This window comes from Microcaecilia unicolor, chromosome 14 (genome assembly GCF_901765095.1).
Source record: "Microcaecilia unicolor chromosome 14, aMicUni1.1, whole genome shotgun sequence".
NCBI classification, from domain to species: Eukaryota; Metazoa; Chordata; class Amphibia; order Gymnophiona; family Siphonopidae; genus Microcaecilia; species Microcaecilia unicolor.
The window spans coordinates 35,253,958-35,398,136 of NC_044044.1; the positions used below are offsets into that span (position 1 = coordinate 35,253,958).

Here is a 144,179-nt window from a genome sequence, read left to right on the forward strand (position 1 = left end):
ATATGGATGGAGGGGAGGGAAGAGTGAGGAAGGAGATGTATACTGATGGAGATGAAGGAAAAGGAAGAGAGGAGAAAAACTGCACATGGATGGAGAAAATAGACAGAAGCTGGATCCACTCTATACCTCCTGCAGTCAAGTCTGTAGAGGACCCAGCTTTTACTTACGGATGTACGGCAAGAAATATGTCCACTTTGAGAATTTACATCGGCTGTCTTATTTTGCAATGTATAGCAATGTGTTTCTTTCTGTTTTTCTGGTATTGTGCTGCATGCAGAGTCTAACTTCTTAGGATTTCAGGTTAATTTTTGAAGAATTTGAAAAGGGGCTATCTCTGATCTGCATGTGTGACTGCAAGGCTAAGTGTCTGAATAGGAATCTGTTTGTTAGGTTCTGAGATTTTGATAACATATTATTCAGGTTTGGCAAAACTGTTCTCCTAATTCCTGGTCTGTATGCTAATTTGGTTTGTGACACTTTAGGTATACTGGAGCTATAACAGCTTACAGAAATTATTTATAATGAAAACAACCCCCCCCCCCCCAAGTTATTTTTCTTCTCCTATACTGGTGTAATATTTTCAGTGATGCCAGTTTATATGTGCCATGGCTGGTAAAAGGGGTGTGGCTACTGTGGGTGTGACTACTGTAAGGGCGGAGCCATAGTGATCCCACCCCTAGGTGGGTAGGGGCGCCAACTAATAGGCTGCAGGAGGGCGCCAGAAATCCTAGCACTGGCTCTGGCTACACTGGGGAATACCAATGTCACGATGGTGACCGTTCCTTGTCTGTGCTCACCTCGCCCTCTGGTGGCCTGAACCGGTGGCTGCTATGAACTGTCACACGTTCCAAACTGCAGCCCAGTCCGGTCCAGATCTTCCAGGTTGCCAGACTTGCTTTTCTTGTTTGGGCCTGAACAGCACCCGTAGCTGCCTTGTGATTCCTGCAGCTACACTTCAGCTGCTGATGGGCTTTATTAGCCACCTGGAAACTTCTATGTTTGCCTTTGCATCGTCTAAGGTCCCTGGTATGTGGGTGTGCTCTGTGCACTTCTGCCTAGTCCAGTTCTAGTCTGAGTTCCTTGTCTGGTTCTAGTTTGTGTGTAGTTAGCTTTGGTTTTATTGCTTAGTTCCTAGTCTTGTTTCTGGTCTGCCTTTCCTTGACTTGTGTCTGTGCTTCTTGCTTAGTGGCTGGTTGGCAGCTTTCAGTCCTGACCTGTCTGTGTTTCTCTCTTAGTGGCTACCTGACAACTTTTAGTCCTGACTCTTTTGTGTGTTTCCTGTTGGTATCCAGTTCCTGTCCTGTAAGTCCTGCCGGCCGCCTGCACCCAGGGGCTCAACTCCTGGGGAACGGCAGTCAAGTGCAGGTGAAGTCTAGCTGTTCCTGCTCTGCCTGTTCCAGCTTGTTTGCCTCTGCTGCAACTCCAGTCTGGGGTTCCAGTCCTGTTCTGCCTTGTCTCTAGTTTGGGGGGTGGTTTTGCCTGCCACTGCCGCTCCACAGCAGTGGTCCAAGGGCTCACAAACCCTGTGTTTCCAGGAGAAGCCTAACAACCAACATATATTAGTTATAGTGACTTAATCCCAATAGCACTAGGATAGAGGGAGACCCAAACCAGGAATTTTCATTTCAGCCAAAACCGAATGCAGGGGTGAAATTCCAGTCGCTCCTACCTATGCCAGTTCCATTATCAAAATAGCTGCCACAATCTCCAGCGTCAGTCATTTTTAATGCACAACCAGAACTGGCAGGAGCAAGTGGGGATTGCCCTGTTCTGTAGAGGCCCACTAGACCACTAGGACTTCTTAAGTTAGGCCCAGGTCTATAGGCGTGGCGGGGGGGGGGGGGGGAGAACTATTGCTGGGGTGGAGAGTGGGGGGGGGTTGGGGAGGGCAGGAGTTTTGTTTTCAGCCATAAATGCACTGGCAATTTTGGCCGAATCTGAAGCATGGCCAAACCCAGATTTTGGGCTGGTTTCAGCACAAACCCCAAACCAAAATGTAGTTGGCCTCTACACTAGAGCCCGAATCACTATCCAAAAGACCCAGAAGCCTATGCACCAACTGCAGCATATAATAAGCAGACCTAACAACCTCAGCAGTCTGTACCATCACAAAGAAACTGTTCCCAAATAACATAACGGAACTTCTACAGGTCCATCCCCATCACTAGCAGCAACCCAGCAGCATTTTTCTGTTGCTGAAGGGCTAAGGTACCTTTATTTTACTAAAGCTTAGTGTGTATTAACAGAATTAGTTCATGGTAATGTGATGAAGCCTGTATAAAACAGTCTTAGCATTTAGTGTATGTGGTTTTCAGCTCACTGCTCTAATCATTAGGCTACTCTTCCATGGTCTTAGATGATATTCAATGTTGACAACCTATATAGCTAACTGGGCAAAATGATGACTGCACTTTTGGTGGTCCTGCTTAAGCTATGTGGGTTCTGGCACCTAATATCATTGGTACCTAAATAACTACCAGCTCTTCCCAACTCTCCCTACTGACCCCCCACCACCACCACAAACACACACCCAGTGGCGTACCAAGGGGTGGGGGCGGTCCGCCCCTGTGTGCACGCCGCTGGGGGGGGTGCCGCACGCCGGTCAGCTTCCTTCGTTTCCATGCTCCCTCTGCCCTGGAACAGGAAGTAACCTGTTCCAGGGCAGAGGGAGCATGGAAACGAAGGAAGCTGACCGGCGCACGGCACCCCCCCAGCGGCGTGCACCCAGGGGGGGTTCGCACTGCACCGGGGGGGGGGGGGGGGGGCGCATTGGCGATCCGCCCCGGGTGTCAGCCCCCCTAGGAATGCCACTGCATACACCAAGTAACTACAGAGTGCTTTGCTTGTTTTTTCCTTTTTTTTTTATAAATATTGGGCCCTTCATTATTAGAATTATTGTTTTCAATTCATTTAGTTTTTTCCTTATCTGTTATTTTCCCCTGCATACGCAAATTAAGACACCCATACAAGTAAACATTGCTAGTGAAACTGTGAAAAAATAGACAGGAAACAAAAACTATTCCTGTGCTCAGGAAATCTGTATTGCAGCCCTAAACAATATAGGCAGAAATGCAAAGTGGAAAGGGAAGGGGGAGGGTAAGGATAAAGTAGACATAGTGGTGGGGGGGGGGGGGGGGGGGGGGAGGGGTTGGGGTGTTGGACTGGAAAAGGTATTGGCAGGGTGCTCTAAATTTAGTCACTCTTTCAGATTCTTTGTTCAGTGCTATACTAGTGGAAAATTCGAAAGCCTGAGAAAATGAGATTCCCATGTATAAAAGGTAGTGTCCTATATGAGAGAGGAAGCCAGATTCAATGTCATCTCTGCAAAGAAAATGGAAAGAAACTTCTTTGCATTCAATAGCCTGGTGTGCAGTCTGTTGGGATTTGAAAAATAGGCTTTACTATATTTGAAAGGCTGAGTAATAGCGTTTACTTCCTAGCTAACAGAACTATAGACCTCACTATGCTCAACATGTTAAGAATGGAGAATCAAAGCACAAAATCCTCCCATGAAATATTTACAGTGAAATGGAAACAAAAACAAAACAAAAAAAGAAACTTTTATAAGTATTTGACTGAACGGTCTCTTCTGTAGGCATCCAGGCTATAACCCTCTGTTCAGGATTTGTCCATGCAGTTTACTCTGATAAAAAGAGGTACTGAATAAAGAATCTTTATTTTACAAACAGTTTATTAGAGTATTGAATCTGGGCCCACTTTTATATTGGAAAACTTCTTTTAGTAGCTTAGTAGAATAAACAATTTATTATGATTTTTATTTTTTTCCCCTAGAATGTCATTTATTCCTTGTATGACATTACTAATAAAATGTTCTCACTGGTTCCTTTAAGGTTTAATAGAACATAAGTGGTGGGAGGCGGGGCTGGTGGTTGGGAGGCGGGGATAGTGCTGGGCAGACTTATACGGTCTGTGCCAGAGCCGGTGGTGGGAGGTGGGGTTGGTGGTTGGGAGGCGGGGATAGTGCTGGGCAGACTTATACGGTCTGTGCCAGAGCCGGTGATGGGAGGCGGGATAGTACTGGGCAGACATATAAGTTCTGTGCCAGAGCTGGTGGTGGGAGGTGGGACTGGTGGTTGGGAGGCGGGGATAATGCTGGGCAGACTTATAAGGTCTGTGCCAGAGCCAGTGGTGGGAGGTGGGACTGGTGGTTGGGAGGCGGGGATAGTGCTGGGCAGACTTATACGGTCTGTGCCAGAGCCGGTGGTGGGAGGCGGGGCTGGTGGTTGGGAGGTGGGAATAGTGCTGGGCAGACTTATACGGTCTGTGCCCTGAAAAGGACAGGTACAAATCAAGGTAAGGTATACACAAAAAGTAGCACATGTGAGTTTATCTTGTTGGGCAGACTGGATGGACCATGCAGGTTTTTTTTTCTGCCGTCATCTACTATGTTACTATAAGATTCGTTTAAGGTATAATTAAGTTTTCACTTTGGGGCACTAATCAGTGCATGAATTAGCATATGACAACAGTTAGCGCACGGCCACAGTAACCATTCCCACGCTGGCATAATTTTTATTGTATGCCTCTTCAGCTATTAACTGTATACCTTCCTATGAAAAGATAAAATATTGACAAAAGGTAAAAGTATTGCGGCAGGAAATAGGCAGGTTATGGGTGGGGATCACTGTTCACTCTAAACTGAGCAGGAGTCCTCCACCTACAGTTCTGCCAGTGGGTGGTGCTGTTTCACGATCACATTTTCAATGACTCCAGGGACCCTGCCTGTCTCATAAGTACATAAGCACCACCATACTGGGAAAAGACCAAGGGTCCATCAAGCCCAGCATCCTGTTTCCGACAGCAGCCAATCCAGGCTTCAAGAACCCGGCAACCCCCCCCCCCAAAAAAAAACAAACAAACAAACAAAAAAAATTAATAATGTTCAATGGACTTTTCCCTCAGGAATCTATCCAAACCCCCTTTAAATTCCGAATGTCACTACATTCTCCAGAGTTCCAGAGTCTAACTACACGCTGAGTAAAGAAAAACTTTCTCCTATTTGTTTTAAATCTACCATATTCTAGCTTCATCTTGTGTCCCCTGGTTTTGTTGTTGTTGGAAAGTGTAAACAAACGCTTCACATCTGCCCGCTCTACTCCGCTCATTATCTTGTAGACTTCTATCATATCACCCCTAAGCTGCATTTTCTCCAAGCTGAAGAGCCCTAACCTTCTCAGCCTTTCCTAATTGGGAAGTCGTTCCATTCCCTTTATCATTTTTGTCGCCCTTCTCTGCACCTTTTCTAATTCCTTTATATATTTTTTGAGATGCGGCAACCAGAATTGGACACAATACTCGAGGTGCAGTCACACCATGGAGCGATACAACAGCATTATAACATCCTTGTGTTTGTTTTCTATCCCTTTCCTAATAATACTCAACATTCTGTGCACTTTCTTAGCCGCCGCAGCACACTGGGCAGATGTTTTTAACGTCTTATCAATGATTACTCCCAGATCCCTTTCTAGGTCTGTAACTCCTAAGGCGGAACCTTGCATGAATGACATAGCTATTATTCGGGTTCCTCTTACCCACATGCATCACTTTGCACTTGTCAACATTGAACTTCATCTGCCACTTGCACGCCAAATCCCCCAGTCTCGTGAGGTCCTCCTGTAATCTTTCACACTCCTCCTGCGACTTGACGACCCTGAATAATTTTGTGTCATCTGCGAATTTAATTACCTCACTAGTTACTCCCATCTCTAGGTCATTTATAAATATGTTAAAAAGCAGCGGTCCCAACACAGACCCCTGCGGGACCCCACTAACTACCCTTCTCCACTGAGAATACTGACCATTCAACCCTACTCTTTGCTTCCTATCTTTCAACCAGCTCTTAATCCATAGTAATACCCTACCTCTGATCCCATGACCCTTCAGTTTCCTCTGGAGTCTTTCATGAGGCACTTTGTCAAACGCCTTTTGAAAATCCAGATACACAATATCCACCAGCTCCCCATTGTCCACATGTTTGTTCACCCCCTTAAAAAAATGCAGTAGATTGGTGAGGCAAGACTTCCTACACTAAATTTATTTATTTATTTATTTTTTATTTATTGCATTTGTATCCCACATTATCCCACCTCTTTGCAGGCTCAATGTGGCTTACAATTCATCGTGGATATTGAAAATAGAAACAAATATACATTTGGTTTACAGAGTGTTTGGGTTACATGGTGGTGAAGTACATGGTTATATTACAGCAAAAGACATTATAAGACATTCTTATCTATATTAAAGATTGTGCAATTAGACGTGTTGATCTTTGTGATATATCTTCTCGAAGAGATAAGTTTTTAGTAGTTTGCGGAAACTGGCCAGTTCATGGACCGTGCTGACTTTTATTTATTTATTTATTTTAGTGCCTTTTTATTCCACATTTTCCCACTAGTGCAGGCACAATGTGGCGTACAGTAACTCAAGAAAAATTACAATGAAAGAAAGAGACATAGGATGACAGAGTGAGGCTGAATTCACAGGAGACACATGGGAATGAAAAACAGTCCAACAAGTGCATTTGGGATAGAGTCCCACTTCAAACTACAACGGGAGAGTCAATGGAGGGGTTCGTTAAATGAATTTTTGTTACATTTGTACCCCACGCTTTCCCACTCATGGCAGGCTCAATGTGGCTTACACATTGTATACAGGTACTTATTTGTACCTGGGGCAATGGAGGGTTAAGTGACTTGCCCTAAGTCACAAGGAGCTGCCTGTGCCTGAAGTGGGAATCAAACTCAGTTCCCCAGGACCAAAGTCCACCACCCTAACCACTAGGCCACTCATCCACTGTTGCTACTATTTGAGATTCTACATGGAATGTTGCTATTCCACTAGAAGTCGGCCCTTGCAGATCACCAATGTGGCTGCGCAGGCTTCTGCTTCTGTGAGTCTGACATCCTCAGACTCACAGAAACAGAAGCCTGCACAGCCTTCTACATGGCCCATACGCCAGGCCCCCTCCCTGCCCATCTTCAAATCTCTGCTTAAAGCCCACCTCTTCAATGTCGCCTTCGGCACCTAACCTCTACACCTCTGCCCAGGAAACCTAGACTACCCAACTTGACATTTCGTTCCTTAGATTGTAAGCTCCTTTGAGCAGGGACCGTCCTTCTTTGTTTATTTTGTACAGCGCTGCGTAACCCTAGTAGCGCTCTAGAAATGTTAAGTAGTAGTAGTAGTAGTAGTAGAATGTTGCTAGTGGAATAGGAACATTCCACGTAGAATCTCCAATAGCAGCAACATTCCATCTAGAATCTCCACTAGTAGCAACATTCCATGTAGAATCTCCAATAGTAGCAACATTCCATCTACAATCTCCAGTAGTAGCAACATTCCATGTAGAATCTCCAGTAGTAGCAACATTCCATGTAGAATCTCCAATAGTAACAACATTCCATGTAGAATCTCCAATAGTATCTATTTTCTTTTTGTTACATTTGTACCCTGCGCTTTCCCACTCATGGCAGGCTCAATGCGGCTTACATGGGGCAATGGAGGGTTAAGTGAGTTGCCCAGAGTCACAAGGAGCTGCCTGTGCCTGAAGTGGGAATCGAACTCAGTTCCTCAGTTCCCCAGGACCAAAGTCCACCACCCTAACCACTAGGCCACTCCTCCACTCTTTCACAAATAGGAATGTCTTTAAGAACTTCTTAAATAATTGATGGTCTAATATCCCTTTTAATTGCCTCGGCAGTTCATTCCAAGTCCTAGCACTGGTATAAGGGAAAGACAAAGCAAACATATGTTTGTATCTGACTTTTCTGCAGCTGGGATAGTGAACACAGAGAAAGTTGCGCGATGTTGACAAAGCATTTCTTGGAGGCAGATCAATTAGATTGAGCATGTATTCAGGGGCCTCTCCATATACGATCCTGTGTGTTAAAGAGCAGACTTTGAAGACAATGCGATCTTTGACTGGGAGCCAGTGCAGGTCGAAACGCAATGGTTGTGCACGGGCAAAGCGCGATTTGCCTAGTATTAATCGAGCAGCCGTGTTCTGGGCTGTCTGGAGTTTCCGAAGTAAATAGTCATGACAATCAGCATATATCCCACTACAGTAGTCCAGGTGAGAAAGGACCAGCCAGTGAACGAGAGTGCGGAAGAGATCTCTAGGTCTCATCAGCCCATGTTTTTGTACGTGCTCTGTAATTTTATTCTTGATAATAGCCTCTACCATTTTGCCCGGTACCCACGTCAGACTCACAGGTCTATAATTTCCACAGTGGCGTACCAAGGGGGGGGGGGGGCGGGGGGCGGGGGGGGGCGGTCCGCCCTGGGTGCACGCCGCTGGGGGGTGCCGTGGTGCGAGCCTGCTGCGAGAGTTCACTAACTTCTCTCGTTCGCTGCAGCTCCCTCTGCCCTGGAACAGGTTACTTCCTGTTTCGGGGCAGAGGGAGCTGCAGCGAACGAGCAAAGTTAGTAAACTTGCAGCAGACGTGCGCTGCGGCCCCCCCCCCCCCCCCAGCGACATGCACCCGGGGGGGGGGGCTCTTTCGCTGGGGGGGGGGTCCGCGCTGCATCGGGGGGGGGGGGGGGGCGCTGCACCTGGGGGGCAGGGTGCCGCCCCGGGTTTCCGCCCCCCTAGGAACGCCACTGAATTTCCCGGATCTCCTCTGGAACTCCTCTAGTCATTGAAAACACAGCAGTGCTGTTGGAGGACTCCTGCTCAGCTTAGAGGGACCAGTGGTGAGGATTGGGTAAAGACTGCAAACTGCAGTTAGCACCTGGTACTTTACCGTGCTATCAGTACACTTACCCCCTCATTCTATAATCCTGCCAATCTTGCATGCCCAATTTTATACTTAGCATGTAAAATTGCATGCACAACTTATAAAGAATACCTACAGTTATACACATAACTTAATTGACAAACTAGCTGCCAACTGGCAGTAACAACCAATTATATTGATAATTAGTTTTAATAGACGCTATGTGGCAGTAATTTGTAGTTGTGCGTATCATATAACCAAAGCATGCAACTGCAAGGGGGTATGAATGTGGGAGGCTCAGGGGTGTGTCCAGCACTTACGTACTAAGTTGCATCTGTAACATCTAGGTGCAGACATGGCATAAGACACAGCCCCTAAATGGGGACTGTCTTTCTTCATGTTCAATTGTAAAGAGCTGCGTACGACTGGTAGCGCTATAGAAGTGATTTATAGTAAATATTGGCACATAAATACCAATTTACGCTAATATTCTGTAACAATTATGCACCTAATTGTCAATATAGAATTTGCACTTAGCGTGCAGAATCCTTTAGACAACTTGTAGAGAATTACTCCTGTACCGTGTGGTAAAGTATTCTTCTGTGGGGTAACTATTGGAACATGCTGGGAATATTGCCACATTTAGCATGTAGGCTTTGCAGTCCCTTTGCAGTCTACTTATTTATTTCCAGGCATTTGATATACCTTAAATTGATCCTATACAGGCAACTAAATGGTTTACAACAAGCTAAAATAGCAGTTTCTGCACTGTGCATGGAGGGCAGGGGAAAGGAAAGGAAAGGAAGGGAAGGGAAGGGAAGGGAAGGGAAGGGAAGGGAATAAATCATTAAGGGCAGGAAGAGGCAGGAACAAAATCTAGAAGTGATTAGTCAGGATAGGAGGAAGAAAAAAGAAGAAGAGATTTCAGAAGGACTTTAAATGACTGGAGAGACATATCGACTGTTAAGGAGGGGGCAAATCATTCCACAACCTAGAATCTAAATAACTGAAAACTGTATCTCGAGATGTAGATAGATGGAGAGCACAAGAGGAACAGACACAAAGAACATAAGAATAGTCATACTGGGTCAGACAAATGATCCATCTAGCCCAGTACCCCTGTAGGTTTCCTGAAGAGGAAAAAAAGATGACGTGAAAGAATATATAAGGGACCAGAAGTTTATGTAAGTAAACAGGAGCAGTGGGAGCACGACCTTTAAAGACCAACGTAAGAAGACTGAACCGAACGTGAGAGGAGACAAGAAGCCAGTGCTCAAGACGAAGAAGAGACATAAGACATAAGCATCACCACACTGGGACAGACCAAAGGTCCATCTAGCCCAGCACCCTGTCTCCGACAGTGGCCAATCCAGGTCACAATCACCCGACAAGATCCACAGAGCAAAGCATTTTGTACTGCTTGTCCCAGGAATAGTGAATTTTTCCCTACGTCCATTTAATAATGTTCTATGGCCTTTTCCTTCAGGAAGCCGTCCAAACCTTTCTTAAACTCTGCTAAGCTAACCGCCTTAACCACATTCTCCGGCAACGAATTCCAGAGTTGAATTACGCACTGAGTAAAGAAATATTTTCTCTTATTTGTTTTAAACTTACTGCACTCCAGCTTCATCGCATGCCCCCTCGTCCTAGTATTTAGAGGGGTGATGCGATCAAAGTGACGTGCACGGTGAATGAGCTTAACTGCCACAGATCGGATTAGCTAGACATTTTAAAGAGTGCAGAGGAAGACCAACATACAAGGAGTTACAGTAATCACTTTGGGTAATAACCAATGCCAGAATGAGGGAATGGATGGATTGAGTGGAGAGAAAAGACAGGACTGAGCGAATGTGATGCAGAGCAAAGAAAGAGGATTTCTCTATCTTGAAAGTCAGTTTACAGTCAAAGACGGACACCAAGGAGTTCAACAGTCACTGTAACAAATGTCCATGTTGTCAAGAGTGGGCGGGGGGTGGGGTGGGGTGGCAGGGTCAGCTGAGGGTTAAATAAAAACAATAGCTTCACATTTTGTGTCTGGTGGGGAAGAGGGAGTGGGTGAGTGGAAAAGAATTTGAATGTCGTGGCCAAAACACTTGAATGATAGTACATATGGGTGCCAGAAAAATGTTGAGAAGAGAAAGGGATAAAATGGAGCCCTGGGGGATACCTGAGTGAACAAGGAAGGTGGAGGTGTATAACTGTATTGCACCTCAGTAAAATGACCTTATTTTTTCACAGTGGCTTTAAGCACTAGGCATCTGCTTTTACAGGTTTGATGTGCTTAAATGCACTTTTGTTACATGTATTTACAACAGCAGCTAGAAATCATTTGTTGGCTTTGCATTTTTATAGGTTAAAATCTAGACCTTAAAATTCATATCCTAGTATTGTTTTTACACAAACCATTTCTAGGTGTCTTTTCACTGCTTTAGAGAATAATCATCTTGGGACCACAGTCAATTATCACAGAAAACACCTCCCCATATATCTGTCTTTCATATCCACATACCTAGTCTTATAACTCTCATGCCAGCCAGTGAGGCCACATAACGTGGAGGGGCATTTTCGATACTAGGTTTGATGGACCTTCAGTCTGTCCCAGTATGGCAATGCTTATGTTCTTATGATATGATGTCCAAGTTGGACTTTGGACATTTTTCGAAACTACAAAATCTCTCTCTTTTTTTTTGTTAACCATTTTGAACAAGTTTTTGTGCTCTGTACATTTATCTTTTCAGACTATTTTTGAAAGAAAAAAAAAAAAGTACAAGTGAAAAACAGAGAAAATCAAGCCATTGGGATGTAGGAGGTGCCAGCATTTTTAGCAGACTGATCCCCCCAGACATCCCAGGAGAGCAATGGGGCACTTAGCCAAGATTGGGTGGCAGAGCCAGTGGCGGGAGGCGGGGATGGTGCTGGGCAGACTTATACGGTCTGTGCCAGAGCCGGTGGTGGGAGGAGGGGCTGGTGGTTGGGAGGCAGGGATAGTGCTGGGCAGACTTCTACGGTCTGTGCCCTGAAAAGGACAGGTACAAATCAAGGTAAGGTATACAGAAAAAGTAGCACATATGAGTTTATCTTGTTGGGCAGACTGGATGGACCATGCAGGTCTTTTTCTGCCGTCATCTACTATGTTACTATGTATGTTACTATGGGGCACTGCTGTGGACTTCAAATAAATGCTCCCAGGTACACATCTTACCATTGCTCCCTTATCTTGTCTGCTGAGCCTTCCAAAACCCCACTACCCCAACTATACACCACTACAATAGACCTTATGGGTGAAGGGGTCACTTGGATGTGGGTACTGTGGGTTTCTGGTGAGTTTTAGAGGCTCACAGTTTCCACCTAAGTGTAACAGATAGGGGGAGGCATGGGCCTGGGTCCACCTGTCTACAGTGCACTGCATCCATCACTACTCTACTGGGACCTGCATACTGTTCTGATGGACCTGGCTATAACATCTGAGGCTGTCATACAGGCTAGTAAGTACTATTTTAATTCACATTTTTGGGGGTGGGAGGGGGTCAGTGACCACTGGAGGAGTAAGGGGGGGGTCATCCCTAATTCCCTCCAATGGTCATCTGGTCAGTTAGAGCACCTTTTTGTGTCTTTTTCGTTCTAAAACCCAAGCATTCGATTTTTGCCCTGGACATTTTCATTTTGTTCCATTATGGCTGTAAAACATCTAGGTGTTAGGTACGTCATAAGCCTGCCCTAATCCCGCCTTCAAAATGCCTCTGACATGCTCCCTTGTGATTTGGATGCACTGGAGACGAATTGCATAGACAGACATTTGCAAAACAGGTTTTGAAAATACCAATTTTGAGAAGATTTTTGTCCAAATGCTGCTTTATGACACTTTTTAAACATTTTTCTCTTTCAAAAATGAGCTCCACAGCATAGTAAGATACGGTAAATATTCAGCTGTCTTTCATATGCACCTACCTAGTCTCGTTCTTATGATATCATGTGAAAATGAGCTCCACGGCATTCTTTTTTTCCTTTGGTTAAGTTCTTCAGTGTAGCAAAGATCTCTGGTTGCTGGAGATTGGGAAGCTGTCAAACAGGATCTACTTTATGCAGAGCAGATTGAAAAGAATCATTCCATTGCTCATTAAAGCATCAGAAGCTGAAGTTACTTAGTGAGAAAACTATTTTCCTACTTCCAGCCACAGTTGAGAAAGGTCAGTCTTACCTCTGGAGAAGACCTGGTTTCTGTCCCTAAAATGCGAGATATTAGTTTGCAACGACAGTGTCAACTCGTGTAAAGTACAGTCGGACCATAATGATCTATGGACAACCCAGTGACCTGTGAGAACATGGTGAGTTGATGTAATTATAGCATCCAGTATATGCCCTGCTTTGCGAGTACCACCCTCATTCCAGATCTTAAGATTAAGGTTTTCTAAAAATTCTAAGAAGACCTCCACATCTGCCTATGCGCCCGTTTCTCTAAATGAATGTTAAAATCACCAACAATCAAGATAGGATGCAACTGAGAGGCAGATTGCAGTTTAAAAAGCATGGCTTCTAATTCATTTTTTATCATTACCTCAACTGGTTCCACATCTAAAATGTGTTTAGATTGATAATACATTTTAGTCTGTTTAAAAGGTGACAATAGGGTGTGATTCATTGCTGTAGCAGTTTCTCATTTGTGAAATGTGTTGTTGTTTTCCGTCTGGAGTTTCTTCCTTTGGAGCCTGAAGTGCCAAATTTTCTCTCTCTATTAGTTGAAGGCATGCAAGCAGCTTCCCTGGTAAGGTGTAAAAACTGTGACCTAGCTTCTAAAGATCATTGAAGGTGAAAAGCTTGAGACTGGAATAGTCATGCAGACCTCAAAAATTAAAGACAATGGAAAGGACAGTTTTGTCCACAGGGCCTGTCCAACTATTACGCAAATAAGGCAGTCATCTAGAGGAAGGGGGGGGGGGGGGGGGCAGAAATAGACCAAGTTGAGCAGCCGAGTGATAACAGCATGGCTGGTGGAGATCCCAGCTGCTTGGAGTGGTGGCAGCTTATGCTGCTCAACACTGTTCTCCTCTGCCTTAAGACCAAGTAGAGCTAGCATGGCTGGTGGACACCCAGCCCCATGGAATAGTGGGAGTTTATTAACCCAAGTGGACAAAACAAATCCACACACTTAAATAATTGGAGGAAAAGACCTCAGATGTCGCAAAGTATTCTAATCTAAATGTCATGAATAAATATAGTAACATAGTAAATGATGGCACATAAAGACCTCTATGGTCCATCCAGTCTGCCCAACAAGATAAACTAATTTTACATGGTAAGTGATACATTATATTTATTTATAGCATTTATATCCCACAATATTCCCACCCATGGGCAGGCTCAATGTGGCGTACAACTGTCTATAAAAACATATAACAATTCAGCAAACAAATAAATTAATGTCGTAAAAGGGTAAGGGAAAAAGCTAAGGAGGGAAAAGGGGAAAAGAGTAGGGATGAACAATGTGTCGCTACGTCAGTTGGAATTCAGAAGGAAGAGATGCCAGGCAGGTTTGAAGCGTATGCTCTACTAAAGAGGAAGGTCTTGAGGTGCTTCTTGAAGGTCGGGTGATCAGGCGTAAGTTTGACCAATTGAGGCAGCCCATTCCACAATTCAGTGCTGAAATAGAAGGAGGATGCATAAGTGGTCTTATACTTGAGGCCATAGAAAACTGGGTAATGGAGGTTTAGGTACGAACGAGCTGATTTGTGAGAGTTCCTAGGCGGCAGGTTAATCAAGGTGTCCATATATAGGGGCAGTGCACATTTTCTAGCGAAAAAGGTGCTGGTACTCAAATGGCAGGCCAACCTTCAGGGGTGGGAGTGATCACTGAGGGACCCACCCCACAGTAGCTAGGCTCCCTGCAACCAGTCACAGAATCTATGACAAGGCAGAACTGGTGTGTAGAGCCTGAGCTCTTTCATTAAAACTTGGAGAGCATGGGTCAATTTTAGCAGACAATGGAAAAGGTGCCGGTACTCAGTACCCCCTCAAAAAAAGCCCTGTATAGGGGTACCACACGTCCGGATTTACCCGGACATGTCCTCTTTTTGAGGACATGTCCGAGCGTCCGGACGGATTTGGCCAGCCTGCCCGTTTGTCTGGACAAACGGGCTGGCTGGCGGGCGCGGGACTCCTCTCCCCTACTATACTATCCCTGGTGGTCTAGAGGTACCTCTTCGTCTTCGGGGCAGGAAAGAGCCGCCAAGAGTTGAAGCAGCCTCGCGAGACTTCAACTCTTGGCGGCCATTTTGAAACGCCGAGAGCCGGTCTCACAGGATGCAGGGCAGTTGGCAGCAGCACTCCGGGCAGGAAAGAGGGGGCTCTATCCTGCTCTGAAGAGGTACCTCTAGACCACCAGGGATAGTAGAGTAAGGGGAGGGGAGGTGACGGGGGGGAGTGGAGATGGCGGGGGAGGGGAATATGTGTCAGGGGCAGGGTGAGTGCGTGAAAGGGGCGAGGCAGGGGCATGAAAGGGGCGGGGCAAGTGTCCTCTTTTTATGAGGACAAAAAATGGTAACCCTATCCATATAAGCAGAGGCTTCACCATAGATGATTTTGTGCACCAAAATGCAAATTTTAAAAGCGATTCGGTCCTTCACAGGAAGCAAGTGCAGCTTCTCACGCAGTGGTCGTGAACTATCAAATCTTGATTTACTACTACTACTACTTATCATTTCTATAACGCTACTAGACGTACGCAGCGCTGTACACTTGAACATAAAGAGACAGGCCCTGCTCGACACCAAAGATGAGCCTAGCCGCTGTGTTCTGGGCAGTTTGTAGATTTTTTAGAAGCATGTCTGTGCATCCCCCATAGATTCCATTGCAGTAATCAAGGCGACTTATAACTAGTGATTGAACTAAGCTGCGGAATACTTCTCTCGGGAAATAATGTTGTATACGCTTAAGCTTCCAAAGAAAGAAGAACACTTGCTTGGTTGTAGAGTTCGCTTGCTGCTTCAAGGTTAAGGTTCTATCAACAATGACACCTAATATTTTTAGGGACTCAGATTGGCAAGACAAGCTCAGGAGTGATTAATGTTCGGGGCGTGAATTTGTTGTAGGGAGAGGAGAGAATTAGACAATGGGGTTTCTCGGCATTGAGTATGAATTTAAATGAGCTGGCCCAGTCAAGAATGGTATGCAATCCTAGCCGTATCTCATTGGTAATTTCGCTTAGGTCTTTTTTTAAAAGGGAGAAAGATAGTGATGTCATCTGCATAAATAAACGGATTGAGCCCGAGTTTGGAAAGGGCCGTGGCCAAAGGGATCAGCATTATGTTGAACAGAGTTGGCGTTTGATTTGTCCTTGCCATTCTCAGGGCACAGACTGTAGAAGTCTGTCCAGCACTCTTCTTGTACTAAAAATTCCGACGCTAAAGTCGAAGACCTTTAACATTTACACCCAAGCCCATCCATATCTATTCAGTCACGATTAGGGCATAGACCGTAGAAGTCTGCCCAGCACTGGTTTTGCTTCCCAATTTCCAGCATTGCCACCCAATCTCCACTAAGATTCTGTGGATCCATTCCTTCTAGGCAGGATTCCTTTGTGTTTATCCCACGCATGTTTGAATTCCATTACTGTTTTCATCTCCACCACCTCCCGCAGGAGGGCATTTAATGTATCCACCACCATGTCTGTGAAAAACTACTTCCTGACATTACTCCTGAGTCTGCCCCTCACTTCAACCTCAATTCATGTCCTCTAGGTTCTACCACATTCCTGTGAGGATCAAAAATTTACATCAGGCATGGATGCTGTTCAAAAACACCATCCTGGAAGCCCAGGCCAAATATATTCCGCGTATTAAAAAAGGAGGACGGGAGGAGTCACGTGATGCCATAGAGAGAGAGAGACGTGTTCTTCTGCTCTCTGGGGCCCAGAAGCCTACTTTTTGTAAAACAAAAACCCCCAAATAACCTGCTTTTACGAGCTACAATCCACACAACAGAATGGAAAAGTTTTTGGAAACACCGGCAAAAACCATGGTCAGCCGTGCAACCAAGAGAGACAAAGAAAAATCGCAGGCCGGAGAGGGCAGCGCTTAAGTGAAACTGACGTCGGAGGGAGCAGTCTTCACGGCAGACCAGCTAACTCAACTGACCACGGCAGTTGAAAAAGCACTGTAAGTGAAGAATAGCCATACTGGTTTTTCCAAGATGGCGCTGTGAATAGACACACCTGTGTTTGCTCCTGGAGGCTGCTGTGTTTGTGAGTTTCTCTCGGTGCCTCTGTAGCCTCGTTAACCATGGGGAAGCGGAGGGGGAAGGTAAAGGAATTTCCCTCGGTTCCTGTGACCTCCTCGACGTTGAAACAAACAACCCTGCAATTTCCCAGGCAGCAACCGGGTCCTCAGGGAACTTTGACCCCCACTGCAGCTCTCGGCCCTTCGGAGTCGATTGAGAGTGGAAACGGGGCTTCCTTGAGCCCTGTGGAGTGAATTGCACCTCCCCAGCCTGGAAGAGAGTTGCTGGCTGTTCAAACAGAGACAGACGCCGAAGTGGCTCAGCTGGTCCTGTCTGAGGGTGTGACTGCAGCAACTGAGTTAGATTCTCAACTTTGGGGAAACATTACTACAACAGGCTTCAAAGGTATTGCCTCAAGCTATTGTTTCCAAGTTAGCTCGGGCTGATAGTCTATCTCAATCTCCTCCTGTGGCTAGTGGAGTGATTAGACCAGCAATTGTGATGCTGGAGTCACTATGGGACATGGTTTACAATATCCAAACCTCTATGCAAACTACTTTAAAGCAGAATTCTTCTGATATTGAAGTTCTTTCTGAGGCTGCCCTGCTTCAGACTGCACAGCAAACCCAGAAATTGGAACATGTGGATATCAAAATTCAAGAAATGGGATCTATAGAAACAGCTTTGGTTAAAGACAATAATTTCCTACATAAACGACTTGAATACCTTGAAAATCAGACTAAAAGGCTTAACTTTAGGTTTCTTAATATTCCCAAATCGCCGTTAATTTCTCCTTTGGAGATGGTTAAAAAATATTTGGTGGACATCCTGGGAATGGACAAGGACTCACTCCCTCCCATTACACGGGCTTATTACATCGGGAGTACTGGAGTGGTGGTGGGAAATCCCCCCGTAATAGGGGAGGGAATGAATCTTACCTCATTCCTAGAAAGCTCATTAGAAATAGTTACTCAGAGGTTAACTCTGCTTGCCACTTTTGCGCTGGAGCCTGATAGGAATGCCGTACTACGGCTTTCATTGAGACACTTAGAAAATCTGTTTTTGGGCTCAAAGGTCCGTATCTTTCCAGATCTCTCATGGCCTACACAGATGAGATGAAGGGCCTTTTTGGAACTTCGCCCCAGGGTGGTGGCATTGGGAGCAAATTTTGTTTTGCGATTTCCTTGTTTTTGTAATGTGATGCTTGAGGGTAAACATTTTCAGTTTGTAGATCCAAAACAGTTGAAAGAGTTTATTGATGCAAGAGTTGATGTGAATATAGTAAACCTTCCCTAATTTAGCAGGCTGGGGTCTGAACCAGAGGAAGCATCTATTGGTTATTAATTTTTGTTTTTCCTTTTCTTTTTTTAATCTCCTTAATCTTGGAATCAAATTTCTTTAACTTGTGGACAAATGGGCTGTAAAGATACATACTTATTATTTTTGTTTCCTAATGTTAAATAATGCCGATTGCATATTCACTTTAAGTGGTGATATATTGGAAAATTTAAATAAATAAATAAAAGAAAAAGAAAAAGCACTGGAAGTGAAATGGGACCGGTTAACAACTCAAATTGCCAACATTGAAACGCTACTTGGTGAAACCACACAACGGATGAACGAGCTGGAGGTAGAAGAGGAAATAAACCCGGTGGCGCAAAAAATAAAACAAATGGCCTCTACAATCTCAGGATTATCGGAGAAGATTGATGACCTAGAAAATAGGTCTCGGAGGGCCAATTTACGCATAGTAGGCATACCGGAGACAGTATGAGACAGCGTCCTGGGCTCTGTGTTAAAAAACTGGCTCAAAGCCGAGACTGCCTTGTCGGACCACGCGGGGCCTTTGTGCCTGGAACGGGCACACCGCGTGGGACGGAGAAAAGATGGCCGACAAATGCCCACAACGGTAATATTAAAAGTTCATAATTACATACATAAGATGGAGATCCTGAGGGGATACAGGATGAAGAGAGAGACTATTAAATTTGATGGGCAGCTGGTCCGCATTTATCAAGATTACTCTGCGCAGTTGCAGGACAAAAGAAAGCAGTTTACCCCTGCATGTCGGTGATTACATGAGATGGGAATGCAGTTCATGCTAATTTATCCTGCAGTGCTCAAGATCAAGTACAAGGGCAACTGGAAAGCATATGATAAGCTGGCAGAGGTGACATCTTTTCTGAAAGAAATGGAAAACACCAAAGATACTGGCAACTCTGAAAGCCCTAATAGATGAAGTTTCAACCTGTGGTGGAAAAGGCTGCGTCAGCGAGAAGGGGTAATGCGCTTCTCATAAAACTTTGTAATGTATGATGTTTGGGGTGTTTGCACAACATAAGCACAACAGAGTGGACACCCCGGAGGGAGTGGAAAGCATGAAAAAAGATCTGCGGAAGCTAGAAGAATGGTCTAACGTTTGGCAATTAAAATTCAATGCGAAGAAATGCAAAGCGATGCACTTAGGGAGTAGAAATCCATGGGAGACGTATGTGTTAGGCGGGGAGAGTCTGATAGATACGGTCGGGGAGAGGGATCTTGGGGTGATAGTATCTGAGGACCTAAAGGCGACATAACAGTGTGACAAGGCGGTGGCCATAGCTAGAAGATTGCTAGGCTGTATAGAGAGAGGTGTGACCAGCAGAAGAAAAGAGGTTTTAATACCCCTGTATAAGACGTTGGTGAGGCCCCACCTGGACTATTGTGTTCAATTTTGGAGGCCGTATCTTGCGAAGGATGTTTAAAAAATGGAAGCGGTGCAAAGAAAAGCTACGAGAATGGTATGGGATTTGCGTTGCAAGACATATGAGGAGAGACTTGTTGACCTGGAAAGGAAAGGAGAAACAGGGGTGATATGATACAGACGTTCAAATATTTGAAAGGTATGAATCCGCAAACAAACCTTTTCCGGAGATGGGAAGGCGGTAGAACTAGAGGACATGAAATGAGATTGAAGGGGGGCAGACTCAAGAAAAATGTCAGGAAGTATTTTTTCACCGAGAGAGTGGTGGATGCTTGGAATGCCCTCCTGCGGGAGGTGGTGGAGAGGAAAACGGTAACGGAATTCACACATGCGTGGGATAAACATAAAGGAATCCTGCTCAGAAGGAAGGGATCCCCAGAAGCTTAGCCGGTGGTGGGAGGCGGGGCTGGTGGTTGGGAGGCGGGGATAGTGCTGGGCAGACTTATACGGTCTGTGCCAGAGCCGGTGGTGAGAGGTGGGGCGGGTGGTTGGGGGGGGCGGGGATAGTGCTGGGCAGACTTGTACGGTCTGTGCCCTGAAAAAGACAAGTACAAATCAAGGTAAGGTATACACAAAAAATGGCACATGTGAGTTTATCTTGTTGGGCAGACTGGATGGACTGTGCAGGTCTTCTACTATGTTACTATAAGCGAGGTGGATAGGCCCTGAGCATGGGGGTGACTCTACCATCCAGCTGTATGGGTTGGAAGATTAGAGAGGGGGAGGAGAGGGAAGGAAGGGGAGGGGGGAAGCGGATAATGGGTATCTGAACTGGGAATTGACATCAGAAGATGGTAGACGATTGGGCAATGGAAACAAAGTAGGAGGCAGGACTAAGGATTATATAGGCGGTGTGGCGGAACAGAGGAACCCTAGGGGGAGGCTGGGCGCCCTGGGGGGTTTTATACAAGGAACATCGAAGGATCATCATATAAGGGACCCTGGCTAGGTTAGGAAAGGTAGGAGTGCGCCTGGTCTCTTGGAATGTCTGTGGTATTACGTCCCCGGTGAAGCGCACTAAAGTTCTGGCGGCTTAAAAACATCATGGGGCACAGATAGTGTGCTTGCAAGAAACGAGATTATCATCTGAGGAGCACGACAAACTAAAAAGGCACTGGGTGGGAGAGATGTTTTGTTCTCCGGCAGCGGGGAGAAAGGGTGGAGTGGCAATTTTGATAACTAAGACTCTGGCATGTAATGCTAAACTGAGATTTAAAGATGGAGAAGGGAAATACATTGGAATTCAAATTAACTTGCAAGGGCGGGAAATGCTGTTAGTGGCAGTTTATGCACCTCTAGTGAAAAGTAAAAGCTTTTACACTTGTTAAATAGATGCCAACCTTACTACCATCTACCACTGATAATAGCAGGAGATATGAATCAGGTATATGATGCAAGCGTAGATAGGTCAGGAGTACAAAGGGAGGGGGGATCCGATGGAGAATCTGTACTAGAATCCTTCTGCTGACTAGCAGGGTTAGTAGATCCATGGAGAATGCTGCACCAGGCAGAAAGAGTTTATACGCACACATCTCGGGTGCACCACACTCCGTCCAGATTAGATTATATATTTACATCACAGTTTCTGTTTCCTCTGGTGCTGGATGCCTGCATTGGCCCAGAGGAGATATCAGACCATGCGTTAATCTGGGTAGATCTTGAAGCACAACCCTTTTTTCAATACTCCGCGTGGTGGAGGTTTTCCGCCTACCTTTTTTCTTCCCCGGAATTTAGTAAATACCTTCAAGAGAAGTGGGAAGAATATTTGAAGCACAATGAACAACACCTAGAGGACCCGGGCCTTTTTTGGTCCACGGCTAAGGTGGTGCTGAGGGGCGATATAATAGCATATGGGTGCAAGCGTAATCGCTGCATTGCCCAAAAGGTCACAGCTTTAGAACGCCAACTCAGAGAGGCGAAGAGAGCATACACTACCACCCCTACACCAGCTCGATATGATTCCCTCATGATGGCGCGGACGGCACTGAATGGCCTTCTACACGAACTAATAACCCGCTCCCTCATATACCGGAAATATAGGCTCCAGAAATTTGGGGACAAACCTGGGGGCTATTTAGCTAAAATAGTAAAACATGCAAGAAAACGACATTTTATCCCAGAGGTACGCACGCAAGCGGGAGGGATCACTACTAAAGTAGATGAAGTGGCTGCAGTTTTCAAAGAACACTTTGCAGCTTTATACAATAAAAATGGGGAGATGGAGAGTATGGGGACTAGATTACTAGATTATTTGAAGGACTCAGGAATGCCCCAACTGTCACCACAGGTGGTGGAGACTCTAAATGCCCCATTGACAGCCAAAGAAATTTTGCACAGCATTAAAGTACTAAAGCTGCATTCGGCGCCAGGGCCAGATGGATACACCAGAGAGTTTTATAAGTTACTCAAAATACAGGTGGTGGGGCCATTACTAGATGTCTACAACGCAATGGTCGAACACGGGAGTTTCCCCAGGTACGCGAACTCAGCCTTGATAAGCTTAATACCCAAACCAGGGCGAGATCCGTTACAGCCGGGGTCGTACAGGCCAATTTCACTGATTAATGTGGACATTAAAATTCTGTCCCGAATATTGGCTGATAGAATAGCCCCCAGTTTACCTCAAATCATACACGAAGATCAAGTGGGGTTTGTTATGAGTAGGAAGTCTGTGCTTAATGTGTGGAAACTTCTGGCAGCGATGATGCACGCTATTGATTCAGGCACTGACAGGTTGATTATCAGCCTGGACGTGGAACGGGCCTTTGATGAGGTGCAGTGGCCGTTTATGTTCGAGACACTGCGATGGGTGGGAGGTCCAAGGATGGTATCTGGAGGTAATTAAGGCACTGTACACATTACCAAGGGCCGCTGTTTTAGTCAATGGGGTTAGGATGGGAGAGATTGAGATTGAACGGGGGACCCGTCAGGGATGCCCTTTGTCTCCTCTGCTGTTTCTGATAACATTGGAGCCACTGTTGTGCGCTATTAGGCAGTGGTGTTCCAAGGGGCGCTGACACCCGGGGCGGATCGCCGATGCGCCCCGCCCCGCCCCCCCCCGGGTGCAGCGTCCCCCCCCCCCGTGCAGTGTGCCCCCCCCCCCGGTGAAGGGAACCCCCCCGGGGTGCACGCCGCTGGGGGGGTACCGCGCGCCGGTCAGCGTCGTTCGTTTCCATCCTCCCTCTGCCCCGGAACAGGTTACTTCCTGTTCTGGGGCAGAGGGAGCATGGAAACGAACGACGCTGACCGGCGCGCGGCACCCCCCAGCGGCGTGCACCCGGGGTGGACTGCCCCCACCGCCCCCCCCCTTGGTACGCCACTGCTATTAGGAGAACTGACGCCATCAAGGCGGCACAAATGCAAGAACAGATGCTAAAACTGCTGGCCTATGCAGACGACCTAGTGCTCCTTCTAGATGAACCCCCAACAATCACTGGAAAGTCTGCTTAACGTGATAGGGGACTACGGGAAGCTCCCGGGATTTAAGTTAAACTGTACAAAGTCACTGGCGCTGCCGCTGAGCTCCGAGGTACAGAGTAACTGGCAGGGACAATTTCCATTAAAATGGGTAGTTGGGCAGATGAAATATTTGGGGGTAGTAGTGCCCACGGATTTGATGTCGCTATATGAAATCAATGTGCTACCGCTGTTGACAGAGACCAGGCGCACGCTACAGTTATGGGGGAGCTCCCCGCTTTCCTTGGTGGGGCGCATTGCTTTGTTCAACATGCTGGTGGCTCCCAGATGGTTATACATGTTTCAAATGCTCCCGCTATATTTAAGGCAAAAGGAGGAGAGGGTGTTAAACCGAGCGATTCAGAGATTTCTGTGGAGCGGGCAGAGACCTCGTCTCTCAATTAGTGTTCTACATAAACCTAAGCTACATGGGGGAATGGGCTTATTAAACATCAGGTACCTTACAATATCTAGTTCCATGAGGCATGTAAGGGATTGGTTGACAGGCTCCAAGGGCTTTTCGGCCACCTCGACAGAAGCTGCAGCTTTCCCCAGTATACATCTTAGCTGGCTGTTGCATTCGACTAAACACAAGCCGACATAAAGATCAATGACAATCCTTTTGTGTCCTCGGCCAAGGTGACTTGGAGATGGCTTTGCAGACGGCAGGGTTTTTCAGCGAGATTCTCACCCTTTTTGTCTTTATACCATAATCCAGACTTCCTGGTTGGAACAACCTCGGGAGTGTTTGTCCGATGGCGCCGGAAGGGCATTCACTTCCTATATCAGCTGGTAAATGCGAAGGGCAATTACAACTCTTCACTGATTTACAACGAGAGTACACGCTACCAGCTACTGACATGTTTGCTTATATACAAGTGAAACATTATGCAGCATCCTTGGGTTGGACTAACTTATGTGAAGATGTTCAAGACACCCTTAACACTGCACTGACTCTGGGAGCCCATAATGAAGTCCCGTTAAAGTTTCACCATAGGCATTTGCTGGACACCACAGAAGACATTGACTATAGGAAGTGAGCGCAGGCCTGGTCCACGGATCTGGCTGTTGAAATATCGGAGAGTGAGCTCCAGAGTTTTTTGTTATCCATTTTGCATAGTACTTCGTTTACATGACTCTGGGACCTACAGTACAAGTTCGCACTCTGACTGTATGTGTCGCCGCACAGAGCGCACCGAGCTGGTTCTGGCACAACTGGAGCATGCCCTAAATGCGCTTCTGCTCGGGCTACGCTGGGACATATGTTCTGGACATGCCCAAGGATACAGAGTTTTTGGTCTCAACTGCTTGAGGCGGTCTGGACATACTGGAATAGAAAGACCACCCTACAACCACAGATGCTGTTTGATGTGTATAAGCATGCTAAACCGGAGCTGCCGGGATACCGGCGGGTCCTGCAGCGATCGATACTAATTGGGAAGAAAGTGATTTTACTTTGCTGGAGAGAACAGCAGGGACCGCATTTTACCCAATGGAGAACACTTATGATAGATCTGCTGAAGCTGGAGCGGAGTGGAGTCCGTGAGTTGGATTCCACAACAGGGAGACGTCTGCAGCAGACCTGGAGCAGATTTTGGGATACGCTGCAACCGCCAGCAAAGAGACAAATTCTTAATTCCTAGTTTTGCTTTCTTGCAGATACCAACAAGATGTACTAGAAACACAGGGATTGGAGGGGGGGGGGGGGGGGTAGGAAGTTATGATGTTTTATCACAAGAGAAGAATGGAGGACTTTTCAGACTCTGGAGGGGGGAGATGGGGGAGGGGGTGGGGATAATAACATATGACAGCAAGGGAGAAGTGGGACCAGTTACTCCGATGTTATGGTTTATTTACATTTGTTGTCAATAAAAATCATTGAAATATAAACAAGGAGGACAAAAGACCAAACGACAGCCGTCATGGTTAAAAAGTGAGGTAAAGGAAGCTATTAGATCTAAAAGAAAATCCTTCAGAAAATGGAAGAAGGAATCAACTGAAAATAATAAGAAACAGCATAAGGAATGCCATGTCAAATGCAAAGCGCTGATAAGGAAGGTACAGAGGGACTTTGAAAAAAAAAAAAGATTGCATTGGAGGCAAAAACACAAAGTAAAAATTTTTGTTAAGGTATATTAAAAGAAGCTGGCAAAAGAATTGGTTGGACCGCTAGATTACTGAGGGGTAAAAAGGGCAACCAGGGAAGACAAAGCCATAGCGAAGAGATTAAATAAATTCTTTGCTTCGGTCTTCACCAAGGAAGATTTGGGAGAGATACCGGTGCCAGAGATGGTATTCAAAAGCTGACGAGTTGGAGAAACTGAATAAATCTCTATACAGCTGGAGTATTAATGGGGCAATTTAACAAACTGAAGGTAGTAAATCTCCTGGACCGGATGGTAATCATCCCAGAGTACTGATAGAATTGAAAAATGAACTTGCGGAACTATTGTTAGTAATATGTAATTTATCTTTAAAATCGAGTGTGTTACCAGAGGATTGGAGGGTGGCCAATTTAACACCGATATTTAAAAAAGGTTCCAGAGGAGATCCGGGATATTATACACTGGTGAGCCTGACGTCGTTGCCGGGCAAAATGGTAAAGGCTATTATAAAAAACAAAATTATAGAGCACATCCGAGGACATGGATTACTGAGACCAAGTCAGCACGGCTTTTGTGTGGGGAAATCTTGCCTGACCAATTTACTTCAATTCTTCGAAGGAGTAACAAACATGTGGACAAAGGGGAGTCGGTTGATATCATGTATCTGGATTTTCAAAAGGCGTTTGACAAGCTACCTCATGAAAGGCTACAGAGGAAATTGGAGGGTCATGGGATAGGAGGAAATGTACTATTGTGGATTAAAAACTGGTTGAAGGATAGGAAACAGAGTGGGGTTAAATGGGCAGTATTCACAATGGAGAAGGGTAGTTAGTGGGGTTCCTCAGGGGTCTGTGCTAGTTCCACTGCTTTTTATAAATGATTTAGAGATGGGAGTAACTAGCGAGGTAATTAAATTTGCTGATGACACCAAGTTATTCAAAGTCGTTAACTCGCGACAGGATTGTGAAAAATTACAGAGGGACCTTACGAGACTGGGAGACTGGGCGGCTAAATGGCAGATGACGTTTAATGTGAGCAAGTGCAAGGTGATGCATGTGGGAAAAAAGAACCCAAATTATAGGTACGTCATGCAAGGTTCCTCATTAGGAGTTAAGGACCAAGAAAGGGATCTGGGTGTCGTCGTCGATAATACACTGAAACCTTCTGCTCAGTGTGCTGCTGCGGCTCGAAAAAAGTGAATAGAATGTTGGGTATTATTAGGAAAGGTATGGAAAACAGGTGTGAGGATGTTATAATGCCGTTATATCGCTCCATGGTGCGACCGCACCTTGAGTATTGTGTTCAATTCTGGTCGCCGCATCTCAAGAAAGATATAGGAAAAGGTGCAGCGAAGGGCGACTAAAATGATAGCGGGGATGGGACGACTTCCCTATGAAGAAAGACTAAGGAGGCTAGGGCTTTTCAGCTTGGAGAAGAGACGGCTGAGGGGAGACGATAGAGGTATATAAAACAATGAGTGGAGTGGAACGGGTGGATGTGAAGCGCCTGTTCACACTTTCCAAAAATACTAGGGCTAGGGGGCATGTGATGAAACTACAGTGTAGTAAATTTAAAACAAATCGGAGAAAAGTTTTCTTCACCCAACGCATAATTAAACTCTGGAATTCGTTGCCGGAGAATGTGGTGAAGGCAGTTAGCTTGGCAGAGTTTAAAAGGGGTGTAGACGGTTTCCTAAAGGACAAGTCCATAAACCACTACTAAATGGACTTGGGAAAAATCCACAATTCCAGGAATAACATGTATAGAATGTTTGTATGTTTGGGAAGCTTGCCAGGTGCCCTTGGCCTGGATTGGCCGCTGTCGTGGATAGGATGCTGGGCTCGATGGACTCTTGGTCTTTTCCCAGTGTGGCATTACTTATGTACTTATGTAAGATGGGCATTTACAGAGTGGACAACTTCTCTCCTAAATTTATATTCTATATCTTTTGTAGAATTACTGAAGCAAGTTTCTTGCAGGATTGTGGATTAGCGTGGAGTTTTTTATGACCAGTGTTTATGGTGAGCCACCTATATATTGAAGGTTGCCGCCTTATGCATTAGGTGTGTCTCCCTTTGTTTATTGAGGTCTTTTTCTCCACTTTTGTTTTCAAGGAATTCCTCTGATACAGATGAAGTAGTAGAATATTATTTTTGATGTTTGTGATTGAATTCTATTGATTCTTTATTAGCGTGGGTAACTAAAATCACCCATTATTATACTTTGCCCAATTTGCTAGCTTTCATAATTTCTGTAAACATTTCTTCATCAGTCAAACCGAAACTCCAAAAACCTGACTAAAAAGCCAGGCCTTTAGATTGAACTTGAAATTTTTAAAGGATGATTCAGAACATAGTGACAGTGTCAGGTTGTTCCAGACATGAGGTGAAACGAAGAAAAACACACAATGTCTAGTTGTTTTGTAATGAACGACCTTAGGACTGGGAAGAACAAGACAATGGTCGTTAGGCGAACGTAGGGTCCAAGCGGGTGAATAAGGGATTGTGAGGGAAGTGAGGTAATCAGGACAGTCAAACCTGAGAGCCTTAAAGGTATGTATTGCTACCTTGAATATTATGGGCAACCGGTGATGCTGTTTTAGAAGAGTGGAGTGATCTGAACAGCGAGAATGACAACGTAACCTAATTGCACTGTTCTGGAGAGTTTGTAGCTTTTTCAGTGATGATCTAGGTCCCTGATGGCGAACCTATGACACGCGTGTCAGTACTGACACGCGTAGCCATTTTTGATGACACGCGGCCGCATGTGGCCGCATACAGAGAAGCAGCGGCGTTCCTTGCTGACACCCGGGCGGATCACCGATGCGCCTCCCCCAAGGTGCAGCGCGACCTCCCCCCCCCCGGTGCATGTTTACCCGTGTGCGCTCCTATTGGCTCCCTCCGAGTCCTCCGCTCGTTCCCTCCCTGCTGCTCCCTCTGCCCCGGCTCCTGCACGGCCGTTTGACCTCACTTCCGGCCGGCGGAGCAGAGAGCAGCGGAATGCCGTGGGGGACGCATCTCTGAGGGCCCTGTGATCGCCATTACCAGCAACCACATAACCACAGCAACCATCATCCAATCTACTGTTCTGGGGTGTCGTGGATTTCTAATTGACCATCATTACTGAGAGAGGTGAGAGGGAGGCTGGGAGAGGCAAGGGCATGTGCTATGGGTGCCGTTTCCCGCCATTAGAAATAGCGGCAGCCATCTTAATTTACATAAGGTGGTCAGTTAGGCTAGTTAACCCCTAATTGCCTGCAGGGCTAACAGGCTATCTATAATTCTATCTTCTGTCACTGCCCCCCTGATGGAGAACCCAAAAAATAAAAACCAAGGTTAAGTAAAGGAAGTGGTAGTAGCAGTAGCCGACCCTTTCAAGAGACATGGACCGAGATGTATGGCATTATAGAAAAAAATGGCAGATCATTTTGCGTTCTATGTACTGAAACGGTAGTAAGCAGAACGTGGAATATAAATAGACATTTTGAAACTAATCATTCCCAGCTCTTGAAAAAAAGTGAGGATGAAAGGAAGGAATACATTTCCAGGCAGCTACACTTTTATAAGAGCCAATCTAATTCCATCCTTACATTTGTAAAAGGTTCTACAAATTTAACATCTGCAAGTTTGAGCATTGCTCACTCCATAGCTCAGCATGGAAAAGCACTCAGTGAGGGAGGATTTATTAAAGAAACTCTCCTAAGATGTGCACCAGTTCTATTTCACGATATGCAGAATAAAGATGCAATTATTAAGAGAATATCTGAGTTACCAGGAAATTTGGAGTGCCTGGATCCGATTACCAGACACTTTTAGCACCCTGAAAAATATAGCAATGGCTTTACTCACAATTTTTCCCTCTACGTACTTTTGTGAAACCTTATTCTCAGCGTTAAATAATATCAAAACCAACAAAAAGAAACAGATTGAAAGATGAAGTTAGTAGCGCTTGCTTGGGCTTGAAGTGTACAAAATACCAACCTTCAATTGAAGATTTAGCCAATGAAATTCAGCAACAAAAAAGTCACTAATAGGCAGATTAGTTAAAGAATTCCCCCTCCCCCTCACTTATCTTAGTTCACGGCACCCCACACAAGTTAAATAATACCAAGACCAACAAAAGAAACCGATTGACAGATGAACAAAGAAGTCACTAAGCAGGTAAGTTAAATAATTAGTTTTTGGTTTATTAATACAGTTATATATTACAATTATACATTTTTGTTATTTAAACTATAAGTATCGTGAAATTATGGGTTTTTTTCTCGAAGTGACACACCACCCGAGTTATGCTCGGTTTTTTGGCGAATTTTGACACACCAAGCTCAAAAGGTTGCCCATCACTGATCTAGGTAAACCCTCTTAGGCAATGTTATAGTAATCAAAACAGGTGGTGAAAAAAAGAGAGAAGGAAGGTATGGAAGTTATGATGGTTGAAAAAATGACATGTGGCACAAGAGAAGAAAAGAGTCTTTAGATAGGTGGAATATTTGTGCTTAAAGGAGAGGGAAGAATCCCAGATCATCCCAAAGTAGTGAAAGTTGGTGACAGGGGTGATTTGAGTGAGAGGGAGAACCAGCAAGCAATGGTTTTCTCAGCTTCGAGAACTAAATGGTGATTATAAGAGTACGTTTCCTGTTATTCCTAGATTAGCTAACAATTTATAAATATAGCATGGTTGATAGATAGGTAACAGGTGTTCTCAACCCATTTCTTTCAGGATATACACATGCTACCTCCACAGTCTCTATCTCATGCGTATTCATTCTAGGTCTCTGCATCTCTGTTTTACCAAATGACCACATTAATCTCTCCAATTAGCTCTACGAAGTTGTTTCAGTTATTTTTTATTTATGAAGAACCTGAACACTTTTTTTATTTCCATATTTTTAAATTTATTTTAACATTTTAACCTATGGTTTTATAATTGATCTCTGTAATTCCCAGAAAGGATGTTTCCGGCTTCTTGTTGTTTCTGTAATCCGTCTTGAACTGCTATAATAAGTGTTGTAACGTAACAAACTCACACAAATCAGGAACACACGAGCTCACAGACATACCTTGTAATACTGACAACCCCATACACCTCATGCCTCCTGCTATTCAAGTGCTAAGGTTCACACACATCCAGCTTTACCAATACACCTCACTCCTGCCCTGCAGTGCCTGGTGTAATATAGAACATATTAGAAAGGATGCAAATAAAGCCTGAAATGACCCATCTAGTCAGTAAGCCTGTGCTCTTTGTTTCTTCATTTTCTGTTGGAACAATCACTGCTAATCTCAGGCGCAAGACTGGATAAACTCTGAGCAGGAGAGATTTTTCAAGCGAGTTGCCATGACAACCCTATTTGCAGCTTTTATAGCCGCCTTGGTTTCTTTCCAGCTCCTGCAGCGATGGGTCTGGCTTCTGAGTGTTTTTCCCCATTAAGAAATAGTTTTCACCTCATATAGGCAACAAAGAAACAAATCATTTTCTATGGCTAATTTAAAGTTCTTATTCTTCTGTATGATGACTGTTGCTTCTCTTTCAGAATCATTATTCTTCATCCCTGTAGAACGTACCTTCTGTGTTTATGTTTTCAGAGCATATTTCTCTAATATCTTTAGCATTTATTTAGGTAATATTCGTTTTCTCTTCCATTTCATAAGCAATCAGCAGCACATCTGTGAAATCTACATTTCCCCCTCTCCTTTCCTCCTTGTTGAAGATGCAGCTTAACTTCCAATTTGTAAACACTACAGGACTCCTCCCTTGAAGGCGTTGAGAAAGAGTTGATGTCATCTTTTTGGTGGTTTGAGCAGGGCCAATTGGGTTGCACTGTTAAAAGGTGGGTTTGGCTTTTTAGTATCCAAAGGAGGAGACCAAGGGCTACAGAAACAGCAGAGCGAGCTAAACAGATTTTCCTTTATTACCTAATACAATATGTTACTGGCAGGATTTGGACTATAGCCATGAGAAAGTGAATCAAGCCAAAGAAGGGAGAATTGCAGAAATGTACCCGTTGCTGTGGGAATTTTGATATATTTTTCTGGAAGGCAAAATTGGGGAATTTGTTGAAAGAAACCCAGCCAGTCCAAAACATGGACACCTCCACCCATTTCCATGACTCAGGGGTAGGAGATTTGGATGAAGACCTCAAGTGCCAATATCCAACTTCTGGGGATGAGCAACAGCATCCCCTTACCCAGCTTAACCAGCTTCACAGGCAGCCAGGACACCATAGCCTGTTGCATTCCTCACCAACTGCTTTCAGGGCTCCTCCTTCCTCCAATTCTACTGTCCTCCACCCTTCCTCCAGGCAAGGCAGCCAGCTCAATTTAAATGACCACTTGGCTGGACATTCTCCAAGTTTAACATCTACAAGTGGAGCTGGAGCAGGTTGCAAACACAGACAAGCCAGCCCTCTGATCCACAGAAGGGACAGCAATCCTTTTACAGAAATAGCCATCAGCTCTTGTAAGTACAGTGGTGGGGTGATGAAGCCTCTTAGCAGGCTAAGTGCCTCCCGAAGGAATCTCATAGAGTCAGAACCAGAAAGCCAACCTCTTCAACTCTTCAGCTCCAGCAACCCACCAGAGATTGTTATCTCTTCAAGAGAAGATAACCATTTAAATCAGACTGTTCTCCATCATCCCAATGCTACCCACAACCACCAGCATTCTGGCACCAGCTGCATCACTACCTTCCCTAAAGCCAATAAGAAGAAAAATCAAAACATTGGTTACAAATTGGGGCACAGAAGGGCCCTTTTTGAGAAAAGGAAGAGACTGAGTGACTATGCTTTGATTTTTGGCATGTTTGGAATTGTTGTTATGGTGATAGAGACTGAGCTTTCTTGGGGTTTATACTCAAAGGTAGGGCTTGGTTTCTTTTTCATCCTTAAGAAGACAGATGTACAGAAAATGAAAGATTATATCACTATAAAGGGAAAAATATTTCTGCCTAGGGTACTGATAACATTTCACATTGCATGCAAGAGAGATGCTTTGCATTGCTTTCATTATAAAGAATGCAGCCCTCATAAATAAAAATATATTCAGATATTGTAGTGGAAATATTTTCCTCCTTTATTTATTTTAAAGTTCATAGGATAAATCAGCAACATAATATTTCATTTACAAAATGTATATTTTGCAGATTATTAGCACCAAGTCTTTGCCTTTCTGTACTGATTTTCCTTTGAGGAAAATAACCTTGAGATTGTACCAGTACATATTTCTTTCCTCTGTTAAGTTTCCAATGGCTCTATTCCATGGGGAGATTAACACTGAGATATGGTATTACTGCCTTTTGTTTTCTGTTGCATTTCAATCATAAGAAAAGAAACCAGGCTGTCGCAACTGCACCACCAATCTCTCTGTCCGGCATAACAGAATCCTTTTTATGTAAATTTCAACATGTCATTTCTAGCACACCTGAATTTCAGGTCAGAGAAATGCATTTAAATTCTCTCAGACAAAAATGGCTACAGGTGTCAATGACGGGGGAAAAATATCCAACACAGAACCTTGCTGTATGATCATGCAAAATAGAGCAGCTTCACTCATGTTCACTGAAATTAAAATAATGTTCAAGATAAGTCATTTATCTTTGTTTCTTTTAATACTTAGCACATAAAATAAGGCAGCCTAGCATCATCTACATATTGACTTCTGTTATTGTTTTGTGGGGTGGGGGGGAAGTTGGCAGAGGGGTGGGATTGCTCACATAGCTGAGCACTTGCTAAGGAAATTATTTTGCTAAGTATAAGGGGCGTTGTGCTGGCTTAAGTGAGTCCAGTTTTTGTGAGCCGGGGAAAGACCTTCGGCCTTTTTGTAGTGCAAAGGCTCTTTTCATCCTTATAAATGAATTATATTTTTGTTTCCATAGGAAATGTGCAAAAAGCTGTAATGATGTTTTTAAACCTGGGTCAATAACAGTGTTCAGGTTATTTGAAAGTTATTACTCCTGGGAAGTTCTGCACAGTCTGTCTTGTCATTGCCTCCACTTCCCCCAAATCTGTCAATTCCCCCATACCATACCTTGCTCTGACATGTACAGCCACCGCCCCTAGAAAGACTGTTGACTCCCAGTACTGCGCAGTTCACAGTGTACTTGAGCCACATGGTGCCGGAATTTCTACACAACTCAAAGGAACTGAGAGTTGTGCAGTGCTAGAAGACAACAGATATGTTGAGGGCATCAGAATGAGGTGAGATGGGGTTGCTGAAGACTGGTTGTTGCAAATGGTGGTACAGGATAACAGAAACAGACATGGGGGAATAAGGCGACTAAGGGGAGATGCCAGTAAATGGGTGACAGGAGGCAACTGGAGATTAGCTAGAGAGATGAAAAGGAGCCTCAGGAAATGAACTGAAGATGGGATTGGGGAGGGGAGAAAAGTCAGGACATAGAGAGTGGATGAGAGGAAGGTTTGGGGTTTCACAGAATTTTGCAGTATATAAACTGGTTAATTATTCAAAGGAAATATCTTGATAACTGCAGCACTATGTGGATATCCTTGTAGACCACCTTAACACTATGCTGTCGGTCCAGTGTGGTCCATGTGCAGAGCTGAGGTGAAGTTCACAGTTATCCAGTTAACATCAATATTAAGTCCGCTAACCGGATAACTTTCCAGATAAAGTTAGGAAAGCAAAAGGATTAAAAAAAAACTTTGCCCAGGAAAGGCTGGTGCAATGGGTATTAAGTACCTAAAGCAAACATTCAGCTCTGCCGCTCACCCTCCCCCCTCAATTAACTGTCAAGTCTTTAGCCCCCTCCTAAATTTTGAAAAATAAATTAAACAACCATGATAACCTCAACATTACTGTTCCCAAACAATAATAAGACTATAAGAACATATGTATTGCCACACTGGGACACAATGATGGTCCATCAAGCCCAGTATCCTCTTTCCAACAGTGACAAATTCAGGTCACAAGTACCTGGTAAGATCCCAAAAGAATAAAACAGATTTAATGCTGCTTATCTTAGAAATAAGCAGTTGATTTTCCCAAGTCTATCTAAACATTTTTAAACCCTGCTAAGATAACTGCTTTTACCACATTTTCTGAGAATGAATTTCAGCGCTTAATTATACATTGAGTGAAGAAATATTTTCTCCAATTTGTTCTAAATTTACTACTTGATAGCTTCATTATGGCCCCCTAGTCCTTGTATATTTGTAAAAAGTAAACAAGCGATTCACATATACTTGTTCCATTCCACTCAGTATTTTTTAGACCTCTATCATATCTCTCCTCAGTCTCTTCTCCAAGCTGAAGAACCCTAACTTCTTTAGCCTTTTCTCAAAGGAAAGTCATCCCATCCTCTTTACCATTTTTGTCACCCATCTCTGTACTTTTTCTAATTCCACAAAATCTTTTTTGAGATGCTGTGACTACAATTGCACACAGTATTTAATTCCAAGGCATTATAATATTCTGAGTTCTGTTCTCCAATCTTTTCCTAATAATTCCTAACATTCTATTTACTTTCTTAGCTACCACTGTACACCGAATGGAGAGTTTCAACATACCATCAACGGTGACACCTAGATTCTTTTCATGGGCGGTGACTCCAAATGATGAACCTTGCATCATGTAGCTATAGTTTGGGTTCCTCTTTCCTACATCCATCATTTTGTTCTTGCTCTCATTAAGGGCTAGATTCAATATTTCTAGGTTTGAATATGACTGGATTTGTGTACACGACATAAGTCACGCTATAAAGATTCTGAGGGTAAATGTCATCTGCCATTCGGATGCCCATGTCTCCCAGTCTCCTCTTGTGATTATCAACTTTTAATTCCTTTGTGTCATCAGTAAAGTTATTTACTTCACTTATCCTTCTTGTTTCTAAATCATTTATAAATATATTAAAAAAAAAACAATGATCCTAACACAGACCCCTAGGGAACCCCATTATTTACCCTTCTTCATTGAGAATACTAACCATTTAACTCCACAATTCCACCACCCTTTCCGTGAACTAATACTTTCTTAGATTCCTCCTGAGCCTATTTCCTCTTAACTTCATCCTATGCCCCCTCATTCCAGAGTTTTCCTTCATACGAAAAAGCCTCACTTCTTGTACAATAATATCCCTGAGATATTTAAACGTCTATATCATATCTCCTCTCTCCCATATACCGCTATAGCTAATGGACAGATTGCAGCAGTTAAAAAATAAATAAAAAGCATAGGAAAGAAATATAATATGCAAGAGAAAAGAAAACATACACACAAGAAATGTACAAAACATTATCTTCCTTTAGAACACAGATTTACCTGCTACTCCCAAGTGCCTCTACCATCTCATTCACTGACATACGTTCTTTGAAATAACCAAGCCTTTAAGAGTACATTCACTGTGAACAGTCAAGAGCAGAGTTCCAAAAATCTGTAGCAACAAAGAAAAATGTACTGTGATTGGGCAGAACATGGCCCTGGTATATCAAATGCCTTCTGAAAATCCAGATACAAAATATAAACTGGCTCACGTTTATTCACCCCTCCAGAGAAATGCAGCAGATTGGAGAGGCAGGTTTTCCCTTGGCTAAACCTATGTTGGCTTTCTCCCATTAATCCTCAGCAATTTTATTCTTGTTTAGTATAAAGCTGTCTGGTTTGTAGATCAGACAGCTTTGTATACATAACTTATTCCCTTATCTATGATCTATAGCTATAGCCTGTGTCTTTTTGGCTTTCTCAGAGCCAAGTTAACAGACAGGTTTGCTTGGCCTAAAATAATAGGCCATAAACTTTAAAACTTCTGTTTGTTTCAAACAGACTCTGAATTAACACATATACATTTTCAGTGAAGGACAAGAATGAGTGATAAGTATTTGAGGGAAGGAGGTTACAAAGGGCAAATGATGAATATTTGAGAAAAATACCAAAGAAATAGAATTATGTTAAGGTGACCTTAGTTGAAGAATACCAGATAAGTAAGAGAGAAACTATAAGGCATTAAGTGATTGGACAAAATTAGGCTTCAGTAATCTGACAAGCACAACTTGTAGCAGTCAAGTTTTGTTAAGCTTCCAACGGAAACAGAGAGAGCGAGAGAGAGATTTTATTTTCCTTATATTGAAATTTGGACTGATATAAATAAGAATTCAATTTTCTGTAACACTGTGATAAAAGAATTTTTATTGTAACCATTTACTTTAATAAATTTTAGCATTATTATAAAAGAGAAAAACTAATCTCAAGAGTGTTTCCTTTGCCAGACAGGCTTTCTTTCAGTCTTCTGTTTTGGTTAGCTTCCCTTTAGAGGCAAGAGGGTTGTTAATACATTCTAATAGTCTGTACCATTTTGCCCTGCACAGATATCAAACTCACCAATCTATAATGTCCCAGGTCACCTCTGGAACCCTTTGAAAATATTGGTGCTACATTAGCCACCCTCCAATTTTCTGGTACCATGATGATTTAAAAGATAAATTACACGTTACTAATAATACCTCTCCTAGTTCGTTTTTTAGTTCTATAAGTACCTTTGGAAGCATACCACCTGGTTCAAGTGATTTTTCTACTCTTTACTTAGTCTGTCAAATTGCCTCATTACATCTTCCAGGTTTACAGAGATTTGTTTTAGATCCTCCGACTCATCATTAAATACTATTTCTGGCATGAGTATCCTGCGCAAAACAGACATCATACTTTGTGTTGTGTATGTTTACATAATGATGTTAATTTCTGAAAGCCATTTCTCCAGGTAAATGGGCTAAATGAAAACTGCCCATCCACTCCAATGGTTCTTTACATTTGCATGGCTGTATGGTTCTGTTTTGTGTGCAGCGGCTCCTCCTTGCTTCCCCAAAAGCTGTCATCCCAAGGTAACAGCTTAGTTTGCATAATGGTTAAATCAGCCTTGTATCCGACCCCAAACTCCCTGCCCTTCCTGAATTTTGAGCTCCAATGCCCCAACACTGACTGCTCGACCTGAATACTGAGTCTCTTCATCCCAAAACGACCTCCCTTCCTGAATTCTGAGCCCCAATGCCCCAACACTGCCTGCCCTTCCTGAATTCTGAGCCCCAGTGCCCCAACACTGCCTGCCCTTCCTGAATTCTGAGCCCCAATGCCCCGCCTGCCCTTCCTGAATTCTGAGCCCCAATGCCCCAACACTGACTGCTCAACCTGAATACTGAGTCTCTTCATCCCCAAAACGACCTCCCTTCCTGAATTCTGAGCCCCAGTGCCCCAACACTGCCTGCCTTTCCTGAATATTCAGCCAGTAGAATCGTTTACCAGTCAAAGGCTTAAAGCCACTTGCTTGGACTGTTAAATGAGAGCAGTTTGATGCTGTTCAGCTGTTTATATTATTCTAATAGATCTAATTTAAAGCAGCTCACAGCTGTTCCAAGCTTTTATAGTCTTCCTTGAAATCTGGCTGTAAAATCTAGGAGCATCTTCTCAGATTTCAATTGTATCTTCTGTCATATTTGAGCATTGTGCCCACCCTCTGGTTGTTTTCTTTGTAAAAAAAAAAAAAAATTAGCAGCTCGCCACGAGCCTAAAATTGATGGAATTGGCTCATATAAGACCTTTTTGCAGTCCTTCTCCAGCTCTTGTCTTTTTTCAGACTGTCAAAAATTTTATCATAATTACATTAAAACAAATAACTTGTCCTGCAAAATACACCTTTTGGTGGGCTGGATACTTCCTCTTGTCTCCCATTTTACCTGCTCAGTCGTAACGAGTACTCGGATCCGGCAGCATGACTCTCATTTCACACTACTACTACTACTATTTAGCATTTCTATAGCGCTACAAGGCGTACGCAGCGCTGCAGAAACATAGAAGAAAGACAGTCCCTGCTCAAAGAGCTTACAATCTAATAGACAAAAAATATATAAAGTAAGCAAATCAAATCAATTAATGTGAACGGCCAGAGAGGAGGGTAGGTGGAGGCGAGTGGTTACAAGTGGTTACGAGTCAAAAGCAATGTTAAAGAGGTGGGCTTTCTGTCTAGATTTAAAGGTGGCCAAGGATGGGGCAAGATGTAGGGGCTCAGGAAGTTTATTCCAGGTATTATAACATAACATATATAGAAGTTGAGTATATAACTTGTAGAAGTTGATTGTGGGATGGGATTGAGAGTATGCAGAGCTCCAAGTGACTGTGCATTTCTGTTATATAGATCAAGCCCCTGAGGACGCCGTTTTGGCGAAACGCGTTGGGCACAAATTCAGGCATAAGATCGAGAGGAGCAGCAGTTGAAAAACAGCACATTTTCCCCCTGTCACTTAACACTACATAGTAACATAGTAGATGACGGCAGAAAAAGACCTGCACAGTCCATCCAGTCTGCCCAACAAGATAAACTCACATGTGCTACTTTTTGTGTATACCTTACCTTGATTTGTACCTGTCCTTTTCAGGGCATAGACACCCAGGGCCGGTTACTTTCTAACACCCCCCTCCAAAATCCAGTACTAGGCATACCTAGAAAGCAAAAGTACTTATCTGTAGCAGGTATTCTCCGAGGACAGCAGGCTGAATATTCTCACAAGCGGGTCGATGTCCGCGTCGGCCTGGGAACAGCATTTTGCCATAGCAAAAAAGTAAGTTTGCTAGAGTCTTCGGGCTAGCAAGCAGCACATACGCGGACTGACTTTCCGCCTGCTGCACGAGCGAGTACCTCAGTTAAGTCAAAAGCATTAACAAATAACTCCAAGGGGAGGTGGGTGGGATTGTGAGAATATTCAGCCTGCTGTCCTCGGAGAACACCTGCATCTTCGCTTTCTCCGAGGACAAGCAGGCTGTAATATACTCACAAGTGGGGTATCCCTAGCATCCAGGCTCACCCAAAACAACAAACAATGGTCAGTTGGGCCTCGCAATGGCGAGGACAAAACGAAGGTTGACCTGAAACTATATACTGCTAGCTGAGAGTGCAGCCTGGAACAGAATAAAAACAGGCCTAGGTGGGTGGAGTTGGATTCTAAACTTCAAACAGATTCTGCAGCACCGACTGCCCAAACCGACTGTCGCATCGGATATTCTGTTCCAGACAGTAATGTGAAGTGAATGTGTGGACTGAAGACCATGTTGCAGCTTTGCAAATCTCTTCAATGGAGGCTGACTTTAAGTATCCTTATGCAAAGGGGCCATCACAGCCTCCTTAGGTGGAGAGGGATAATCCAGGACCTCGAGCATCTCAGCCCTGGGCTCATCCTCCACTTCCATAGGGAATGGAATGGCAGCAGTCATTTCCCATACAAAAGATAAAAAAGAGAGGCTCTCAGGAGGAGAGTCTCCTTTCAGGTAGAGGGAAGGTTTAGATGGAATCCCAAGACTCATCGGAGGAAAAGTATCTGGGATTTTCCTCTGACTCCCACGAATGCTCCCCTTCAGTATCGGAAAGCACCTCCCTAAGGGAACTCCGAAACCGAGACCGAGCCTGCCTCGACGCAGAGGATCGACATCCTCAATGGCGATGTCGATAGGCCGATGCCCACATGGACTGCGATAAAGCTTCCTCCACCGATGTTCAATGGGAGTCGACCTGGGTGGCAGTCAACATCGGTTCCACAAGCAGCGCTGAAGACCTCACCCCAGGTGAAGGGCCAAACGCCGCTGGAGCAGATGGCACAAGCACCCCTGACACCGAAGCAGACTGGCACAGCAGTCTACTACTACTACTACTTAACATTTCTAGAGCGCTACTAGGGTTATGCAGCGCTGTACAAATTAACAATAAGGACGGTCCCTGCTCGGAAGAGCTTACAATCTAAAGGATGAAATGTCAAGTTGGGGTAGATAAGTTTTCTGAGAGGAGGTGTAGTGATTAGGTGCCGAAGGCGACATTGAAGAGGTGGGCTTTGAGCATTGATTTGAAGATGGGTAGGGAGGGGGCACGGCGTATGGGCTCAGGGAGTTTGTTCCAGGCATGGGGTGAGGCGAGACAGAAGGGACGGAGCCTGGAGTTGGAGGTGGTGGAGAAGGGTACTGAAAGGAGGGATTTGCCTTGAGAGCGGAGGTTACGGGTAGGGACATAAGGGGAGATGAGGGTAGAGAGGTACGGAGGGGCCGCAGATCGAGTGCATTTGTAGGTGAGTAAGAGAAGCTTGAACTGTATGCGGTATCTGATTGGGAGCCAGTGAAGTGACTTGAGGAGAGGGGTGATATGAGTATATCGGTTAAGGCGGAAGATAAGACGTGCAGCAGAGTTCTGGATGGACTGAAGGGGGAGTAGATGGCTAAGTGGGAGGCCGGTCAGGAGTAGGTTGCAGTAGTCAAGGCGAGAGGTAATGAGAGAGTGGATGAGAGTTCGGGTGGTGTGCTCGGAGAGGAAGGGGCGAATTTTGCTGATGTTATAGAGGAAGAAGCGACAGGTCTTGGCTATCTGCTGGATGTGCGCAGAAAAGGAGAGGGAGGAGTCGAAGATAACACCGAGGTTGCGGGCAGATGAGACGGGGACGATGAGGGTGTTCTCAACTGAGATAGAGAGTGAAGGGAGAGGGGAAGTGGGTTTGGGTGGGAAGACAATAAGTTCAGTCTTAGACATATTCAGTTTCAGGTGGCGGTTGGACATCCAGGCAGCAATGTCGGATAAGCAGGCCGAGACTTTGGCCTGGGTATCCACGGTGATTTCTGGTGTGGAGAGATAAAGCTGGGTGTCGTCGGCATAAAGATGATAGTGGAAACCATGAGAAGAAATCAGGGAGCCTAAGGAAGAGGTGTAGATTGAAAAGAGAAGGGGCCCAAGGACAGATCCCTGAGGAACTCCAACAGAGAGCGGGATAGGGGAGGAGGACGAACCATGAGAGTATACTCTGAAGGTACGATGGGAGAGATAAGATGAGAACCAGGAGAGGACAGAGCCCCGGAACCCAAGGGAGGACAGTGTGTCAAGAAGTAGGTTGTGATTGACAGTGTCAAAAGCGGCGGAGAGGTCGAGGAGGATGAGGATGGAGTAGTGACCTTTGGATTTGGCGAGGAATAGGTCATTGCAGACTTTAGATAGTGCCGTTTCTGTTGAGTGTAGGGGGCGAAAGCCGGATTGAAGTGGATCGAGGATGGCATGAGAGGAGAGAAAATCAATACAGCGGCTGTGAACGGCGCGTTCAAGTATCATGGAGAGGGAAGGGTAGGAGGGAAATGGGGCGGTAGTTGGAGGGACAGGTAGGGTCAAGTGATGGTTTTTTGAGGAGTGGAGTGACCACAGCATGTTGAAGGTGTCCGGGACAGATGCAGTGGAGAGAGAGAGGTTAAGTATATGACAGATGGTGGGGGTGATGGTAGGTGTGATGGTGTTAAGTAGGTTGGTGGGGATGGGGTCAGAGGAACAGGTGGTGGCTTTCGAGGAGGAGAGGAGATGGGCGATTTCCTCTTCGGTGATAGCAGTAGAAATGTTAAGTAGTAGCAGTCCTTCCAGAAGTTCTGTTAGCAGGGCTCGGATGAACTCATCAAGAGCTGCCATCGGAGAAGGCTGAGAGGCCAATGGAGCAGCTGGTGGCAGAATCTGTTGAGGCTCAGGAGCAGGTACTGGGCTGCCAAGAGGCTGACGCATAGGCACCTCCTGTATGGAGGGGGCGCAGTCCTCTTGGTGCCGACGCTTCTCGGGTGCCGAGTCCTTCGACGCCTGGATCTCCCGGCACCGCGTGTCAAAGAAGAACAGTGACGGTGCTTCTTCACCTTCGCTCGATGCCCGTCACTGAGGCTCCTCAGTGCCAAAGAGGAATCCTCATTTCTCCTCGGGGTCGGGTCCGACGATGGTCAGTCCTGGTGGACCTGCACAATAAGAGGCCTTGAGGCAGGTGGAGACCCACTCGATGCCTCACTACTCCCAGCGTGTCTTGGCCTCTCAGCAGCATTACCTCTGCTCCTGACGTCGATGCTCCTCTCGATGTCGGTACCGATGTCGATATCGACATTGAGGGACCGGACCAGGCCCCAAAAAGCTTCTCTTGCTGGACCTCTCGAGACACTTGAGTCCGTTTCTTCATACAAAGACACAGACTACAAGCGGCTGGGCTATGGTAGGGCCCAAGGCACTGAATACACCAGGCATGGGTATCGGTACCTGAGATGGCGAAAGCCAAAGTCAAAAACAAAGTTCTTCCTGGGCCTGAGAGAGGAACGAGCAGAAAACTGAACCGCACCTCACTGTGGAGAAAAAAGAACTAAGGAACCACGCTTGTGCGGCGGGCAGGAAGTCATCTCTCTAGAAAACTTTGTTTTATTTTGTTTGCAAAATCTTCCGATTCCTGGGCCACTGCGGACGTCGACACACATGTGAGAACAAGCACCCTGCGCTATATGAACTCTCTGATAACCAGGCGTAAGGTGAACAAATACAAAACTCTCACATAGGACCTAAAACAAATCTACTATGCCAGTCCTTAACTTCCAAATCTCACACAAGTAGAACCCTATATACTACAGTGGAACCTAGAACATCAATGCGGCTATTAAGAAAATTGAAGAAGCCACATTGTTACAAACCACTACACAGAAAATTAATGCTAACAGAGAGCTTGGCATTGATCACACACCCTCAAAAAGTACAGAATAAGTGGCATAAATTGAAAATAGAAATAAGGAGAAAAAAATTACACTGAAGCACCAACAAGCCAGATGCTGCATGTAGTGTAACACCAGAGAAATAGAAAGAGGTGCATTTCCCCATGTATTGTGCAAACTATAAAGACAGCGTCAGGGCCAGCGTTGGGGAGAGTGAAACCAGGGCAATCGCCCAAAGACACCAGCCAGAAAGGGACCCCAAGGCTACCTAAAGCGGTAGAAGACACTGCCTGTTAATGGGCTTTCAGGTCCCCTCCCACTCTTCTGCTCTGCTCAGGGCCACAGCCACATCTAACATCAGCCCTGGCAGATACACATCCAGAAACTGACATATTCCAATCACTAAATTAAAAATAATTTTTTCTACCATTGTTGTCTAGCCAGTTCTATTTTTCGAATTGTGTTGGTTCCAGGCTCTGATTTCTACCCTCTTCTGTGTTTTCCTGCGTTTCCCGGGTCGCCTGTCAATTGGATTGGATTTATTGATTTGATATACCGCTTAACACATTCAAATAATAAAAAGCAATGTACACATTAAAGTCTATCAAAAACATTTAAAAAAATCATATTCCCCCCTCAGCCATCTCTTTTCCAAGCTGAAGAGCCCTAACCTCCTTAGCCTTGCCTCATACGAGAGGAGCTCCATCCCCTTTATCATTTTGGTGGTCCTTCTTTGAACTTTTCTAATTCCGCTATATCTTTTTTGAGATACGGTGACCAGAATTGAACACAATGCTCAAGGTGAGGTCACACCATGGAACGATACAGAGGCATTTTAATATTCTTGGTCTTATGTTGCTTCCCTTTCTTCATAATTCCGAGCATCCCGTTTGCTTTATTTGGCTGCCACTGCATATTGTCAGTAATGACACCTAGATCTTTTCCTTGATTGCTGACTCCTAAGGTGGACCCTACCATCAGGTAACTATGATTCAGATTATTCTTCCCAATGTGCATCACTTTACATTTGTCCACATTTCATTTGCCATTTGGATGCCCAGTCTTCCAGTTTCCTAAGGACTTTCTGCGATTTTTCACAATCCACGTGTGTTTTGACAACTTTGAATATTTTTGTGTCATCTGCAAATTTAATCACATCACTCATTGTTCCAGTTTCCAGATCATTTATAAATATGTTAAATAGCACTGGTCCCAGTACACATCCCTGTGGCACTCCACTATTCACACTCCTCCATTGAGAAAAATGGCCATTTAACCCTACCCTCTGTTTTTTGTCCAATAACCAATTCCTAATCCACAGAAGGACATTGTCTCCTATCCCATTACTTTTTAATTTTCTCAGGTGTCTCTCACAAGGAACTTTGCCAAATGCTTTCTGAAAATCTAGATATACTACATCAACCGCTCACCTTTATCCATGTTTATTCACGCCTTCAAAGAAATGAAGCAAATTGGTGAGGCAAGACTTCCCTTAGCTGAACCCATGCTGACTCTGTTCCATTAAACCATGTTTGTCTATGTGTTCCATAATGTTATTTTTTATAATAGTTTCCACTATCTTGCCCGGCACGGATGTCGAGCTTCCTCATCTGTAATTTCCTGGATCACCACTGGAACCCTTTTTAAAAGTCATTGTTACATTGGCCACCCTCCAATCTTCAAGTTACAGATCAGTAACAGCAGATCAGTAATTTCATGTTTGAGTTCTTTCAGTACCCTGGGATGTATACCATCCGGTCCAGGTGATTTATCACTCTTTAACTTGATTTGGCTCAGTATGATGTTGCATGTTAGGAAATCAACAAGAAAATGAAAAGGGAGGAGAAGAATCCTCACGTGCAACAAAGCAATAGACAAAAAAGTGAGGACAGCTCAAAGAGGATATCAGGAAGTCTTTAATGTGGACAGCTTAAAAACGACCCGACATGGCCGTGTTTTGGCACCAAAGCCTGCATCAGTGGTCAAAAAAAATCTACATAAAATTCAAAGACATAACAATAACAGATGGTGACACATACCATCCGGTCCAGGTGATTTATCACTCTTTAGCTTGATTTGGCTCAGTATTATTATTATTATTACATTTGTACCCCACGCTTTCCCACATACAGCAGGCTCAGTGCGGCTTACACTGTCAAAGAAAGCATCTTACATGGTAGAAAATAAAGCAAACAGGAAAAGGTACAGCGAAGGGCGACTAAAATGATAGCGGGGATGGGACAACTTCCCTGTGAAGAAAGACTAAGGAGGCTAGGGCTTTTCAGCTTGGAGAAGAGACGGCTGAGGGGAGACATGATAGAGGTATATAAAATAATGAGTGGAGTGGAACAGGTGGATGTGAAGCATCTGTTCACACTTTTTCAAAAATACTAGGACTAGGGGGCATGCGATGAAACTACAGTGTAGTAAATTTAAAACAAATCTGAGAAAATTTTTCTTCACCCAGCGCGTAATTAAACCCTGGAATTCGTTGCCAGAGAACGTGGTGAAGACGGTTAGCTTGGCAGAGTTTAAAAGGGGGTTAGACGGTTTCCTAAAGGACAAGTCCATAAACCACTACTAAATGGACTTGGGAAAAATCCACAATTCTGGGAATAACATGCATAGAATGTTTGTACATTTGGGAAGCTTGCCAGGTGCCCTTGGCTGCTGTCGTGGACAGGATGCTGGGCTCGATGGACCCTTGGTCTTTTCCCAGTGTGGCATTACTTATGTACTTAAAATGTAGGAAGAGTATTATAAACTGTGATGATCCTAACTACTTACACAGTGAAAAAGCATTACAAAGGATATATGAAAAGATTATTAAAAACTGAGAAAAAACACAGTGGCAACAGCGCCCAGGAATATATGAGTGGAATAGGGAAGGTAGTATGATGTTGCATGTTAGGAAATGAAATTATAAAGTTGTGTTTCAATTGAAATCCAGCTACCTGGTGGTCTGTAAAGTAGAATAACTCCTAATGTCTGTTGTAAAGTCCCTGTTTTTTTTTGCCAGATCAGGATATCCCCTTGGCTTCTCAGGTTTTGGTGGGGATTCAAGCTACCAAAGACCCAACTCTGAGTCACACTGGTGCTTTTATCCCTTCCAAACCCCACCCCCATGCATAGGAACACTTGTCAATCATATTTTCATAACTCCAACTGTATTAGTCACTCAACTCCACCCAGACAGTAGGGAAAATAATTATTCCGATGTCCATCCACCCCCCCCCCCCCGAGCATTCCTGTCTGTCTTCTGTGACAGGCTTCACCCTTAGTAATCCCCCTGGAAAACTCTAGGGTTATGTATAATTGTATAACCTGGAGGATATAGTTCCTGCAGTAATTGACTTTCCAAATCTAGGAGCCAGGTCTCTATTATAATTGCAATCCCAGTATGAGAATCTCCTATCAGATCTCTTAACAAGAGGGTTTTATTATATACTGACTTAGCATTAAAAATATAAGGAAGAAACAGGTTGGTAATTATTGGATTTACAGCTCTGAAAAGAGAGATATTTTAGTTAAATAAGAAGAACATTCTTTCTGATTATTACATTTCCTTAATTTCCTGAAAGGCCTATGTCGTACTACCACTGCTATACATTCAGGCATATAGACAGTACAATCAATGACATTTGGGGAGAGTCTAAAATAATGTCCTGCTACTCGGTTGCCTAGATTTATGAGCCTAGTGCTGAAAATCAGTTATAAGATCCTAACCTTTTCCCTCCAGCCATAAATGTGCTCTTGTTGTCCCCCCGCCCCCCACACAGTTTTTATGCTCCTAATTTAGGAGAATATGGGTAACTATTCAGTTGGCGGCAGTCAGCAATTGTTTTCTCCACTGTCATAACATAGTAAATGGCAGCAGATAAAGACCTGTACGTTCCATTCAGTCTGCCCAACAAGATAAACTCATTTTACATGGTATGTGATACTTTATATGTATACCTGAGTTTGATTTGTCCTTGCCATTCTCAGGGCACAGACCATACAAGTGTGCCCAGCACTCTTCTTGTACTAAGTTCTGAAACTAACGTTGAAGTCCCTTAAAATTTACACTCCAGCCCATCCCTATCTCAGTGGCATAGCTAAGGGTAGGCCTGGTCACTTCTTGGTTTTTTGATGAGAATTTGGTAGGGAGAAGCCTGCAGGGCTGGCGCAGGTTGCCTATAGGAATTGCTATGGATAACGGCTCTGAGGTAGGACAGGGGGAGGGGGTTCAGAGAGAAATGGGCAGATTAACTCTGGGCCCACCCAAAATAGCATGGGCGTAGGCAGACCTGACATCTATTCAGTCACGATCAGGGCGTAGACCATAGAAGTCTGCCCAGCACCTTTTTTCATCACCACCTCCCACGGGAGGGCATTCTACATATCCACCACCCTCTCCATGAAAAAATACTTCCTGACATTACTCCTGAGTCTACCCCCCTTTAACTTCATGTCCTCTAGTTCTACCGCCTTCCCGTCTTTGGAAAAGGTTTGTTTGCGGATTAATACCTTTCAAATATTTGAACGTCTGTATCATGTCACTCCTGTTTCTCCTTTCTTCCAAGGTACACAAGTTCAGGTCAGCAAGTATCTCCTCGTACGGTTTGCAACACAAATCCCATACCATTTTCGTAGCTTTTCTTTGCATCGCTTCCAGTCTTTTTACATCTTTAGCAAGATTACATCTTTAGCAAGATATGGCCTCCAAAACTGAACACAATACTCCAAGTGGGGCCTCGCCAACGAGGGGCATCAACACCTCCTTTCTTCTGCTGGTTATGCCCCTCTCTATGCAACCTAGCATCCTTCTGGCCACGGCCGTCACCTTGTCGCATTGTTTCTTCACCTTCAGATCCTCAGACACCAACACCCCAAGGTCTCTCTTCTGAGTTGAGCTTACTAATCTCTCCCCTCCTGTTTGGTATCTCTCTTTCGGTTAATCATACACATAGGGCTGACGCACAGTATTCTCCAAGGAATCTGGGAGAATCACTTTCAATTTTTCAGCCTGGGATGGAGGATGGCTTATAGTTCATGGATTTTGCATATTTCCCATTGACTTTTTGTTTTCTTTTGAAAATTGCCCTAAAAGTTAGACACACTGAGCACAAAAACGTCTAGCATGGCTATTTAAAAAATAAAAAAAAGTTGGGTTTTTTTCTGGTTTGAAAATGACCATGTTCACTGCTTGTTTTTTTTTTTTTTTTTTTTTTGCAAAATGTCCAAAATCGGATTTAGATGTCATATCAAAAATGCCCCTCCACATCTTCTACACAGCCCAGGGGAATTTTATATAGCATCTGCCGAGAATCTGGAAAACTGTTTTAACTGTAGGAGTACCAAGAACAAACCTAAAAAGCTCCCACTATCCAGCTACTTGTGGATTTCCCGAATTTGGCAAAATCAAAGCCATAGCTTTTCAAGTAAATAAAGATTCTAGTCAAAGTTCCATCTTCTGATTAGCCAGGATTCCCTCTGTCTTTCAGTTTTTTGTAATTCTCTGTTTCTTCTAATATCCTTATCAGTTGAGAATTAATCCCATTTATTTCTATTTACTTATATGGAAGAAACGTCAGTTAGATGAACTATTCCAGGGCTTTGTAATTTGAAGTATGGTTTCCTTGATTTGAAAGTCAGTTTATCATTGATCAGGGTATAGTTTTCTCAATCTGCCCACAAAGGGTTATATGATGTCTTGTACTTATATTTTCCTACTGATGATATATATGAACAACCATTTGGAGCCAGATTTTGGCCAATGACTCTTATCAGTTGTGATAATTGCCTTTGCTAATTTTGTTCTCTTTTGTCCTGCAGGATTCAATGTTTTCTCTGGCTCTTAAATGCCTTATAAGTTTATCCACAATCATTCTTCTTGGGCTGATTGTGGCATACCACGCTCGTGAAGTGCAAGTAAGTACCGCACAAATGGATAGAGAAAGACTGGGGAACATCAGTCATACGATCATAAGCGTTGCCATACTGGGACAGACTGAAGGTCTATCAAGCCCAGTATCCTGTTTCCAACAGTGGTCAATCCAGGTTCATCCCCTATTTGCGGCATTACAATACCTGAGCTGCTATGTTCGATGTTCTCTCCTCCTTAAGCAGTAAGTAAAAGATAACCTCTAGAGACATCACAGTAATAGTATCATCATCCTTTTCCAGTCTATCATGTTCCAGATATGTATTAGTGAGCTGGGCATAATGAATTGCAAACCCTTCCCATCTCTAGCGCCAACAACATTCACTTTTCTCCACTGAATTCTCCTCATTTCAGGCCATGACTTAATACTGGAGAGCTCTGCTAATATTAAATCCTGTACAAGATTAGAATGAAATTAAAAAGTCAAGAAAGGAAAACATTAGCCAGAGGCATTTAAACAGAAGACAATTGCTGGCAATTGACAGGGTCTTTAATCCAAACTATATAATAATAAAGCACACAGTGATCACCTTAACGATGTGGCTGGACTGTTCTAGAATACTTTCAAAATCTTTTTCAGCAAATATTTCTCGTATTCTGCTCCTCCTTCCATAGCTGCATGAATCCTATGGTAAGTCAACAGCACAGAAACTATACCACCGGAACAGCGCAGAAACTTAGCTCACCAATGCTCAAAGGAAATGGTATGTAGAGTAGATGCATGTTGTGAAAGCGAAAGCAAGGAGGGAGAATAGGCTTGGCACGTGTGCAGAAGAGTTTCACAGTAAATCTAGCTCGTGTGTGCATGCGCCAGGCAAACCTGAATGTGAAGGACACCCTGGGGTCCGTTTGCTGCCCCTTTAAATATAAGCTTTTCAAAATTATTTTTTACTTGGAAAGCTTATTTTAAAAAGCAGGAAACAGGCATCAATGTGTGCTTTCACGTTTGGGTTTGGTCAGAATTGTGTACATTTGTTTCTCGCGCTTAGAGGCTTGAACAGATTTGAGGAGTAGCCTAGTGGTCAGTGCAGTGGACTTTGATTCTGGGAAACTGGGTTTGATTCCCACTGCAGCTCCTTCTGACTCTGGGGAAGTCACTTAACCCTCCATTGCCCCTGGTACAAAATAAGTACCTGAATATATGTAAACCGCTTTGAAATTAGTTGCAAAATACCACGGAAAGGCGGTATATCAAGTCCCATTTCCCTTTCCCTTATGACATCACAATATCAGAAGTGAGCCACGTATTGGGTAATCAAGCCATTGTGACATCACTGATGAGGTTGGCTCTTATTGGTGGAATGAGTGGAGGAGTAGCCTAGTGGTTAGTGCAGTGGACTTTGATCCTGGGGAACTGAGTTCGATTCCCACTGCATGTAGTTGCAAAAACCTCAGAAAGGCGGTAGATCAAGTCCCATTTCCCTTTCCCTTCTGCTTCAAAATTAAAGAAAACCTGCAGATTTTAAAGAAAGAATCATGAGAAATCCTCTTCAATCACCCTAATGCCTGATCCGAGCTGGCATTATTTTTTCAGTAGAAAGGGCAGCTTTGTTTTGTGTGCTGTTCTCTGAGCATTGGGAGGGAATAGGAAATGATCTCATTAACATCCGTTGGACTACATTAGCGTACTATTTGTGCTAATCTTTGGTACGCTCATTCTTTTCCACACTAGCACCTCTGAGCATTTTGCGCTCACTAATGAAGGCGCTAGTCTGGCGCTTAATAGCCTCTACTGCCCATGTTTGCGTCTGAGCATTGAGGCCTCAATGCTTTCTCTTTATCAGGGCTCTGCAATGATAAATATCAAAAGATTAGATCTTTTTACTGGACTAATCAGATCTATTTATGCCTGACTAATTCTTCAGGTCATTGCAGAATGAGCTACAGTTGATGTAGCCCAAATATATGTTCAAATTATGCATTTCACTGCCTTGGTGGTGGCTGTTTTCAAAGTTGTTAAGAGTTGTAAAGTAAAAAGGTTTTGAAGAAGACAATGTATTTGCAGATGAGTAATTGGAGTTTGCAGCTATGTCTGCTGCTGGGTGAGGAAAGAAAAGTTCCTATCAATTCCTTCTTGAGGATAGTTTTAAAGTGTCCACAGCACTTGCAGACCATTAAGCCATGAAAGGGAGAGTAGATGGCATGGATGGGTAGACTGGCCTTTATCTGCCTTTATTTTTCTGTGGTCTGATATTAAAAACTATTTAACTGGCCAGGAACAACTCCTGGCTGATTAAACAGCATTTAGATACTAACTATGGATATTCACTAGGAGATAACCAATTATCTCCTAACTGAATATCAGCAGTTGGTAGCTGGGAATAAGGAGACGAGGATGTAAAAGGTTAGGCAACTAAACCAAAGGAGTGTTGAAACAACCAAGTTCTTATAAGGGCTGTAAATTTCATATATTAAAGTTCCTGTCTTATTTGTGCTGGAAGGGAGTTCCAAAGTTTACTCGAGTATAGCAAAATGCAGTGTCCCGTGAAATGGCGAAGTGCAGAGTAGCTGCAGAAGGAAGGAGGAAGATTGATTGCTGAGAAGAACCTAACAGCCAACCAAAAGATTGTATGTAGAGGATTAGAAGATCGTTGATGTAGGAAGAGGCTGAGGAGAGGTGTCCTTTATACACAAAGTGCAGGCACAGCAAAACAAGAAACACCTCTACGAAGCAGCAGCACAAGCAACAGAAAGTAGAGGCTTTTAATTTAAGCAACATTTCCCATGGTGGACCATCTTTTTGCCCAGCCTTGACTTTTTGCTTTATACACCAAGGACAGCAGTTTGAAATCAATATGTACAGAGACCAGTAGCCAATGCTACTACTACTACTTAACATTTCTAAAGCGCTACTAGGGTTATGCAGCGCTGAACAGTTTAACATAGACGGACAGTCCCTGCTCAAGGAGCTTACAATCTAGAGGACAAATGTACAGTCAGTCAAATAGGGGCAGTCAAATTTGGGCAGTCTAGATTTCATGAAAAGGTAAAAAGATTAAGTGCTGATGTCAACATTGAAGAGGTGGGCTTTGAGCAAGGATTTGAAGATGGGTAGGGAGGTGGCTTGGCACAAGGGCTCAGGAAGTTTATTCCAAGCATAGGGTGAGGCGAGGCAGAAAGGGCGGAGCCTGGAGTTGGCGGTGGTGGAGAAGGGTACTGAGAGGAGGGATTTGTCCTGTGAGTGGAGGTTTCGGGAGGGAACGTAAGGGGAGATGAGGGTAGAGAGGTAATGAGGAGCTGCAGACTGAGTGCATTTGTAGGTAAGAAGGAGAAGCTTGAACTGTATGCGGTATCTGATCGGAAGCCAGTGAAGTGACTTGAGGAGAGGGGTGATATGAGCATATCGGTCTAGGCGGAATATAAGACATGCAGCAGAGTTCTGAACGGATTGAAGGGGGGATAGATGGTTAAGTGAGAGGCCAGTGAAGGAGTAGGTTGCAGTAGTCAAGGCGAGAGGTAATGAGAGAGTGGATGAGAGTTCGGGTGGTGTGCTCAGAGAGGAAAGGGCGAATTTTGCTGATGTTAAAGAGAAAGAAGTGACAGGTCTTGGCTATCTGCTGGATGTGCGCAGAGAAGGAGAGGGAGGAGTCGAAGATGACACCGAGGTTGCGGGCAGATGAGATGGGGAGGATGAGGGTGTTATTGACTGAGATAGAGAGTGGAGGAAGAGGAGAAGTGGGTTTAGGAGGGGTGTGACATGGTCAAAGCATTGAGCATTATGTAGGAGCTTGATTATGGTAGTTTGGACCAATTGTAGACATCTGAGAGCGTACAGTGGAAGACAATCATAAACAGCATTACAGTAGTCCAAATGCTGAACAAGGCTGAGGAGAAGTGTCTTTACAAGTGAGATAGAGAGATATGGCTTGATGGCTCGGATGCAATGAAGTGCAAAAAAAAAAAGAGCCCCTGACCACCAAACCTTTACAGCTTAGAACATAAGTATTGCGATACTGGGACTGACTGAAGGTCCATCAAGCCCAGTATCCCATTTCCAACAGTGTCCATTCCATGTCACAAGTACCTGGCAAGATCCGTGACCAGTAAAACAGATTTTATGCTGCTTATCCTAGAAATAAGCAGTGGATTTTCACAAGCCCATCTTAATAATGGCTTATGGACTTTTCTTTTAGGGAATTATCCAAACCTTTTTAAACCCTGCTAAGCTAACCATGGAGCAATACAAAGGCATAATAATATTCTCATTTTTGTTTTCCGTTTCTTTCCTAATAACTCCTAACATTCTATTTGCTTTCTTAGCCACCGCTGCACACTGAGCAGAGGGTTTTACCGTTATCATCAACTATGATATCTAGATCTTGGGGTCATCTTTGACTCTTCTCTCTCCTTCTCTGCCTACATCCAGCAGATTGCCAAGACCTGTCGTTTCTTTCTTTACAACATCCGTAAAATCCGCCCCTTTCTTTCCGAGCACTCTACCAAAACCCTCAACCACACCCTTGTCACCTCTCGTTTAGACTACTGCAATCTGCTTCTTGCTGGCCTCCCACTTAGTCACCTCTCCCCTCTCCAGTCGGTTCAAAACTCTGCTGCCCATCTCATCTTCCGCCAGGGTCACTTTACTCATACTACCCCTCTCCTCAAGACCCTTCACTGGCTCCCTATCCGTTTTCGCATCCTGTTCAAACTTCTTCTACTAACCTATAAATGTACTCACTCTGCTGCTCCCCAGTATCTCTCCACACTCGTCCTTCCCTACACCCCTTCCCGTGCACTCCGCTCCATGGATAAATCCTTCTTATCTGTTCCCTTCTCCACTACTGCCAACTCCAGACTTCGCGCCTTCTGTCTCGCTGCACCCTACGCCTGGAATAAACTTCCTGAGCCCCTACGTCTTGCCCCATCCTTGGCCACCTTTAAATCTAGACTGAAAGCCCACCTCTTTAACATTGCTTTTGACTCGTAACCACTTGTAACCACTCGCCTCCACCTACCCTCCTCTCTTCCTTCCCGTCCACATTAATTGATTTGATTTGTTTACTTTATTTATTTTTTGTCTATTAGATTGTAAGCTCTTTGAGCAGGGACTGTCTTTCTTCTATGTTTGTGCAGCGCTGCGTATGCCTTGTAGCGCTATAGAAATGCTAAATAGTAGTAGTAGTAGATCCTTTTCCTAGGTGTTGACTCCTAATGTGGAACTTTGAATCACTTAGCTATAGTTTCGGTTCCTCTTTCCCACATGCATCACTTTGCACTTTCTCACATTAAATGTCACCTGCTATTTGGATGCCGAGTCTCGTAAGGTCCTCTTGCAATTTCCACAATCCTCTTGAAATTTAAAAACATTGAATAACATTATGTCAGCAGCAAATTTAATCACCTCACTAGTTATTTCCATCTCTAGATGATTTATAAATATTTTAAAAAGTAGCAGTCCCAGCACAGACCCCTGGGGAACCCCACTATCTAACCTTCACCATTGAGAATATTGACCATTTCACCCTACTCTCTATCTTTTAACCGGTTTTTAATCCACTGTAGGACACTACCTCCTATCCCTCGACTCTCTATGAAAGGAAATGGGTGCCCCTCTATCCGAGGCTGTGATAGGCACAGTAGGTAATTTTATGTCCCCAGGTTAAATAACTTGCCTGAGATCACAAGGAGCCACAATGGGATTTGAACCAGGATTCTCTGCTCTAGGCCTGTGTAACCCTGCTGTGTGACCAAGGCAGGTATTGTCCACACTCTCCATGCAGTCAGCTTATTCCAGTTCGACCCAGCTGTTTTCACAGAGCTGGGATAGGCTAGGATCTGATTCTTGCTGGGGCAGGCACATTGCATATGGCACTTTGACCCCTTTTTCCTTCAGGACCAAATGCCCCACCTCCCCACTCCCCCCGTTTTCTATTTCTGTTGATGGCTCTCTATTTCTCCCTGTCTCCTCAGCTCGAAACCTTGGGGTCATCTTTGACTCTTCTCTCTCCTTCTCTGCTCATATCCAGCAGATCGCCAAGACCTGTCGTTTCTTTCTTTACAACATCCGTAAAATCCACCCCTTTCTTTCCGAGCACTCTACCAAAACCCTCATCCACACCCTTGTCACCTCTCGTTTAGACTACTGCAATCTGCTTCTTGCTGGCCTCCCAGTCACCTCTCCCCTCTCCAATCGGTTCAAAACTCTGCTGCCCGTCTCGTCTTCCACCAGGGTCGCTTTACTCATACTACCCCTCTCCTCAAGTCGCTTCACTGGCTCCCTATCCGTTTTCGTATCCTGTTCAAACTTCTTCTACTAACCTATAAATGTACTCACTCTGCTGCTCCCCAGTATCTCTCCACATTCGTCCTTCCCTACACCCCTTCCCGTGCACTCCGCTCCATGGATAAATCCTTCTTATCTGTTCCCTTCTCCACTACTGCCAACTCCAGACTTCGCGCCTTCTGTCTCGCTGCACCCTACGCCTGGAATAAACTTCCTGAGCCCATACGTCTTGCCCCATCCTTGGCCACCTTTAAATCTAGACTGAAAGCCCACCTCTTTAACATTGCTTTTGACTCGTAACCACTTGTAACCACTCGCCTCCACCTACCCTCTTCGTCTCCTTCCTGTTCACATTAATTGATTTGATTACTTTATTTCTTGTCTATTAGATTGTAAGCTCATTGAGCAGGGACTGTCTTTCTTCTATGTTTGTGCAGCGCTGCGTATGCCTTGTAGCGCTATAGAAATGCTAAATAGTAGTAGTAGTAGCAGCTGGATCCCCATTCTTCTCAGATCCAGGTTCTTCTTGTGTATTTCAACCCTCCTCATATATCAGTGATGTCTCAAGCAATAATATTCCTCTTTTGCCTTACCTTTATTCTGGTCAATGGAGGACACACACTATCAGTAGGGTGGTTCTTTTCCTTCCCGAGATATGTTTCACTCTTGGCACAGAACCACATTAGTTAGCTTTCTTCTGAAATGATGGCCACTATTGTTTTCATTTTCTGTTTCAGTTTAGGTTCAACAGAGATGTTAAAATATTGGATTAAATTTAGGTCTGGGTCCGGAAAATATAACAGTTAATTCCAGTGTTGGTGTGGGTTTGAATTCAGGTTGAGGCTCCGATTACCCACATAGGGAGTAATTTGATAGTCGTTTTCATGAGTATGTGGGACTGTTATAAAATTTGACAGGTGTTAAAGTACGTGCATTGACATGATGGCACACACTTTTCTGGTAGGTGTACAGCGGTGGAATTTGGGCAGACCACAGGCTGAGTTTGCAAATGCACATGTAGATTATAAAATATGCTAATTTATGCATGTACTTCAATAATCTAGGTGCAGATATTTATACCTGCTCTCATGTCTGCAATTTAGAGGTGTCTGGACTTGACAAACACCAGGTGCCAGATTGCCATAGTGGCTAAAATTATTGTACCTGGTATCTAGATTTTTGGCATCAGCCACAGCATGTGGGCAGCAGTGCCAGGACAGATTGACTAGAGAAAGGCTACAAAAATAGTTTAAGGTCTGTACCAGAGGTTTTTTATCCAGTCCTTGGAACACACCCAGTCAATCAGGATTTCAGAATATCCACAATGAATATGCATGACATAAATGTGCATAAACTATCTCTATTGTTTAGAAATCTCATGTATATTCATTGCAGGTATCTTGAAAACCTGACTAGCTAGCTGTGTCCCGAGGACTGGGTTGAGAACCCCTGGTCTACACCAAAAGTTGTCCATGTTGGGTTTTGAGCTTTAACAGTGGAATACATTGAATACTCCAGAAAGCAGAATTTAATAAGCACCGATAGGGTTCTGTTGAACATTGTTGGACATCTTTTGCTGAGAGATGGAATACTGAACGATAGTGACACTGGTCTGTAGCGCTGCTGAGATATTTTCACATCAAGAACAGTGAATAACTTTTAAGTACAGATTTGGCTGCAAAAGCGCCACATATGAACTTTGATGGATTTCATATTATCTGCAATTTTTCCCAGAAAGTTTGGATAATATATTAGGAAATTTTTCTCACATAAAGATGTTCCTGTTTATGTTTTGAAAGATGACATTTGTTTGTATAGGTATTTCAAGGTGAAGTGTTGAGGAAAGAATTTTATAAATGCTTTACAATAAATAACATGATATGAAAGTTTTTTCTAACATAGCTATTTTAGAGAAATATTACGATTATGTTATTAGGTAAGAATTATGTATCTAGCTCACGGCAGTATTTGAATTTACAATTTCCATCACCTCTAAGGGTTAAATATAAAACTGAGTTAGAAGCGTCTTTTACTTATTAAGCAGCCAAGTGGTTGAACAAGTTACCAAGGTATATTAGTTATTAGTCTACTCATGCAATTTTTCGAAAAGATTTGAAAACTTGGTTGTTTCAGAAGTTGGTACTGTCATGATAATTGTATTTATTCTTTTGTTTATGATTATGACCTGGTTTAGTAGTTGTTTTACAGTTCTAGGATCATGTTCCGACTTCTTTTATTGTGGTATACAATTATAAAAAAAACAGAATATGCATGACGTAGATTTGTATACATTGGAAGGAAGACAGGCAAAATTCTCTCATGCATATTCATTGTGCATATCCTAAAAACCAGTCTGCCTAGGTGTGCATCTCAGACTACAAACCTCCCTCCAACAATTAAAAACTCACCTAAAAACATTCCTATTTGAAGATGCCCTAAAACAAACCACTAGCATTAACCACACCTTATCCTGCCCCCATATCCCTTCGTCTTCTCACTCCCTATACAATTTGTATCTCTGTAAAATGATGTATCCATATCCTATGTTATCTCTGATACACCTTATTCCCATTTATTGTAAGCCGCACTGAGCCTGCCATCGAGCGGGGTATAAATGCTAGAAATAAATAAATATACTTGAAGTATGCTACTACTACTACTTAACATTTCCAAAGCGCTACTAGGGTTACGCAGCGCTGTACAGTTTAACAAAGAAGGCCAATCCCTGCTCAAAGGAGCTTACAATCTAAAGGACAACATGTGCAGACAGTCAATTGGGGCAGTCTAGATTTCCTGGATAGAGGTAAAATGATTAGGTGCCGAAGGTGACATTGAAGAGATGGACTATCCTACATCTGGGTATGAATACCCAACACATTGCATATCCCTTTTGTATTTTCTGTTTATTATTATGCCATTTGATTTGCTTTCAGCTCAAACCAAAACTGCAGCCGAAACTTATCAGCTGGTTTCAGCCGAAACAAAAAGACTCATATTTAGTTGTGTGAATATAAACCAGTGAGGGCTGCTGGGGATTGTCAGAGCTTGCATTCTGTATCCCTATGCTAAACCCATACCCCCCCCCCCCCCCCCAATATACAGCCAGCAGCAGGCAGTGTGGTTAGCTGCTTCTGCTGGTACAGACCCTGGATATTAAATGCCTGCCATATCCGGTGACTAGAATTGAATATCCAGTTTCAGTTTTGATGCAGCAACTTAACCGGCTAAGCCAATATTCAGCTCTACTTGGTTAAAAATTAATAGTGGATAAAGATAGCCCTGTTATTTAAGTGGCCTGTCTTAACCGCTCAGCTTATCTGGTTTAGTGCTGAATATTTACGCTTAGCCGGCTAAGTCACATGGCTACCACTACTAATCATTTCTAAAGCGCTACTAGACGTACGCAGCGCTGTACACTTGAACATGAAGAGACAGTCCCTGCTCGGCAGACTTACAATCTAATTAGGACAAACAAGAGATGAGGGAATATTAAAGTGAAGATGATAAAATAAGGGTTAGGAGTTAAAAGCAGCATCAAAAAGGTGGGCTTTTAGCTTAGATTTGAAGACAACCAGAGATGGAGCTTGACGTACCGGCTCAGGAAGTCTATTCCGGGCATATGGTGCAGCAAGATAAAAAGAACTGAGTCTGGAGTTAGCAGTGGAGGAGAAGGGTGCAGATAAGAGAGATTTACCCAGTGAACGGAGTTCCCGGGGAGGAATGTAGGGAGAGATGAGAGTGGAGAGGTACCGAGGAGCTGCAGAGTAAATGCACTTCTAGGTCAATAAGAGAAGTTTGAACTGTATGCAGAAACGGATAGGAAGCCAGTGAAGTGACTTGAGGAGAGGGCTAATATGAGCATAACAACACTGGCGGAATATTAGTCGTGCAGCAGAATTTTGAACAGATTGAAGGATGGCTAAGTGGGAGACCTGTGAGAAGCAAGTTGCAATAGTCTAAGCGAGAGGTGATAAGAGTGTGGATGAGGGTTCTGGTAGTGTGCTCAGAAAGGAAAGGGTGAATTTTGGTCATATTATAGAGAAAGAAACAACAGGTTTTAGCAGTCTGTTGAATATGTGCAGAGAAGGAGAGGGAGGAGTCGAAGATGACCCCAAGGTTACGAGCTGATGAGACAGGAAGGATGAGATTGTTATCCACAGAAATAGAGAATGGGGGAGGAGGAGAGGTTGGTTTAGGGGGAAAGATAAGAAGCTCAGTCTTGGTCATGTTTAGTTTCAGATGGCGCTGAGACATCCAGGCAGCAATGTCAGACAGGCAGGCTGATACTTTGGCCTGGATTTCGGCTGGTGGCTAAGCACTAATATTCATGGAGATAACGGGCTATCTCCAGCTGAATATTACCACTTAGCTGGCTAAACGCTATTTAACTGGCCTGGCTTATTAAACACCGCTGAATATCAGGTCTACAGTATCCAAAATAGAATATAATAATTTAAATAATGAAAGACTATTTTGCCTCCAAGCAAAATAGCTTCCACACACCTGCAGCGCAGCTAATGAAAACTGAAATTAAAAGCCACGGTGCTTTTACAGTGGCTGACTTTGCACCACAGTCAAAGTGACAGCTGATGTTATATCTCCACAGAAAGGCTAATTCCTAAGGAGGTTATCATCCCAAATTTACAGACTTTAATTCCTGCTAAAATTCTGTATCAAAAGCATTTTTGAATCACTCTATTTACCATGTAGACTATTGTGCAAGATCATAACTGCATTATTTGCAATCACAGTACAAAAGAAAATGCAGAGTATCCTCCAGGACTACTTTACAGTCCCTGGTGGTCTAATCAGGGCAGCAGCGATGTCCCAGTCACAGCAGCCATTTTGGGAGCAGAACCAGAATGGGCAGGACTGGAGTAGCTGGGGGCAGATCTTGCCCCAACTACACCCCTATACCACCAGGGATCGTAAGATAGGCCCAGTAAGCCTGTGTGTGTGTGGGGGGGGGGGGGGGGGGGGGAGGGGGGGGGGTATGCAGGAGGAGGAGCAACTCCTGTTTAGGAAGACTACTACTACTACTACTATAAATCACTTCTATAGTGCTACCAGTCGTACGCAGCGCTTTACAATTGAACATGAAGAAGACAGTCTAGACAACTATCTGAGAAGTAAGGAATGCTGTTTCTGCAGTCCTTGTCCAGACAGATATCATATGCCTCTGTACCCTAGCATTAATCTGATTATCTGCTTCTGACCGGCACGGCATTATTTAACTGGGCAGAAACCTCTCTTGCTCACTTAAATAGTGCAGAATATTGACCCCTTTATATTTAAAAGTTAATATGTATTTATTTATTTATTTGCTCCATACTTTAGTGGTGACTCACTCACCTGAATCGTCATCATTAAAGTCCACAATTTAATTCACTGAAAAAACTTTTTCATTATTTTACATTATGTCACTTTTTATAAATTGATTTTCTTTTATATCAACCAAAAACTTAAAAACTACTGTAAGTACTGTTATAAGTATGTGGAGGACCATACAGCCGACATGGGCCATGTTTCGCAATCTGCTGTGTCAAGGCAGGTCCTGCAAGCCTAATGGCATCAATATTCCATACTATGGTGTACAGTCATCACCGAGGATTGGATCATTCAGCTGGTGATTCTATTACCACTCTAGTCATTTGACTATTATCAGCGTCGAGCACATTATTGGTTTAAAAGCTCACGCTGTTAATTTGGTCCTTTAAAAGTGTGATTAATCTTTCCTTAAACATACTAATGCAAGGAAAAGAGGAACTAGAAAAAGAGAATCCTCTAGTGATTAAGGAAGCAAGTTTCAGTGTTGTCTTTTTCCCTTTGACGGAGCCCCTGCAGTGTGGCCCTAGGTAGAAATATTTTTCACTGTTCTATTAATGGAGTCAAAACAGAAAACTTGGCAGATAAAACAGAGGCAAGTTTTGGTAATTGAAGAGATGACTGTAATACTCGTTCATCTGGTTCAATAAATCTAAGCTACTCTTTGTGCCTTGATATGTCTGGTTTTAGAGCAGTGCAGAAGATGTATCTCGTTACTGTGAATGGGAAAGCCTAGGAAAGGAATACTTGTTTTCTTCATTAACAATCTTTTTTGTTGCTCTCTTAGCTCTTCGTGATTGACAATGGTGCTGATGACTGGCGAATTGCCATGACCTATGAACGCATCTTCTACATCAGCCTGGAACTGTTAGTGTGTGCCATCCATCCCATCCCTGGGGAGTACAAGTTCTTCTGGAACGCACGCCTGGCTTTCTCATATGCACCATCCCGGACTGAGGCTGATGTGGACATCATTATTTCAATACCTATGTTCTTGCGTTTGTACCTTATAGCTCGGGTTATGCTACTGCACAGTAAACTCTTCACGGATGCCTCTTCCCGCAGCATTGGAGCTCTTAACAAAATTAACTTTAACACACGCTTCGTTATGAAGACTCTTATGACCATCTGTCCAGGGACAGTGCTGCTGGTATTCAGCATCTCCCTGTGGATTATTGCAGCATGGACTGTTAGAGTTTGTGAGAGGTGAGCAGGAAAAAGAAGAGGGTCTTCCCCATCAATATGTCAATACCTTCAAAATTTAAACTATTATTATTATTATCTATTACATTTGTACCCCACATTTTCCCACCTTTTTGCAGGCTCAATGTGGCTTACAGAGTATTGTTATGATAAAGTCGTTACATGATTTAAATACAGTTGATCATAAGCTGAGGTATATGAGGATTTAGATGGAAAGGTGTTAGGTAAGGTCGTGTGAGAGGTGTTTTTTGGTGTACTTGGGTGGTTTAAGGAATGATTTGTTTCATTGAGGATGACTTTTGTAGGCTTTGTTGAAGAGATGTGTTTTCAAAGCTTTGCGGAAGCTGGTTAGATTGTTCATGGTTTTCAGGGCCATGGGTAAAGCGTTCCAAAACTGTGTGCTTTTGTACGCAAAGGTCGTAGCATAAGCCTGTTTGTATTTCACTCCTTTACAGCTGGGGAAGTTCAGACTGAGGAATTTGCGGGCCGATCTTTTGGCATTTCTGGGCGGTAGGTCCACTAGGTTTAGCATATAGAGTGGGGCATCTGCATGAATGATTTTGTGTACAGTCGTGCTACATTTCTAAAGTTACATAAAGATATTTATTTGTAATAAATCTACTCTGTAAGTCCAACTTAGCCATGTTCCTCGCTGTCCGAGCCACCACAGTCATCACGCAGTCCCTCCCCTATAAGTAGTCAAAGAAGCTATCGTCACAGCAGCTTTTCCGTACAGTCTATGTAGCCCTTCTAGCTCTCAGTACAGGCTTGAGAAGTCCAATGGCTCTTCTACTTTCACAGTCCTTCTTCACTCCTTTATGTACTCAATTTTATGTGGAATTCTTCTTTGGTATAAAAAAACATGTTTTGTGGAGGAAATTTTATGAGGGATGTCAGCATGCAGAATAGTGATGCAGACGCTCATAAAATTGCCAGAAAATATATGTCCTCAGAAAACACAGCGCCGACTTTTATGTAATATACACATAAGCATTCCCAGAAGTGGAGCAACAGGGACCAGCACTGTTAAAGAATTCAAGCATGTTTTGGAAAGACATTGAGGACAACGATATGAAAAAGGATAAGAGGTTTCCTATTAAATTTCAAAATAACTATAACAGATTTATTTAGCCGTTCGCAGTTTCATTGTATTGGCCGTGTATACTTACACGTGCATGGCTTAACCTTTGAGACAAGCATATGCTTGTCTCAACTATTACATTTCAAGCCACCTTTCACACTCTCAAAAACAGAGGCAAACGAATGGGTAATAAGGAAAAGCAAGGAACAGAGAAAGGAACACAGGAGGACACCAGAAACTCTCCTGTTTTGCCAAATTGTTATTATGCATTGTATTTTTGATGTAGATTTTTTCATTGGCATCTGGTTGTGTTGGAGTAGGACTGAAGGTTGATTTTTAGGTTGTTTTTTTTTTTTCTTTATCCCCAGTGAGATTAGGCAATAGGAACAGGGAGAGTGCATTTGCTTATACAGGGCTTTTATTCTAATACGTTTATATTGTGTTTTGTGTTTATATTGTTTTATTGTAATATTGTATTAGATTTTTGGACTTGTTGAAAGCTGACTTAGGCAATTCTTTTGAGATTGGAAGACAGGGTATTAAGTTAGACAGGTAGGTGGCAACCAGCAGGTTTCAAAAAAAGGACATTTCTGGAGTGCCCAAAGGGTCTATACTGGGACCAGTGCTTTTTAACATATTTATAAACTATCTGGGGAAAGGCGCATCAAGTGAGGTGATCAAATTTACATAAGACACAAAATGTATTTAGTCAAAAAAATAGCAGATGATTATGAGGAATTCCAGAAGGCTCCTTTGAAGCTAAGAGACTGGGCATTTAAATGGAAGATGACATTTAATGTGAACTATACTGGGTTCTGAGTTAGGGAAGAAAAATCAAACAGCGGAGATAACCAGATGAAACAATGGACTGTGTGCAAATATAAATAACCACAATTCTGTCTGAGTTGTGCTGGACTTTATCCCGGTACTGACATTGACTATCCACGCTCAAAGCGGTCACTGGTACAGCTGATACTCAATGGCGGTACTACCAAGTTAATTTAGTTCAGCCTAACCAGGTAGTTATTCAGGCACTGCCACTGAATATTGATGATGTCTGGGTAACTACTACTAATCATTTCTATAGCGCTACTAGATATACACAGCGCTGTACACATTATATGCAGGTACTTTCTCTGTCCCTAGAGGGCTCACAATCTAAGTTTTTGTACCTGGGGCAATGGAGGGTTTTGTGACTTGCCCAGGGTCACATGGATCTGCAGTGGAAATCAAACCCAGGTTGGCAGGATCAAAGCCTGCTGCACTAACCATTAGGCTACATCTCCATTCTTGGATCCACCCAGATTCGAACCCCAGAATTTCAGCAGCACTGCCTGGTTATATGCTACTGACAATCTGGGTTATGACCTGGTCAGCGCTAGTTAACTGGGTAGGAGCCTCTGTTACCCTGTTAAGTACAGGTGAATATTCGGCCCTCTGTATCTTTTCACTAGTTTTTCCCCCAAGTTTGTTCTTTCCGAGTACTGTTGGGTTGGAAAGAAAAAGAGCTGATCAGACTACATAGGTCAAGTAGTCTTTTTGTTCCATCATCTACTATGTAAGAATGCATAAAGTATCTGTTACTACTGCTTATAATTGTTATGATGCTAATAGTGATCCACAGCACTATTCTGCTACATTTACAGTCGTGACACACAGAGAAGACAGATATGAGGCTTCAGGAAATGCATTTCTTATAGTAAATATAGTTAAAATTAGTAAACATAGTAAATGATGGCAGATAAAGACTTAAATGGTCCATCCAGTCTGCCCAACAAGATAAACTCATTTTACATGGTATGTGATACTTTATATGTATACCCGAGTTTGATTTGTCCCTGCCTTTCTCAGGGCACAGATCGTAGAAGTCCACCCTGCACCGGTTTTATTCTCCAAATACCGGCATCGCCACCCAATGTCCACTAAGATTCCATAGATCCATTCCTTCTAAACAGAATTCCTTTGTGTTTATCCCACACGTTTGAATTCCATTACCGTTTTCATCTCCACCACCTCCCGCGGGAGGGCATTCCATGTATCCACCACCCTCTCCGTGAAAAAATACTTCCTGACTTTACTCCTGAGTCTGCCCCCCTTCAACCTCAAGTCATGTCCTCTAGTTCTACCGCCTTCCTGTCTCCGGAAAAGGTTTGTATGCGGATTAATACCTTTCAAATATTTGAACGTCTGTATCATGTCACCCCTGTTTCTCCTTTCCTCCAAGGTATACGTGTTCAGGTCGGCAAGTCTCTCCTCGTACGGTTTGCAATGCAAATCCCATACCATTTTCGTAGCTTTTCTTTGCACCGCTTCCAGTCTTTTTACATCTTTAGCCAGATACGGCCTCCAAAACTGAACACAATACTCCAAGTGGGGCCTCACCAATGACTTGTAGAGGGGCATCAACACCTCTTTTCTTCTGCTGGTTATACCCCTCTCTATGCAGCCTAGCATCCTTCTAGCTACGGCCGTCGCCTTATCACATTGTTTCTTCACCTTCATATCCTCCGACACCAACACCCCAAGGTCTGAGTCAAGCTTACTAATCTCTCTCCCCCTATTCAGTATCTCTCTTTTGGGTTTCTACACCCCAAATGCATCACTCTGCACTTCTTGGCATTAAATTTTAACTAATACTTCACTCAAGCTTTGAAAAAAATCTCGAAACTCAAAACCCAGCTTCACACCGGCTGCGTATATTAACCATAAACATCACAGCTGTCACCACTGGCTTAACACTACCATACACTTAGTGGTGGAGAAAAAAAAAGCCTCAGTAAAGCCAGCCAGCCAGCCCGAAATCAGACTATAAGGCGTGTGCCCAGCACACCATCATCTGGCTCAAAAAAACTCCACAATTACTCAGTGTTTCCAGGCATATCTTATATACCGTTTTTCCTACAAATTTCTTTCACAGTGAGAGACCTGTACATATATTCCTTAGAGCACAGAATCCCAATCAGTACAATTCATGCAGTTTATAATAGTTCAATATCCAATTAATCTTGCATTTATACACTCCCGGTGATTCCAGCCATATACCACTTATCTTCAAACCAGTCGTTATTGTGTTTACGCTGTCCAAGAAATCACCGGCTTTAACCCAACGAGGAGTCCCCGTTTCGCTTCCGCTGCATTAGGGGGTTCAATGCTCCATCTCGGATGCCAATCCTGTGACTCTGCTGTACTCAGAAAAACAATGGGGGTGGTATATGTCATTAAGTGCCCCTGCGACCTAATATATATTGGGCAACTACGAGGAGTCTAAAAACAAGACTGATGAAGCACCGCACCTGTTTGAAACTATTGAAGGGGGAGGCTCCATTAGTAACCCACTGCGAGACAGAGCACCATCAGTTTGACAATCTATGATGCACAGTATTAGAGCATTTAAAGCTCTCACAAAGAAGAGGAGACATGAGTCATATATTGCGTCATGCTGAATAGAAGTGGATATTTTTCTTTAATTCGACAGAACCCAATGGACTTAACGTCAAGGTAGAGCGGTCAGCATTTTTTTGAGAGAGGCTGTCTTTACAAAGTAAAAAGCTTGTTATGGGACCATGGTGTTTTCCTTGTTATTCAGGATGAGCAGCAGTGGAGTAGTGATGTTGGAGGCCAGCACCACTTTGGATTGGTTGTTTTCAATTGGAAAAGGAGGAGCTTGATCTATTTATAGAAGGATGGAGACGTTTGTTTGTCAGTTACATGGTTGTTTTTCCGAGTATAGCAGAGTCACAGGATTGGCATCCGAGATGGAGCATTGAACCCCTGATGCAGTGGAAGCGAAACAGGGACTCCCTGTTGGGTTAAAGCCGGTGATTTCTTGGACAGCATAAACACAATAACGACTGGATTGAAGCTAGGTGGTTTATGGCTGGAATCACCGGGAGTGTATAAATGCAGGATTAATTGGATATTGAACTATTATAAACTGCATGAATTGTACTGATTGAGATTCTGTGCTCTAAGGAATATATGTACAGGTCTGTCACTGTGAAAGAAATTTGTAGGAAAAATGGTTTATAAGATATGCCTGGAAACACTGAGTAATTGTGGAGTTTTTTGGAGCCAGATGATGGTGTGCTGGGCCCACGCCTTATAGTCTGATTTCGGGCTGGCTGGGTGGCGTTACTGAGGCTTTTTTTCTCCACCACTAAGTGTATGGTAGTGTTAAGCCAGTGGTGACAGCTGTGATGTTTATGATTAAATTTTAACTGCCAGACCCTCGACCATTCTTCTAACTTTCGGAGATCCCTTCTCATCGTTTCTACTCCCTCCAGGGTATCCACTCTATTGGCTATGTTCATAAGTACCGCCATACTGGGAAAAGACCAAGGGTCCGTCAAGCCCAGCATCTGACAGCGGCCAATCCAGGCTTCAAGAACCCGGCAAACTTCCCCCCACCCCCCCCCCCAAAAAAAAAAAAAAAATTAATAATGTTCAATGGACTTTTCCCTCAGGAATCTGTCCAAACCCCCTTTAAATTCCGTATGTCACTACATTCTCCGGCAACGAGTTACTACTACTACTACTACTACTATTTAGCATTTCTATAGCGCTACAAGGCATACGCAGCGCTGTACAAACATAGAAGAAAGACAGTCCCTGCTCAAAGAGCTTACAATCTAATAGACAAAAAATAAATAAAGTAAGCAAATCAAATCAATTAATGTGAACGGGAAGGAAGAGAGGAGGGGGTAGGTGGAGGCGAGTGGTTACAAGTGGTTACGAGTCAAAAGCAATGTCAAAGAGGTGGGTTTTCAGTCTAGATTTAAAGGTGGCCAAGGATGGGGCAAGACGTAGGGGCTCAGGAAGTTTATTCCAGGCGTAGGGTGCAGCGAGACAGAAGGCGCGAAGTCTGGAGTTGGCAGTAGTGGAGAAGGGAACAGATAAGAAGGATTTATCCATGGAGCGGAGTGCACGGGAAGGGGTGTAGGGAAGGACGAGTGTGGAGAGATACTGGGGAGCAGCAGAGTGAGTACATTTATAGGTTAGTAGAAGAAGTTTGAACAGGATGCGAAAACGGATAGGGAGCCAGTGAAGGGTCTTGAGGAGAGGGGTAGTATGAGTAAAGCGACCCTGGCGGAAGATGAGACGGGCAGCAGAGTTTTGAACTGACTGGAGAGGGGAGAGGTGACTAAGTGGGAGGCCAGCAAGAAGCAGATTGCAGTAGTCTAAACGAGAGGTGACAAGGGTGTGGATGAGGGTTTTGGTAGAGTGCTCGGAAAGATAGGGGCGGATTTTACGGATGTTGTAAAGAAAGAAACGACAGGTCTTGGCGGTCTGCTGGATATGAGCAGAGAAGGAGAGAGAAGAGTCAAAGATGACCCCAAGGTTTCGAGCTGAGGAGACAGGGAGAATGAGAGAGCCATCAACAGAAATAGAAAATGGGGGGAGCGGGGAGGTGGGTTTGGGGGGGAAAATGAGAAGCTCGGTTTTGGTCATATTTAATTTCAGGTGGCGTTGAGACATCCAGGCAGCAATGTCAGACAAGCACGCTGAAACTTTGGTTTGGATGCAAGGTGAGATATCAGGGGTAGAAAGGTAGATTTGGGAGTCATCAGCATAGAGGTGGTAGGAAAAGCCATGGGATGAGATTAATGAACCAAGGGAAGAAGTGTAGATAGAAAAGAGGAGGGGACCAAGAACAGAACCCTGGGGTACGCCGACAGGCAGAGGGATAGAAGTAGAAGAGGATCCACCAGAGTGAACACTAAAGGTGCGGAGGGAGAGGTAGGAAGAGAACCAGGAAAGGACAGAGCCCTGGAATCCAAGTGAGGACAGGGTATCGAGAAGTATGCTGTGATCGACAGTGTCAAAAGCAGCGGAAAGATCAAGAAGAATGAGGATGGAATATTGACCTCTGGATTTAGCCAGTAATAGGTCATTGGAGACTTTAGTAAGCGCAGTTTCGGTTGAGTGGAGAGGGCGAAAACCAGATTGTAATGGGTCAAGAATAGCATGTGAGGAGAGAAAATCAAGGCAGCGGCGGTGAACAGCACGCTCAAGTAATTTGGAGAGAAAAGGAAGGAGGGAGATGGGTCGGTAATTAGAGGGACAAGTAGGGTCAAGTGAAGGCTTCTTAAGGAGAGGTGTGACCACAGCATGTTTAAAGGCAGCAGGGACAGTCGCAGTGGAAAGTGAGAGGTTGAGAATGTGACAGATAAAAGGAATAAGAGTAGGAGAGATGGCATTAAGAAGGTGGGTGGGAATGGGATCAGAGGAACAGGTGGTACATTTTGAGGAAGAAAGGAGAAGTGTAGTTTCCTCAATAGTAACTTCAGGAAAGGAGGAAAGGGAATGAGGGGAAGGAGAGAGAGGGGAACGGACTAGTGGAGGGAGAGCTGGTGAGGTAGAGAAAGCAAGGTTTATCTTTTGAACCTTGTTGTGAAAGAATTCAGCAAGGGTCTGAGGAGATAGTGAAGGGGGAGTTGGGGGAGGGGGCACCTTGAGGAGAGAGTTCAATGTGGTGAAGAGAAGTCGAGGATTAGAGCCAAGAGAGTTGGTCAGTTGGATATAATAATCCTGTTTGGCACGTAAAAGAGCAGATTGGAAGGAGGTCAGCATGAACTTAAAGTGTAAGAAATCAGCAAGGGCCCGAGATTTCCGCCAGAGGCGTTCGGCGGAGCGGGTACAGGAACGTAGGTAGCGGATATTAGAAGTCAGCCAAGGTTGGGGTTTTGTACGCCTTACAGGGCGGGTCATCAAAGGTGCAAGAGTGTCTAAGGCAGAGTTCCAGAGTCTAACTACACGCTGAGTAAAGAAAAACTTTCTATTTGTTTTAAATCTACCATATTCTAGATTCATCTTGTGTCCCCTGGTTTTGTTGTTGTTGGAAAGTGTAAACAAACGCTTCACATCTGCCCGCTCTACTCCGCTCATTATCTTGTAGACTTCTATCATATCACCCCTCAGCCGCCTTTTCTCCAAGCTGAAGAGCCCTAAACTTCTCAGCCTTTCCTCATAGGGAAGTCGTTCCATTCCCTTTATCATTTTCATCGCCCTTCTCTGCACCTTTTCTAATTCCTTTATATCTTTTTTGAGATGCGGCAACCAGAATTGGACACAATACTCGAGGTGCGGTCACACCATGGAGCGATACAACGGCATTATAAAATCCTCGTGTTTGTTTTCCATCCCTTTCCTAATAATACTCAACATTCTGTGCACTTTCTTAGCCGCCGCAGCACACTGAGCAGAAGTTTTTAACGTCTTATCCACGATGACTCCCAGATCCCTTTCTAGGTCTGTAGGTCCTAACGCAGAACCTTGCATGACATAGCTGTAATTCGGGTTCCTCTTACCCACATGCATCACTTTGCACTTGTCAACATTGAACTTCATCTGCCACTTGCACGCCCAATCCCCCAGTCTTGCGAGGTCCTCCTGTAATCTTTCACACTCCTCCTGCGACTTGACGACCCTGAATAATTTTGTGTCATCTGCGAATTTAATTACCTCACTAGTTACTCCCATCTCTAGATCATTTATAAATATGTTAAAAAGCAGCGGTCCCAACACAGACCCCTGCGGGACCCCACTAACTACCCTTCTCCACTGAGAATACTGACCATTCAATCCTACTCTTTGCTTCCTATCTTTCAACCAGCTCTTAATCCATAGTAATACCCTACCTCCAGATCCCATGACCCTCCAGTTTCCTCTGGAGTCTTTCATGAGGCACTTTGTCAAACGTCTTTTGAAAATCCAGATACACAATATCCACTGGCTCCCCATTGTCCACATGTTTGTTCACCCCCTCAAAAAAATGCAGTAGATTGGTGAGGCAAGACTTCCCTTCGTGTCATCCACAAAAGGCAAACCTTTCCTTCCAACCCTTCAGCAATATCTCTCACAAATATATTAAACAAAATGGGCCCCAGCACTGACCCCTGAGGAACCCCACTGCTCACCATCCTTTCCTCTGAGCGGATTCCATTTACCACCACCCTCTGCCACCTGTCGGCCAACCAGTTTTCTATCCAGTTCACCACTTTTGGTCCTAAGTTCAGCCCTTTAAGCTTATTCACGAGTCTTCTGTGGGGGACCGTATCAAAGGCTTTGCTGACCAAGTAGATTACATCTAGCGCACGGCCTTCATCCATTTCTTTTGTCACCCAGTCAAAGACGTCAATGAGAATAATTTGGCAGGATTTTCCTTTGGTAAAGCCATGTTGCCTCAGGTCCTGTAACCCATTGTCTTTTAGAAAGTTAACTATTCTTTCTTTCAGCAGCGACTCCATTATTTTTCCTACCACCGATGTGAGACTTACCAGTCTGTAGTTTCCCACTTCTTCCCTGTCTCCACTTTTGTGAAGAGGGACCACATCCGCTCGTCTCCAATCTCGTCTTACCTATACTAAGGCTATAATTTTTATTATATAAAAGTAGATACATCCTACCCATCTCACTTCCTGAGGTTACATTCAAAACAAATTATAGAAAATGTTTTTTCACTCAATGCAGAATTACGCTATGGCATTTGATACTGGAAGATGCGGATAGCATAATTGGGTTTAAAAAGTCTTTACGCAAAGTCCCTGCAGAAAAAGTCCATAAACTATTATTAGCCATGTATAAATAATAAGGAAATGGGTTGTCTACTCCTTGAGGTCCTGCTGGGTATTTTGTGATCTGCATAGGTCACTCACTTGGTGGGCATATGGACTGACACATTTTATATTCTTAAAAGTGTTGGTAGAGTGTTCAGGAAGGAAGATAACTTTTGAATTGGCCATCTTCAATTAAGATGGCAGTGCTGGAGAGGCAGGCTGAAATTTAGGAGTGAATTCTAGGTAACATTGCTAGTGTAACAAAGCAGATCTGGGAGTCATAGCTTCAAGATGATACTGAAAGCTGTGTGAGGAGACAGAATACCAAAAGAATGAGCACAGAGGAATATGACAGAGCAGGTGCAACACGGTAACTATCTATGAAGGGTGTTGATCTTGGGTGCACCACTCTTTTTTCTGTTGCATTGGTCCTGTCTGGACTGCACAGATTAGCTCTTTAAGCCATGCATTGCAGTATGGAACTCTGGCACAAATCTCACAAGACTACAAGAGTTACACCACAGCTCCTTCCTGCACCACGTGGCCAAGGTAGGATGGTGGAGGTTGCAGCACCAGCAGTGGCTGCAGTGCAGGGGAAGGGAGACACAGAAGAGGCAGCTTCAGTGGGGAGAACTGATTTGAGTTTGTAGGGGGTGCCAGAAATCCTGGATTTGCCCCTGCGAGGAGAAGGCCCACAACTGAGCAGCACACTGATTGATAGTGGGATGGTGGAAGAAAGCGTTCTCTTCTATTAATGGCACATTATCCATCAGTCAACCTGCCTGAAACAATCTCACAATATCTCTTTGCCGCTATGGCTCCAAAATTATCTTTATTTTCCTACTCAAAGGTTTGTGCACACCAGTAGGTGGTGGTAAAAGTTTAGTTTAGTTTTATATTTGCTATACCAGCTTTTGTTGCAGAATTGAAGCATGCAAAAGGATCTTAGTGGCATGGGATTTATTTATTGACTTTTAAAAACAATTTTGAATGATGCTGATCACTAAGTTGACTGTATAAATGTCAGTAAACACAACGAACATTTTAAACAGAGGGGTAAATATTCAGCCAGTGGCAATCAGCATGACCGGGCCTCAGCACTGAATATTGGGGCATAGGTGGCCAGACAACACTTATGCGGTTAAGTGTAATATTCAGCACTGCATAAAAACAGGACTGTGTTATACGGTTACCTTATGCAGATAAATGCTGAATATTAGCACATAACCACATCAATGCAAACTGCACCCCCAGACCACCCACAAATTAGCCCGTTTCAGCTTAGGTACTAAATGCAGATATTCTGTGGCACAAGCAGTTTAAATGCCACTGAACATCCACAGTTAGCCCTGCACAAGCCTGATCCCAAAGAATAAAGCCAGATGAGAGGCAAACCGCCACAAATTGACTGAGATATGTGGAAATGCAGTGTGCAGCACAAATGAACAAACTGTATCTTATCTGTTGACCTCTTCTGTGTTTCTGTGTATTGTCATTTCCTTCATTTTCTAAAGTCTGCAGACAATCTTGCAGTATTTATCAGTTTGGAGAAATTAGTCTGTTTTTTTACGGTATTATATTGGGGGTTTTTTTTCTTGTTATTAGTTTGTGGTTTATCTGTCCCCTTACAACCTGAGGTAGAAAAATAAGTTATTTCTCTATCTATTGACTTGCAATTTCCTCTTCTCCTAGATGACTAGCTTGTCCTTTACTGACCTCTCTCTCCCTATCCCTGACAGGTACCATGACCAGCAGGATGTAACCAGTAACTTCCTGGGTGCCATGTGGCTCATCTCCATAACATTCCTCTCCATTGGATATGGTGACATGGTCCCACACACATACTGTGGAAAGGGTGTATGTCTTCTCACGGGTATCATGGTAAGAGAAACTTTATGGTGAACAGGGGTGACACTACCTTCATATAGATGCTTCTTTGTTTTTGTTCTTATAGAATGTAGAACGTTCTATTCGAGAGTATTTTGATGAAGCCACTGAAATACATTACTTCATGCTTTACTAATATCCTTGTGCTGATTATGATAAAGTTATCTGTGCTGGTGATAGTAAATCTGTGTTCAAACATTTGTAAATGCTGCAGAATTTGGCTATACAGTTGCTAGGTAGGGCTCATCATTTTGATCATGTGACCCCCCCCCCCCCCCACGCTGTTCATTCAATATCATTGGTTAACAGTGAAATTTAGAGCAGAGTTTAAGGTATTTACTCTGACTCAAAGCATTTCACGAGAAGACCCCACCTTATTTATCCTTATTAACTACTAGTTATGTTCTGGGTAGATTGCTTAGGTATCTTAATGGATATATGTTCATTGTTCCCGCCACTGTCACTACCTATTTAGAGTATGTATTTTTTAAAATAGAGGAAAAGCCTCAAAATCTAGAGGAACACTCTATCCTTGATAATATCAGCATAAGGAGGTCCTCTTAGAAGAGGTTTTTGCCTATGATGATTTAGAGGACCTCCTTATGCTGATATTATCAAGGATAGAGTGTTCCTCTAGATTTTGAGGCTTTTCCTCTATTTTAAAAAATACATACATCAAATATTTATGGATATTCAGTATAGCTAGATTTTCATTCTATTTTTTGTATATCCTTGCTCTTTATGGTGTTCTAGATTTCACTACCTATTTGGAGCCCATGTGGGTAGTACAATTATGGTCAGCCTCGGTGCTCTGGAATCTTCTGCCTATTTTTAACCAAGTTGAAGCCTCATAAGAAATGTTAAATCTTTATTCAAGACAAATTTTTTCATATTGGCATTTAGGGACTCGGTCCTGGAGATCAATTCAGTAGTATTGTCACTGTGATACTGAGTGAGGGTTACGGGATGGGCCTTCAAAATAACAAAGCCAGACCAGGTTGTAAACATGAAATAAATACTTTATTAACTTAAATCTGAGGCCTGTTACTTCACAGCAGGTCCAGAAGTAAATATCTTTATTAAAAAAAATCACCCAACATGGGGTGGTGATATAAGTTTAGTACGGTCCATATTTTGCTGTGTCGCAGGAAGTTAATTTGGGTCAGGGGGGTAGGCCTTCTGAAACAAGTTGGTTTTCAGTAGTTTCCTGAAGTTAAGATGGTTATGGATAGATCTCACGGTTTTGGACAAAGCGTTCTACAGTTGTGTACTTGTGTAAAAAAAGCTGGATGCATAAGTTGATTTGTATCTAAGTCCATTGCAGTCTGGATAATGCAGATTTAAGTAAGTTCGGGATAGGCTGGTACTGTTTCTGGGTGATAGTTTTATGCGGTCCAACATGTATCCAGGAACTTCACCATAAATAATCCTGTGGACAAGGGTGGAAGCCTTGAAGGCAATACATTCCTTGGTGTGAAGCCAATGCAGTTTTTCGCGAAGGGGTTTGGTACTTTCAAATTTTGGTTTTCCGAATATCAGTCTGGCTGCTGTGTTCTGTGCGGTCTGAAGTTTCTTTGTTAGTTGTTCTTTGCAACCTGCATAGATTCCATTGCAGTAATCTAAATAAAATAGATAAATCTCTCTTATCTGTCCCTTTCTCCTCTACTGCTAATTCAAGACTCTGTTCCTTTTATCTCGCTGCACCTCACGCCTGGAATAGACTTCCCGAGCATGTACGTCTAGCCCCGTCTTTAGCTGTTTTCAAGTCCAAACTCAAAACCCACCTCTTTACCACTGCTTTTGACTCCTAACTCACTTGCCCTGTCCTTTAGCCTCACCTCTTTATTCCCTTACCCTTAATTGTTCTGTCTGTCTGTCTTATCTAGATTGTAAGCTCTTTGAGCAGGGACTGTCTTTTGTGTATGGTGTACACTGCTGCGTATGCCTTGTAGCGCTATAGAAATGATAAGTAGTAGTAGTAAATGGCTTAGTACCATAAATTGTATTAAGTTGCGAAATACGTCTCCTGGGAAGAAATGTTTTATGCGTTTAAGTTTCCACATTGAGTGGAACATTTTCTTTGTAGTAGAATTTACTTGACTTTCAAGTGTCAGATTGTGGCCAATTATGTCGCCAAGCAGTATTAGGCTATCCGAGATTGGAAGAGAGTAGTTTGGAATGTTTAAGGTTGAAGGTTTATACTTATTGTTTAGATGAAAGGATAAGACAATGAGTCTTTTCAGAATTTAGTTTCAGTTGGAATGAGTTTGCCCATGCATCCATTGTATTCAAACCGATCTTAATTGTATTGGTGATTTCTGTCAAATCATGTCTGAAAGGTATATAAATTGTAACATCATCAGCATTAATAAATGGGTTTAGGGCTAAATTGGATTAGGATTTGGCCAGTGGAATCATCAATATGTTGAAGGGTGTTGGTGAAAATGGTGAACCCTGAGGGACTCCGCAAACTGGTTTCCAGGAAGATGATATGTTTGAGTTCGATTTTACTTGGTATGATCTAGAGGATAAGAAACCTTTAATCCATCTGAGTATATTACAATAATCAAGACAATCATAAAACACAATACAAAATATACCTAGCAACATACGTATAAATGATACACACAAAGCAAATGTACATGAGCATGTGGACAAGTCTGTGTGATGCATTAAAGTATCATGTGCTTATGCACCTGGGATTCAGTGAAATCTGCCATCAGTACACTCCTATTAACAAATAATCATATATGGTGCATCTTATGTGAAACCAAATATGTAAAATATGTGGTACAAATATGTGGAGGAGTGGCCTAGTGGTTAGGGTGGTGGACTTTGGTCCTGGGGAACTGAGGAACTGAGTTCGATTCCCACTTCAGGCACAGGCAGCTCCTTGTGACTTTGGGCAAGTCACTTAACCCTCCATTGCCCCACGTAAGCCGCATTGAGCCTGCCATGAGTGGGAAAGCACGGGGTACAAATGTAAAATAAATAAATAAATAAACTACAAGCAACAATGCTTAAGAGTGTTTAATCATTACATACCAACACTGGGAGTGCTAAAGAGCTCACAGACCCAGATCAATTAAGAAAAGATGCTCAGCAGAACTAAAAGAATTAAATAAAATCTGTCAGACCAAATGTATCAACACACAGATGTCTAAAAAACAAATGTAAAATTACAAGATCTTACTTTGAATCATAAAAGACAACTAGTATCCAACTCCACTTGCTGCAACATCATCAAAAAAACAGTGCATGATGGGAGACATATCTATCACTTCCTGGTTTGGTGAAACAAAGGGTTCTCCAACAAAGAGCCAAGTAAACACTAAAAAAGGTGTAAAATAACTAGAATCAGATCCAAATAAAAAAATATTACATCTAACAATAAAGACAGATAAAAAAAAGTATTTCAGGCATAATAAAATTGCGTTTGGAACGCATGTGCGTTTCTGTGACATCATAACATGGGACATTCATTCAAAAGGCCTAAAAGTCAACAGCAATAACAATAATCCTCACCAAATATAAAACATTAAACAACAAGCACATAGATGGGTGTTTGGAAGCATCCACTGGCCCATGGAATACAAAAAACACTGAATCCCACAAAAACATAAGTGTCAAAAATTGGACTTGGAACACATATGCATTCCAATGCAACTATCAAAGAGGATGTCCAATTAAAAGGCTCCTAAGTCACTGAACTTAAAATAATATATTTCAAGCACTATTAAAATGCCAACCTAAAAAAGGGAGAAAACGGCATCCATATGGTACAAAATTCTCCAAGAGCATTCTTCTCACCCTCCCTCAGTGTTACAAAACATCTGGAATAAAGAACTTAACTCTCAAGTATCCGAAGATCAATGAGAAAAAATTGGTTCTCTCTATACAAATCCTCCACCACCGCTAACTCCAGACTCCGTTCCTTTTATCTTGCTGCACCATACGCCTGGAATAGACTTCCTGAGCCGGTACGTCAAACTCCATCTCTGGCCGTCTTCAAATCTAAGCTAAAAGCCCAACTTTTTGATGCTGCTTTTAACTCCTAACCCTTATTCACTTGTTCAGAACCCTTATTTTATCATCCTCACCTTAATATTCACTTATCTCTTGTTTGTCTGTCCTAATTAGATTGTAAGCTCTGTCGAGCAGGGACTATCTCTTCATGTTCAAGTGTACAGCGCTGCATACGTCTAGTAGCGCTATAGAAATGATAAGTAGTAGTAGTAAACAAGCGATTCACATCTGTTCCATTCCATTCATTATTTTATAGACCTCTATCATATGTCCCCTCAGCCATCTCTTCTCCAAGCTGCCCTAGCCACTTTAGCCTTTCCTCATAGGGAAGTAGTCCCGTCCCCTTTATCATTTTTGTCGCCCTTCTCTGCACCTTTTCTAATTCCAATATGTCTTTATGAACTACTGTGACCAGAATTGCACAGAATATTCGAGGTGCAGTCGCACCATGGAGCGATACAAAGGCATTATAACATCCTTATTTTGTTTTCCATTCCTTTCCTCTCCGGTACTATGTAAGCCACATTGAGCCAACATATAGGTGGGAAAATGTGGGATACAAATGTAACAAATAAATATAAATATAAATATCGTGTATATCTGCTAGAATTCTGTGGTGCCACAGCTGGTAGCTCAGGTTAGAGCTCTGCTTTACAAACTTTCAAAACAAGCTTATTATTTGCTCGCATTAACTTTTTCTGACTGAAAGTAGAAATCGGTTATAATTCATTAAGCATATACAGAATTGGCCCACTAATTGAACAAGACTAGGTGGTTTTTAGGGCACCAAAAAACCCAAAACATTCTTTAGCGTCCGCGGCAGATGAATCCAGAGACGTGAGTTGTGTCCATCTACCAGCAGGTGGAGATAGCACTGATTTGTACTGTGCCTAGTGGATGTCACACTTCCTGGCCAGTCAGTATGTCTCTTAACAGAGACTACGCAAAACAGTGGAGTTCAATAAGTGGCTTGAGTCTTGGTGTAAAGGTTTTAGTCACATAAGGGCGTGGGGGTAATACGTGGAAAAATAACAGGCTGTACTGTAATGATGGGCTACATCTTTCAGTGACGGGAAAAAGGATCCTTGGGGAGAAATTCAGACAGTATGTTTCTAGACATTTAAACTAGAAGGCGGGGGTGACAAAAGGAAACAAGGGAATTCGGAAAGTCACCCCCAGAATAAACTTGATGGCAGAGGGAAAGGTCATCTAAATACAGAAAACCACCTAAACCCTCTACGCAGATGGAAAGCAATGAGCACAAATGCTCGCAGTCTAGGTAAAAAGGTTCAAGACTTGCAAGCCCTGATGTCTGAAGAAAAACTGAAGAAATTTGAGTTGACAGCAAGGCAGAAAGAAAAAAGAGAGGAAAGAGCTAAAAATAAGAACAGTCAATATGTCAGAAGCAGGTGTAGTGAAGGTAAAAGAAGACAAATGGACAGCAGCCGCTTGAAAGAGAATTAGAAGACGACAGACAGGAAAGCAGAAAAGAAACTGCAACCAACATGATGGAAAAATACAATGTCCAGATCACAAAGGTAGAAAAAAGCTAGGAAGGTCCTTGTCGGTGCTGATATGGAATAGTAGATTTGACTTTTGTAGGGGTTTTGTATTCATTCATAATAGATCTGCTGCTGGCGTGAGGTTATGTTGCTGCTACTCAGATGAATCTAGAATCAGATTTTATTTATTTTTTGGGGGGTATGGTGAATTCTATAGGAACTCACCCTAGTTCTGTTCTGCACACATTGCATGTGAGAAGGAGTTCTGTGGATGAAGAAATGTATGTTTGCTCTTAACACGGTGTCAGTGCAGAGCCAGGGGTCTGTATTTTTTTTATATTAGAGTTCCAGGCAACATAATTTATCTCAAACAAGTTTTGCTGATAAAGTTTACTTTTTTAAGTAAAGCTTGGGCATATAAATTGCATTATAGGACAACTGCCTGACTAGTGTTTGGAGTAAGGGGACTTCCTCACTCTCCTTCCTAATCAGAGTTTTCAGAGGGCTACCTCATCCCTCACATCAGGAAGCAGACTGCCTTGAGCCACCCCTGGGGGTAAGTGCAGTCAAGCACTACTTGTAGGACTTGGGGATAGGATAAAGTGCTGCCTTATGGGGATGGCTGTGGAGGGGGGGGGGGGGGGGGGGGAGGTATTTTTTTCTATTCATGTGGCATGGTATGGTATGGTATTAAAAGTATCTGGCTGTTTTTTTAATTATAAGAACTAAACAGGAAGTAATGTTTGTTTTTTATGAAAATGTGTATGTTAGTTTGTACACCATATAGAATGGTAGATATTGAGGTAAGTAAGTTTTGTAAAAAATAAAATGGGGAGAGGAAGGGAGAAAGTTGGGCTTTGGAAAAGGAGAAAAGAGGAGGGCGTTTGTGTCAGGCCTAGGGAAATGACAGAGAAAGTGTGCTCTTTCTGTGGCAATTCATGTGAATGCAAAAGGGGGCTTTATGAGAGAAATGTTCTATGGCTTACTTCAGTTAAAAAAAATCTTCACTATTTTGGTATTCTGTTTCATATTCAGTCTTAGCCAGTTTGTTTTTTCCTTTGGGATAATCATGTATATGTATGAGATATCTGTATGCAAATTAATATGTTAATATGCCAAGCACCACCCTTGCCCCCCCCCCCCGCCCCGCAAATGAAACAGTCAAACTACGCCCATGAGAAGCATTGAAAAATGTCAACCAACGGAGCTGCAAGAATTTCCCTAATTTCTTTCAGTACCTTCGGATGTATGCCATCAAGCTCCTTTGCTTCGTCTACCTTTAGTAAGCTCTTCATGAACACTGTCTTCTGAAATTTGTCTTCTGCAGTCCTACTCCCGGCTCTTCACCTATGAACACAGAACAGAAATATTTGTTGAGCAATTCTGCTTTATTACTACTACTACTACTATTTAACATTTCTAAAGCGCTACCAGGGCTGCGCAGCACTGTACAATTAACAAAGAAGGACAGTCCCTGCTCAAAGGAGCTTACAATCTAAAGGACAAAAAGTGCAGTCAATCAAGATTGAGGCAGTCTAGATTTCCTGGATAGAGGTACAATGGTTAGGTGCCGAAAGCGACATTGAAGAGGTGGGCTTTGAGCAAGGATTTGAAGATGGGTAGGGAGGGGGCTTCTATGTATTTCTTCCCTTGTAAGCCTTACAATACCACTTTTCCATGTCATCTTATCATTCACATATCTAAAGAATGTCTTGTCACTGAATTTTACCTTATTGGCTTCTTCCATTTATTTTTAGTTAGATTTTGTTCACACCTTTTCAGTAGTAGCTCAAGGTGAGTTATATTCAGGTACACTGGGTATTTCCCTGTCCCTAGAGAGTTAAGGACTTGCCCAAGATCACAAGGAGCAGCAGTGGGATTTCAACCCGCCAGCTCTGGATGTTGAGAGCAGTGCTCTAACCACTAGGCCACTCCTCCATCTGTGATTGCCTGACTACTTTACCTGCTGCTCTTAGCTTTTCCAGGTATTGCAGCCTGTCGCCTTCTTTCGGTGATGCCTTGTAATTTATGAAAACTAACCTTGTTTCCCTAACCTTTTCAGCTACTACTTTTGAGAACCAAAGCAGCCTTCTTTTCGTCTTTCTTTTGTTTACTTTCTTAACAAAGAGTATACTAATGTTTAGTCATGCATTGGGTGGCAGGTGAGACTCCAGCTGCCTTGTTGGGTAGACTATGCTATTATGTTTTTGCTCCACTGTGCAGTAGTTCTATTAGAAAGGCCAAACCTTTTCTGCTTTTGTTGAGTCCTTTCCACTAGCTTGAGCTGGATGAGGGATATTCTCAGACAGTTTGCTTTCCCTTTCATACACATCCTTTTAATTAGATGGGCTATAAATTTAAAATGAATTGCTGTCTATCTGAATCTTGACCTACTTACATTCCTCTCTGTGGAGCTCAGCAGAAATCAAATATTGCTTTTCATTTGGCTGAGATTTCAGTATTACAGACTTTGCCCTTTCAAACTGTCTATTTCCAGTGTGCTGGGAACAGAACAATCACTACCTAAAAAATGTACAGAGATGGTGCCAGGGAGGGGGAGCAGGACCCTGCCTAATGGGGATCTGGATGATATAGTGGCACATGACATATGCTTGAGAGCCAGGGTTGGCTCAAGGCTTTAGCCAGGTGAGGCTCTGGTTTAGGGTGCTAAAACTCAAGGGCATGAAAAGCCTGAGTCACTGGCTCAGCTTTCACAGTGGAAAGTGCGTGTTTTGCTCTCACCACTGTGCACTCTTCTCTGCAAAGCCACCGGCACTGCTGCAGATTTAAATGTGAGAACAGATACTTCCTATTCTTGCATTTAAACCTGGGGCAGGGAGTCTCTGCAAGGGGAGTGGTCAAGATGGCGCCGGCACGCCGAAAGAAGTGAGACAGACCAATGTTTAGCTGCACAAAAAATTCCCTCATTTAAAAAATGCCCCATACTAAGAGAAAAGGGGTTGTAAGAGCTATACCTTCTCCAGCTCTTGCTTCTTCTCCAAAACAGCGAACACTGGATAGTTTCACACTCCGATGCCCACTGATAGAATCCGGAATTGAGATTCCTTTAGACGATGGGGAAAGGAACCCGACGTCTTTGGAACATGAAATCACGCTCTCTCCTCCAGCAGCTGGAACCCCACAGGACGCGGAAGGCGCGAAGACTGGGGCCTGCGGAGAGGGTTCTCTCTCTGAATTGCTACCGGCAACTACTATCAGTTCAGCTGGGAAAGGAGATTTGAATCCCCCCACGGTGGTGACTCTTGATACCATATGGCAGGCTATGGAAAGTATGAAAGCGCTGATAACAAAATCCACTCAAGAAACGATGAATCTGGTAGTTACGGTGGAACAACTTTCTAAATCAATGGACAAATTGAAACAGGATTTCAACGATCAGGTACAGAAATCTCAAAATGATATTTTTAATATTAAGGAAAATGTTTAAGTGCTTATTAAAGATAATTCAAGCATTCGTCAAAAAGTTGAACAAATAGAGAACTATAACAGACGCTTGAATATGAGGATTTTGAATCCTCCAAGACCAATAGGAATCCTCCCTATAGAACTGTTTAAAAAATACCTTGTTGAGATTTTGAAAATTTCCCCTCAAAATATTCCTCCAATAAATAAAATATACTTTTTACCTGAAAAAAAAGAATCAGGGAGGGATTCCTGAAGAATTGGAACGAGAGAAATCTGAAGAATTGAAGGACATTTCATTGATTTTAGAGGACTCATTGACCGAAGTAACAAATAGAGCTACACTCCTGATTTCATTTGTCTTCGAGCAAGACTTTAATGCTATATTGAAACTGTATTTTAAAAATATGCATCAACAGTTTTGTGGTCAAAAATTACGGATCTTTCCTGATGTAACTACTCAAGAGAGAAGGAAGAAATTCCTAGATATGAGAGAAGAGACGAGGTCCTTAGGAGCAACTTTCCTGCTAGTATACCCATGCAAATGTATGGTGAAATATTTGGGAATTAAATGTCTTCTTCCTACCAGATCAACTGAGATCTTTCATAGACCTGAAAAAAGTAACAAGATTATAATATTAGTACAGCTTAAGAAATAAGAAGGTGGGAGGGCATTGAGCCTTTTCTTTCAAAATTTTGATATATTGTTGTTTGATCTCCCTGATTTATTTTCCACTTCCCCCTCATTTTTGTGGTCTAAGGAAGGGACAAAAGATAAGTATTTTTGTTTCTTGATTTGAACAAATCTCTTTGATAGAGTATATGCTATGTATTTATTTGAACTCTTTAGTTTCCTGTGTTGCATGTAACAAGATGATTACTTGTGTATATAATTATTGCATAAACAATAAATAAATACATAAACCTGGGGCAGTTCCAGGTTTTTTGGCATTGTAAACCACCTTGATGGATGTCTCCTGGGTGGTATATCAAGTATTAATAAACTTGGAAACTTGGCTGAGTGTGGAGGACAGTATAGTGGTGAGAACAAACCAACTCACTGGTGTAAAACAGCAGGTAGAGATCATGCCGGAGTGGTGGGGGAAGCGTGTGGGCACCTGTACAGATAGGGGTGCCAGACCAACAGCTGAGTCAATGCGCCACAACCCCTTGAGCCACAAGTGTTGAGAGGAGAACATACTTAATTATCTGCAGGCCTGATTCTGGTGCAGGTGGATTAGAGGCCAGCTGAAACCAGGCTTTTCAGTTTGAGCTGAAACTGAATCTGCAGTCAAAATTCACTTGACCAAAACCAAAGCTAAAACTGGCCAGGCCCCATTCCCTACTCCTGTGACCAGAAAGAGCCTTCCTGATACTACCACAACCACCAAAGAGAGCCTCCCTTTCCTCCCTTGTAACCAGGGGCATAGCCAGACTTCGGCGGGAGGGGGGTCCAGAGCCCGAGGTAAGGGGGCACATTTTAGCCCCCCCCATTGCTGACACCGCCACTGCCACCACCACCAACTTTGCCCCCCTGCCGACAACCCGCCATCGCCTACCTTTGCTGGTGGGCATAGGCGCCCCGTATAAGAGGCTTGGGGCCGCTGGATGACTGAGGGGTAAAAGAGGCAATCAAGGAAGACAAAGACATAGCGGAGAGATTGAATGAATTCTTTGCTTTGGTCTTCACCGAGGAAGATTTGGGTGGGATACCGGTGTCGGAAATGGTATTTCAAGCGGAAGAGTCAGAAAAACTTACTGACTTCACGGTAAACCTGGAGGACGTAATGGGGCAGTTCAGCAAACTGAAGAGTAGCAAATCTCCTGGACCGGATGGTATTCATCCTAGAGTACTGATAGAACTGAAAAATGAGCTTGCGGAGCTACTGTTAGTGATATGCAATTTATCCTTAAAATCGAGCATGGTACCAAAGATTGGAGGGTGGCCAATGTAACGCCAATTTTCAAAAAGGTTCCAGGGGAGATCCGGGAAATTATAGACCGGTGAGTCTGACATCGGTGCCGGGGAAAATGGTAGAGGCTATTATTAAAAACAAAATTACAGAGCACATCCAAGGACATGGATTACTGAGACCGAGTCAGCACAGATTTTGTGTGGGAAAATCGTGCCTGACCAATTTACTTCAATTCTTTGAAGGAGTAAACAGATGTCAGGAATTCAGTGGCTCGAAAGGGGGTTTCATCAGCTGGGTGAAAACGACATTGAGATCCCATGACACTGGTGGAGGTTTGACAGGGGGCTTTGACAAAAGCAAACCTCTCATGAAGCGAACAACTAAAGGCTGTCCAGAGATAGGCTGACCCTCTACACGTTGATGATAAGCACTAATTGCACTAAGGTGAACTCTTACTGAGTTGGTCTTGAGACCAGATTCTGATAAGTGTAGAAGGTAATCAAGCAGGGTCTGTGTAGGACAAGAATAAGGTTCTAGGGCCCTGCTGTCACACCAGACGGCAAACCTCTTCCATTTAAAGGAGTAACACCTTTTAGTGGAATCTTTCCTGGAAGCAAGCAAGACTCGGGAGACACCCTCAGAAAGACCCAAGGAGGTGAATTCTAAGCTCTCTACATCCAGGCCGTGAGAGCCAGAGACTGGAGGTTGGGATGTAGAAGCGCCCCCTCGTTCTGAGTAATGAGAATATCAGCCTGCTTGTCCTGGGAGAAATAAGCCAATTTGCTGTAACCTTTCATTAAGAAATAATTTCTCAGTCTCCCTACCTTGCAACCATCCATCCCACTGCTAGTATTTTTTTTAATAGAGGAAGGAGACCTAATTGTTGTAGCTTTACACTATTGAAGTGGCCCTTGTTGTGGGTTCTGTAATTAACACTTCTTTTAATCTTCTCTGCGAGTTTCAATTACACTCTTAGCTCCACTAAGCAGGGTTTATATCTTAGCTGTATTCATATAGCATTGTGTATATCTGGTGGTACCACAGAAGTAATATGTATGGATGGTATCTCTTTCTGCAGCTAGACAAAAGGTAAATCACTGAGAGTTTAATTACAGTTTATGGTCATGAAGAATAAAAAGAGCCACTGAAAATAATGTTCCCAAACAGATTGCTGCTGTTCTGTGTAATTCCTTCATTAGTTGCAACACAAGACATTCTGCTACTCTGAACTGGTATCTGTGTTTTTATACTTTTGGTTAATTGCATCTTTGTTCAGTGTAGAGTCAGTTTAACAAATTAGACTCCAGGTCGAAAACTTCCCAGCTTGCAGTGGCTGCAGCATTTGTATCCAAACCTCGTACTTCACAAAGAACTGCTTTTTGTCAAACCAGAACATGGGAACAGAACAACCTTAGACCTCTTATTTTTTTCAGATCTTTTCAAGAATCTGACATTTTGGTCCATTTTCTGTGCTTGAAAAACAGAAGTGGAGAGTTGGAACATCCTGCTGTCATTTGCCACACAGAACAGACGGAAGTATAAGAAATACTAAGGAGTTGCAATACCACATATACAGGGCAAATGCAGATAGTTACATGCCAGTTACGCACAAAAGCCATTAAAATAATGGCATATATTTGCATATTCCAGTGCTGTTAAATGTGCATATTTTTGGTACTGTTTCATGGTAGTTCTATTATTAGGTTTCAATGTACTGTTTTCAAGTTTACTTCATTTATTTATTTATTTTTATTCTTGGTTATTTTACCATTGTTACATGCTGTTAACAGAATTGTACGTTTTATGTTAAACTGTACCTGCTGTACACCGCCTTGGGTGACTCTCTTCATAAATGTGGTTAATGTGGGAGGCGGGGCTGATGGTTGGGAGGCGGAGCTAGTGCTGGGCAGACTTATACGGTCTGTGCCAGAGCCGGTGGTGGGAGGCGGGGCTAGTGCTGGGCAGACTTATACGGTCTGTGCCCTGAAAAGGACAGGTACAAATCAAAGTAGGGTATACACAAAAAGTAGCACATATAAGTTTATCTTGTTGGGCAGACTAGATGGACCATGCAGGTCTTTTTCTGCCGTCATCTACTATGTTACTAAATCCCAATAAATAAATATGTGCACACATCTGTATATATGCCAGAATTCCTCCTCCTTAGTGCTATTCTATAAATATGCACATATCTTACAGGGTATGTATTTTACAGGCAGGCATATATGTATATATAAGCAGAGTCTGAGTGGAACATGGGTGGGCTACAAATTTATGCATGTATCTGATTAGCTTACGTTATGTATGAATTTCTGGCACTTAACTTAGGTGCACATACTTGTTTCAATTCTATGGCTGGAGTAAGGTCAGGTGGGTATATTTCACTGTTAAAGGCAAGTAATGCACCTCTATGCTCCTTTATAGAGTAGGATCCAACCAAGTATGTATATATATATTTATTAAATATATTTGCTTCAATGATTATGAAGAAATCTTATGTTCAAAATTCTATCAAAAGCAGAATTATAAAACTGAGCCCATATAGATCAAAGAATAACACGATGCTGGGATAATTTTTAAACTTTTTCCACATGTAAGGCATGTTCTATACAGAAAATGGGGGTTATAAAACTGTGTGGGTGAATATGCCCACACAAGCATACATGTTTTTGCAGACAGGCAGCACACAGGTGCTCCCGGGTGTGTGCTATACTTTGGGTAGAATCATAGGAGCTGGCTTTGTGGGTGCCAGTGGATGCACACAACCCCTTGCATTCTGCTCGTTCCTTCACTTCTCAGTGTCTTCTCCAAGATGGTTATTGGACAGAAGGTAGGGTTAAATGGCCATTTTTCTCAATGGAGGGGGTGAATAGTGGAGAGCCACAACTGGGACTGGTGCTATTTAACATATGTATAAATGATCTAGAAATCAGAACGGCAAGTGAAGTGATTAAATCTGTAGATGACAAAACTATTCAAAGTTGTCAAAACATATGCGGACTGTGAAAAATTGCAGGAAGACCTTAAGAAACTGAAAGACTGGGCATCCAAATAGCATTTGAATTTTAATGTGGACAAATGCAAAGTGATGCATATTGGGAAGAATAATCCGAATCATAATTACCTGATGCTAGGGTCCACCCTGGAAGTCAGCACCCAAGAAAAAGATCTAGGTGTCATTGTAGACAATACACTGAAATTTTTTGTCCAGTGTGTGGCGGTGGCCAAAAAAAGCAAACAGAATGCTAGGAATTATTAGGAAAGGGATGGTAAATAAGACCAAGAATACCATAGTGCCTCCATATCACTCAATGGTACAACCTCACCTTGAGTATTGCGTTCAATTCTAGTTGCTTTATCTTGGAAGGGGCGCTGGGTCAGAATGAAAGGCCCAGTGCAGGAACATGCAGTGTTTCTGCATGCTGCCACAGAAGGGCGAAAACTTACTGCAAATAAGGTAAACGGGGAGGGGAGAGGAGAGCTGCCGGCAGTCAGTGAGAGATAGCAGACAAGCGAGGGAAAGCGGGAGGAATTGAGAGAGAACGTGGGTAGGAGAAGGGTATTGAGGGAGAATGCAGGAGGGGAGGTACATTTCAGAGTGAGAGAGAGAGAATGAGAATGGGTGAAGGCACAGGGGGGTACATGAGAGAGAGAATGGGTGAAGGTCCTCTCCAAAGCCACCATACTTGATCAATGGCTGGTGGGGGTATCTGAAGCCCAGCCATATGAAGGAATCTGTTATGTGAGTCACCCCATTACTCCTAGTACGCCTCAGGAGCGAGGAAGTCAGCGGGTGCCTTAGTCACCAGCGCTTGCACTCTCCAAGCATGCTCAGTTCGTGCATGAACTGAGCACGTTTGGGTAGTGCCAGCATTGACGGCTGGAGGCAGCCTGATGACCTCCTCATTACTGAGTCAGCACAAGGAGGAAGGGGGATGCTTTTGCAGTGAATTTCTTCAACTGGCTTTGGCATCCCCACAAGCAAAGGTATATCTAATGTGGGGTGGGGTGGGGAGGGAGAAGAAATGCATGCCCCTGTAGTCCATCCCTATCTTCTCCCCCATGTACAGCTGGCTATGCCCCAATTTTAATCAAAATGAAGCCCTACTTTTTATGGACTTTTCCTTCAGGAATGTTTACAAACCTCTTTTGAACCCACACCAGTTGCTCCAACAGGGCACAGGGCTAGCACAAACTGGTAAGCATGATAAGCACAGCAAAGAGAGCCCCAAGCTTCAGAAATGCCAAAAGCTGCCATGAGTGATCTTCATAAGTACATAAGTACATAAGTAGTGCCATACTGGGAAAGACCAAAGGTCCATCTAGCCCAGCATCCTGTCACCGACAGTGGCCAATCCAGGTCAAGGGCACCTGGCACGCTCCCCAAACGTAAAAACATTCCAGACAAGTTATACCTAAAAATGCAGAATTTTTCCAAGTCCATTTAATAGCGGTCTATGGACTTGTCCTTTAGGAATCTATCTAACCCCTTTTTAAACTCCGTCAAGCTAACCGCCCGTACCACGTTCTCCGGCAACGAATTCCAGAGTCTAATTACACGTTGGGTGAAGAAATATTTTCTCCGATTCGTTTTAAATTTACCACACTGTAGCTTCAACTCATGCCCTCTAGTCCTAGTATTTTTGGATAGCGTGAACAGTCGCTTCACATCCACCCGATCCATTCCACTCATTATTTTATACACTTCTATCATATCTCCCCTCAGCCGTCTCCTCCAAGCTGAAAAGCCCTAGCCTTCTCAGCCTCTCTTCATAGGAAAGTCGTCCCATCCCCACTATCATTTTCGTCGCCCTTCGCTGTACCTTTTCCAATTCTACTATATCTTTTTTGAGATACGGAGACCAGTACTGAACACAATACTCCAGGTGCGGTCGCACCATGGAGCGATACAACGGCATTATAACATCCGCACACCTGGACTCCATACCCTTCCTAATAACACCCAACATTCTATTCGCTTTCCTAGCCGCAGCAGCACACTGAGCAGAAGGTTTCAGCGTATCATCGACGACGACACCCAGATCCCTTTCTTGATCCGTAACTCCTAACGCGGAACCTTGCAAGACGTAGCTATAATTCGGGTTCCTCTTACCCACATGCATCACTTTGCACTTGTCAACATTGAACTTCATCTGCCACTTGCACGCCCATTCTCCCAGTCTCGCAAGGTCCTCCTGTAATCGTTCACATTCCTCCTGCGACTTGACGACCCTGAATAATTTTGTGTCATCGGCGAATTTAATTACCTCACTAGTTATTCCCATCTCTAGGTCATTTATAAATACATTAAAAAGCAACGGACCCAGCACAGACCCCTGCGGGACCCCACTAACTACCCTCCTCCACTGAGAATACTGGCCACGCAATCCTACTCTCTGCTTCCTATCTTTCAACCAGTTCTTAATCCATAATAATACCCTACCTCCGATTCCATGACTCTGCAATTTCTTCAGGAGTCTTTCGTGCGGCACTTTGTCAAACGCCTTCTGAAAATCCAGATATACAATATCAACCGGCTCCCCATTGTCCACATGTTTGCTTACCCCCTCAAAAAAATGCATTAGATTGGTGAGGCAAGACTTCCCTTCACTAAATCCGTGCTGACTTTGTCTCATCAGTCCATGTTTTTGTATATGCTCTGCAATTTTATTCTTAATAATAGCCTCCACCATCTTGCCCGGCACCGACGTCAGACTCACCGGTCTATAATATCCCGGATCTCCTCTGGAACCCTTCTTAAAAATCGGAGTAACATTGGCTACCCTCCAGTCTTCCGGTACTACACTCGATTTTAGGGACAGATTGCATATTTCTAACAGTAGCTCCGCAAGTTCATTTTTTAGTTCTATTAATACTCTGGGATGAATACCATCAGGTCCCGGTGATTTACTACTCTTCAGCTTGCTGAACTGACCCATTACATCCTCCAAGGTTACAGAGAATTTGTTTAGTTTCTCCGACTCCCCCGCTTGAAATATTCTTTCCGGCACCGGTGTCCCCCCCAAATCCTCCTCGGTGAAGACCGAAGCAAAGAATTCATTTAATTTCTCCGCTACGGCTTTGTCCTCCTTGATCGCCCCTTTAACACCATTTTCGTCCAGCGGCCCAACCGACTCTTTGGCCGGTTTCCTGCTTTTAATGTATCTAAAAAAATTTTTACTACTGTATGTATTTTTGCTTCCCTACAGCACTGACCCTGTGCTGAGGAAATGGTAGGAGGGCGATTGATTCATAGGGCCTGGGCAGAAACCCTCTCAATCTGCTGTCAACCACTGCTACTGTACCTCCAAACCTGCTGTAGCAATCAACAAATCACAAGCCATAAATGCCAGGGAGCCTTCTGGCCTACACACTCAAGCAGGGCTGGCTCAAGAGGTTGTGGTCCCCTGGGCCATTGGTTTATGCACCCCTCCACCCCCGTCATATTTCTTCCTCACCTGTCCCACCCTGGAGACAAAACATCCACTGATTTCACAAACTAAAAAAATCAAACATAAATACCATTTACTATAACCCCCTAGCTACGCCCTAACATCTGTGCTCCCTCCCACCACTTGCATAGTATCATCCATCTCTGTGGCCTATTACAAATCTTCCTCACAGCTGCAGCATCTTCTTTTACTGTAGTGCCCCCCCCCCAAGAATTTATTCTCCCTTCCTCCACAGCAACATTCTTTGTGCTGCCCCAAAATATTTTCACTTTTCTAGCTTTCCTCATTTTCAGCCTCTCAAATAGTTTCTTCTTTCCCATCTTTTGCCCGCCCTGAATATTTAATTCCTATTTTTCACAGTTTTAATCCCCCAGCCGCCCTGAATATTTTCTCCTCTATTTTTTCCATCTTTTCTCCTGCCACAATGCATTGGGATATTCTTTCCTTCCATCACCCTCTCTCCAGCCCTCTCTATAAACCTTCAGCTTTAGTTTTCTCATACTCCCCCCCCCCGCAAGATTCCCAATTCCTCCTTGTCCCCCCCCCCCCAGCAAGTTCCATTATTCCTCCCCTCCTTTCCCCTCCCCCCAGAACCCAGACTGGGACCCTTCTGGAAGTCTTCTGCCATTGACAAATCGCTAACCCTTTGGTCTAGGCAGCAGCAGGCCAAAAGAATGCAGTAGACACTGAAGCAGTTTAAATGCTTCAGCATCCCACTTCTCCCTTCAAGGCATGCTGGGATTGGAACCCAACCATCATGCCTTCTGGGACGGGGGATGATTCCAAGGCCTAGTCTGTACTTCCCAGAGATGCAGCTGTCATGGAGGGAAGAGCCTTAGCCTCAGCATCTGCCAGAGGCACAGCATGCCGCGGGGGTGGTGCAATGTGCAGCTGGGGAGTGGGAGAGACATTGGCATCACTGCAATGGAACCAAGAGGAAAATCCAAAGCAGACTCCTTTTTCCTGGTCATGTGGTCTCCAGGTAAGCTCCCTCTGCCTCTGGGCCAGCTTAACCTATGGGCCAATGATGTCACAGACTTGGGTTTTTGGTGCTCTTTTTCACCAGTACCCTGGGCGAGAGTGTCACTTAGTCCATAGGTTAAGCTAGCCCTGTATCAGAGGCAGCGGGGCAAGCAGTGTCTTAGGAGCACATGAGCTTGAAGGATCAGTGGCGCTCATAGGAGCCAACGTTTCAAAATTATTGGGGGTGCTAAAACCAATGGAAATAACCCCTCCCTGGACACATGCAAGGAATTTTCTCAGTATTGGGGGTGCTCAAGCACCCACAGCACCCACAGAGTCGGCTCAAATGGTGGCGCTTATAGCTGGTACTTTGTTTATTGCTACAGTGGGCCCAGGGGCACAGTAGTGGAAGCAGCTGCAGAAGGAAGGAAGGTAAGTTTGAGGGGAAATGCATCCAGAGTCTGACCGGGGGGGGGGGGGGGGCCCGGTGTAGCAGGAAGCCTTCTACCTTATGTGCTCAGGAAGGCCGTGAGGTTTGAGAGGAAATGCTGGACTGGAGTGAAAAGGAGAGAGGACCATTTTGGACTAGAGGTGGGGGGGGGGGGAGAGCGAGAGATAGCAGGGAGTGATGCTGGACAGGAGGGTGGGAAGAGAGAGATGAGAGAAGGGGCATTGCTGTACAGGGGGAGGGGAGAGAGGGGTGATTCTGGATGGATGGAAGGGAAGCAAGAGAGTATGAGCAATGCTGGACTGAATGGAGTGATGCTGGAAGGTAGGTGGGTAGGAGGGAGAGAAAGGATAGTGATGCAGGGTGGGTGGGTGATGTACATAGGGAAGAAAGACCAACCCAAACTATAGCTACATGATGCAGGGTTCAACAGTAGGTGTCACCACCCAGAAAATGGATCTAGGTGTCATCATTGACAATATATTGAAATCCTCTGCTTAGTCAGCAGCAGCAAAGAAAACAAATAGAATGTTAGGAATGGAGAATAGGTCTTCAGCTTTTGCCTGAACTTCTTGAAGATTTTGTTATCCGAGTGTATTTGCACTGGTATAAAACTGAGTGTTGCTCCATGGTGTGACCACACTTCAAATATTGTGTGCAATTCTGGGCACCATTTCTTAAAAAATATATATACTGAAATAAGGTACACAGAAGTTTGACCAAAATGATAAATGGGATGGAACAACTCCCCTATGAGGTAAAGCTAAAGAGATGGCCAAGGGGAGATATAATAGAGGTCTATAAAATACTAAGTGGATAAATGGAGATCTGAATGGTTATCTCAATTCTGGAATGATATGAAATGAAATGAAAATGAAAGAAACTATAAAATATAGAGTAAATGTTTGCTTACAGCAGATGAAGCGGTATAACAAATTAAAAATAAACCATAACCGCATGTTTACTCTATCCAAAAGTACAAGGACCAGGAGGGCAATGCAATGAAGTAGTACATTTCACTCAACATATAATTAAGGACTGGAATTCAGTGCCAGAGAATGTGGTAAAAGCAGTTAGCAGTGTTTAAAAAATGTTTGGACAAGCTCCTGGAGGAAAAGTCCATAAACCTTGATTAAGGTAGACATGGGGAATCTCTGCTGCTTATTCCTGTAATAAGCAGCATAAACTCTTCTGGGATCCTGTCAGTTATTTGTGAGCTGGATTTGATGGGCTTGATGGACCTTCAGTCTGTACAATGCTTACGTTTCTTACATTGAAAAGTTAATGAAACTGAAAACATTACTGAGAAAATCAGACACAGTTTCAGGTATTGTGTACCAGGGGCCTAGAGCTCTATTAATACACCACAACACTTCCTTGCATCTCTCCCTGCTAATCCAAAGCTTAATCCCATACACTGATCTGCCAATGCGACCTCTAATATTTAATTCTCTGATACTTGTTATCAAAGACTGGCTGTTATTATGTGTTGTAGAACTGAATTGTGATCAGTAGAACTAATACATTGTCTTACTTCTGTCTCCATTCTGACCACAGGGTGCAGGATGCACTGCTCTAGTAGTTGCTGTGGTTGCAAGAAAACTAGAACTCACAAAGGCTGAAAAGCATGTGCACAATTTTATGATGGATACTCAGCTGACAAAGCGGGTAAGTACCAGAGATGATGGAGAATTAAACCAATATTCTTATATTAACCCTACAGCATGTTCTTTGCAGCCAGTCTGAAAACAGACCCGTCACCGCCAGGAGGGAAGGCTGGCTAAGAGTGGCTGTAATACTTTCCCAGACCTACTAAATTCAGAAGGAATTTGGGCACGCCGCACGTACGTTGGATTTCAGGAGGAGAGGTGCTGACTCTGAAGCAGGTTTAGTTTTATAAGTCAAAATAAAAAATAAGTATTTTGTTTCATGCAGATCTCTTTTGTTTAAACATAACTAAATGGGCTATAAGCCCCTAATGCAGTCCATCGGTTTTCTTATATTTTGTTTGTGATGACTTATACAGGGTTCTTATAGTAAGAATCCTGAAAGGTAACTTTCAAACAATACAGGAACGTAAGACCTTTGCAGTCAGAATGATTGAATATTTTGACACCCAACAGACAGGACTTAACAAAGATCTGGGTTTTCTAGCCCATTATAGACCATAAATTTGTATTGCTATGTTTATCACCCTCCTCTCACCTATCCACCCCCATCCTGTTAGACTATCTCTGAAATGCTTTGATGTTCCCATGCATACCTCCTACCCATCCCCACCCTGTTAGACTGTCAATGAAATGCTTGGATGTTTTACTTATATATACTATCATCTACCACTTTTGCTTATTTCCAATCTGACGAAGAAGGGCAACCTTCGAAAGCTAATCAAGAAATGTATTAAGTTATGTCCAATAAAAAAAGGTATCATCTTATTTTCTTTTCCATGTTTTATTTTGTTTGATTTCTATTGATTACCTTTAAAAGTGGACTGACACGGCTACCACACCACTGTACTGTGCCAAAATTGAAATTTGAAAACTCTTATCTCTATCTGGTCGTTAATAAAAGGAGCTCATTGTGAATACTATCTACCCTTAAAGGATGTTTTGTGGCTGTACATGAGAATTGTGATATGAACCCTTTTTTCATATTGTTGACGGTCTGTGATGTTGTCCGTATGGGTGGTATATTGGTGTATTAGGGTCTGCCCAGTGTAATATTTATGGTATAGTAAGGTTCTGAGTGTGTTTTTGCACAGGTTTGTGCATAGAGTTTTGCAGTTGAGGGATTGTTGGCCTTATTGAGGTGACAAACATCAACACTTTAACTTTAGTTTGTCATAACAACAGACATGGTTTGGTTTTAGAATATTTTGGAGGATCTGGTGTTGCATTGTTCCATAGATGTGTATATGTATGTGGTTTAGTGTTGGTTAAGTGCTTGAAATAATTGAGTTTAAAATATGATATGTCATTTATGATATATATACATAAGCACCGCCACGCTGGGCAAAGACCCAAGGTCCATCAAGTCCAGCACTCCGTCTCCGACAGCAGCCAATCCAGGCCTGTAGGTGTAATAAATAACTTTTATGGGAACAGCTACTCACAGATTACTTATGCCAAGGTTCCAATGTGCAGAAGTCTGCCTAAGCCAACTTCCTAGCTCAGTCTAGGGAATAATATACAAGAACCTTGCTTCTGTCACCTAGCCAGGAGTTCCGTTAGAGAAGTGAAACCAAAGCCACTGCAGACATATATATTAAATTTATTATAGGTAAGAAAATATATAGATATAGATAAGAAAATATACAGATATAGAAACTCTCTGCAACAAGGCTTAGCAAAAGTACAAAAATATATATAGAACTTGCTGATAATAAAAACTAGATTGCTACTGAATACAGACTATACAAAATGATTCTTATTAGAACACTTGGTAAATTACACAACCTGATTTGTAAAAGAACTGATACTACCTCTTATGCAAAATACAAGTTAGCAGCTTATTTCCCTGACCACAAGCTACGACATAAACCAATCTTTCTTAGATAAATACCACTCACTAATCCCAGACTAGGAAGTAAATCACAGTGTTCTCACCTCTGTCTTTAGGCAGTCTTCCGATGAGGCAGGAGCTGATTTCTTCTCAGACTCGAGCTGTTTTCCCAGCGAGTCTGCGTCTTAGATGTAGTGTAGGTCTCTCTGCAGAAAGCAGGTGTCCGTCCCTCCGTGTTGCTTCTCAGAGCCAATATATCTGCCACACGGTATTTGCACCAGTTATGCAGGTCACAAGGTTGGTACCAAACACAGTATATGGCTCTCCCTGAGCCTTGCTGGTTTCTCAGGTCTTCTTGCCAGTTACCCCTCTTCCGATGGTCTCTGACCGACTAACTTTCTTCTGTTCCTGCTTTCTTAGTACCTCTCAGTCAGGTGACAGCAGGGACCAATCATGATCTTGTCCAGCTCTCTACATGGGCAAGAAGAGTTCTTTGTTTTGTGACCCTGAAGTGGATACTTTCTGGTGCCATGGGTCTGACTCCCTTCTCAGCTTTTCAGGGTGATAGAAGGGGGTGGTTGGAACACAGAATGTCCTTGGTTTTAGTAAGCCTGCCAGTGATTTTCCACAAGCTGAAAAGCTGGATCTTGCTGACACAGAAAAGTTTCTGGTCAGCGGTCATAGACTCCATCTTGCTGTATTATGATGAATTAGACTTGTATGAACCAAGACTAGCTCTGGTGAGATCACCGGGAAATACCCCTACAGGCCCCAAGAACCTGGCAAAAACCCAAAATTTAATAACGATCAATGGACTTTTCCTTCAGGAATCTATCCAGACCCCCTTTAAACTCAGCAAGGCCAGCTGCCGTCATTACCTTCTCCGGCAATGAGTTCCAGAGTCTAACTACACGCTGAGTAAAGAAAAACTTTCTCTGATTCGTTTTAAACCTACCACATTCTAATTTCATCTTGTGTCCCCTGGTTCTATTATTGTTAGAAAGTGTAAACAAACGCTTCACATCTGTCCGCTCTACCCCACTCATTATCTTGTAAACCTCTATCATACCACCCCTCAGCCGCCTTTTTCTCCAGGCTAGAGAGTCCTAGCTGTCTTAACCTCTCCTCATAGAGTAGTCATCCCATCCCTTTTATCATTTTTGTTGCCCTTCTCTGCACCTTCTCCAATTCATTTATATCTTTTTTGAGATGAGGCGACCAGAACTGAACACAATACTCCAGGTGCGGTCGCACCATGCAGCGATATAACAGCATTATAACATCCTCATGTTTGTTTTCCATCTCTTTTCTAATAATACTCAACATTCTGTTTGCCTTCTTAGCTGCCGCAGCACATTGAGCTGAAGATTTCAACATCCTATCCATGACTCCCAGATCCCTTTCTTGGTCCGTAACTCCTAAAGCGGAACCTTGCATAACATAATTCAGGTTCCTCCTTCCCACATGCATCACTTTGCACTTCTCAACGTTGAACTTCATCTGCCATTTGGATGCCCAATCTCCCAGTCTCATGAGGTCTTCTTGTAATCTTTCACACTCCTCCTGTGACGAGACGACCCTGGATAACTTTGTGTCATCTGCGAATTTAATTACCTCACTAGTTACTCCCATCTCAAGGTCATTTATAAATATGTTAAAAAGCAGCGGTCCCAGCACAGACCCCTGAGGGACCCCACTAACTACCCTTCTCCATTGAGAATAATGACCATTCAACCCTACTCTCTGCTTCCTATCTTTTAACCAGCTCTTAATCCATAATAATACACTGCCTCCAATCCTACGACTCTCCAGTTTCCTTTGGAGTCTTTCATGAGGCACTTTGTCAAACGCCTTCTGAAAATCTAGATACAGAACATCCACCGGCTCCCCTTTGTCCACATGTTTGTTCACCCCCTCGAAAAAAATGCAGTAGATTTGTGAGGCAAGACTTCCCTTCACTAAATCCGTGCTGACTGTCTCAGTAGCCCATGCTTTTGTATGTGCTCTGTAATTTTATTCTTAATAATAGCCTCCACCATTTTTCCTGGCACCAACATCAGACTCACCGGTCTATAATTTCCCGGATCTCCTCTGGAACCCTTTTAAAAAATCGGCGTTACATTGTCCACCCTCCAATCTTCCGGTACCACACCTGTTTTTAGGGATAAATTGCATATTACTACCAGTAGCTCCACAAGTTCATTTTTCAGCTCTATTAATACTCTGGGATGAATACCATCCGGTCCTGGTGATTTACTACTTTTCAGTTTGCAGAACTGCCCCATTACATCCTCCAAGTTTACAGAGAAATCATGTAGTCTTTCTAACTCGTCTGCTTCAAATACCTCCCAAATCCTCCTCGGTGAAGACCGAAGCAAAGAATTCATTCAATTTCTCCGCTACGGCTTTGTCTTCCCTGATCGCCCCTTTAACACCACAGTCATCCAGCGGCCCTACCGATTCTTTAGCCGGCTTCCTGCTTTTAATATACCTAAAAAAGTTTGCTATGTGTTTTTGCTTCTAACGCTAACTTTTTTTCAAAGTCCTTCTTAGCCCTCCATATCTCCTTTTTACATTTGGCTTGACATTCCTTATGTTTTATCTTATTGTCTTCAGTCAGTTCTATGTGTGTGTAAAAATCCATTTTTACACACACATAGAAGCATTACTTGACAATAACCAGCAGCCCTTCCTTGGGACTCAGTCTCTTCTCCACCATGACAAATTTATATACCAAATACACTGCAAGAAAACTTTCACTTGTTAACCTTCAATCTCACTAATTAGAGTGGTACTTGTAAATTTTCACATTTGGGATGGGACACCCTTCGCTCCCCTAAAGTAGATTTATGGTGATGCACACGTAAATGAGGTAATTATGGATGCAAGCCCCACCTTCGGCCCCACCCCTAACCTCGCCCTCTTTAGCCTCCCCAAACAGTTGGGCCACTGACCGCCTACAATTCACCCCTTCAAAGAAATGTAGTAGATTAGCAAGGCTAGATTTCCCTTGCATGGGTGACCAGCATGTTAGCTTGTGTTTGCACATAGTTACAGCTTGGACCACAATTTTTGTTTACTATGTGCCTTAGGAAGCTGTGTGCAGCTGAGCATCAATACATGGGTCTAACACATTGTTTATTGAGAATGAGAAGACTAAGGGAAGTCCCAGCAATGTTCTACTTATAGCAAAGCTTGAAACGAAACCATCATTATCAATGAATAGATTAGAGAACCAAGTTGACTACAAGGGAAGCCCAGTTCAAATCCTACTTATGCTCCTTGTGATATTGGCCAAGTCACATAACCCTCCATTGCCTCAGCTACAAACTTAGATTGTATGCTCTTTTTGGACAGGGAAAATACCTAGTGCACCTGAATGTAACTTACACTGCACTACTACTGAAAAGGTGTGAGCTATAAATAAGTATCTAATTGGTACTACCCTTGTCTCTTCAGTGCCTCAGTTAATTGCAAAGAAAAAACACAAAGGACATTTTTTCCTTCTACTTATAAAGTATAGAGAAAAAAAACCCCAGCACCATTGGCTCCAAAATAATAGTATCACATAGATAGGGTGGGGGTTGATATTCAAAGTGATTTCACTGGGCAGGACAAGTTCCTGCTCAGTGAAATCACTTGTGACAACCTAAGTGCTAATATTCAATGGCACTTAAGCGAACCATCCCATCAGTAGTACCACGAAGCTGCTGCTAATGGTACAGCAGCCGTTTTGAAGAGGCAGCCTTGCCGGGCAGGAACGAGTGGGCATCGTTCCTGCCTGTTTCCCTCCTAAACCACCAGGGAGTTGCTAAGTAGATCCAGGGGGCCGCTGAGGGAGGGGTTTATGCTGTTCTGGGGGGGGGGGGGGAGGTGGGAGGGAGGATCGGAAAGGGGATTATGCTATTTTAGGGGGTGGCAGGTAGGATCAGGGCCAGGGTGGAAGGATCAGAGTGGTTGAGGCACCTCTTGTTATGTGGGTTCCTGCTCGATACTCAGCCAGGGCCCTCTTTATGCGAGTCCAGACTGAATATTGGCCAGGGAATAGCCCCGGATATTCAGTGCCAGTGCCTGAACTCTGACCACTGCAGGCTGAATATTAACTGGATATTAACCACATACAGGCATGGCATCCACTGACTAGTAGGGGGAAAGGGTAGTTCGCCTATCATCAGCTCTCTATTTGTTCTCTTTCCAGATCAAGAACGCTGCAGCCAATGTTCTTCGGGAAACTTGGCTCATTTACAAACACACAAAGCTATTGAAGAAAATTGATCACGCTAAAGTGAGAAAGCACCAAAGAAAGTTCCTGCAGGCCATCCACCAGTAAGTATCTTGGTGACAGAAAAAGAGCAATGCAAGGAGGGTGGAGAGGGATGGAAAAGAAAAGAGGAAGAAACATGGATGTTCCTGTCAATAGAAAATCACAAATGGATCTGGTGGACTGAATGGTTTTCTCCGTTCCATGCTATCAATGGACAGAAGGAAAACAGAATAGATTCTGAGGCAGTCTGAGAGAGATGTATACAGATGCGAGGCAATGTGCACAGACTCAGTGCAGGACCTCATTTGCAGATGTCAGAAGAGGGCGGTGGGATCCAGTGTACATTGATAGAGCTGTCTGTGAAGTAAGACACGATGGTAATCGTGTCTCCACATCACCCTGCATTGCTTTACCTTTCTCCTAGTTTTATCTTTTGTCTCACTAGTCCTTCACTGGAACTCAACAATTATAAACCCACCAGCTTAGTTCTTTTTGGGGTCTGACAGTTTCCTCTTGCTTCTTTGGACGTCCAAACTACCTTCATTTTTTTTTTTTTGTTACATTTGTACCCCGCGCTTTTCCCACTCATGGCAGGCTCTATGCGGCGGGCAATGGAGGGTTAAGTGACTTGCCCAGAGTCACAAGGAGCAGCCTGTGCAGGGAATCGAACTCAGTTCCTCAGTTCCCCAGGACCAAAGTCCACCACCCTAACCACTAGGCCACTCCTCCGCTCCTACCTGGAGATGTTTTTTCTATGTTATTTCCCCTCCTTACTAAGCTCCACTAAGCAAGTAGCATGGGTTTAACATAAGTACATAAGTACATAAGTAGTGCCATACTGGGAAAGACCAAAGGTCCATCTAGCCCAGCATCCTGTCACCGACAGTGGCCAATCCAGGTCAAGGGCACCTGGCACGCTCCCCAAACGTAAAAACATTCCAGACAAGTTATACCTAAAAATGCGGAATTTTTCCAAGTCCATTTAATAGCGGTCTATGGACTTGTCCTTTAGGAATCTATCTAACCCCTTTTTAAACTCCGTCAAGCTAACCGCCCGTACCACGTTCTCCGGCAACGAATTCCAGAGTCTAATTACACGTTGGGTGAAGAAAAATTTTCTCCGATTCGTTTTAAATTTACCACACTGTAGCTTCAACTCATGCCCTCTAGTCCTAGTATTTTTGGATAGCGTGAACAGTCGCTTCACATCCACCCGATCCATTCCACTCATTATTTTATACACTTCTATCATATCTACCCCTCAGCCGTCTCTTCTCCAAGCTGAAAAGCCCTAGCCTTCTCAGCCTCTCTTCATAGGAAAGTCGTCCCATCCCCACTATCATTTTCGTCGCCCTTCGCTGTACCTTTTCCAATTCTACTATATCTTTTTTGAGATACGGAGACCAGTACTGAACACAATACTCCAGGTGCGGTCGCACCATGGAGCGATACAACGGCATTATAACATCCGCACACCTGGACTCCATACCCTTCCTAATAACACCCAACATTCTATTCGCTTTCCTAGCCGCAGCAGCACACTGAGCAGAAGGTTTCAGCGTATCATCGACGACGACACCCAGATCCCTTTCTTGATCCGTAACTCCTAACGCGGAACCTTGCAAGACGTAGCTATAATTCGGGTTCCTCTTACCCACATGCATCACTTTGCACTTGTCAACATTGAACTTCATCTGCCACTTGCACGCCCATTCTCCCAGTCTCGCAAGGTCCTCCTGTAATCGTTCACATTCCTCCTGCGACTTGACGACCCTGAATAATTTTGTGTCATCGGCGAATTTAATTACCTCACTAGTTATTCCCATCTCTAGGTCATTTATAAATACATTAAAAAGCAACGGACCCAGCACAGACCCCTGCGGGACCCCACTAACTACCCTCCTCCACTGAGAATACTGGCCACGCAATCCTACTCTCTGCTTCCTATCTTTCAACCAGTTCTTAATCCATAATAATACCCTACCTCCGATTCCATGACCTGTATTAACATTTACCATGCGGTAAGACAAACTTTACTTACTTGAGCACACAATTTTGGAACGCACAAATTAATGAACTTCCGCAAACTACTGAAGACCCATCTCTTCAACAAGGCATAGCACAAAGATCAACCAATATGAATATACACAGCTCCTCCACATACATACAGAACTATACTAATATCATGTTTCATCATTATCATGTTACCCAAAATCCTTCTTGATACACTACGATTACGTTTTTTTTTTGTCCTTTTATCATATTGCCCAAGATCCTTCTATAACACTAAATGTCCATTTCCTATTATATTTCCACTGATCATGATGTATTGTAAGCCACATTGAGCCTGCAAAGAGGTGGGAAAATGTGGGATACAAATGCAATAAATAAATAAATAAATACCATGCAGTAAAAATGCTGCGCTAACTGCTTATTTATGTTATTTATTAAAAAATGTATAGACCACACTATTAGCCAATTCTAAGCAGTTTCCAAAAAAAACCATATACAATAAAAAATTTTAATAAATGACACAAAGACCTTCAAGCACAAATGAACATTTAACATCAAATAAAATACATACAGAAGTTAAATATAATGAATCACGTTCAACAACTGTCACTGAGTAGCAGCAAAAGCCTGTATGACTTCAACTGCTTTCTAAATTGCAAGACAGAGCAAATTTTATGCACACCTTCAGGTAATGCATTCCATAAGCAATGGGCTTGCCCAGGGCACGAGTTGGGAGTGGTATCTCCTGACAGTGCACAGAGAAAAAAAAATTAAATAATTTCCAGAAGACCATTCCTATGGCAGCATACCTCCCTGACGTCCCTAATGTATCATCTTCATATCTGATCCCTATCTTCCCCACCTCCATATGTCCAATTACCGACCCCCAACACATCAGTCTAACTCTCCAGACCCAAATGGCCCCAATTCTGAAAGGTAAACTCTACCCCCAGTCCTCACCCACTCCCATCCCTCTGACCAAAACCAGGACTCACCTGCTCTGTGCCCCTTAGGGGATTGGATAGGAAGATTATTTCTATTTGAACACTGCCAGGTACTTGTGACCTGGATTGGCCACTGTTGGAAGCAGGGTACTGGGCTAGATGGACCATTGGTTTGACCCAGTATGGCTATTCTTATGACACAGTGGTGGATGTGAGCACCACAGGAATGTCTTTCCAGAATTTCTTTTCCCCCTCTTTGGCTTTCTTCCATGTTACTTGCTGTGGCAAACAGTGCGGCCTCCAACACTATCATGTAACGTAGAATCTGTGCAGTGGCTATGCTAAATGCAGGGCTGCTGCTGCTGGGCACACACTCTGCATTTACTGCAACAGTTTTGCATTTCCTGTGTTGTAGTTTGCCTTGCTACCACACAGAACGTGCAAAAAACAAACAAAAAACTTACTGCACTGTAGTAAAAGGGCCCCTTAGTCCAGTCACTGGAGCAACAAACTATAGCTGGGGGTCATGTACTAGTACTCCTTCTGGAATCCTGCAATCATGGACCCTAATCCATCCACTGGGTGTCACAATTGCAATCAGGGACTGTAATCTAGCCACTAGGTATCATTATTGAATGATGACTGGGATTTTCTCTCTCACCAACAGGCAGATGATCAAAAGCCCCGCGCTGTTCCAAATAGCGCTCTAAAATAGCGCTGGAACAGCGCGGGGCGATATTAGACACATGATTAGAGATAATGCATGCAAATTTAAGCAGCACAATTATCTCTGATCATGGGGTAGAAGTGTGGGCGAATTGTGCCTGAGCATGCCCCCAGCACAATCCTCCCGCACTTGTTTGACAGGTCTGGGCTGTCAAAAGCCCAAACCTGTCAAACACAGGGGCTGGAGGTCCATGGGACCACCAGGCCCTGACTACCCCTGCCCCGAGCAACGGGGGCTGGAGGTCCGGCAGACTTCCGGTCCTCCCAACTATCCCCCCCCAGGTTCAGGGAGGGCTGGAGATCCTGTGGGTCTCCAGCCCCCCCCCCAAACCCCCAGAAAATGGTCCCGGCCAAACCCCCCCCCTCCCAGTCAGCGACTGGGGGGGGGGGGGCTGGAGGTCTGGCGGCCCTCCAGCCCACCCCAAATCCCCCCCCAGTATTGTCTGCTGAATCCCTGGTGGTCCAGCATGAAAAAGAACCCCCTCACGGCCCCCCTACCTTAGTTGGAGGAGGAAGGTAGTCTGCCTCCCTCCTCTTCCTTGGGTTGATGATGCCACAAAATGGCAACACCGAGCCCCGCCCAGTGCATCCTGCGATGCGGTCTGTAGTCCCACCCCGCGCATCCCAGGATGCACTGGGAGGGGCTGGGCGCTGCCATTTTGTGGCATCATCAACCCAAAGCAGGCTACCATCCTCCTCCAACTAAGGTAGGGGGGCCGTGAGGGGGTTCTTTTTCACGCTGGACCACCAGGGATTCGGCAGACAATGCTGGGGGGGGGATGGATTTGGGGTGGGCTGGAGGTCCGCCGGACCTCCAGCCCCCCCGTAACTCGCTGGGAGGGGGGGGGGGGTTGGCCGGCAGCCACTGGACCACCAGGGACCATTTTCTGGGGGTTTGGGGGAGCTGGAGACCCACCAGATCTCCAGCCCTCCCTGAACCTGGGGGGGACCAGAGGTCCGCCGGACCTCCAGCCCCCTGTTGGCAGGTTTGCTTTGGGGGGGAACGGGGAGCCTGCCAGCATGCAACTGCATGCTGGACAGGGCTCACCATTCCTCCCAAATGATCTGCAAACCCTAACGCCAGTTTACCCTCTATGTGCTAAGCCCTTATATTCAGTGGAAATAACTGGATATTTTGTGCTGAATTACCATCCAGGAGTAGCTTTGAATATCAGGGGAGGGGGTGTCAGGATTTAAATCCAGCTTTTATCATTGACATTCCTTGTGACCTTGAACAAGTTCCTTTATCTTCTCTAGTCAAAAAAAAAAAAAAAATATATATATACACATACTAGTAAAAAAAAAGGCCCGTTTCTGACACATATGAAACAGGCGCTAGCAAGGTTTTCCTCCGAGTGTGTATGTTTGAGAGAGTATATGTGAGAGTGACTGTGTGTGTGAGAGAGAGTGAATGTGCCAGTGTGTGTGTGTGTGAGAGAGTGAGTGACTCTGGGTGCGAGTGTGTCTGTGACAGAGAGAGTGTATGTGTCAGAATGAGAGTGTATGCAAGTGCGTATGTGAGACAGTGTGAGAGAGAGTGTGTTTCACAGATACAGTGTCTGCGAGAGAGAGAGTGCGTGTGAGACACAGACTCTCTGTGAGACTGAGTGTATGAGACCAAGAGAGTGTGTGAGTGACTGTGTGACACATAGAGAGTGAATGTGATACAGTGTGAGAGAGAGTGTGTGTGTGAGAGACAGTGTGTGAGTGAGAGAGAGAGAGAAAGACATTGACTGTGTGAGAGAGAGTGTGTGTGTGAGAGACAGTGTGTGAGTGAGAGAGAGAGAGAAAGACATTGACTGTGTGAGAGAGAGTGTGTGTGTGAGAGACAGTGTGTGAGTGAGAGAGAGAGAGAAAGACATTGACTGTGTGAGAGAGAGAGAGAGAGAGAGAGAGAGAGAGAGAGAGAGAGAGAGAGAGAGAGAGAGAGAGAGTGAGTGAGAGTGTGTGTGACAGAGATACCTCCCCCTCTCTCTCTCTCTCTGGTGTCTGAGCATTACTGTACAGGACGCTGAGCTCTGGCTGTGCTTCGGGGAACTGATCAATCCTATTTAATAGAATGCACCTCCAACATTCTGAAGCCGAGAAACCTCATGTGGTTGGTCACTTCTGCTTGTGACGAACCCGGAAGTACATGATGTCAATTCAGGAGATGGATACAGAGAGCAGGAATGCCTAAGCCATGCAGTCAGCTTCAGAATGTTGGAGGTGCCTTTTATTATATAGGATATATATATATATAGTTTGATTTATATACAACCAAACTAAATGGAAACCCGGGCAAGAACACTGAAACTCGAAGAATAATGTGCTCAAAATATCTTGCAGAAATGCTGAAAAAAGTCTAATGTAAGTGTAGAAATACCTGAAAACCACACAACCATGCTCCTTGACCCACTTATTCCAGAGCAGGCAAGTTCCTAACACTGGTCAAAAAACTCTATCATCAATGTCAAGAACATGGAATATCAAATGTGGAGCCAGATATACACACCTGCACCGCACTTAATACCTCTCTTCTAAGTATCTCCACTTGGGCGCAACTACACTTTAGCATGCCTACACCGGGCATGCCTACATTTTGGCGTACCTATGTCTGGGCGCCTACACTTTGGGCACGTCTACTCTGACGTCAGATGCCTTCACTTTAAAACCAGGGACTTCTCACTACTTCATTGCCTCAGCTACTACCTTCCTGGTGTCTGGTGCGTTTTTCTTGTTGCTGTTCTTCCTTGCTGATTTCTGCTTGAACCGGACCTCTGCTGGATTGCTGCCTGACCCGACTACTGCCTGGACCTGACTTCTGCTGGATCACCGCGTGCCTTGACCACTGCCCAGACCCGACCACTGCTGGATCACCGCCTGCCCTGACCTCTGTCTGGAACTGACCACTGCAGGATCTCCACTTGCCCTGACCTCTGTCTGTAACTGACTTCTGCTTAGCTCTGTCCTCGCCTCCTTCAGTCTAAGCCCGAGACCTCTCTCTCTTGCCCGACTCCCTAAGTCCTGTTTACCACCTGAACCCAGGGGTTCAACCGTGGGGACCAGTGGTCGCTGCAGGTGAAGCGTTGGGCTTCTGACTGCTCGTCCCTTGATCAGCCCAAGGGCTCACTTCTATTCCTGACATTGTGATAATCAATTTATTCAAAATTATTTTATTTAGCAATGAATTTAGCAAAAATGTCCAAAAAAGCGTAACTCAGCAGTTCTCACAATAATGTAAATATGGGTGCTGTATCAGGGAAATCCCCTGTCCACATAATATATTCACAACTGTACTTGGCTTTGAAATCCAGAGTCCATCAACTTCATCAGCCATAGAGCATCATCCAGAAATCTCAAAATGTCCCAAAAGGTTTGTCACAAATAGGGGCTGCCTCAGGGGAAGAGCTGCGCCTCTGTATCACAGTTCACCAGCTCTCACAATGGCTGCAAAAACAAAAACACACCGATTAAAAAAACCACCAGCACAAGACTCAGACAGGTCCCTCCCATCAGCAATGATGTACGCACATTGAAAAAAACCTCACTCCATTCAATAGCAATGGTCAACCTTGAGGACTTTTTCTCCACTTATACATCTATTAGGAGTTCCACAAGATATTCTGGGCACATTAGTATTTGACTTTCTGATTTATGTAACCCATTTTGTGCTTATGAGAAATACCATTGACATGGTACCTATTTTAGTATACCAGTAATGGGATCTTCTCTTATGCCTCTGTCTCCCCTACAGACTAAGGAGTGTGAAGATGGAGCAGAGAAAACTGAGTGACCAAGCTAACACACTGGTTGACCTTTCCAAGGCAAGTCTTTCACCTTCTCCCCTCATATCCTGACACACATACATTGTGCAGAAATTCCCAAACATAATGGAGCTTGATGACGCAGTTCATCATTGAAGTTGAACCAAAGCATCTTTCTGCATACTAGAAGCTGAGTGGATCTGATATTACAGATGTTCATCCACTCCAGAGAAGCCTTCCAAATTAGGGAGCAGGTGCAAACAGTTTCTTTGTTTGAAATCTGACAGAAGAGTTAACATGGACCCTTCAGGCAGAGAAGGGAGTGTCAATCTGCTGCACACAGAGCCCATTACTTCTTTCTCTCTCAGAGGGGGTTCAAGAACGCACTGCTTCAATGTTTTAATTCCACTTTTGGGCTATTCCTAGCCCTTTGTCACTAAGCAACAGAAATAAGAATGCTCTAGTCATGTACAGTAGGTATCTCTCCCAGGATATCTGTGGCCTAAAAGACAGAGAAGTTTTCACAGTATCTTAAAGAAAGGATGAATAACAAGAAAAACAACAACAGGGACTTATGAGTATGCCCGATAATATTTCCTCATCCATTTCATCAAGCTTTTAATTGGGTTAAATGTAAACCTTTCTTTACCGCATACAGTTCAAGCTTCTCCTACTAACCTACAAATGCACTCGATCTGCAGCCCCTCCTTACCTCTCTACCCTCATCTCCCCTTACGTTCCTACCCGTAACCTCCGCTCTCTAGACAAATCCCTCCTTTCAGTACCCTTCTCCACCACCGCCAACTCCAGGCTCCGCCCTTTCTGCCTTGCCTCACCTCAAGCGTGGAACAAACTCCCTGAGCCCATACGCCAAGCCCCTTCCCTGCCCATCTTCAAATCACTGCTCAAAGCCCACCTCTTCAATGTCGCCTTCGGCACCTAATCACCACACCTATACTCAGAAATCTAGACTACACCAACTTGACATTTTGTCCTTTAGATTGTAAGCTCATCTGAGCAGGGACCGTCCTTCTTTGTTAAATTGTACAGCGCTGCGTAACCCTAGTAGCGCTCTAGAAATGTTAAGTAGTAGTAGTAGTAGTATATTTCCTTGGATTCCCACAGCTCTTCTAGTGATGGGGGGGGTTAATGTTTCTTTTTATTGATTGCCTTGTGTATCGCTTGTCCTTTAATTTCAGATTGTAGTTTGGTAATAAATAGAAATAAATCAAAACATAGAAAAGAAAATAAGTTGATACCTTTTTTATTGGACTAAACACATATTTTGATTAGCTTTCGAAGGTATCCTTTCTTCTTCAGATCGGATATAAGCAAATGTTGATAAATATCAGAATATAAAGTGAAACACAGAGGCATTCCAATGACAATCTCACAGGAAAGTGGAAGGGTAGGTTAGGTGAGAAACAGGGGAAGCTGGGTGGATGAGAGACAGAGAGAGATGGATGGCAGATAAGAGAGTGACAAAGTAGTAGAATAGAAAGCCCAGATCTTTAAGTCAAGTCCTTTCTGGTGGGTGTCAAAATATTTCATCATTTTGACTTCAAAGGTCTTACGTTCCTGGATTGTCTTAAAATTTCCTTTCAGTTTTCTTACCATAACATCACTGATACAATGTTCTGGTTTTGTAAAGTGCTGTCCCATTAGAGTGCTTAATATTTTGTCTGTGTAAATTGAACCGTGTCTTTAGCATCTGGCTTGTTTCTTTGAAAGCGAATTAAAAGATCTATTAAGGACAGCTGTAGTAGTTGGTGATTCAATTATTAGGCATGTAGATAGCTGGGTAGTTGGTGGAGGTGAGGACTGCCTGGTCACTTGCCTGCTTGGTGCAAAGGTGGCAGACCTCACGCGTCACCTGGATAGGATTTTAGATAGTGCTGGGGAGGAGTTGGCTGTCTTAGTAAATGAGGGTACCAATGACATTGGAAAACGTGGGAGAGGTTCTGCAAGCCAAATTTAGGCTCTTAGGTAGAAAGCTCAAATCCAGAACCTCTAGGGTAGCATTTTCTGAAGTGCAACCCATTCCACGCACAGAGCCCAAAAGACAGGCAGAGTCCCGGAGTCTCAATGCATGGATGAGGTGATGGTGCAGGGAGGAGGGTTTTAGACTCGTAAGGAACAAAGCAACTTTCTGGGGAAGGGTGAGACTATTCCGGAAGGACGGGTTCCACCTTGACCAGGGTGGGACCAGGCTGCTGGCACTGGCATTTATAAAGGAGACAGAGCAGTTTTAAAACTAGAAGCTGGGGGAAGGCCGAAAGTCGCTCAAAAATGCATGGTTCAAAACAAGGTATCTTTCAAAGGTATCACCAAAACAGCGAAGATAGGGTATCCTGAAAGCGAGGTTGCAAAAGAGACCATAGTAGATCAGGTCACCTTAAGTAAAAATCAGACAGAAGATTGCAAAATAATACTGTCAAGTACTGAGCATGATGTAAATAGGAAAAACAAACATAGTTTGAAATGTCTATATGCAAATGCCAGAAGCCTAAGAAATAAGATGGGAGAGTTAGAATATATTGCACTAAATAAAAAATTAGATATAAATAGACTTCTCTGAGAGCTGATGGAAGGTGGATAACCAGTGGGAAACTGTCATACCGGGGTACAAATTATATCATAGTGATAGGGTGGATCGAATTGGTGGAGGGGTAGCTTTGTATGTTAAGAAGGGCCTTGAATCAAATAGATTGAAAATTCTGCAGGAAACAAAACATCTTGGAATCTCTATGGATTGAAATTCTATGTGTAAAGGGGAAAAGGATAGTGATAGGAGTGTACTACCGTCCGCCTGGCCAGGGTGAACAGACAGATATAGAAATGTTATCAGAAATTTGGGAGGCTAACAAATTGGGCAATACGATAATAATGGGTGATTTCAATTACCCCGATATTGACTGGGTAAATGTAACATCAGGGCATGCTAGGGAGGTAAAATTCCTTGACGAAATCAAGGACTGCTTTATGGAGCAGCTGATACAGGAGCCAACGAGAGAAGGAAAAATTCTAGACCTAGGCCTTAGTGGAGTGCATGATCTGGTGAAGGACGTAATGGTGCTGGGGTCGTTTGATAACAGTGGTAATAATATGATCATATTTGATATCGGCTTTGAAGTAAGTACACACAAGAAATGCAATACGTTAACATTTAACTTTCAAAAGGAGACTATGATAAAATGAGAAGAATGGTGAAAAAAAAAACTAGAGGAGCAGCTACGAAGGTAAAAAATTTACATCAGGCTTGGATGCTGTTCAAAAATATCAACCTGGAAGCCCTGGCCAAACATATTCCGTGTATTAAAAAAGGAGGACGGAAGACAGCTGGCATGGTTAAAAAGTGAGGTGAAGGAAGCTATTAGAGCTAAAAGAAAATCCTTCAGAAAATGGAAGAAGGAACCGACTGAAAATAGTAAGAAACAGCATAAGGAATGTCAAGTCAAATGCAAAATGCTGATAAGGAAGGCAAAGAGCAGGGCTTTTTTTTGAGGAGATACTTGGGGGTACTGAGTACCGGCACCTTTTCCATTGTCTGCTAAAATTGACCCATGGACCCCAAGCTTTAATGAAAGAGCTTAGGCTCTACACAACAATTCAGCCTTGTCATAGTTTCTGTGACTGGTTGCAGGAGGCCTGGCTATTGTGGGTGGCTTTCTCAGTGATCACCCCCACCCTTGAAGGGTGGCCTGGCATTTGAGTACTGGCACCTTTTTTGCTAGAAAAGATGCACTGGCAAAGAGAGACTTTGAAAAAAAGATTGTGTTGGAGGCAAAAAACACAAAGTAAAATTTTTTTTAGGTATGTTAAAAGTAAGAGGCCGGCAAAAGAATCAGTTGGCCTGCTAGATGACCAGGGGTAAAAGGGGCAATCAGGGAAGACAAAGCCATAGCAGACAGATTAAATGAATTCTTTGCTTCGGTCTTCACCAAGGAAGATTTGGGATAGATATCGGTGCCAGAAATGGTATTCAAAGCTGATGAGTCAGAAAAACTGAATGAAATCTCTATAAACCTGGGGGATGTAATGGAACAATTTGAAAATGAAAAAGAGTAGCAAATCTTCTGAACCAGACTATTCATTCCCGAGTACCGATAGAATTGAAAAATGAACTTGCAGAACTACTGTTAATAATATGTAATTTATATTTAAAATCAAGAATGGTCCGGAAGATTGGAGGGTGGCCAATGTAACACCAATTTTTTAAAAAGGTTCCAGAGGTGATCCGGGAAATTATAGACCAGTGAGCCTGACGTCAGTGCCGGGTAAAATGGTACAGTTTATTATAAAGAACAAAATCACTAAGCATTTTCAAAAGCATGGATTAATGAGACAAAGCCAACATGGATTTAGTGAAGGGAAATCTTGCCTCACCAATCTATGAAGCTAGACAGTAGTAAATTTAAAATGAATTAGAGAAAATATTTCTTTACTCATGTGTAATTAAACTCTGGCATTCGTTGCCAGAGAATGTAGTAAAAGCTTTTAGCTTAGCAGGGTTTAAAAAAACGTTTGGCTGGCTTTCTAAAAGAAAGGTCCATAGACCATTATTAAAATAGACTTGTAGAAAATCCACTGCTTATTTCTAGAATTAGCAGCATAAAACGTATTACACTGTTTTGGGATCTTGCCAGGTACTTGCGTCTTGGATTGGCCACTGTTGGAAACAGGATGCTGGGCTTGATGGACCTTTGGTCTGTCTCAGTATGACAATACTTATGTAAGTTAGTCCAATAAAAAGGGTATCATCTCATTTTGTTGTCTCTGTTTTTATTTATATTTATTACTTTTAAAAGTGGTCTAACATGGCTACCACACCACTTTACTCAAGGTTGTAGTTTGAAATTTCAAATTAAACAAGCTGAGTAAATGGACATAAGTAACGACAGACTATAAGTGGACAGATGTAACTGGTGGTACAAATAAAATCTGTATAAGGCATTATCACCTCTTCTTTTTCCCTGACATAACCGATGTACTTTTATAGCCATCTTTTCATCTGACCATGCTTTTGCCCTCCTATTTTTCTTCATCTCTTCCAGCTTTACCAAGTACACTTTTAAGTTATGGTTTGCATTTCTGGTATTTTGTGTATACCCTGTTAATTTATTTTGCTCTTAGTTTGGGGGAAAAGGGATATTAGTAAATCAGTTTTGGGAAGGACGGATAAGAATAGAGAACAGGGGGAGAAGGGATCTTAGGGGAAATAGGAAAGAGAGGAGGTGGACAGGGAAATGAGACAGGACACAAGGGCAGAAAGGGGACCAGTAGTGGCCAGAGATCCAGCTTTAGAACTAAAGATAATCTACTCACTTTCTCTCCCTGACAGCTTCTCTCAATTCATACTGCATAACTCTCTCAATTCTCTCTCCCCCCACACTAACTTCTCCTCTTTCTCGATCCCTTCATTCATACTCCACAGCCCCTTTGATCCCACATGCTCTTGTCCCCATTCCTTAGTGCCCCCATCTGCTCACTGACTCTCTACATGTTTCACCTAAATTGATAAGAGACAGATAGATTGAATACATTGAAACTGTTTAAATTAGTTCATTCACTAACTTCGGTAACTGACTGTACTAATAATTTTGTTACTGGTCTCCCATCTGCCTCTGAATTGGCTGTTTATTTTCAGGAACAGATATGTTCTGTTAGGTATCGTTTACCTGATACACAAGCTATTCAGTCCTATTTGAATATTAATAATATTGATATACCATCAGATCAGTTATGGGAAGTCTTTGAATCTATAACAGTTGCAGATGCTACTAGGTTACTAAAAAACTTCTCACTGCTTTTTATATATATATATATATATATATATATATTTTTTTTTTTTTTTTACTAGGATTTATTTACCACCCTTTTGAAGGAATTATTATTATTTGTTACATTTGTATCCCACATTTTCCCACCTATTTGCAGGCTCAATGTGGCTTACATAATACCGTAGGCGTACGCCAAGCCGATAAGAACAAATACAAAGTGGTATTATGGTAGAATAAGATAATTGTGTTACAGACATATTTGGGAATTCACTCATGGCGGTGTACAGTAAGAATAAATCAAACATGAGCAATAGGCAATTACAGCAGTAAAAATATTCAAACAATACAAAGTATGGCATAGAGGGGCATAATCGAATGCGAACGCCCATCTTCATGGGCGTCTATGTCCAAAAACGGGTACGTGAAGAAGCGGGACAGACCGTATTTTCAAAAAAAATGGGCCATCTTTTGTTTCGAAAATATGGTTTGGACGGACCAAATGCCATGGATTTGGTCCTTTCTGAGCTGGGCGGTTTTTTTTTTTTTTTTGCGATAATGGAAAATAAAAACGTCCATCTCAGAAACGTCCTAATCCAAGCCATTTGGTCATGGGAGGGACAAATGTACAACACTGCCATAGCTCTTAGGGGTGAAGGGGGCAACTACATTTGGGTACAGTGGGTTTCAGAGGCCTCCCATTTACCACCACAAGTGTTACAGGTGGGGGGGATAGGCCTGGGTCTGCCTGCCTGTAGTGCACTGCAGTACCCACTAAAAGTGCTCCAGGGACAGGGCTTGTTGCTGCTGTATAACCTTGGCACACCAGTTGACACCTGAAGACTAATGTCTCAGAAAACGTCCTTTATTGGAATAAGCACGTTTACTCACAGTTCACTGCAGATCAGAGGTTGTGCCCCACTGGCAAAGAGTCTCCCTGGTACTGAGATTAGCAGTAGGTCAGAGCTGGCAGAATGCTGTACAATGCCCTCTTTCAGCAACATTCAAGGTAAGAACTAAGTGCTGTAACATGGCTAAGACATGAACGGGATCTAAAACTGGCTTACAAAAATGGCCACTACCTCATGGACTACCGGAAACAAAGCAGGGCACACTCTGACCCAGTAAGCAGGGGGAAAAGCACCATGGGAGTAGAGCCTACCAACTACCAACTATTGTGAGCATGTAACACAAGCTAGTGGAATCATGGAGCCCAATACCCTATACCCACCACAATGCATTGTTGATGTGACTCTGCAGTGCCCTTAACAGAAAAGGTGTCACACTCACCTGAGAGCCACATCAGAACCAGGGAAAGGCTGTCACAGGATAGAACACATTCTGCTGTTATGGAGGTGGGTACGGCATTTGACGCTGGCATACAGGCTGGGAAAAAAAGTTTGTAAAGTTTTTTTTTTTTGGTGGGAGGGGGTTAGTGACCACTGGGGGAGTCAGGGGAGGTGATCCCTGATTCCCTCCAGTGGTCATCTGGTCAGTTGGGGCACTTTTTGGGGACTTGTTCGTGAAAAAAAAGTGACCCAAAATCGCGGTAAAAACGCCTTTTTTTTCGATTATCAGCTAAAGACGCCCATCTCTCCTCGGCCGGTAACCATGCCCCAGTTCCGCCTTCGCCACGCCTCCGACATGCCCCCGTCAACTTTATTCGTTCTTGCGACGGAGTGCAGTTGAAGACGCCCAAAATCGGCTTTTGATTATACCGATTTGGGCGCCCGCAAGAGAAAGACGTCCATCTCCCGATTTAGGTCAGAATATGGGCGTTTTTCTCTTTTGATTATAAGGTGGATAGTATACTACTTACAATGTCAACAGAATACATAATAGAATATTTTAATTGACAGTAAAAGATATAAGCAGAGACGGAACATAAGTACATAAGTATTGCCATACTGGGAAAGACCAAAGGTCCATCGAGCCCAGCATCCTGTTTCCAACAGTAGCCAATCCAGGTCACAAATACCCGGCAAGATCCCAAAAATGTGCAAAACATTTTATACTGCTTATCCCAGAAATAGTGGATTTTCCCCAAGTCCATTTAATAACGGTCTATGGACTTTTCCTTTAGGAAGCCGTCCAAACCTTTTTAAAACTCTGCTAAGCTAATCGCCTTTACCACATTCTCTGGCAACGAATTCCAGAGTTTAATTACACGTTGAGTGAAGAAAAATTTTCTCCGATTCGTTTTAAATTTACTACATTGTAGCTTCATTGCATGCCCCCTAGACCTAGTATTTTTGGAAAGCGTTAAACAGACGCTTCACATCTACCCGTTCAACTCCAGTCATTATTTTATAGACCTCTATCATGTCTCCCCTCATATAGATATATGCCCTTCTTATCTTATGAGATCTCCTAGTCTTAGTTTAATGTGTCTTTTTACTAACTGATTAAGGGGCAGATGCACTAAAGCTAAATGAGCCTTTAATGACTCTCCAACGAGGAAAATTTGATCCGTTGCATGCATCAAAGGGCTTTTACCGAGGAAGCCAGCAGCTAACGAAAACGGAATGGAGATGAGCAATTAGTGTGAAAACCCCATTGAAACGACATGCACTAACCTTTTCCGATTGCCTTTACGCAGGAAAAAGGCAGGAAATCTAACGAGAGGTCTGGACCTCTCGTTAGGACAGCTCTGTGCCAGGAAAAATCATTAAGTGAAAAAATAAACAAACTTTGAGCCAATCCCAGCGCATTAGCAGAGCTAAAAGCGCTGTGATTGGTCCAAAGGACGTCAGAAAACACATAAAAAAATAAAAATAAAAAAAGGATCGGGAGGGGGCAAGGGCGCTCATCAGGAGCGTCCTGTACGGGCGGCCTTGCCCCCCCCCCGCTGCTCCCCACTTTCCGCCGCTCCCCCCACCCCGAAAAAGCAAAATTCTAGCAGCCCCTGCCCCCCTCCCTTCCTCGCTACTCTGTCTCACCTCAGCTCCGCCTCCTGACATCCTCCGCCCTGTGCCCCGCCCCCTCTTGGGGTCATCGCCGCCATTCCCCTCCTCCATCGGGCCCCCCTCCCTCGTACCGGGCCTGTGCAGCGCCTCTCTCCTCTGTCCGAAGGCGCTGCACGGGCAAGAAGAAAGCTGATGCCTGCCTTCGCCCAGCTTCTGTCGCGCGTCTTTCTCCTGCTGGGCCCGCCCCTGTCTGACGTCAGTAACCTACGTAGGTTACCGACGTCAGACAGGGGCGGGCCCAGCAGGAGAAAGCAGGAGAAAGACGCGCCATCGAAGCTGGGCGAAGGCAGGCATCAGCTGTCTTCTTGCCCGTGCAGCGCCTTCGGACAGAGGAGAGAGGCGCTGCACGGGCCCGGTAAGAGGGAGGGGGGCCCAATGGAAGAGGGGAATGGCGGCGACGACCCCAAAAGGGGGCGGGGCACAGGACGGAGGATGTCGGGAGGCGGAGCTGAGGTGAGAGAGTAGTGAGGAAGGGAGGGGGGCAGGGGCTGCTTGAATTTTGCTTTTTTGGGGTGGGGGGAGCGGCGGAAAGTGGGGAGCAGCGGGGGGGGGGGCAAGGCCGTCCGTACAGGACGCTCCTGATGAGCGCCCTTGCCCCCTCCCGACCCTTTTTTTTTATTTTTGTTTTGATTTGGGAGCCATGTGCTTTTGATTTGACTGTGTTTTGACTGTTTGTGGCATGCGCAGAGCAGCTAACATAACGCTTGGCTGCTCTGCGCATGATTTGGGGGCCGATTAACGATGTGTATTGTGATTCTTTGATACATTGTACGTTTCTATACCGATCTGAGCATGTGTGACTTTTTTTTTTGGTGCATTCTTCGTTTTTTAAAAATCGTTAGGGCCTTTAACGATTTTGATTTTTTTTAAGTTTGCTTGATGCATCTACCCCTAAATGTACAGTTTCAATCAGGTAAATTTCCCTCTCTACGAGATGGTATTGTCTTGACTCCAATATTCAAGAATCCTCAAAGCAGTGTTCGAAAGCTAGTAAATTATAGACCAGTGGCATCCATCCAGTGGTGTGCTGGAAAATTTTTTAACAACAGGCTCTCTCTCTGGGCATAGCCAGCCATACAATGTTGGGGGGGGGGGGGGGTGAGGCCAAGGTGGATTGGAGGGCAACGCACTGTTCACTCTCTCCTCCGCCCCCCATGCGAGCATGCAAAGCATACCTTTGCTGGCAGGGATGCCGACTATCTTTCTCTTTTGATCTAGGCACAGGGAAAAAAAAAGATTTTAAATGCTCCCAGGTTTCAACCTAATTCACGTTTAATGTGGGAATATAAATGTCATAAATAACTTAAAATAAGTAAATAAATAGAAACTCTGGATGTTGAGCACCTGATTCTCATAATAGGATATCTGTTTTAGTGGCTCTTTCCAGGAGAAAAAAAAAACTCTGCATGAATACAATAAGTGCTAGAGTGTCCCTATAACCAGCCCCTCCTCCAAATGACACACTAATTACGATTTATAACAATTTACTACTCTACCTATGAAAAGCTGGCATGTTTGAACATACAAGTGAGATTAAATAAACATGCTACCAACATTAAAGAACAACAACATGGATGCAGCAGCTCAAAGGACTGTTTGCTTTGTTTGGGATGATGGCTGCGTGGGGTAGGGGAAAGAGACAAACCTCTGCGGAATCTTGACTTAATATGTCTTCTGTTCTCAATCTAACCTCTTTGAGCTGCAGCCCTGCAATCTTTTTTTCTGTTTTTGCTGCCACTGCTGAAAAAGCAGCAGTGGTGGCCGCAGCAGTGGGAGGTTGGGTGGGAATGGGTTGAGCCTGGTGTGCCTCCTGGTCCTTCCATTCCAACGCCTGTGCTCTTGTCTCTATGATACTTGATAATTGAATCTTGAGCATTGTAATCAAAATACACCTTCAATGTCTGAGCTCCAAACCACCTCCAGTTCCACAAGACCTTGTTTCGTTGTCTTCCTCGGGAACCAGCATTGGAAACTTTATCATGGTATCCTCATGAGACCACTGCAAGGGGGTCGCTAGCACCTTTGAGTCTGGCACCAGCAGGGCGGGAATGACTGGGGATTGTTCCCGATGGGGAGCTCTTGGGGTGAGTGATATGAGTGGAGCTTCGGAGGAAGGAGGAATTGATGCGAGGAGGCTTATGATCAGCTGGGCTTTTTGAGCTACGGAAAGTGATATGGGGAGAGCTAGAGCAGCAAAATAATGCCTAACCCCTTTAAGATGTGGCCCTGAAGCATTGGGTTAGCGGCCCAAGTTCCTGGACAGTACGATTAATGCTGCTTGTGAGGTTGATCACAAGCGATGTTATTCATGTACAGCAGAACTGCCACAGGTTACTGACTCCTGCAGCCCAACTTTTACCACAACTTAAAAACTACCCCCCTTAATGTGTAAAAGGGGTACTGTGCACAGTATATTCAGGGACATACCATGAAGACATTTGACACAGATACCATCTCCTTGTCAGACATATACATCCAGGAAAAAGTGCAATAGAAGCTTTCTCCTTTTGCAGTCATTTCCTCTAGAGTTTTAGCACAGTTCTTATCTTGAATTTAAAGATATTCTCTCTCACCAACAAGAGTTGTACTGGTATATAATGACGACATTAAACCAATCATGTAACCCAAACAATGCAAACTAGCAAGACGATGATTGCACACTGTTTGAAAAGAAACACAAATAAAGACTTAATAAAAAGATACATTAGATTGACTGCAGTAGAAATAATAGATTGATAGATAAGGTACGATGCAATGAAATAGTTCGATACATCACTGTTGCCGGCTTCCTTTCTTCTCCCGGGCCGGTACTTCGGTGGCCTGAAGCAAGAACCTTGAGCTGCAATCCTCATGCTTGTGGCAGGGCAAAACAAAAAACAGTATGAAACCGTGCGCGGGGCCGTCCTGCACGCGCTGCTGCCAGCTTCCTTCCTCCTCCCTCCCCTCAGGATGTAACTTCCTGTTTTGGAGAGGGAGGAGGAAGGGAGCCGGCAGCAGCACACGCAGGGCTACGACCCCGTGCACGGTTTCAAACTGTTTTTTGTTTTGCTTCAAGGGTCGGACTCGGAGTGAGATGTCCAGCCACAGGGCAGCTGGAGCTGACACTGCCAGGAAGGGACCTGAGCCACCCCAGCCCAAATTATGGGAGCCAGTTTAACAACCGGCTCCCCAAATTCTTTAAAAAAATAACAAACGGCTCTGGCGATTCGGTGCAAGCCGGCTCTAGCATACCACTGCATCCATCCCTCTATTTGTTAAAGTGATGGAGGGATGGGTAACTGAAAATTTTGATATTTTTTTCCTGGACAATTTTCAATTGTTGCATGGGTCCCAATAAGGATTTCATTGGGGTTTTAGCACTGAGACTGTGGTCTGCTCCCTGGTTACATCTGGTCAAAGGCTTTTAAGTTAAGGTCAGAGTTCTATTATAGTTCAATTTTACCTGTCCAGCCCTTTTGACCTGGTGGATCATGGTGTCTTGCTTTCTCTTCTTGATTCATTAGGGTATCAAGGTTTTGTTGTATCTTAGTTTCAAGGATTTCTAACCAGATCATATAAGGTTAGGATGCAAGGTGAATTTTCTGACTCATGGGATGCTGTACGTGGAGTGCCTCAGGGGTCTCCCCTTTCACCCCTGTTGTTTAACATTCTGATGCAACCTTTAGCAAAATATTTGGGATTACTTAAATTGCAGTACTATATATACGAGGATGATATTACAGTGTTGATACCTTTTATCCCAGATAATTTACTCCATTAAGCCAATTTGTTGTGTTGCTTACAGGTGGTTGATGCCTGGGTACTCTCATTTAAACTGAGGTTAAATAAAGAAAAACAACAACTAAGTTTCCTTGGATTGGTTCTCTGACCTTTCTGAAAGATAATCCTATTGTTAAGGTTGATAATTTTGACTTGAACCTTGATTCAGTTTCAGGAGTGTTAGGTGTGGAATTAGATACTCAACTTTCTTTTAATATTCAGGTTAATAAGGTGGTTTGTAAATCTTTTTTCTTACTCAAGAAGCTGCCGGTTATCCGTAAATATTTTGAACTAGCTGTGTTTCGTTTAGTGGTACAGTCGTCAATACTGCCATTACTGGTGTATTGCATTTCCATCTACACTGATTGCACAAAAGCTCTAAAACCGAAGTTACAGAGGGTGCAAAACGCTGCAGTTATTTTTTTGGCAAATAAATATGATTCCATTTCCCCTCTTAAGTTACAACTGCTCTGGTTGCCAGTGGAGACCAGGTTACAGTTCAAGATTTGGTTTTGACTTTTAAAGCTTTCTATGGAGATTCCCCAGATTATTTAATTGATCATTTGTTTTTTTCTTAATAGAAATTGCAGTGGATTTACCAGAAATCTTTTTATGTTAGAATTACCTACTGTTCATCAAGTAAAAGCCATGCACTCTTTACAGTCCTCGTTAACATATCAGGCAGCCTCTAGTCAGAATTCTCTTCCTTCTTTTCTTAGGCAAACATTATTATGAGTTTCAGAAATTATTAAACACTTTTCTTTTTAGAAAATAGTTTCCTTAATCTATAAATGTTAAATTTTGTTTTTGATGATTGAGATTATTTTTGCACAATTATCTGCTCTTTTTCTTATCTGCTTAGAACTTGTTGGTTGTAGCAGGCTATAAGACCTTAATGTAATTTAATCCCCTTACTTGCACTTCTCTGACATCTCTCACTGTTCTCTTGTTCCTACACCAATGCTCTCATTCCCTTATCCATCACAATTTGGTTTGGTGCAGCACTACAGTATCAGCAGCACTGTACTTCAAGCCACACTGTCCTACACCTTAAGGATTATAAGATTTAACATAACGTAGTAAGTGACGGCAGAAAAAGACCTGCACGGTCCATCCAGTCTGCCCAACAAGATAAATTCATATGTGCTACTTTTTGTGTATACCTTACCTTGATTTGTATCTGTCATTTTCAGGGCACAGACCGTATACGTCTGCCCAGCACTATCCCTGCCTCCCAACCACCGGCTCTGGCACAGACCATATAAGTCTGCCAAGCACTATCGATTTATTTGACTCTTTTTGAATAAAAGGGTGTACTATGCTTAATCACTATGCTACATGCCTGTAGACTGCCACTTGATAATTTTGCTGGTATCTTCTCTCTCTCATAGATGCAAAATGTGATGTACGATCTCATCACAGAGTTGAATGATCGGAGCGAGGACCTGGAGAAGCAGATCGGCAGTTTGGAGTCTAAACTGGAACAGATAACTTCCCATTTCAACTCTCTCCCATTGCTTATTGTGGATGCTCTACGACAGCAGCAACAGCAGTTCCTCTCTGCCATGCTTGATGCCAAAGGAATTAGTGTGGCAGTAGGCACCCCTCAAACATCACTGTCTGATAGCCCAATTGGGGTCAGCTCCACATCTTTCCCTACTCCTTACACCAGTTCAAGCAGCTGCTAAGCAGAAACTAAGCTCTGGGGAACAGGCATTTGTGGTTTTTAGAGATGAAAACACATTCTAGTCATCCTTGTTAGAATTATTTAGAACAAATGAAAGAACACACCTGGAGCAACGTGGTTTAGGATCTCGTGTGCGTCTGCTTAGCTGATCATGCAGAAAGAAAACTATATTTTGTGCCAGGTTAACTTCTGGCTTAGTAAAGGGGCAGGTGTGTGGCAGACTGGAGTTCTTCTATAGCAATGGAAAAAATATGTGGAGGAAAGTATTTGTGGAAGAAAAGAAACGTGAGGACCTGAGAATAGGATCACACATGAAAAGGAAAACTGGAGCAGCCAGCTGAGAATGACCAAGTTTATGGATTGTACTGTGTAGCTTAGGGGCGGGAGCTGGTAAGTTTCTCACCACTTGTGCCCTTCATACCCACCTTCAGTGGAAACATTCCGTACAGACAAAACAGTATGAGGTGGAGAATTAAAATAATTTTGACTGCTTCTTCTGCCTGATAGTCACACATGGTCAATAGGATAATATAGGGGTCCTTTTACTAAAGCTTAGTGCGTGCACGAACCGACATGAGCCTGCTAAATGCTGCTTTGTCCTATTTTATGCCTGTGGGTCAACTGCAAGGTGATGGCCACAGTGCACATAAAGCTTTACTAAAAAGGCTCCATCGTAACTTAGTCCTCTAAACACAAAGGGCCGGATTTACCAAAGATTTCCCCCATTTTGTTGGCATGGGAAATTTGGCTCATAACTGGTTGGTATTGATAGGCTCAAGAATTCATTTAGGGCCTTATTCTTCATGGTCTTTTCCCAAAGATGTAAAACAGGAAAAAGTTTAAGAGACTGTAATAACCTGTCAATAAAATAAAGCAGCTGAGACAGGTAAGAGAATGCTTGGTTGCATACAGAGAGGTATTATTAGCAGAAAAAATGAAGATAATGTAGCTACTGTGTAAGTCAGTTGTAGGATCCCAGCTTGAATACAGTTCACCTTTATTTAATATACTGCAAATATTAAGTACATATAAGCAGGGCTGCCGAGAGACTGGGCCGCCCAAGGGGCCCTGTCCCCGCCGCTCCCCCCTCCCCCGGGCCGGGCCCTGCATTGAAATCACAGCGCCTCTCACCTCTGTGTGAAAGTGCTAAAGGCAGCAGCAGATCGCCTCCCTTCAGGCCTCCTTCCCTCCCTGTGTCCCGCCCTCGCGGAAGTTACGTCAGACGAGGGCAGGACACAGGGAGGGAAGGAGGCCCGAAGGGAAGTGATCTGCTGCTGCCTGCAGTGCTTCACAAGGAGGTGAGAGGCGCTGTGATTTCAATGCAGGGGGCCCGGCCCAGTGGCAGACAGTAGACGATAGAGGGCGGGTGGGACTGTGGCGCCGGGCCCAGGGAATTGTGTCCCCCCCTGCCCCCCCTCCCTCGGCAACCCTGCATATAAGTGGTTTACAAAAGCAAGTAACTACATCTAGGGAAGAAAGGGAGAGAGACGAAAGGTAGCACTAAGTTACATCAATTCTTTATAAGGGTGGAGGAGAGGACCATTAACTAAGTTACCTATATTGAGGTTGTTTTCTGGAAGCCATGCCTTCATAGGGACTTTAGGAAGATGGAAGCAGTTCAGATAAGGGCTACTAATGCAACAGAGGATTTGCAACAAAGAAAAGTATAAGTCGCTTAAAATGTACTCATGGGAGGAAAGGGATGGGAAAACATGACAGAAACTAAAACATTTTAAATACTTCAATATATTTTACATTTAGGCCCTCGTTTTACAAGCCCTGTTTCCATTTAAGACATGCATAAACTGGCACTTAAACATTTATCTGTACAGTCCATCCAGTCTGCCCAACAAGATAAACTCATAAGGTATGGTGTGATTCTTCATTTGTCCTTGCCATTTTCAGGGCATAGACCGTAGAAGTCTGCCCGGCCCTGTCCACATTTTCCGAACATCTGAAGCTATCATCGAAGCCCCACCACAGCCCATCCAAATCTGTCCAGCCTCGATCAGGGCACAGACTATAGAAGTCTGCCCAGCACTGGCTTTGTTTCTGGTGTTGCCTTCTAATCCCCACTAAGCTCGTTTGGTTGCATGCCTTCTATACAGGATTCCTTTGTGTTTATTCCACAAGTTTTTGAATTCCATTACCGTTTTCATCTCCACCACCTCCTACTACCCTCTTCATAAAAAGCACTTCCTGACATTATTCCTGTGTCGGCCCCTCAATTTATGTCCTCTAATTCTACAATCATTCCATCTCTAGGAAGGTGGTAGACCTGATTCTGTTCTAAAATACTAGTGAAATTTAAGACTTCTACGTCCTTTTTCAAATGAGGCTGATAGTGCATTTGTTATGTCCAATGGTTTATATCAACTATTCAAATGGTAACATTGAAATGAAAAGTACAGGACAATGAAACCTTCCATATAAGAGAATATTCAAAAACAAAGGGACATGATGTGAAACTGTAAAGAGGAAGAAAATATTTAATTTAATCTCAGCCTCATAATTTGCCAGTTTTCCAACCTCTCCCCCTGACATATTCAGGACCCCCCAGCATATAATCAAGTTCCCTCTCGACAGCATCCAGACCACCCTCCTGATAACAGCAAGACCACCCTGGATACCCCCCTCCCTTAGCAAGGAAGGTCACCATGAGTGGGCATGAGCTGGACACATAGCTCACAACCCCCTCCAAAAAAAAATTGGCATGAGTTTGCCAGTTCCCTCTCCCCTCCCCCTGACTCAGACCCTAGACTTCTCAGGGATCTTTGGCATCTAGTGGAGAAGAAGCAATTTATTTATTGGGATTTAATAACCGTCTTTAAGAAGAGATTCACCCAAGGCAGTGTACAAAAAACTTATAATTTTGTTAGCAGCATAATAGTAAAGTAACCAAGAAAGTGAAGATACTTACCTGTAGCAAGTATTCTCCAAGGACATCACACTTCATATTCTCACGAGTGATGCCGATCCACATCGCCCAGTCCAGCTTTTGCCACAGTAAAAAAAAAAAGACAGAGCTTTATGGAGCGCAAGCGCTTTCCCGCCCGTCGCGCAAATGCGATCTCAGTTTAATACTAAAGCAAAAAATAACCAAGTAGACAACTCCAAGGGAAGGTGGGAGGGATTGTGAGAATATGAAGCCTGCTGTCCTCAGAGAACACTTGCTACAGGTAAGTATCTTCACTTTCTTCGAGAACAAGCAGGCTTCTATCTTCTCACAACTGGGGAATCCCTAGCCAGGGCCACCGAGAGGGGGGGGGGCCAGGGGGGACAAAATTCCCTGGGCCCGGGCCTCCAGGGGGACCCGGCGCCGCATGTCCCTTGCATGCTGCATTCTTTTCGTCATCCGTCGCCAGCAGCGCTACCATTCATTCTCACAGGCAGCTCCGCTCCCCTCTGCCGTATCTATCCGGCCCTCTCTGATGCACTTCCTGTTTACGTAACGTAGGGCCAGATGGACGCAGCAGAGGGGAGCAGAGCGGCCTGTGAGAATGAATGGCAACGCTGCCGGTGACGGATGAAGAAAAGTAAAACGGTTAAATGCGCGGGGGGGGGGGGGGGGTAGGAAGGAATGGCAAGCGAGGAGGGCTGTCGGGGAGCTCAGGGAGGGCAGGGAGAATCGCTGGTCGCTGGACGAGGAGGGCAGGGCAGGGGGAGAGAGAAGAGATCGCTGGACATGGAGAGGAGAGGAGGGAAGGGCAGGGGGAGAGAAGAGATTGCAGGGCAGGAGGGCAGGGCAGGGGGGAGAGAGAAGAGATCGCTGGACAGGAGGGGAGGGCAGGGGGGAGAGAAGAGATTGCTGGACAGGAGAGGAGGGGAGGGCAGGGGAGAGAGGAAATTTACTGGATATGGGTGGATGGAGGAGAGGCCAGGGGAGAATGGAGAGTTGCTGGACATGGACGGATGGAGGGGAGGGAAGTCAGGAAGGAGATGCACATGGATGGAGGGGAGGAAAGAGAAGAGAGGAGAAATGCTGGTCATGGATGTAGCGGAGGGCAGTTAAGAAAGGAGAAATGTTGGACAAGGATGGAAGGAAGGAGATGCACATGGATGGAGGAGAAGGGAGAGAGGAGAAATGCTGAACATGGATGGAGGGGAGGGAAGATAGAGTAAGTAGATGCACATGGATTGAGGGGAGGGGAGTGAGGAGAAATGCTGGATATGGATGGAGGGAAAATTGCTGAATTTAAGGGCTGGATCGGAACACTTTGAGGGCAGATGCTGAAACTGGAGGAAGGATAGGGACAGGGCTACAGATGCCATACAGGACGCATAAGGACACAGGAGAATGGTGCACATGGTGAGAGAAAAAATATCAAATGGAAAGAAGACACTACATAAAACAGAAGACGCTGAGACCAAAGCGAATAGAAAAACTAAATGATCAGACAACAAAGGTAGAAAAAAATATTTTATTCAGAATTTATTAATTGGAATATGTCAGCTTTTGGAAATGTGCATCTGTGATATTTTTCATGTAAGTTTCCATTGTTCTAGTAATGCTGCATGCTGAGTCTGACTTCTTGAGGTAACTTTCCAGTTCAGTATTTTGCCTTCATATTTTTTTTTTATTTCTAGTTCCTTGTGTCATATCTGTTGTCATGTGTTTTTCCTGTGTGATCAAGGTGCAGTATTCTGCTAGCATGTAGTATTTGCAGCCCTTTTTTTTTTTGTTTCACTAGGTTGTGTACTGGTGTTTTAGATCCCGATGTAATTATAGCGCTGCCTTTCCACGCATAAGTTTGTAGCTCGTCCTGTCCTTGGAATTAGTGCTGTTATGGTTTGGTAAGGTTATGAGTGGGTTTTTGCACAAGTTTGGGTATAGTGTTTTGCAGTGGAGAGATTGTATTTTGGCCTTACTGAGGTGGCACCAAAACATCAGAAAAGGTGTAGAGCCTAAATCATGACACTACCTCTTGAAGGATCTACATATAGTGCAGGGGCCCAGCCCGATGGCGGACGGAGGAGAGCAGGTGGAGGGGGAGCGGCGGCAACCTGGGGGGGGGGGGAGGGCCCAGGGGCGGCCTTGTTCCGGACCCAGCCCAGTCTCTCGGCAGCCCTGTCCCTAGCATCCATGGTCAATTGGGCTTCACAACGGCAAGGACATAAAACAGATTAACCTGAAACTATATACAATCTGAATGACGGTGAAGCCTGGAACAGAATTAAAATGGACCTAGGAGGGTGGAGTTGGATTCTAGACACCAAATAGATTCTGCAACACTGACTGACCAGACTGTCACGTCGGGTATCCTGCTCAAGGCAGTAGAGTGATGTGAACGTGTGGACTGAAGACCATGTCGCAGCCTTGCAAATTTCTTCAATGGAGAGTGATCTCAAGTGGGCTACAGACGCAGCCATGGCTCTGACATTATGAGCCATGACATGACCCTCCAAGGCCAGGCCAGGCCAGCCCAGCCTGGGCATATGTGAAGGAAATACAATCTGCCAGCCAAATTGAAATGTTGCGTTTCCCAATGGCAACCCCCCATCCAGTTGGGATCAAAAGAAGCAAAAACCTGGGCAGACTGTCTGTGGGGTCTTGTCCGCTCCATGTAATAGGCCAATGCTTTCTTGCAATTCAAAGTGTACAAGCTGCATTCGGCAGGGTGGGCATGAGGTCGGGAAAAAGAATGTTAGCAAGACAATCGACTGGTTCAGATGGAACTCCGACACCACCTTCGGCAGGAACGTAGGATGCGTGTGGAGGACTACTCTATTGTGATGAAACTTAGTATAAGGTGCATCCACTACTAAGGTATGAAGCTCCCTGACTCTATGAGCTGAAGTAACAGCCACCAAGAAAATGACATTCCAGGTCAAGTACTTCAGATGGCAGGAATTCAGTGGATCAAAAGGAGCTTTCATCGTCTGGGTGAGAATGACGTTGAGATCCCATGACACTGTTTGAGGTTTGAGAGGGGGCTTTGACAAAAACAAACCTCTCATGAAGCAAATAACTAAAGGCTGTCCAGAGATGGGCTTACCTTCCACATGTTGATGATAAGCACTAACTGCACTAAAGTGAATCCTTACAAAGTTGGTCTTGAGACCAGAATTTGATAAGTGTAGAAGGTATTCAAGCAGGGTCTGTATAGGGCAAGTAAGGGAATATAGGGCCTTGCTCTCACAGCAGACAAACCTCCTCCATTTAAAACCTCTTAGTGGAATCTTTCATGGAAGCCAGAAAGACTTGGGAGACACCCAAGGAAGCAAATTCTAGGCTCTCAATATCCAAGCTGTAAGAGCCATACACTAGAGGTTGGGATGTAGAAGTGACCCATCGTTCTGTGTGATGAGGGTCGGAAAACACTCCAATCTGCACAGTTCTTCAGAGGATAATTCCAGAAGAAGAAGAAACCATATCTGCCATAGCCAGTATGGTGCGATCAGAATCATGGTTCTGCGGTCTTGCTTGAGTTTCAACATAGTTTTTCCCACTAGAGGTATAGGAGGATACGCATACAGAAGACCTGTCCCCCTATTGAGGAGGAAGGCATCTAATGCTAGTCTGTCGTGGGCCTGAAGCCTGTAACAGAACTGAGGGACCTAATGGTTGATCCGAGTGGCAAAAAGATCCACTGAGGGGGTGCCCCATGCTCGGAAGATCTTGCGGGCTATTGAGAGACCACTCATGAGGTTGCATTATCCTGCTCAATTTGTCGGCCAGGGTATTGTTTTCGCCTGCCAGATAAGTGGCTCGAAGATGCATTGGTACCTCCTGTATGGAGCGGGAAAGGTCCTCCTGGCGCCGACGCTTCTCGGGTACCGAATCCTTTGACACCCCGACCTCCTGGCACCATGTGTTGAGGGTGACCATGTTCCTTGGCCTTCGCCTGAAGCATGTCACAAAGGCTCCTCGATGCCAACCAGGATGATGTTGAATCTTTTTGTCGCTGGAGGCCCTGCACAGCAGGAGGCCTTGAGGCAGATGGACACCCACTTGATGATTCACTGCTCCCAGTGTCTAAGGGTCTAGTAGCAGCGATGCTTCCCGATGCCATTGTGATTCTCGACTTCGATGTTGAGGGACCAGAGTGGACTCCAAATATGCTCTCTCGTTGAGCCTCTCAGGAAACCTGGGTTCTCTTCTTCATGCTAAGACAGGGAACACAGCATGGCTATGGTTGGGCCCAAGACACTGCAGACACCAAGAACGGGTGTCTTTTCCCGAGATAGTCCGACTGCACCGGATACAGTGCTTGAAGCCACTGGGAATCTTCATGGACATGGACAGAAAAACTTTTTCAGCTAATTAAATGATGTGATGATGCTTGAAAAAGGAGCAAGGAACGGTAAAAAGTAAAGGGAAAGACCCAGCTGAAGTCAAGGCCTGAAAGCGGCCTGATGACGACGGAAAAACAATAAAACTTAAAAACCAGGCAAAACAAGACTAAAGAAATGAAAGGAAGGGGAAAAAGGTTCCAAAAACAGAAGCCCAATTATAAGGGCGGAAAAAATAGCCAGAAGGCACAAAAAACAGCTTTCTAAAACTATGCAAATGAGGAAAGGCAAGAAAAACACCCTCTTCTCACGTAGAAAAAGAAAAAATGAGACTGCGTTTGCACGATGGGCAGGAAGGCACTTGGCGCTCCCGAAAGCTTTTTTTTTTTTAGCTTTGGGGAATGCTGGACTGGGCAACACCCACTTGTGAGAATATAGAAGCCTGCTTGTCCTCAGAGAATTTATGAATTCTTTAAATATAATGATAGGTTATATAGTCCCCACTCACGCTAAAGGTCATGCTTTAGAATGTATAGGCTACCTTTCTGATACATATTCTCAAGCGATACTAGATCGTTTAGATTGGAAACCACTGCCTTGGTCAGATCACTCTCTCCTGGATTTTTTAATCAAGTTGCCATATTCATCTAAGTTAATTAATAACAAAACAGTAATCACTTAAGTGTACACTGTTCGAGCCTTCCTTGTTTTGGGAAAAGCTGTAATAATATTTAGATAGTTATCCAGATATTTAGATGGTTCTAATTCAATGCCTGACATTTAAGAATTTTGATATAGGAAAAGTATTATCAGATTTGTCAGAGTTAAAGCAAAAAAAAAAAAAAAAAAAAAAAAAAGAGTAAACATAATAATAATCCTTGGTATTCTGAGACTTTGGCAATCTTGAAAAGATGTTGTAGGAGAGTAGTGAGATTATGGAGAAAAACTAAAGATCAATCATATTATACACTTTAGCATTCTAGCTTTAAAAAATATAAGAACGCAATATCATTGGCAATCTGATAATTCTTCTAAATATTTAAGATTTTTAATAAATTAATATTGATGCTGTTGTCTCTATTTCATAGAATTGACAGCCATCTGCAGAAAGTTTAGCTAATTTTTTTTAGACCAGAGTAAATAAAATAAGGCAGGGTTTTAATCTTAAATCAGACAATTGGGTCGAGCACTGTTTGATGGTCCCAGAGAAAACTGATTGTTGGTGATAGATCTTGGGATTGTTTTTCCACTATTTCCCTGGAGTCTGTTCAAAAGTAGTTAAAACAGCTTTCCAATAAATCTTGAGTATTGGATAACTACCCTTATTTGCAACAGACTGTACCTGTAAAGATAGTACTTTAGCTGGCAGAACTGATTAGGTTATTATTGGAGCAAGGATGTTATCCTGACTCAATTTCAGAAATAGTCCTCACCCCTATGCCTAAATCATTTGGTGCTGATTTAACAATGGTTGATAACTATAGACCGGTAGCGGACAACCTCTAGTTATCAAAATTACATAGTAACATAGTAGATGACGGCAGAAAAAGACCTGCACGGTCCATCCAGTCTGCCCAACAAGATAACTCATATGTGCTACTTTTTGTTTATACCTTACCTTGATTTGTACCTGTCCTTTTCAGGGCACAGACCGTATAAATCTGTCCAGCACTATCCCCGCCTCCCAACCACCAGCCCCGCCTCCCACCACCGGCTCTGGCACAGACCGTATAAGTCTGCCCAGCACCATCCCCGCCTCCCAACCACCAGCCCCGCCTCCCACCACCGGTTCTGGCACAGACCATATAGTTTACCAACAGTTACAAGCGTTTATATTTTCTAATGACTTGCTACATCCATGCTAAACCCTTCTTAACATGGCTTTCATCCATTACATAGCACAAAATCTCTATTATTGCTTATGACTACAGAGATTAGAGACATTTTGAGTAGATGTGGGCAGGTGGTGCTCCTTTGATGCCATAGATCACTCATTGATAGTTTATATGTTGAGTAAGTTGGGCATTACAGGAAAGTGCTCAAATGGTTTGAGGAATTTCTGAGAAAAAGATCGTATAAAGTACAGAAGAACTGGTGTGTCTCAACATCTTGGCAGCCAGGCTGTTGGGTCCCTCAGGGGTCACTGCTCTCCCCCTTCTATTTAATGTTTATACGAGACCGTTAGGTGACCTGTTAACTTCTTTAGGTATATTAATTATGTCATATGCTGACAACATATTTCTTCTTTGCCCAGTATTGGTCATATTTGAAAATACTGAAAAAATGTAGACCAAAAATATTTCTCTGCTAGTGTCTTGGGCTTATAAAAACTTTCTCAAACTTAACAGGCAGAAGATCAAGGTGGTCTGGTTTGGGGACTTTGATTCTTTACCCCCCAAATTTTTGAAGCTTGCTACTGTGGAGGTTTTAGAGACTGAAAACAAATCTAAAGTACCGGGTATAATATTAGATTTTAAATTTACTTTGGAAGATCACGTCAATTTCCTTGTTAAAAAAAGTTTAATTTTCGGCCTCGACAGCTTAGAACTATTCATTCTATTCTTAGTATTCAAAGCTTTAGAGCCACTGCCCAAATCAGTTTTGTTGACGTACCTGGACTATTGCAATTCTTTATATGGAGATATTGCTGGAAACTGTTGACAACATTGTAGCTGCGAGGTTAATTTTTAGAAACAGCAAATATCTCGTTTGCTTAGCGAGCTCCATTGGCTTCCAATTTCCTCTTATATGTGTTTTAAGATTGCATATTTTGTTTTTACATCCCTTGCTGGCCAAAATGCAGTTGGAATATCAAATCATTGTCTTTTACCAAGATCTAGAAAGTCCTTTCGAATGGCTCAAGCTTTCACTATATGATTTCAAAGTTGCAAAGGGGCTAAATTAAAACAATATTTGGATTCTTCTTTAAAATATTTAGCAGCTAAGTTTTAGAAAGTGCTGACAAATTTTTAAGATCAAATTTCTTACCTCTTTATTTAGGAAACATCTGAAAGCTCATGAGTTTTCTGCTATTGGTACTGATTATTTTAGTTATGATTTTTTGGTCTGCTAATTTAAGTCTGATTTCTGTCTGCTATATTTTTCTGCTTTTTAATGTAATGTAATTCCACCTCACTAGGGTGCTGCTTTTCCTTGATTGTAATCTGCAGTGAATCCAAATGGAGATATCATGGAATATGTCACCCATAGCATAGCATAGGAAAAAGACAGGGTGACTGGAAGTTGCAAATGAGCGACCCCCTTCAGAAACCACAAAGTAAATGGAATGACCCAGATCCCACTCCGCTACCAGAATAAGTTCCACTGCCCCTAGATTGAGCAAATGTTGCAGGATAAGAGCGACAGCCTATCACTTTAGCTCCAATAACAACGCAAATGCGTTGGGAACTGTGCAGGTGAATTCCAAGGAGTAACATCTCTTGACCACCTCTAGCATCCACTGATCTGAGGTAATGTGGACCCATTCATTGTGGAATAGGGACTAGAATTATTGGTTCTTTTAGGCCTGCAAAAGGAGAGTGGCTTAAAGACATGCGGCGCTTCCAAAATGGTGCTCAGCAGCCATCGTCCGACCGGACGGAATTATATAAGTAAAATGGTAGCTTCGCACCAAAACTTACCCCGTTTGGAACGGCGTCCGCGGGACCTCCCCAGAGGAGCTGGGCACCACTTTCACCTCAAAAGACCTAGTCAAATGAACTCCGGTCAAGCTGCACGCTGAAAATAGCCTCAGAATAATTACGCAGAATCAATGCGTAGTCCGTATTTTTTTTTTTTAATGCTCTGAGGAAAGTTGGAGGCAGGCAGCAACAGAAGTACTCCGGTAGGCAAGGAGATGGGTAAGGCAGGGAAAGGGCGAACCTATATGCCTTCAAAGTGGGCACCACCAGCCACAACACCCCAGCTTCAACTGGCAAAGCACAGGAGCCACCCCAGGCAGAATTTTTCCAGGAGCCGATCAAGCTACGTCCACACCTGCTGGGAGATAATACTGAAGGCAGATGGAGCTAGCCGTCTAAGAGGGTACTATGGTTTTTCAGTGTTCTCTATCTCCATCTGCTGGTAGACGGATACAACCCATCAGTTAATGGATTCATCTGCTGCTGATGACAAGGAAGGGTGCAGAAGGGTGAAGCCACATGATAAGGTAATTGTTATTTCATAACAAAACATTTATGTGGCAGCATATAAAACGTTTATCTGCCCATTTTGACCTGTTGATATTTGAGACATTTATGATTCTAAAATGGATGCATAAAATACATAGAGAAATGGACCTTTAACAGGCTCTAAGTTGGCAGATGTTATTCTAAAATACTAGTAGAACTTGAGAATTGAAACTGATGGAAGCAAGGAGGAGAGTCAGAATAGTCAAGACCAAAGTAGAAGAAAGGAGTGCTAAGATAGTAACGTGTGATGACAGGAGCAGATGTGTAACTCAACCTGCATATCTCCATTCCAATTTGTTCATATTTTCTAAAATGCCATTCTTAACAAATACCACTTTCCTTTTCAATTAACAATGATCTTAAAATAAAAAAACAAAAATAATGTTCTTTACCTGGAAATTTATTAGTTTATTACAACAAGAACATAAACAGTAGAAAATCAGTGGATAAAAATGATTTTTTTTTTCTGGTAAATGTCAGTGTTTATTTTCATGGACAGAAACCAGGATAGCAAACAAAAAATTATATATTAAAGGGAGCCCCAGGCTGCCCTCTTTCATCTTAACCCTTCACCATCTTCCACTACCCAACTGATCACAGCCCTCATTCCTTGACTTCTGCCAGTCTCCAATAGTCTACTGGCATATGACTGACTCACATGGCCCACAGTCATCAAGTCGTACAGTGCCAAAACTTTCATACTTCTCACCTATCATCTTGCAAACATGACAGGATTATGGGTATTACATGACCCAAACTTCCTAAATAATATCAACGCGCAGTTATAATAGCCCTCCTCCCATCCCCAACAATAGCTGATTTCTACTACCCTAAGGAATCCTAATCCACCCTGGTAAAATGTCCAGGAGTATAAAATACAACCTGTTCTGTATACCCTAGAGGAGAAAAATATGCCCTATGAAAGCCAAAGGTCAGCAGCACAACACTGCCATGTCACATGCTGCCTTTCCTCCATCTGCCCTCCCCACTTACCAGAAACAGTTGAACTGGATAAGATGCAGGGCCAGGGTCATAATTAAAAGCAGGGGTGTAGCCACAGGTGGGCTCGGAGGGGCTGGGCCTGTCCATTTTTAGCTCAGGCCCACTCAGCAGTGGAGTGGAGTGGACCACTGATCTAGCTGGCATGGATCCCCAAGCCCTGCCAGCTGAAGACATCCTCAGCCCAAAGCCCCTAGATTTTTTAATCTATGGATGAATAAGAAGTCATCAACAATCTCAGGATTCAATCTACTTCTCCTATCTTCCACAGCTTCCTGCAAGAGAAGATGTGCTGGAAGTAGGATGTACAGGATCCCCCATGCAAATTTTGCTAGTTGTAGACAGCATGTTTACTTGTTTTTCCAAAAAATCAAAATATTGTTGTAGGCATCAGTCAAACATAAATAACAGTCCAGTTCATTAACAGGCTAGAAAAAGACCCAGGGACAAAGTTTGTCCCCGTCTCCATGTCATTCTCTAGTCCAAACTCATTTTCCACCCATAACCTGCCTAATTCCTGCCCCCTTCATATTAGTGTGTGTGGCAACATTAATATTCACTTAAGTAACAACAGTCTTTTTGTAAGAAACACCTTACACTAAGAACCACAGAAACAGAGAGAAAGAAACTTCACACAAACTGCAGTGAAATAAACAAAAGAAAGCAAGCAAGCATGAGACTCAAAAGTAGAATAAACTGCATATCAACTTAATACCAAAGAGACGCAGCAAATCACTGGAGTATACGGAAGAGAAAGTAATTCAGTCTGTGCAATGGAACATTTCCAAACTTAGAGGGAAGGTCCCCTGTTCCTGGCCACACTTTTTTGTTTTAAATTTAGCTCACAGTTTTTCAGTAAAGTTTAAGGCACATTACATTCAGGCCCCAAAGCTGTGCTACCGACTAGCAGTACGCTGAATGCTATTCTATTCTCATGGGCTTCTTCACATTCAGCCTGCCACTAATCAGTAGCACAGCTTGATAAGTTTGCTCCTGAGGCAACGGAGGATTAAGTGACTTACAATCAAATTATATTAGAATACTCCATAAGTACATAAGTATTGCCATACTGGGACAGACCAAAGGTCCATCAAACCCAGCATCCTGTTTCCAACAGTGGCCAAGCCAGGTCACAAATACCTGGCAAGATCCCCCAAAAAAGTACAACTGTATATGAGTCGACTCAGTGAATCAATAAATCCAAGGAAAAAGCCCGAGAGGACTGGCATGTACAGTTCAATTTTAGTCAGTGGCATAAGTGACATATCCAAGGTCACAAAGAACAATGGTAGGACTTGAAATCTGGCTTCCCCATTTCACAGCCCACTGTTCTAATCAATAGGCTCACCCACTTGAGCAGCAATTTATTGGTTAAAATAATAGAATTATGCAATAATTAAGGAGGAATAGCAAAGAAAAGGCAATTGCAGGACAACCAGAACATATATATTTGCGTTAGAAAATGTTAACAAGTCAGCTTAAATATGAATTTGCTTCTTGCCTCTGTACTGATTGTTTTTTGTTTTTTAAATAGGAGGAACATAATAGTTTATTTTAGCTATGAAATATATTGCTATTATATAAAGAGTATTGTAACTTTCACCAAGGTTTTGTATCAGACTAGTTTTCGGCAAATAAGGGTAGCAGCCTGTTCTTCAAATGCCTGTTTCTGAATACAGTTTAACAAAGGGTCCAAGGAAAGGAGAACAGGAGAAATACAAAATTAACTGTTCATACTTGAGAGTCATCCTTATTAGGACATTATTAAGACACTAGTGGTACCCAGCCCGTTTCCTCAACAATGAAACGGGCCCTAGGAAGGCTCTCTCGTAAGCAATGTTTTGTCTCTCCCCTGCCCTCCATGTCCAGCGATTCTTCCCTTCCCTCCCAACCCCCCCTCCATGTCCAGCGATTCTCCTCTTCCCTGCCCTCCCATCCGTGTCCCGCGATTCTCTTCTCTCCTGTCCTCTCCTCCCATCCCATCCATCTCCATCGATTCTGTTCTGCCCTGCCCTCCCTCGATGTGCCGCGATTCTCTCATCCTTTGTACCTCATTGTTTTCTGGCTGGCCCGGCTGGCTTCCCTTCCGTTGGTAACATCCTGACGTCAGCTCGCCTCCAGCGTTCCCTTCCCTCTCACTGTTCCGCCCTCTGAGGTCATTACGTTTTGACGCGAGAGTGGGGAAGTGAGGGGGAGATGTTACGAACCCAGGCAGCCAGACAGCGATGGAACGTTGAAGGTGCAAATTATTATATAGGATTCTCAAGCACTTTTTTCACTTTCTAAGACTGAATGCATGGGTATGTGTGAAGGCTTCTTATTTTTATTTTTGATTTGTTACACCGCTTCATTCGCTTTAACAAGTTGAAAAGGTGTACAGTTCTAAAAAAAACAAACCAGACAAAAGAAAAGGAAAAGAACTCCATTGCTTAAATTATCAATTAAATTCTTAGTTTATTAAAAAATGTACTACAGCATCTTTACCAGTCACATCTGCTTTAACTGTACTACTAATACTGAGGTGTTTTGGGGACACAAGCTTTTTTCGTCTTGTGCATGACATTGGTAGACTGTTTTAAAGAGACCATGAGCGGAGAGTGAGTGGCTGGTATAAAACACTGTCATGGAATAAGTAATACTGGATCATATGACCTTTCCCTATTCTGTAAAAGTAACATATATAATCAATCACCTTACTTTCTAACTCTTCCTACATGTTACATCTTTCCTTTACCCTTCACTACCAATTATAATATTCTATTACATATTGTGTTGACATTGCAAGTAGTATACCATGCCATACTTTGTATTGTTTTTGAATCTTTTTACTGCTGTAATTGCCTATTGCTCATGTTTGATCTATTCCTACTGTACACCGCCTTGAGTGAATTCCTTCAAAAAAGGCGGTAAATAAATCCTAATAAATAAATATAAGTAGGAGCCCTGCTGTATAAGCAGGTATTTGCAGAATAGCATGTACGTGTGCATATTGCTAATATTCTAAACATTTACATGCGTAAAACATATGTAAATGTTAGCACCCAGTATACAGAATTACCACATACTGTACATGGAAGGAAAAGAGCCTCAGTTGTTCCTGAATCCTCAACAGCATTCATAGGAACTGCTTATTATAAGCGTTCTCTGCTCAGCTACGTATATTCAATCATCGGCTCAAAAAACCTCCATATCAATTACATAAATTTTTTCCTTTTTTATTTATTTTATTTGTTGCATTTGTATCCCACATTTTCCCACCTATTTGCAGGCTCAATGTGGCTTACAATGTTCCGTTATGGCATTCGCCATTCCAGAGTAAAAGTTACAGTTGGTGTTACATAGAGAATAGGTTCACGTGATAAAATTAAGCAGACAGGCACAGAAAGAAACCAGTCAAAATAAAGGTAGAGTGTTGATGTGCTGCCGTTACAATTATTGTACGCTGTGGTATGCCTTGTTGAAGAGATATGTATTTTTATTTTATTTATGCAAAATTAAAGTTCCTCCTTTCCTGAACAGATCTGAGACAACAGAGACCACATTCAAATCAGAAAGAGACCCAAACCACGGTATCTTAAGCAAAGGGCGCTGTTGAAAAGGCAGTGCTTCAGGTGCAGGAGACAAATCATAAAGCTGGGAAGCCCCTGAGAACTTCAACAAAAAAGGCTTTGTGCATCAGAAGCACAAATTCTGGGGAAAACGGGACCCCATCTTCTCCTGCGCACCCAGACGGTCCCCCCTCGTGCCCTAGATTCTTCCAAGGCCCAAAAAAGCTCACCCTGCGGCTGCTCCACTGCCACGTGTGAAGTTTGCAGAGGCAAGGAAAAAATGGCACCCACAGGTGTGCGCGCTGAAGCAAGGCCAGAGGTTCCCGCCAAAATGGGACCTGGTGCCGCCAACTGATCACCCAAATGTGGGCTGCTCCCACTGCCAAACACTGCAAATCCAGCACAGTGTGGCTTGCACAAGTCTCGCACCCTCCAGACGCTGCTTTCCGGCTCCCACACCAGGAGCAGCGCTTTGCGGATTCAGACATCGACATTCTGAACAGAAAACAACGCCCCTCCCGTGCTGGTCCTAGTGCCAAACAGCACTCCCTTGCTCGGTCCTCTGTTTTGTTTTTTAATACTCTAACCGAATTGTCGTTCTCTACAGCTGCGTACCTGGTTTTTATTTTTTTTTATTCAGGAGGCAGGAGATCCGGCTGGAAACAGAAATCCCACTGGTAGTGACAAGCCAATGAAATACCAAGGGAGGCCAACAGGGTAGGAAGGGAGGGACCTTGCACCACCAGGTATACTCTGAACACCCAAGGCAGGGAACCTCGACCCCGATCCAGGCTCTACTGAACCCGAGGGATGGGCCAGGAGCCAGATAAACCAGAGCTGTACATTATTGTACCCTCCCACCTGCTAGATAGAGAGAATACTGAGGTTAAGCTGGCTGCACATGACCATATATGCTGAACCTCCAACGTTCTTTCTTTCTATCTCCGCCTGCTGTCAGAAGAACATAAACCACAAGTGTCTGGATTGAACTGTGGAATGCTATGGAAACCGTGTTGCTTTCATCTTGCATCCCACTGGACTGTAAAATGCTCACAATATTTTCTTTCAGCAGTGTCTCCATTTTTTTCCCACCACTGAGGGGAGCATATTGGCCTGTAGTTTCTACCTCTTTTTTTTTTTCTACCACTTTTGTTTTTTTCCCCCATTTGCATGGAACTTCTTCTCTCTCCAGGGATGTTTATTTATTATTTGTTGCATTTGTATCACACATTTTCCTACCTCTTTGCAGGCTCAATGTGGCTTACAATACGTCATGAATAGTGGAAATAAGAGGAAGAAGACATTTAGTATTACAGAAGGATTTTGGGTTACATGATAATGAAAAACAAGAAAGTAATATAGCAAGAGAAGATAATAAAACAGTTTTGGTTACATGTGGGAGAGTTCACATGTGTTGATCTTTGTGGTATGTCCTGTCAAAGAGATGGGTCTTCAGTAGCTTGCGGAAGTCGGTCAGTTCAAAGATCGTTAAGCACATCCTTCAGTAGAACTGCCAGAACCTCTCTGAACTCCCTCAGTATCCTGGGATGTATCCCAACCAGTCCCAAGGCCATACCACCTTTTCTATGAATGATACTGTACCTACTCCATTTTGATATATTCTTTGCTAGTTATCTATGGTCCCTCTTCAGAGCATCCTTCTGTGAATATTGAACAGAAGCTTTAACATTTCTGTCTTTTCCTTATTTCCACATATCGTGTTTCAGCATCCCTCAGCTTTAGAATTCCACCTCTGGCTTTTCTCCTTTCTTGGATATACCTGAAGAAAGTCTTGTTACTGTGCTTAATCTCTTTGGCCACTTTTATTCTGCTTTTCTCTCAGCGTTATCCGATATTCCTTTCTCTGTTCTTCCTTTTGGAATCCTTTGTACTCTGTGAACTCTAGCTCGTTAGCTCTTATTTTGTCAGCCACCTCCTTGGAAGATAGTAATGGTTTTCTTTTACTTTTATTTACTTTGTTAACAGAAAGATCTGTTGCCCTTTTTATAGCTCCTTTCAGTTTGCTCCAATATCCTTCCACTTCTCTTATTTCTTCCAACCTTGCCAACTCCTCCTTCAGGTATTGTCTGATTTTTCTAAAGTCAGCATGTTTGAAGTCCAGCGCTTTGAGCTTGGTGTGTCTAGATACTGGTTTAACTTTCATATCAAACCATAACAGCATAATGATCACTGTTGCCCAGGTGGGCCTCTATTCAGACAGACACAATGTCTGCATTGGTGAGTACTAGATTCAGCATGCCCCTTCCCTCATGGGATATCTTATGCTATGAGTTTATCGTTGGGCAGACTGGATGGACCATACAGGTCTTTACCTGCCATCATCTATTATGTTACTATGCTTCTCTATCACATTTTGCCCGAGTACAGCAACCACAATCTCTCTACACATTTCAGATTCTTCAGGTGGGTTAGTCCAGCCCACATCTGGTAGTTGAAATCACCTAGCAATAGTGCAATGAAGATGCATACCTGTAGCAGGTATTCTCCGAGGGCAGCAGGCTGAACATTATCACTGATGGGTCGTTGTCCGCGATGGCCCAGGATCCCGGAAATTACAAAAAAAACAAGAACTTTCTAGAACGTGGCATCGTGTGGGACAGGACGCATGGCGCAGGCGCAAGTTCCTGCCCGCGACGTGAGCGTGTCACCTTTAGTTTAATAAAGAGCAAAATATAGAAAAGGAACAACTCCAAAGGGGAGGAGGGTGGGTTGTGATAATGTTTGTGCGAGTTCCACACCCAAATTTGGGCATCATACATAGAATCTGGAGGAAGTGCTTCTCTTCCCCCCTTTTCATTCACTTCTATCCCTCCAAAGCAAATTATAGACCAGTACGGCTAAATCGGATTCAAGTTTTGATGGCATATGTGCACATGAAAAACATTTTGTGCACAGGAGTAGCAGCCTAGTGGTTTGTGCAGCAGACTGATCCTGGGGAACTGGGTTAAATTCCCACTGCAGCTCCTTGTGACAATGGGCATGTCACTTAAGCCTCCACTGTCCCAGGTACAAAATAAGAACCTATATATAATATGTAAACCACTTTGACTAACTGCAGAAAGGTGGCATATCAAGTCCCATCCCTTGGAATCTATTTCAGGAGGAGTAGACTAATGGTTAGTGCAGCGGGCTTTGATCCTTGTACATAAGAACATAAAGAGTAGCCATACTGGGTCAGACCAATGGTCCATCTAGCCCAGTATTCTGTTTTCCAAACAGTGGCCAAGCCAGGTCACAAGTACCTGGCAGAAACCCAAATCGTGGCAACATTCCATACTACAAATGCCAGGGCAAGCAGTTGCTTCCCATGTCTGTCTTGATAGCAGACAATGGACTTTTCCTCCAGGAATTTGTCCAAACCTTTTTAAAGCCTACATACGCTAACTGCTCTTACCACCTCCTCCGGCAAAGAGTTCCAGAGCTTAACTATTCATTAAAAAAAATATTTCCTCCTATTTGTTTTAAAAGTATTTCCATGTAACTTCTTCGAGCGTTGCCTAGTCTTTCTACTTTTGGAATGAGTAAAAAAAAAAAAATCAATTTACTTCTACTCATTCTACACCACTCAGGATTTTATAGACCTCAATCATATCTCCCCTCAGCCGTCTATTTTCCAAGCCGAAGAGCCCTAACCTCATATAAGGAGTTCCATCTCCTTTATCATTTTAATTGCTCTTCTTTGAACCTTTTCTAATTCCGCTATATCTTTTTTGAGATACAGTGACCAGAACTGAATGCAATACTCAAGATGCGGACGCACCATGGAGCGATACAAGGACATTATAGTTTTTTTCGGTCTTATTTACCATCCCTTTCCTAATAATTCCTAGCATCCTGTTTGCTTTTTTGGCTGCCACTGCACACTGAGCAGAAGATTTCAGCATATTATCTACGACGACACCCAGATCTTTTTCTTGAGCACTGACCCCCAAGGTGGGCCCTAGCATCAGGTAACTGTGATTCGGATTATTCTTTCCAATGTCTATCACCTTGCATTTGTCTATTTTAAATTTCATCTGCCATTTGGACGCCCAGTCTTCCAATTTCCTAAGGTCTTCCTGCAATATTTCATAGTCAGCATGTGTTTTAACAACCTTGAATAGTTTTGTATCATCTGCAAAGTTGATCACCTCACTCGTCGTTCCGATTTCCATATCAAATAGTACCGGTCCCAGTACAGATCCCTCCACTGTTCACCCTACTCCATTGAGAGAAATGACCATTTAACCCTACCCTCTGTTTTCTGTCCAATAACCAATTTCTAATCCACACCAGAAACGTGCCTCCTATCCCAGGACTCTTTAATTTTCTCAGGAGTCTCTCATGAGGAATTTTATCAAAAGATTTCTGAAAATCTAGATACACTACATTAACTGGCTCACCTTTATCCACATGTTTATTCACGCCTTCAAAGAAATGAAGCAAATTGGTGAGGCAAGACTTCCCTGGCTGAACCCATGCTCTGTCTCATTAAACCATTTTTGTCTACGTGTTCTATAATTTTATTCTTTATAATGGTTTCTATTATTTTGCCCGGCACTGACGTCAGGCTTACCAGTCTATAATTTCCCAGATCACCCCTAGAACCCCTTTTAAAAATCGGCATCACATTGGCCACCCTACAATCTTCAGGTACTACAGAAAGTTTTAACGACATTTACATATTACTAACAGCAGATCAGCAATTTCATGCTTGAGTTGAGTACCCTTGGATGTATGCCATCTGGTCCAGGTGATTTACTACTCTTTAATTTGTCAATTTGGCTCAGTACATCTTCCAGGTGCACTGGGATTTCTTGGGTTTGATTCCCACTGCAGCTCCTTGTGACCCTGGGCAAGTCACAACCCTCCATTGCCCCAGGTACAAAAAAATATTGAGAGCCCCCCTAGGGACAGAGAAAGTACCCGTATATAATGTGTACAACGCTGCATATGTCTAGTAGTGCTATAGAAATGATTAGTTGTAGTAGTACGTTTTCAGCCTCGACTCGATGTGTATGATGTAGCCTATGTTCACAATTTAAAAAAGCCAGCAAAAATTCTGTGCGCGCAGTTCCTGCTAGGCGTGCGCACTCCCTTTCTGACCTGTAGGTGCACGCACACAGCTTAGAAGGAACACTGCTCGGTACTCATTGAAGCACATCTCTGTAATAGCAACAATATGTATGTCCTCCTCTACTACTAGGGCTTACAGGTCTGCAATTTATTACCTACAGCGTAAACATTTGTACTCATTGCTTTCAAACAATTTTGAGTTGTTTTATTTATGTTCTGTTTAGACTTGTGCATTGACTTCTCCTTTACTATGTAGCACATAATTTACTGGCATGGTTTCCTTGGCTATGTTTTCCATTGTCTTCATGCTTAGGCGCCTTCAATTAATGCAAAATAATGAAATTGATATAAATGCTGAGAATAGTTTAAATTAACCACACTAGAATATTTGATCACGTAACTCCATTGCTTCATACAGAGCACTTGTTGCCAACTGCATCTAGGATTTCTTTAAAATTAACTTTGTTCCATAATATTCATTACTCAGGTCTGCCTTTTTTCCTAAGTTCTTAATGCTGTACTCCCTCTTGAGGCTACTTTGATCTACTTAGCAATATCTTATAGTTGTACCTTCTTTTAAATGTCACATCATATTTATCATAATAGGACTGGAACAGTTTTCCACTGCACCTTAGACTCGAGACTACTTCCATCATAACATATTAGACATGATATCATGTGTCACACCATCCTATATAATAAAACACACTTCCAACATTCTGAAGCTGACTGCATGGCTGAAGCATTCCTGCTCTCTGTATCCATCTCCTGAATTGACATCACGTACTTCCGGGTTCGTCACAAGCAGAAGTGACCAATCACACGAGGTTTCTCGGCTTCAGAATGTTGGAGGTGCATTCTATTAAATAGGATTGGTCAGTTCCTTCAAGCACAGCCAGAGCTCAGCGTCCTGCACAGTAACGCTCAGACACCAGAGAGACAGAGGGGGGGCCTGACACCAGAGAGAGGGAGAGAGGGAGAGAGGGGGGGGCCTAATACCAGACGGGGGGGGGGGGGGGAGATATCTCTGTCACACACACACACTCCCTCTCTCACACACTCAATGTCTTTCTTTCTTTCTCTGACTCTCAGACACTGTCTCTGTCACACTGTATCACATTCACTCTCTATGTGTCACACAGTCACTCAAACACTCTCTTGGTCTCATACGCTCAGTCTCACAGAGAGTCTGTGTCCCACACACACTCTCTCTCTCGCACACACTATATCTATGTGAAACACACTCTCTCTCACACTGTCTCACATACGCACTTACACACACTCTCATTCTCACACACACACACTCTCCCACTCTCTCTCTCTCACACTGTATCACATTCACTCTCTATGTGTCACACAGTCACTCACACACTCTCTTGGTCTCATACACTCAGTCTCACAGAGAGCCTGTGTCGCACACACACTCTCTCTCTCGCACACACTGTATCTGTGTGAAACACACTCTCTCTCTCACAGTCTCTCACATACGCACTTGCACACACTCTCATTCTCTCACACACACACACACACACTCTCTCTCTCACAGACACACTCGCACCCAGACTCACTCACTCTCTCTCTCACACACACTGGCACATTCACTCTCTCTCACACACACACACACTCTCTCTCTCTCTCTCAAACATACACACTCCGAGGAAAACCTTGCTAGCGCCCATTTCATTTGTGTCAGAAACGGGCCTTTTTTACTAGTATTTCACATAATAGGATCCTCCCTTTTAACAATCTTCCACTGCATTGTAGCCTTAAGACTTCTTTCCATTGCTTTAAAAATAGCCTCAAAATGTATTTATTTCAGGATGTGTTAGGAGGGTAGCTTTAGCACAGTGACTGAAACCTGGGATGCCAGGGGCTATCTCAGGATCTGGACCTTTCCTCTATTCTCCTCAATTTAAAGTGTAGGTAAATTTGATCTCTAGGCTCTCTCTTGTTTAGATATTTGTTATTGTAAACCACTGAGGAGGTATTCACATCAATATTATTTCAAATGTTAATGAACCTGAAACTAGTGCACTTCCACATGCCACCCCCTTTGTCTTGTTTAAATACCTGGAACATACTGAACTTCTCACTTAGAATCTGGAATG

The 144,179-nt window shown here is 43.5% G+C and overlaps 1 protein-coding gene across 1 annotated transcript; it reads left to right on the plus strand.

Moving 5' to 3' along the window:
- Positions 1-31,333: 31,333 nt before the first annotated feature.
- KCNN3 (potassium calcium-activated channel subfamily N member 3) lies at positions 31,334-121,026 on the plus strand. The gene is made up of 8 exons (XM_030187507.1): positions 31,334-32,107; positions 48,530-48,625; positions 60,974-61,392; positions 72,765-72,906; positions 93,200-93,310; positions 99,342-99,469; positions 106,827-106,896; positions 120,730-121,026. Exons 1-8 carry the CDS (start codon positions 31,334-31,336, stop codon positions 121,024-121,026), a joined length of 2,037 nt encoding a protein of 678 aa, XP_030043367.1.
- Positions 121,027-144,179: the final 23,153 nt, after the last annotated feature.

Coding starts and splice junctions, on each gene's coding strand:
- KCNN3 (XM_030187507.1), top strand. CDS start 31,334: ATGGACACCTCCACCCATTTCCATGACTCAGGGGTAGGAGATTTGGAT. Junction 99,470..106,826: donor TTCCTGCAGGCCATCCACCA/GTAAGTATCTTG, acceptor TCTCCCCTACAG/ACTAAGGAGTGTGAAGATGG. Junction 106,897..120,729: donor CACTGGTTGACCTTTCCAAG/GCAAGTCTTTCA, acceptor TCTCTCTCATAG/ATGCAAAATGTGATGTACGA.